Here is a 144,179-nt window from a genome sequence, read left to right as displayed (position 1 = left end):
CAATCACTTCAGTGATTCAGTCATCACCTGTCTTTAGAATGACTAGACACATGACACCCATTGGCCTCAGCTCTGAGGGCTTCATGGGACCCCTCAGACAATAAGAAAAGCACCATTTAATATCACTTTACATTAGCTTAACATGGCCTGGTTACGTGACTATATGAATTTGTAGCAGACTAAGAGAGAACCTTCTGGAATAATAATCTGTTTAAATAATTAGGTTATATATATCATAAATCACATTAAATGTTTTATTCTATTTTATGTTCTATGTCCTATGTCATAACGATTTGTCGTCCGTATGACAGAGGGTTAATTTGTTAGAGGGTAACATTTTCTGAATACATATTTTAAAATATAATGAAAGCATGAAATTAGATAGATGCCTTTTTTCCTGCTTTACTGGCTTTTATCAAGCTTATACCCTCAGCATGGGGCTTCATTTTTCATGTGATATTTTTTTTCTCTGTCAAGGGTTTTCTGTAATTGAGACTTGTAACCTATTACTGAACTGTGGTACAATGGTAGTGTATTTCAGCAAAATTGATGTGGCAGTTTCTTACCTAAAAATAATATTTTAGCCATTGTAGGCATTATGGAATTTTGAGAATCAAAGCTGATTATGGTAAAAATATCAATTTTCTATATACGCTTTTATCTTTATAGAAATAAAAGAAATTTGTAACAGACTAAAATCATTATACTTTTAGTAAAGCAATGAATAGAATATTTTAGGCACTCCAAATATATATCTGAATTTCTAGATCAGTATTAACTTTGAAAAATGTTCAGGTTTTCATCTCTTTTGTCTTGACATATCTGTGATATTCATTTTTTTTGAAGAGGATTACATAGCTAAGGAAAGAATGCATACAAAAAAGCATTTTTTAAAACTTTTAAATTTGAGTTCCTATATGGAGTTCTTGTATACTACTCCCCAAACTTCTCCTTATGCTAACATCTTGCATAACTATAATAAAATGCATTTTAATAACAAAATGCTATTTTTATATACAGTTTTAGACAGCTGAGATTATTGCCATCTTTCTCAGTTATCTTTTTTAGATTTAAACTTCAAGAAGGTAAAATCTAGGTCTAACTGGATTTGTATCACAGCAAAGGCTATTTATTACCAGTGCCCTGAATTTAATAGTTTAGTTACTTTTGATATTAAATTTTATTAGGTTTTATTTCATGTATGTGACCTCCTGTGGTTACATTTTTATTCTGTACCTCCTATCGACTAAACTCTTAAAAGTCCCTGCCCTCAATGAGCTTCCCTTCTATTTAGGAAACAAAGAAAAGACAGAACAAATGAGATGGGCAATTATAATACCAACATGATGGGTATTACAATACAATAACGTTAGTACAGTAGTCATGAGAGCATATAAAACATGACTCCTACTTAGTTTTGGGGGATCAGCAAAGACTTTTTCCATGAAGTGGCTTTAAATTGTGATGCAAAGGAGAAGTAGGAAGCATACCAGTAAAGAATGGAGGGAAGATTATTTCAGGCTGAAGAACAAGAAGGGGAAAGGCTGGGAAGTGAAAGGTAGGGGAACAGGGACGGGGAGAGAGGGAGAGAGACTGATTGATTGATTAGTATTTGCCAGAAAGGGAAAATAAATCAGGAGGATAGGACTAGGAAAGAAGGGAAGGGACCGGTAAGCAGTGGCGGAGGAAGAGGAAGATGACATGTAAAGCTGAAGAAGTATGTAGATCACAACGGTCTTGTAAAATCATGTTAAGGGATTCACTGGGAGGTCAATGGGAAACATCTGACTTGTTTTGAACAAGGAGGTGACATGATCTGATTTGCGTTTCCAAAGGGTATTCTGCTTACTGTTTGGGGAATGGATTGGCACGGAGCAATACAAAGCAGGCAACGTTAGGAAGCCGCCACCATGATCCAGGTGAAAGATGTGGCCTGAACAAGGTGGTGGTGAGGCAAATGAATGGAACTGAGAAACATTTTGGCATTCAAAAGGGCAGAACTTTGTGGTTGCTTGTGTAATAGATTGCCTGTTAAGGCAGATATTGAATGGAGTGCCCATGGTGGGTGGTATCCTTGAAATGATCTTCATTGTTCTATAAAAGCTACAGAACTCCTTTGGTGATGTAAATATAAGATGGGAAAGCACCCATTATTCAGTGTGGGAAAATATGTGAGAACTCCATACCTGCTTCCCAAGATTCAAAGGGAGAGGAGTTAAAGGGGAATTATAGGAAGTCATTTCTCACCCTTGTCATGGAATGCAGCGGGGCCAACACCTCCAGGAGGATCTCTGAATAGCTCTCACAAACAAGCCTTGAAATGAAGAGCCTTCAGTCGGGCAGCCTGCTGGGACAGAGGTACCCACAGCCAGACTGTGCTAAGGCCAACCCGGAGGAACTGCTCTTTGCCTTGAATCTCCACGTCAGGAGCCAGCCTGGACAGCTGAGCGAGTGAGGTCCGGAATACAGTCTAGTCCTCTTCCTCACCGCCGGTCTGCAGAACCAGGGGCCCAGCCTGAGCTGAAAAGAGAGGGAAATCTTTGAATTAAAGGAGAGATTTCCAGTTTACATTTTTCTTAAATTTAGTTATTTTATTTATTTATTTTTGGCTGCCTTGGGTCTTCATTGCTGCACGCGGGCTTCAGTTGCAACGAGCGGGGGCTACTCTTTGTTGCGGTGCACGGGCTTCTCATTGCGGTGGCTTCTTTTGTTGCGGAGCATGGGCTCTAGGCGCACGGGCTTCAGTAGTTGTGGCACGCGGTCTCAGTAGTTGTGTCTCGCAGGCTCTGGAGCACAGGCTCAGTAGTTTTGGCGCACGGGCTTAGCTGTTCCGCGGCATGTGCTATCTTCCCGGACCAGGGCTTGAACCCGTGACCCCTGCATTGGCAGGCGGGTTCTTAACCGCTGTGCCACCAGGGAAGCCCTACAGTTTACATTTTAAATGTAAATGTACTCATCTCATTCGATAAAATAAACACTATAAAAAGATTGTCAGTGAAAAACCTTATTCCCACCTCTGCTTTCAATCACCTAATTCTTCATAAGAGGTAATTATTCTTATCAGTTTCCGAATGAGTTTCTTATGGCTACTGTAACAAATTACCACAAACTTGGTGGATTAACAGAAATGTATTCTCTCAAACTTCTGGAGGCCAGAAGTCTGAATTTAGTGTCACGAGGAGAAATGAAGGTGTCAGCAGGGCCGCGCTCGCTGGAGAGGCTCTAGGGGAGACCCTGTTCCTTGCCTCCTCTGGCTTCTGATGGCTGCTGGCATCCTTTGACTGCGGCTGCGCCACTCTATTCTCTGTCTCCATGGTCACACTGCCTTCTCTTTGGTGTCTGTAATCACTATCTGCCTCTCCTGTGATGGCGTTTAAAGTCCACCTGCATAATCCAGGAAAATCTCCTGAACTGAATCGAATCTTCTGCCAAATAAGGTAATAGTCACAGGTTCCAGAGATTAGGAAGTGGCTCTATCTTTAGGGGCCATTATTTAGCCTACCAGTTTCTTATGCATCTCTCCAGACAGAAGCAAATGCAATCACACAGGAAAATATACTCACATTGTTTCATATTCTAACACAAAAGGTGATTTGCCATACACAGTTCTGTACCTTGCTTTACTGATGGAACAATATATACTGAGATCTTTCGATATCACTGCATAGAGGGCATCCTCCATTTTGACAGGTGCATAGAATACCACTGAATGGATATATCACTGAATGGATATATGCAATTTCTTTACTTCCTTTCGGTTTTCACTTTTTTGCCGTTACAATGTCAAAGTAAATACATACACACACATACATATGTTTGCAAACATATTTTAGGATAAATTCCTAGAAGTAGGATTTGTCAAACAGTATACACGTTTGTAATTTCGTTTAGATATTGCCAAATTGCGTGGTTAAGGGGTATATCTGTTTGCACTCCCACGTTTAAAATATAAGAGTGCCAGTCTCTCCATGTCCTTGATGGCAGAAGGTATTGTCAAAGAACATTTAAATTTGTGCCAATCCAATGAAAATTGTTATCTCAGTAAATTGAATGATTTTTAAGAGTTGCAGAACATTTCATCACATGTATGAAACAAATTCTAAAACCATTTTTCCTACTGCTAGACATTTCATTTTTTACTGTTTGAAATCAATGATCATCTGTGAGCACATGTATCTTTTCCCACATACTGGATTGCTTCCTTTCAATAAATTTCTAGCAGTGCCCATGCTCAAAGAGTTTGAGTATCTATTGTCTGTGATACATATTGTAAAGTGGCTTTGTAGAAAAGTTTTACCTGTTTTATTCTCACCAGTAGCATAGGAGGGGCAGATAGCAGAGTCTTAATTGCAATTATTTATAGGAATTGCTTACAAGTAAGCAATTACAAGTCTCGGGCTTGGGGACCCAATTTAAACGTGTGGGGGTGGTTTCCGCATACCTCCAACAAACAATTCTCTGGACACCAGCTGGTGCCCATCTACCCAGAGGCAGCATCAGACGCCACAGGTTAAGGGTTCAGTCCTACAAGGCAGCCCGCCCTCCCACTTCAGATGCCAGTCGTAAGCCCAAGTTATTACCTGTACTTCTTGACCAACCAGTTATATATCAGAGGTTCCCATGACCCCCTCCTTGGGTTCCACCAATTTGCTAGAGCAACGCACAGAACTCAGGAGACCCATTTACTCCCTAGATTACCAATTTATTATAAAAGGATAGAACTCAAGAACAGCCAGATGAAGGAAATGCATAGGGCAAGGTGTGGTGAAAGAGCCCAGAGCTTCTTTGCCCTCTTCAGGCACCACTTTCCCCAAATTCCCACATGTTCACCAACCTGCAAGCTCTCCAAACCCAGTCCTTTGGGGTTTTTATGGAGACTTCATTATACAGGCATGATTGATCAAATCACTGGCCATTGGGGACTGAACTCAATCTCCAGCCCCACCCCTTCCCTTCCCCTGGGGGCGGGAGGGTGGGACTGAACATTCCAACCCTGGAATCACAGGGCTGGCTCCACTGACAACCAGCCCCCATCCTTAAGTGCAGTCCAAAGGTCACCTCATTAACATACCAAAACACACCATTGTAAGTCTCTTTACAGGAAATGGCAAGGGTTTTAGGAGCTCTGTGCCAGAAATGAGCAAGATGACCAAATACATTTGACCTTTGAACAATGCAGGGGTTAGGGGCGCTGACCCTCTTCGAAGTCAAAAATCAGAGTGTAACTTATAGTCAGCCCTCCATATCCCTGCTTCTGAATCCTTGGATTCAACCAAGCTCAGATCACTTAGTACAGTAGTATTTACTACTGAAAAAAAATTCACGTATAAGTGGACCCTCCAGGTTCAAACCCGTGTTGTTCAAAGGTCAACTGTATATTTTTATATATATATATATATATATATATATATATGTCTTATTATATATCACAACATCACAAGAAGTTTTAACTCAGGGGTAATACTAACAATACTAAAATAACAATACAGACACGTATTGGGAGTTTACCATGTGCCAGGTGTTCTCCTAAACATTTTATATGCATCATGTCATTTATGATCTCTCATTTTACAGTTGAAACTGAGGAGTCCAGCTTCTGGCCAAAAATCTATGCATGATTTCTCAGGCCCAACCAGAGGCAATTACAAAGGCTTTACCTGTCAGGCGTCCTGATGCATTATCTGCCTTCCTAGCCCAGGCACCTTCATTCAGAGGCCTCCTTCTTATCCTCTGGTGCCTCCCATGAGACCTCTTTATCAGGGGGGGGAGAAGAGGAGGTACTTGAACACACTTTCCTCCACTCAGACTCAGTCCTTTTCCACTCCTAGTCCTTCCCCTCTCCCTGCCCCTGGCCCCCACGTCCATAAGACAGCAGCAGCCTCTTGTATGGGGCTCCCTCAGCAGGGAGATGACCCCTCTGTCTGTGCTGATCCAACTGATCCTCCACCAATGGGCCCTTCCATGTGGGCCCATGCTCTCTCTGCTCTTGCTTACTATCACAGTAGGTAAGTAAATGCTTGAATGCTATTCAGTACTTTTATTTTGGCTGGCTGTCTTAATCAGCTACTTTGACACGTGGCAGCTCAGCTCTCTCTAGCTCAGCTGAACTCCAGACAAAAACCGAGGCCTACGGAGGTTAAGTAACTAGCCTAATGTTCCTACCTACTAAGTGGTGGATCCCAGATTTGAATCCAGACTGTTTTCTAAAATAAGAATAACATGCATGATTAGCTGAGAGTAATTAAACCTACAATGAGCCATTCCATGCAGAGTTCACAAAACAGTAAACTTTACCATAAGACTTCATACTCATTGCAAATAATTCACAGGATTCTGGTATTAATTTTTCGTCTGAACCCTCCTGAAGCCACATGTGTGGTGGAGGGAAATGACTCTCCCAGTTCTACAAACTCTAGAAAATTCCCATTGACTATATTTCTAGGTTTGCTTCCCTCTAATGACTCTGCAAAATGTTGCTTGCTCTTCTTACCTTAATGATCTCCACCAATGTGAACCATGGTAGTTTTTCACTGTGAAAATGGGGATCACATGATATTTGGTGTTAATTTATATCTGGATATATTCGGTAGTTTCTAGACAACATGGAACCTGAAAAATTAGTCTATTCTTACTGTCTGCAGATTAATATCACTATGCTAGCCTGCTTTGGCCCAATGTTGGCATGTTATATCTTTGTCCACCCTTTTACTATTCACCTTTCTGTATCTATTTAAAATGTATCTCTGGCATGTAAGACAGACAAATCTAAACTAAGAAATATACAAGTAACACTAACAACTTGTAACTTTTATCTGGAATATTCAATCCACTTACATTAAATGTAATGACTGTTATCATTAGATTTATATCTGCCATCTTACTATTTATTTTCTATTTGGCCCATCTGGTTTATGTTCCCTTTTCCCTTGCCTTTTTTTTTTAAACTGAAGTAGAGTTGATTTACAATCTTGTGCCACTGCCTTCTTTTTAATTAATAAAATTTTTACTACTCTTTCCTATGTTGTTGTTTTGGCAATAATTTTTTATCAAGGTAAATTTACATAAAATAAGATGCACAGACTTTAAAGGTATAGTTTGATGATTTTTAACAAATATATATTATACACTTATGTAACCAACACTCCAATCAAGATTTAGAACTTTCCATCACCCCAGAAAATTTCCATGCTCCTTTCTAGATAACATCTTCCCCAGTCATGGATTAATTTTTTTTTTTTTTTCTTTTAATTTTTGGCTGTGTTGGGTCTTCACTGCGGCACGTGGGCTTCTCACTGTGGTGGATTCTCTTGTTGTGGAGCACAGGCTCTAGAGCGCAGGCTCAGTAGTTGTGGCAAACGAGCTTAGTTGCTCCGTGGCATGTGGGATCTTCCCGGACCAGGGCTCAAACCTGTGTCCCCTGCATTGGCAGGCGGATCCCTAACTACTGTGCCACCAGGGAAGTCCGTGGATTAATTTTATCTGTTTTAGAACTTCATATAAATGAAATCATGAAGTATTTGCTTGTTTTTGTTCCATACATTGTTTATGAGATTAATCCATGTCATTGTTCTTTTTTATTTCTGAGTAGTATTCCATAGTAGGGATATTATACCACAATTTGTTTACCAGTTTTCCTATTGAAGGACATGTGAGTTCTTTCCTTCAGTGGTTATTAAAATAAAGCCACATAGACATTGGTATACAAGACTTTTGAGGCATATATATATATATATATATATATTTTTTGTGGTACGCGGGCCTCTCACTGTCATGGCCTCTCCCGCTGCGGAGCACAGGCTCCGGACGCGCAGGCTCAGCGGCCATGGCTCACGGGCCCAGCCGCTCCGCGGCACGTGGGATCCTCCCGGACCGGGGCACGAACCCGCGTCCCCTGCATCGGCAGGCGGACTCCCAACCACTGCGCCACCAGGGAAGCCCGAGGCATATATTTTAAAATTTATTTTGATTAAGTACCTAGGAGTGGACTTTCTAAGCCATCCAAACATCTATTAACCTTTAGTGTTTAACTTACAGATTATAACATGCTTTGTTGGCTTACTACAGCCTAATACAAACTATTATTTTTTCATTTTCCTGATATGTTTAGAACCTAATACTCTTAAAATCCATTTACCCTCCAGACTGCTTTGTAACTGTTGCCATGCATTTTATATTACTATTTTAATAATTTATTTACTTATTTTTGACAAATAAAAATTGTATATTTTAAGGTGTACAACATATTTCGATATACTGTGAAATGATTACCACAATCTAATTAACATACCCATTGCCTCCCATAGTTACTTTTTTTGGGGATGAGAGTACTTCAGATCTACTCTTTTAGCAAATTTCAAGCATATATTAACTACATTCACCATGTTGTACACTAGGTTCCCAGAACTTATCCATCTTATAATTGAAAGTTTGTACCCTTTGATCAATTACTTCTTTTCCTCCACCCCCCAGCCTCTGGTACACACCAATCTACTCTCTTGTACTACCAGTTCAATTTTTTTTCCTCTCTCTTTTTTTTTTTTTTTTTTTTTTTTTACATTTTACATATAGGTTAGATCATGTGCTGTCTTTCTCTGTCTTGCTTTATTTCACTGAGCATAATGTCCTCCAGGTTATCCATGTTGTCACAGATGGCAGGATTTCCTTCTTTTTTAAGGGTGAATAGTATTCAACTGTGTGTAAATAACACATTTTCTTTATTCATTCATCTATCAGTGGACATACCTTGCCTGCTGTGAATAATGCTGAAATGAACATGGGATTGCAGATGTTTCTTCAAGATACTGATTTTATGTCCTTTGAATATATACCCAGAAGTGAGAATTGAGGGATCATAAGAATTTTTCATTTTTAATTAATTAAATTTAATTTCCATTTTGAATTTTTTGAGGAAACTCCATACTGTCTTCCATAGTGGCTGTACCAATTTACATTCCCACCAAGAGTACACTGCTCTTCCAATTTATATTTTTGCTGTCACAATTTACACCTTTTTATATTGTGTATCCAATAACAAATTATTGTAGCTACATTTTTAAAATATTTTTGTCATTTAACCTTTACACTAAAGTTATGTGATCTATACACCACTATTACTAGTGTGCTCTGAATCTGACTATATATTTACCTGACTGGTTTTATACTTTCATATGATTTCATGTTACTACTTAGCACTCTTTCTTTTCAACTTCAAGAACTTCCTTTAGCTTTCTTGTAAAGTATGTCTAGTTGTGATGAACTCCTTCAGCTTTTGTTTGCCTAAGAGTGTAATTACCTTTCCTTCATTCCTGAAGTTCAGCTTTGTGGGGCAAAGTATTCTCAGCTGGCATTTTTTTTCTTTTAGCAATTTGAATATATCATCCCACTCTTTCCTGGCCTGCAAGATTTCTGCTGAGAAATCTACTTATGTTGGGGGGTGGGAGTGGGGATGTGGTTTCTCTTGTATGTAATGAGCTTATTATCTCTTGCTGATCTTCCTTTCTCTAGAAAGATGCTCTTTGTCTTTGATTTTGACAGTTTTATTACAATGTGTCTCAGTGAAATCTTAGTTGGGTTGAACCTGATTGAGGACTTTTGACCTTTATGTACCTGGACATCCATATCTTTCCCCAGATTTGGGAGGGTTTTGGCCATTATTTCTTTAAACAAGCATTCTGTTCCTTTCTCTTTTCCTTTTATGATTTCTATAATGTGAAGATCATTTGGCTTGATGTTGTCCTGTAGGCTTTCTTCATTCCTTTTCATTCTTTTTTCTCCTCTGACTGGATAATTTCAAATGAACTGTCTTCTAATTCACTGATTCGCTCTTCTCTTGCCCAAGTCTGCTGTTGAAGCTCTCTATTGCATTTGAAAATTTCAGTCATTATATTCCTCAGCTCCAAAATGTGTTTGGTCTTTTTAATGTTTTCTCTCTCTGTTGAACTTCTCATTTTGTTCTTGCATCATTTTCTTGATTTTGTTAAATTGTCAATCTGTGTCCTCTTGTAGCTCTCTGAACTTTAGAACAGTTATTTTGGATTCTTTGTCAGGCAGTTTGTGGATCTCCACTTCTTTGGGATCAGTTACTGGAAGTTTACTTATTCCTTTGGTGGTGTCATGTTTCCCAACTCATCATGATCTGTGTAACCTTGTGTTATGTGTCTATGCAGCTGAAAGAGTCACCTCTTTCAGATTTTATGGACTGATTTTAGTAAGGAAAAAACTTCACCTGTAAGTCAGGGCATGCTGGTGCATGCTGTGGCCCTCGGTCTAGTGGTGTGAGGTGCCAAGTGTGGGGGCACGTGGTGTCTCTGGGTCTGAGGGGTACATAGTGTCTCATCGGCTCAGGCAGCTGTTTATCACAATGTTGACAACTCCAGGATCCTTTGTGGTGAGAGCTGCAGGGTATCTGGTGGCTGCAATGGATGCTGGGGTCCTTAGTGATGCCTCCAGGTCCAGAGGTGAGGGTGTGGGACTGGTAATAGTTTTGGCCAGAGCTGGTGGTGTGCATGTTTGACTACGGGCACTGGCTGTAGGTGCCTTTGTGGGGGCAGAGGCCAGCTGCAGGTACACATGCAGTGATAAGGGGCAATGTCAGGGGCCAGGGCCATCAGTAGACACACAAGTATCTGCAGGGTTCCAGGCTATATAATGTGCCCTTGTGTGGCTGCAGGGGCTAACTTCAGATACATGCATGGCAGTAAGGTCCAGTGAAAGGATGCAGGGCCAGCTCCAGGCATACAAGGAGCTGTGGTGCCTGGGCTCTGGCATGCACTCATGCATCTACTGGGGCTAGCTGCAGGTATGCACATGGTGGTAATGCATGGACCTAAGCTGGCATTACACACCCACACAGTCACAAAGACCGTGGCTAGTTGCCAGTGCAGATCCTGGGTCCTGTGCATCCTGCAGCAAGGTCACCAGGAGAAGGTAGAGGAAAACAGGAAGGGACTCAGGCAGCTGCTGTCTGCAAATGCAAAATCCTGTGGGGCCCTCAGTAACAGATGCTGTAGGGGGTCCACAGTGGCTGTGCTGGCTATTGGTTTCCTCAACATCGAAAGCTGTTGGGATCATCTGTGGAGAGGTCTGCTGAAGTCTGTGATGAGGTTCTCAATGATAAAAGCTGCAAGGGTTCTGCAGCATCCTGAAAGCTGTCGTGGTCGTCAGTGGCAGAGGCTACTGGGGTCCTATGCAGAGCAGGCCACTGGGAACCACATTCACTCCCACTGCATGGCTGATACTGGTAGCCCCTGCCCTTCTTCCTTGTTCCTAGCCATCTCTAGATGTCTCAGCTATGCCAGTCTCTGGGTAGGATGAAATCAAGCAAGTCTTTTGTGCAGTGCCCTGAAAGCCTGGGTAAGCTGATCACTCATTCCTTTCTCCTTTTCCCAGCAAAGGGAACTATTTTGGACCAGGGAGCTCCCTCTTGGCACTGAGCAATGTTGACTTGGCACTGGGATGATGCAGGCAAAATGAAACTGTTCTTCCTACTCTTGTTTTATACAGTTATTCTCAGGTTTGTGGTCCACTGTGTTGCTGAAGCTTCTTAAGTGGACTCTTGAGCACTCCCACAGCTATTTTTCTTTCTGGATAGCTAATTGTAGTTCTTTGTAGGGAGACAGAGGCTTGGGTGTCCTGCTGCAATCTTAGCAATGCCCCTCTTCTGTTGTCATGTATTTTAATTGCACATATAATTTAAACTCAAGACATGACAATTATTGTTTTGTACAATATTTATTCATATATATTTACTATATATCTTTTAATACATTCTTCATTCCCTCCTGCAATTTTCATGTTTCCATAAAGCATCATTTTGTTCCTGCCTGGAGAAATCCCTTTAATATTTCTTTTAGAGCGCCGGCCTGTTGGCAATGAAATCCTTTAGTCTTTGTCTTAAAATGTATGTATTTTATCTTCATTTTTGAAGCATATTTTTGCTACACCTAGAATTCTAGGCTGTTATTTTCTCTAAGCAGTTTTTTTAAACATCTTTATTAGAGTATAATTGCTTTACAATGGTGTCTCAGTTTCTGCTTTATAACAAAGAGAATCAGTTATACATATGTCCCCATATCTCTTCCCTGTTGCATCTCCCTCCCTCCCACCCTCCCTATCCCACCCCTCTACGTGGTCACAAACCACCAAGCTGATCTCCCTGTGCTATGTGGCTGCTTCCCACTAGCTATGTATTTTATGTTTGGTAGTGTATATATGTCCATGCCACTCTCTTTGTCCCAGCTTATCCTTGCCCTCCCCATATCCCCAAGTCCATTCTCTAGTAGGTCTGTATCTTTATTCCCGTCTTGCCCCCAGGTTCTTCTGACCATTTTTTTTTTCAGATTCCATATATGTTAGCATACAGTATTTGTTTTTCTCTTTCTGACTTACTTCACTCTGTATGACAGTCTCTAGGTCCATCCACCTCACTACAAATAACTCAATTTCGTTTCTTTTTATGGCTGAGTAATATTCCACTGTATGTATGTGCCACATCTTCTTTATCCATTCATCCGATGATGGACACTTAGGTTGCTTCCATGTCCTGGCTATCGTAAATAGAGCTGCAAGGAACATTGTGGTACGTGACTCTTTTTGAATTATGGTTTTCTCAGGGTATATGCCCAGTAGTGGGATTGCTGGGTCGTATGGTAGTTCTATTTGTAGTTTTTAAAGGAACCTCCATACTGTTCTCCATAGTGGCTGTATCAATTTACATTCCCACCAACAGCTCTATAAGCAGTTTAAAGGTGAAATTCCCTTGCTTTCTGGGTGTCAATTGTTTCTGATAGGAAACTGTTGGTTTACACTCTTGTTCTATTGAGAGCAATGTATTCTTCTCTAATGCCTTTTAAGATCTTCTGACTTTGTCTTTATCAGCTGTTTGTCCATGACGCACATAAGTGCAGTTTGCTACTTGCTTCTTGAGCCCCTGGGTTGATGTCTTTCACCAGTTTTGAACAAATTCTCAACTATTACCTCTTCAAATATTGCTTTTGCCCCATTCTCTTCTTTTCCTCCAGAATTTTGATTACATGAATGTTAAACCATTTGAGTATGTCTTACATGTCTCTTATACTCTAATCTTTTTTCCACCCTTTCTTTCTCTGCTTCAGTTTGAGCATTTTTTATTGACCCATATCCCAGTTCACTAATCCTACATTCTGCTATGACCCCTCTGCTGCCAAATTCATGCATTGCGTTTTAACTTTTAGATATTGCCTTTTTAAAAAAAATTTTTTTGGCCATGCAGCATGTGGGAACTTAGTTCCCTGACCAGGGATCAAACTCGTACCTGCTGCAGGGGAAGCACAGTCTTCACCACTGGACCACCAGGGAAGTCCCTAGATACTGCCTTTTTCAGTTCTAAACTTTCTATTTGATTTTTTTTAAAATAAAGTGAATGGTGTTTTTTTAAAAATTTATTTTATTTTTGGCTGCGTTGGGTCTTTGTTGCTGTGTGTGAGCTTTCTCTAGTTGCAGTGAGCAGATGCTACTCTGTTGCAGTGTGTGGGCTTCTCATTGTGGTGGCTTCTTTTGCTGTGGAGCACAGGCTCTAGGTGCATGGGCTCAGTAGCTGTGGCTCACGGGGTCTAGAGCACAGGCTCAGTAGTTGTGGCTCACGGGCTTAGTTGCTCCGCGGCATGTGGGATCTTCCCGGACCAGGGCTCGAACCCGTGTCCCCTGCATTGGCAGGCAGATTCTCAAGCACTGCACCACCAGGGAAGCCCTGATTATTGTTTAAACATTCCGAGTGTTTTAAATTTTCTATTCTTTTCATCTATTTTGTCCTTTTCCTCTATTTAGATTATATAACATATTTGAGTTCTTATCAGCTAACTTCAGTATCAGCAACATCTATGGATCTGCATCTATTATTTTCCCTCTTAATTGCCAGTCTGACCTTTTTACACATCTAGAAATTTTACTATGTGCCAGGTAGTGTGTATAGAAGAACCATAGAAGTTTCACAGAAAAGAGGGTTTCCCTTTTATTTCATTAGGCAATTAAGGTGAGTAGCTAATAAACTCTATCCAGTCAGAAATTGGGCTTGATCAGAAATATACTGTAAGTTTAGCAAGACTCAATCTCCTTCTGGTATGTTCCTGTTCCTAGATTCTGGAAATACAGATCTCCTCAGCCCTAGAAGCTAACAAACAGTTCTGACCTTCAGAGGTTTTCAGCCTCCTTTAGCCACCTACTTCACGCAGCTTTAAAACTTGGGCAAACGTCTTTAAGAGAAAACTCACTGTGTTTGAAGAAGAGCTCCTCTCTGGCAGCACTGTGCAACTGAAAGGTATCTTACTCTTGTCTTTTAGAAGTTTTTGGGCTAGCTCCACCATTTCTTGTGCAGCCACAGAACAATGAAAATAGCCCAAGGTGAAAACTGTGTGCATTTAGGGTCCCTTAATATTTCAATTTGTCACTACAGTACTATGCAACTGCTAAAAGTCTGCTGACTTCTCTGTCCTCAAGCAGAAGCCCTTTGCCTGGAACAATCCTGATCTACATCCTGCCCCCAGATAAACAAAGGGCTGGCAATTATCAAATCACTTTGTAACAATTTTCCCTTTTCTGTAAGTTCAGTTCATCCAGTCCTTTGTTTCCACAGCTCTCTGAACCCCTTAAAATGTGATTTTCATAGTGTATCCAATTTTGTCTAGTGGGAGAGTGGGCCTGTGACAACACACTTCATTTCACTGCTACATGAAAGTCCAGGGTTTTTGGTTTTGTCACTAAGCGTATTTGTTATTTTCATTTACACTTTGAATTTTATGTACAAAATTTCCTACCAGTCTGAACGTTTTGTACAGCATGCATTTCAAGGTTTAGGCTTGCTGAAACCACATATACATCCAAACAGTTTACCAAGATCACAGAGCTGAAACATGTTAAAGTCCATTTTTATTGATGCAGATTTTTTTTTTTGTTTTTGTGAAGTTGCACATGTTGTTAAATCTTTATTTGCATCTCCTTTTCCATTAGTTTTTCTTCTTTGCTTTTTTTCTACTGACACTTTCCCTTTACCATTTTCAAGACATTTTCTCTGTACTGCAGATACTAGTCCTTATTTTGAGCTATGTCACAAATGTTTTCCCCATATTATCTTGTCTTTTGACTTTATTTTTTAATAAAGATGTTCTGATTTTTTTTTAATGTGACTGAATTTTATGTCTTCTGGATTTTGTGAAATAGATTGGTAAGTCTTTCCCACTCTAAGTTAACATGGAAGTTATTACTTATTTTCATCTTTTTGCTTGTTACCTTTTTTTATACTTGAAACTTTGATCCTGGTAATGGGCACATTCTCCCTTGTCTCCCCCAGATGGCTATTTGGATTCCCTAAGACCATCCTTTATTCACTGAAGTGGAATGCTGTCATTATAAGGTACAAATTCTCATATGCATTTCGTTCCATTTCTGAACTTTCTATTCTGTTCTATTCTGGTGTGTGTCTATGTGTGCACTAGAAACACACTTTTACTTATTGATATTTTACTACATATCTTAATATCCAGTAGGATGACTCTCCACTTGCCACCATGCTTTCCTTTTCAGAGTTTTCATGACCTTTCTGGCTTGCAGATTTTCCCACAAGAACTTTAGAATCAGGATGACTTGTTCCAAAGAATCTTTATTGGGATTGGGTTATATCCATAAACAGAGAGAGAACTGACAACTTAATGACACTGAGTTTCTACCTTAAAATAATGTGTTATTATTTGTTTTCTTTTTGGAGGGGAGGATCCTTTAGTAGTATTTAAATGTTTTCTTCATTCAGGTCTTGCACATTTCTTCTTATGGGTATTTTTTGTTGTTGTTACTGTAATTATGCTGTATCTGCTTTCTTATATAGTCTCATTTCGCAGATAATAGATTGAAATGAACTTTTCAATACTTGAAAATGGGATTGCTCTTCAGTACCTAGAAGTACCAGAGAAGCTATAGGGATGTGCGAGAAACACTGAGAGTAGGGAAAGAAGATTGCCTTCACTGAGTTCAGTCCATTTAATAAAAAACTGTTTTCATAAAACAGAATAGACTCATTGAAGAAGTTCAAACTACTCTTTTCCCTAAATTTTATCATTAACCCAAAATAAAAACTTGGGAGTATTCCTTGACTACTCCCTCTTGGTCTGCTGACCATCTATCTATCCATGGTTTCTATTCTGATGGTGAACATCAGAATTATACTTGTAGCTTTTAAAAATACATACAGCCAGGTTCTACCCTTGACCATTCTGATTCAGGTCTAGGGCAAGTCTAGGCGTGTGTGTGTGTGTGTGTGTGTGTGTGTGTATGTACACACACACGACTCCAGTGATTGTGATTCCCCACCGTTTAAGAATCATTAAAAAAATCAAAAACTAAGTCCTGTTGACCATACATCCTAAATATCTCTGCAATATACTTCTTCATTTTTACCTTTGCCAATTTAAACCAATACTTCATCATTCGTGCCTAGACCACTCTAGCAATCTCCTTGTTGCTATTCTTAAATCTACTCTTTGTCCCTTACAATCCAGCCTCCAAACAGCTAACAAGGCTATATATGTAAAATAAAAATCAAACTGTGCCACATGCCAACATAAATTCCTTCAAAACTTCCCGTCTATGATTCCTAAACACTGATCCACTGATGAGTGCCAGTCCCTAAGTTTCCATTGGTGTGTTGCACAATGAGACTGAGAAAAAATAAACATGGTGATTTTTTTATGAAAACAAATTTATTCAGTTTAAATTATCTGCATTCTATGATTATATATTTAGCACCAATATATTATGTTTTATGAAATGATGGTGGAATGGGTGCCATCTCTTAACATTAATTTTATGTGGTAAAACAAAAAGATGTCAAATCTATGCTGGTCTCAATTTTAAAAATTACACCCGCTCACATGATCAAAGTCTGGGAACCACTGATTGAAGAATTAAGTACAAGCTTCCTAATGTGATCTGTGATATGGAAATCCCCTAGTACCACACAAACACACCAAGGTTGGCTCTTTACTTGAATTTGTTAAAACTACATTTCACTCATTAACGTTTTCTTTTTTAAAAATTTACACTAATATTAGTTAAGTACCAGTTATGTGCAAAGTACTATGCCAGATGGGATAAAAAGGTGATCAAGACAGAAAATGGGCCCTGCCCATAAGGAAGTTAAGCATATTGGGGGTTTTACATTTTGGAGTCAACAGCCCTGATTTCAAACTGGAGTTAACTCTAGTACCTCCTTATAATTAGTTAGCTATTAAATTACAATTATAGTCACTGGAAAGAAGTACGTTGTACTACAAAACTACACACCAGGGGAACTTGGCCTGGTCCTCGAAGGTCAGAGGTTTCCATGAGGAAGTGAATTAAGAATTGAGATCTGAAGGATGAATGGGTATGAAACTAGGTGAATGAAGAGCAGGAACGAAGAGAGAGCAGCACAGATAATGAGAACAGCACGTGCAGAAAATGAGGTGGGAAGCACAAGGCTATGCTTGAAGAACTGATGGCTGTCGGTGACTAGTGCCCACGGGGACAGGAGCAGAATCCTAGCTAGGCTCATTACGAAAACTAGGTGACACCGGACCTCACATGTCACATATGGATTCTGATCTTTATTCTAAAAGTAATGGGAAGTCGTTGAAGGAACACTGAAACAATGGAAAGATGATGACAGAATCTTACATTGGATGGGCCAAAAAGGGTCGTTCGGGTTTTCCTGTAACATGTTATGGAAAAACCCAAATGAACTTTTGGGCCAACCCAATACTTTAACACTAACAACCATCGGCTTACAGTCCTATGCAAACATCATGCTGTTGTACTTTTCACTGCCTTTATAATAACCTACCCTCCTTCCTCCAATACACTCTTGATTTTTTAATATTTAAAACTAAGGTAATGGATAAGTGTTGTATTAGTTTCCTAGGGCTGCTGAAACAAAAAGCCACAAAATCAGTGGTTTAAAACAACAGAAATCTGTTTCACAGTTCTGGACGCTAGAAGTCGGAAATCGAGGTGTAGGCAGCGTCATGCTCCCTCTGAAATCTGTAAGGGAATCCTTCCTTGCACCCTCCTAGTTTCTGGTGGCTTGCTGGTAACTTGTGGCACTCCTCAGCTTGCAGCTATGTAACTCCAATCTCTGCCTACATTGTCACACTGCATTCTCCCTGTCTCTGTCTTCACATCTTCTTATAAGGATACCAGTCATACTGGAGTAGGGGCCCACCCTACTCCAGTATGACCTCATCTCAATTGATCATATCTGTAACAACTCTATTTCCAAACTAAGTCACATTCTGAGGTACTAAGGATTAGGACCTCAACCTATCTTGGGGGGGATGGGGGGAGGACACAATTCAACCCATAACAAATACCTACGTAAAAACATTTACGCAGTAGTAAACAGGAAGCAGTGAGGTCTCCCTCTCATAACCCAGGCCTAAGCCAATCACTGCAGGATATTCAATGACCATAGACCATTTCAGGACTGAATGTGGGTAGTAAGACATGAGGGGAGATGTTCCTCACTCTTCTGTAAGCTTTCTCCCTCTGGACAGAGTGGTGTGTAGACATGTACACCTTAATATCCTGCTGAGCTGGCTAATTAAACCATCTCAAGCTTGCACACCTCCCACCAGTTACAATAACCATGACATCTCCTTCACAGGTAAGTTTGTTTTGAGTTGGACGTTCCTTTAACATAAGTCCTAATGGATAAAGGGTGTTATCTGGCATTGTACAATCATTATCTTTCCATTGTTTCAATATTTGGAGTAATTCTTCATGGTTACGAATTAAAGAAAAGACACTTTTCCACAATGATTATGATATGGAAGATAACCTAAAGTGGGAAATGTCAAAGAAGAAAGTAAGATTAAGCTTATGTATTCCTTGGTTTCCCTTTTATCACCAAAGATGTTGGGATAATGCAGGGCAATATACTTTTGGGTAGGATTTATATTTATGAAAGCACAATGCCAGCAGAGATGGATGACCTTGTAGTTAGCCATCCAGAAAACACATCAGACTGTGAGGATTTTATGGAATGACAACAAGATGATATTGGGAAACTTGAATTTTCCCCAACACAAAAGTCTTGACTTTGACAATATCATAAAGTTGCTTATCACCTTGCCTTTCAGAGTGTGGTCCATGAACCAGCAGCATCAATATCACCTGTGAGGGCTTCCCTGGTGGCACAGTGGTTGGGAGTCCGCCTGCCGATGCGGGGGACACGGGTTCGTGCCCCGGTCCGGGAGGATCCCACGTGCCGCGGAGCGGCTGGGCCTGTGAGACATGGCCGCTGAGTCTGCACGTCCGGAGCCTGTGCTCCGCAACAGGAAGAGGCCACAGTGGTGAGAGGCCAGCGTACCGCAAAAAATAAATAAATAAATAAATAAATAAAATAAAAATAAACACATGACTGGATGAAAGATCTCCATATCCTCTTCCACTTCATACACTATTGATATTTTGAAAGAGACAAAATGTTTTCTAGAGGCACATCATTTGGAAGGATTAGAGCACACAAAGGATGGAAAAAGAAAACAGAATTTCACTCCTTTTCTTCTCAAGTAATGTACTCATGTGGAATAAAGACATAAGTTTTCTAAAAGGGCTAACTTTTCCTGGAATTCCAAGCTCTACTGCAGTGACTCCCAGCCAATGACAAACACTTCAGAGAATCTCAAGACTTCCTAGAGATGTCTCAAAGAGAAGTTACTTAAGGGTTATTTAAAGAACTGACACTTTCACTTAAGAAACCCCAAAATATAAATGAGCAATGGTAAATGCAATCATTCTGGAGAGTGATAGTTCTAACAAAGACAACTGAAAGGAAATAAGAGAGACTCGGGTATTTAGATATAGTTGGAGGCAGTAGTCAAGAGAGAAAACTCAGCTGGGGCCACCAATCACCTCTAAGAACTCGCTCATTATAGGATTTAAGATAACATGGCGCACAGCAAAGGAAACCATAACAAAATGAAAAGACAACCTATTGAATGGAAGAAAATATTTGCAAATGATATGATCAATAAGGGATTAATATCCAAAATATATAAACAGCTCATACAACTCAATATCAAAAAAACAAACAACCTGGTTTAAAAAAATTAGACAGAAAACCTGTATAGGCATTTCTCCAAAGAGGACATGCAGACGGCCAACAGGCACATGAAAAGATGCTCAACATCGCTAATCATCAGGAAAATGCAAATCAAAACCACAATGAGATTTCACCTCACATGTGTCAGAATGACTACCATCAAAAAGAACACAAATAACAAATGTTGGTGAGGATGTGAAGAAAAGACAACCCTCGTACACTGTTGTTGAGAATGTAAATTGGTACAGCCACTGCGGAAAACATTATGGAGGTGTCTCAAAAAATTAAAAATAGAACTACCATATGACCCGGCAATTCCATTCCTGGGTATATATCCAAAAAAACCCCCCAAACACTAATTTGAGAAGATACATGCACCATGATTCATAACAGTATTATTTATAATTGCCAAGATATGGAAGCAACCCAAGGGTCCATCAACAGATAAATGGATAAAGAGGAAATGGGGTGTGTGTGTGTGTGTGTGTGTGTGTGTGTGTGTGTATGTGTGTGTGTGTGTATACATACACAAAATGGAACATTACTTGGCCATAAAAAAGAATGAAATTTTTCCATTTGCAACAGCATGGATGGACTTAGAGGGCATTATTCTAAGTGAAGTAAGTCAGACAAAGACAAATACTGTATGATATCACTTATATGTGGAATCCAAAATAATACAGCAAACTAGTAAATATAACAAAAAAGAAGCAGACTCACAGATACAGAGAACAAACTAGTGGTTACAAGTGGGGAGAGTAAAGGGGGGGGAGCGACAATATAAGAGTAGGGAATTAAGAGGTACAAACTATTATGTATAAAACAAGCTACAAGGATATACTGTACAACACAGGGAATGTATCCAATATTATATAGCTATAAATGGAGTATAACCTTTAAAAACTGTGAATCACTATATTGTATACCCATAACCTACATAATATTGTACATTAACTATACTTCAATAAAAAATATAAAAAAAAATAACATGGCCCAGATCGTATAAATCTTTCGCCTTTTACTAAAAAAAAAAAAAAAAGGCCCACATTTCCCGATATCTCAATATTAATAAATTTACACTTTTATTGAACTATACATTTTTTGTAAATTTTTAAAACAGTAAGTGCATTTTGTTAATATAAAACTGTCAGAAGACATTGCACTATATTATTACAAACTGACCTTTGCCCTTTCACCACGAACAGCATAGTGGTGAAAAGGCAAAGGTCCTGGAGCTGCAATGGACGTCAATCTTGGCTCTGTTCCTTACTATAGCTATATGACCCTGGGTGTAGTATTAAACCTGTGTGGGTCTCAGTTTCTTGATTTGTAAACAAGAGATAGTTAATAGAGCACATCTTAGAGCAGCATTGTCTAATGAAACTTTCTGAGACGAAGGAAATGTTCTATTCTGTACTGTCCAAATAGTAGCCACTAACCACATGTAGCTACTGAGCATTTGAAATATGGCTAATGCACGTAAGAAACTGAATTTCTAATTTAGTTTTAATTCAGTTAAATGTAAACAGCCACACAAGACTACTGGCAATGTCCTGGAAAGCATAGTTTCAGAGAGTTGTAAGGATCTTATGGGGTAAACATTCAAATCAATGTCTGACACAAAATAATCAATAAATGTTAGCTACTGCTATTGCCCAGCACATCACATTATAGAAAACTAGTACCCAAGCGCAGATTACAGTTTTCTTCAACTCTTTCCCTAAGTTTTATGTAATCATTTTTCCTACTATTTATAGTTCCAGACTAGTTCTTTCCCATTCCAGGTGGCACTGGCTTCAGGAAACACAGACCAGTCTGCACACCAAGCCCCATCTCCCCTTGTTAGGCTCAACACATGTACTATATGGTCACTTTCTCTGAAGGTTTTGAAGACTGTCAGAACACATTTGGTCCTGGCTCTCTTCGGATGGTACCTGCTGCCCCAACTCCCAATGTTTTGACTACATTTAGCAGAATCTTTCAAGTGTTAGAGCATACTCATTTCCTTTCTGGATAAAGTATAAAAGGATTTTATTGTCACACTTGACATAACCAGATTAGTCATTCTACACCTTAAAACATTTTATCAGGCTTATAAAAACTACACTAAATATTTCCATCATCTTGTTTTTTATATAAGGCTACAGTGAAGTTTAGAAAGGTTATCTTTTGCTCCCTGGTATATATTAAAATGCAACTACTCATGTTCTAGCACATATTTGTTACCTTTAAAAAGGCTGCAAGCTCTAAATAAATAAGGCTGTTCATCTCTTTTGATATAGCAATAATACTACTCTATTTCCAAAACAGTCCCATATCACATTCGTTTTTTCCTAGCACAAAGACTCCTAGAACAATCAAAATTGGTAAAGATTCCTTTCTCTTCCCATTGGAGAAAATATAGCTGAGAATATGAGAACAGTTGTCAGAAGAGAATTACAAGTCTGAATTCTCCTGCTGTCTAAGTAACACAATAGATGTGGTCCTTACATTTATAATTTTATATTCTAAAACAGGAAATATGGAGAAATAGGTTAAATAATCTGACACATACCTCTAACCCAATGAGGAAGGCATCATTAAACAAGTGACCTTGTGTAATACCAGAGGAAAGCTAAGGACGACAGAAAAGATAAAGAATTTTTAAAAAACACAGCTTATCTCAGATATAAACTACTATCAGGTATGAAATGAGTTGTAAACTTAAAAAAAAAAAAAGAAAAAGACAAAACAAAACAGGAAAGAAGCCTGGCAAGCCACTGCCCAGAAATAAAATATGGGGAGTGGGGGCAGGGAGGGGCAGCTTTTGCCTACACTGTTTTTAGCGGGTACAAGCACCCTGTTTCTGCAGAAAACTCTTCCTGTCCTGGGACTGCACATGTGTGGACAGTCAGCTTTGTTCTCTGGGATTCTTTATCCCATTTCAAGCAGTGAGAAATGACTTCAGCTACAAGTAACAGAAACCTTGGCTTCCGTTACAAGGAATTTTTTTTTTGCCTCAAGTAATGGGCAGTCCCGGGAAAGGGTGAGCTTACATTCGATTCAGTGGCACAATAAAACAATTTTTCAGTCTACAGTGTGAGATTCATTCTAAAGCCTAATTTCCTCTGATTCTAACTCTCAACTTCTCAAGTTAGGGCCACCTACTTGAAGCGGGACAGGAAAAACGTCTTCCTAATTGGACTGAGGGCAAGAACCAAGCCCTTCCCCTCAGTCTGATTCGGCCCAATTTAGGTTCTGTGCCCAGCCCAGCCCAGTAACGGCTGCCTGGGAAATGTCCTGAACTAACTGGCTTAGACTAGTCAGCACTAACCTCTGGAACTGCGGATGGAGTCCACTTACCCAGTCACATGAATGGTGGGAAGGAAGTTTCCTGAGCAAAATGAGAGCTCTGGTATGAGAAAAGGAGGAAATCGATGTGGACCAGGCAATCAACCGACTGCATCACACTTACCTCCCACTCCTGGCGGACTTGGTATCTAGCGCTAAATGCTTTGGCTGGTTACTAAGAGTATGTTTTACTGGCCCATAACACTGCTTATACTTGGTGGGTAAGTGACTGCTGCTGTGAGGAAATGTATAATCCAAGATGAAGTTAAAGATGCTAAAGAAGTTTCCTAGCTGAACTCAAGACTATTATGTTGACCTCCAGTTAGGCACACAGGCACTTGTCCAGTATAGCTGCTCACAAGTGTAGCACAGGAAAAATCTGCATAGTGAGGGCACAGCAGGTGTCTGCCCTTTTGAACATTCACTACCTGAATAGTGCCTGCTACCCTACTGAACAGAAAGGCAACACAGGATTACTGAAATAAGGTCCTAGGAAATGGCCACACTATTAGCACTGTGAAGATACTCAATACAGTAGGATTTTACAGGATAGGGCTATTTTGTAGAGGCGGTAAGCAATCCAAGTCAAAAACTGAAAACAGAACAAACCTTTGAAGGATTCAATTAAATACATTGTTTACAGATCAGCATTCTTTCCATTGCACGATACTGTCTTCAGCAGTAAAAGCCTCAAGTTCTCCAGAGGAGATCACCCAAGAAAGAACTCTCACTCTCAAATTCTTAGGATGTTAAGTAATGTTTTCAAAATTTGAATACAAGAAAAAGGATACCTTTCAACATCTGGTATTAGCCAAGTTTTTGGAAAAAAAAATAAAGGATACAAAGCTTTGCTTTTATTGGAAGGGCAGTCAAAGAAGTTAATTGGATCTTTTCCTTCCTCAGACAGGGAGAAAACTGAGTGGTCAATTCTATGTAGTACAAAGAGATGTTATCAGGACAACAGAAGATTCACTTGTACATTACTAGAATTCTTAAAGCGTCTGCTGATTTCGAAAAAAATGTCTAACAAGGTTATAGGATCAAGTTGCTTGCACGCACCCCCTTAATTTGGTTTAACATTTTTTTTTCACACTGGGGACATTAATGAGCTGCTATGAAGGATTAAACCATATATATGTACAGATATGAATATTACTGTGTGGGAGGGCACATGTGTGTTTTCAAGCTGTTTGGTATATAGTTGATAGTCAATAAATAAATGTTACATTTCTTCTTCCTTCCCTCAACCTAGTCACAAAACTGAATAATGTCCCGCCAAAGCTGGCTGGCACACATTCCTTACTTAAGGGATCAGGAGGCCAGTGCAAAGTTTTGTGTCTGAAAACTGTGGAGGGCTCTGTTCCAAAACAAAACTCATTTCTACTTCAGCAGTGTGGATTTGCGAGGACAGGTCTTCTGTTTCTTTTTTTTTTTTAATTGAAGTATAGTTTATTTACAATGTTGTGTTAGTTTCTAGTATATAGCAAGGTGATTCAATTATCCATATATATATATATATATATATATATATATATATATATATATATATATATATATATATATATATAACCTTTTTCATGTTCTTTTCCATTATAGGTTATTACAAGATATTGAATATAGTTCCTTGTTCTACACAGGACCTTGTTGTTTATCTATTTTAAATATAATATTTTGTATCTGCTAATCCCAAATCCTAATTTATCCCTCCCCCATGTTCCCCTTTGGTAACCATAGTTTGTTTTCTATATCTGTGGGTCTGTTTCTGTTTTGTAGATAAGTTCATTTGTATCATATTTTAGGTTCTACATATAAGTGGTATCATATGGTATTTGTCTCTCTTTATCTGGCTTACTTCACTTAGTATGATCATCTCTAGGTCCATCCATGTTGCTGCAAATGGCATTATTTCATTCTTATTTATGGCTGAGTAGTATTCCATTGTATATATGTACCACATCTTCTTTATCCATTCATCTGTTGATGGAAATTTAAGTTGCTTCCATGTCTTGGCTATTGTAAAGAGTGCTATGAACTTTGGGGTGCATGTATCTTTTCTTCTTTTAAACATTTTTAAAAAAAATATTTATTTGGTTGTGCTGGGTCTTAGTTGCGGCAGGCAGCCTCCTCAGTTGTGGCATGCGAACACTTAGTTGCAGCATGCATGCGGGAATCTAGTTCCTTGACCAGGGATCGAACCCGGGCCCCCTCCATTGGGAGCGTGGAGTCTTAACCACTGCGCAACCAGGGAAGTCCCTGGGGTGCACGTATCTTTTTAAATTAGAATTTTCTCCAGCTATATGCCCAGGAGTGGGATTGCTGGATTATATGGTAGCTCTATTTTTAGTTTCTTAAGGAACCTCCATACTTTTCTCTGTAGTGGCTGCACCAATTTACATTCCCACCACAGTGTAAGGTTTCCTTTTGGGAAGACAGGTTTTTGAGGAGAGTCTCAGATCGTTTATGAAGTGGTCAAAGGAATATGATTAAAGAGGCAAACACAACTGAATCATGAGAGCATGACAAGGGCATCATTTCTGCAAACTGTGGTTTTTCTACTCTGTACTAAGTAGAAAAATTATACTGGAGGAGAGGAACCAAGATGGCGGAGTAGAAGGACGTGCTATCACTCTCTCTTGGGAGAGCACCAGAATCACAACTAGCTGCTGGACAATCATCGACAGGAAGACACTGGAACTCACCAAAAAACATACCCCACAAGCAAAGACAAAGGAGAAGCCACAATGAGACAGAAGGAGGGGTGCAATCACAGTAAAATCAAATCCCATAACTGCTGGGTGGGTGACTCACAGACTGGAGAACACTTATACCACAGAAGTCCACCCACTGGAATGAAGGTTCTGAGCCCCAAGTCAGGCTTCCCAACCCAGGGGTCTGCCAACGGGAGGAGGAATTCCTAGAGAATCAGACTTTGAAGCCTACTGGGATTTGACTGCAGGACTTTGACAGGACTGGGGGAAAAGGAGGCTCCACTCTTGGAGGGCACACAGAAAGTAGTGTGTGCATCGGGACCCAGGGGAAGGAGCAGTGACCCCAGGGGAGACTGAACCAGACCTACCTGCTAGTGTTGGAGGGTCTCCTGCAGAGGCGGGCGTGGCTGTGGCTCACGGTGGGGACAAGGACACTGGCAGCAGAAGCTCTGGGAAGTACTCCTTGGTGTGAGCCCTCCCAGAGTCAGCCATTAGCACCAGCAAAGAGCCCAGGTAGGCTCCAGTGTTGGGTCGCCTCAGGCCACACAACCAACAGGGAGGGAACCCAGCCCCACCCATTAGCAGTCAAGTGGATTACAGTCTTACTGAGCTCTGCCCACCAGAGCAACAGTCAGCTCTACCCACCACTAGTCCCTCCCATCAAGCCTCTCAGATAGCCTCATCCACCAGAGGGCAGACAGCAGAAGCAAAAAGAACTACAATGCTGCAGCCTGTGGAACAAAAACCACATTCACAGAAAGACAGACAAGATGAAAAGGCAGAGGGCTATGTACCAGATGAAGGAACAAGATAAACCCCCAGAAAAACAACTACATGAAATGGAGACAGGCAACCTTCCAGAGAAAGAATTCAGAATAATGATAGTGAAGATGATCCAGGACCTTGGAAAAAGAATGGAGGCAAAGAGCGAGAAGATGCAAGAAATGTTTAACAAAGACCTAGAAGAATTAAAGAACAAACAGAGATGAACAATACAATAACTGAAATGAAGACTACACTAGAAGGAATCAACAGCAGAATAACCAAGGCAGAAGAATGGATAAGTGACCTGGAAGGCAGAATGGTGAAATTCACTGCTGTGGAACAGACTAAAGGAAAAAGAACGAAAAGAAATGAAGACAGCCTAAGAGACCTCTGGGACATTAAATTCAATAACATTTGCATTACAGGGGTCCCAGAAGGAGAAGAGAGAGAGAAAGGACCAGAGAAAATATTTGAAGAGATTACAGTCAAAAACTTCCCTAACTTGGAAAAGGAAATAGCCACCCAAGTCCAGGAAGCGCAGCTAGTCCCATACAGGATAAACCCAAGGAGAAACACGCCGAGACACACAGTAATCAAATTGGCAAAAAATTAAACACAAAGAAAAATTATTGAAAGCAGCAAGGGAAAAACGACAAATAACATACAAGGGAACTCCCATAAGGTTAACAGCTGATTTCTCAGCAGAAACTCTACAAACCAGAAGGGAGTGGCATGATATACTTAAAGTGATGAAAGGGAAGAACCTACAACCAAGATTATTCTACCTGGCAAGGATCTCATTCAGATTCGATGGAGAAATCAAAAGCTTTAGAGACAAGCAAAAGCAAAGAGAATTCAGCACCACCAAACCAGCTCTACAGCAAATGCTAAAGGAACTTCTTTCAGTGGGAAACACAAGAGAAGAAAAGGACTTACAAAAACAAACCAAAAACAATTAAGAAAATGGTAATATGAATATACATATCGATAATTACCTTAAACGTGAATGGATTAAATGCTCCAACCAAAAGACGCCGGCTTGCTGAATGGATACAAAAACAAGACCCATATATATGCTGTCTACAAGAGACCCATTTCAGACCTAGGGACACATACAGACTGAAAGTGAGGGGATGGAAAGAGATATTCCATGCAAATGGAAATCAATAGAAAGCTGGGGTAGCTATACTCATATCAGATAAAATAGACTTTAAAACAAAGAATGTTATAAGGGACAAGGAAGGACACTACATAATGATCAAAGGATCCATCCAAGAAGAAAATATAACAATTACAAATATATATGAACCCAACATAGGATCACCTCAATACATAAGGCAACTGCTAACAGCTATAAAAGAGGAAATCGACAGTAACACAATAATAGTGGGGGACTTTCACACCTCACTTACACCAATGAACAGATCATACAAAATGAAACTAAATAAGGAAACAGAAGCTTTAAATGACACAATAGACCAGAAGGATTTAATTGATATTTATAGGACATTCCATGCAAAACCAGCAGATTACACTTTCTTCTCAAGTGTGCATGGAACATTCTCCAGGATAGATCACATCATGGGTCACAAATCAAGCCTCAGTAAATTTAAGAAAACTGAAATCATATCAAGCATCTTTTCTGACCACAACGCTATGAGATTAGAAATGAATTACAGGGAAAAAGACGTAAAAAACACAAACACATGGAGGCTGAACAATACGTTACTAAATAACAAAGAGATCACTGAAGAAATCAAAGAGGAAATCAAAAAATAGCTGGAGACAAATGACAATGAAAACACGAGGATCCAAAACCTATGGGATGCAGCAAAAGCAGTGCTAAGAGGGAAGTTTATAGCTATACAAGCCTACCTCAAGAAACAAGAAAAATCTCAAGTAAACAATCTAACCTTACACCTAAAGGAACTAGAGAATGAAGAACAAACAAAACCCAAAGTTAGCAGAAGGAAAGAAAACATAAAGATCAGAGCAGAAATAAATGAAACAGAAACAAAGAAAACAATAGCAAAGATCAATAAAACTAAAAGCTGGTTCTTTGAAAAGATAAACAAAATTGATAAACCATTAGCCAGACTCATCAAGAAAAAGAGGGAGAGGATTCAAATCAATAAAATTAGAAGTGAAAATGGAGAAGTTACAACAGACACGGCAGAAATACAAAGCATCCTAAGAGACTACTACAAGCAACTCTATGCCAATAAAATGGACAACCTGGAAGAAATGGACAAATTCTTAGAAAGGTATAACCTTCCAAGACTGAACCAGGAAGAAACAGAAAATATGAACAGACCAGTCACAAGTAAGGAAATTGAAACTGTGATTTAAAATCTTCCAACAAACAAAAGTCCAGGACCAGATGGCTTCACAGGTGAATTCTATCAAACATTTAGAGAAGAGCTAACACCCACCCTTCTCAAACTCTTCCAAAAAACTGCAGAGGAAGAAACACTCCCATACTCATTCTATGAGGCCACCATCACCCTGATACCAAAACCAGAGAAAGATACTACAAAAAAAGAAAATTACAGAACAATATCACTGATGAATATAGATGCAAAAATCCTCAACAAAATACTAGCAAACCGAATCCAACAACACATTAAGAGAATCATACACCACGATCAAGTGGGATTTATCCGAGGGATGCAAGGATTCTTCAGTATATGCAAATCAATCAGTGTGATACACCATATTAACAAATTGAAGAAGAAAAACCATATGATCATCTCAATAGATGCAGAAAAAGCTTTTGACAAAATTCAACACCATGTTCTTGGATTGGAAGAATCAACATTGTGAAAATGACTCTGCTACTCAAAGCAATGTACAGATTCAATGCGATCCCCATCAAACTACCACTGGCATTTTTTACAGAACTAGAACAAAATATTTCACAATTTGTATGGAAACACAAAAGACCCTGAATAGCCTAAGCAATCTTGAGAACGAAAAATAGAGCTGGAGGAATCAGGCTCCCTGACTTCAGACTATACTACAAAGCTACAGTAATCAAGTCAGTATGGTACTGGCACAAAAACAGAAATATAGAACAGTGGAACAGGACAGAAAGCCCAGAGATAAACCCACACACATATGGTCACCTTATCTTTGATAAAGGAGGCAAGAATATACAGTGGAGAAAAGGAAACCTCTTCAATAAGTGGTGCTGGGACAACTGGACAGGTACCTGTAAAAGTATGAAATTAGAACACTCCCTAACACCATACACAAAAATAAACTCAAAATGGGTTAAAGACCTAAATGTAAGGCCAGACACTATCAAACTCTTAGAGGAAAACATAGGCAGAACACTCTATGACATAAATCACAGCAAGATCCTTTTTGACCCACCTCCTAGAGAAATGGAAATAAAAACAAAAATAAACAAATGGGACCTAATGAAACTTAAAAGCTTTTGCACAGCAAAGGATACCATAAACAAGACCAAACGACAACCCTCAGAATGGAAGAAAATAGTTGCAAATGAAGCAACTGACAAAGGATTAATCTCCAAAATTTATAAGCAGCTCATGCAGCTCAATAACAGAAAAACAAACAACCCAGTCCAAAAATGGGCAGAAGACCTAAACAGACATTTCTCCAAAGAAGATATACAGATTGCGAACAAACACATGAGAGAATGCTAAACATCATTAATCATTAGAGAAATGCATATCAAAACTACAATGAGATATCATCTCACACCGCTCAGAATGGCCATCATCAAAAAATCTAGAAACAATAAATGCTGGAGAGGGTGTGGAGAAAAGGGAACACTCTTACACTGCTGGTGGGAATGTAAATTGATACAGCCTCTATGGAGAACAGTATGGAGGTTTCTTAAAAATCTAAAAGGAGAACTACCATACAACCCAGCAATCCCACTACTGAGCATATACCCTAAGAAAACCACAATTCAAAAAGAGTCATGTACCACAGTGTTCATAGCCAGGACGTGGAAGCAACCTAAGTGTCCATCAACAGATGAATGGATAAAGAAGATGTGGCACATATATACAATGGAATATTACTCAGCCATAAAAAGAAACGAAACTGAGTTATTTGTAGTGAGGTGGATGGACCTGGAGTCTGTCATACAGAGTGAAGTAAGTCAGAAGGAGAAAAACAAATACTGTATGCTAACACATATATATGGAATCTAAGAAAAAAAAACATCATGAAGAGCCTAGGGGTAGGACGGGAATAAAACACAGACCTACTAGAGCACTGCCTTGAGGATATGGGGGGGGGAGGGTAAGCTCTGACGAAGCGAGAGAGTGGCATGGACATATATACACTACCAAACGTAGGGTGGATAGCTAGTAGGAAGCAGCCGCATGGCACAGGGAGATTAGCTAGGTGGTTTGTGACCACCTAGAGGGGTAGGATAGGGAGGGTGGGAGGGAGGGAGACGCAAGATGGAAGAGATATGGGAACATATGTATATGTATAACTGATTCACTATGTTGTAAAACAGAAACTAACACACCACTGTAAAGCAATTATACTCCAATAAAGATGTTAAAAAAAACACAACTCTCCAGAAAGTGCACATAGAGGGAACCTATCTCAACATAATAAAGGCCATATACGACAAACCCACAGCAAACATCATTCTCAATGGTGAAAAACTGAAAGCATTTCCTCTAAGATCAGGAAAGAGACAATGATGTCCACTCTCACCGCTGTTATTCAACATAGTTTTGGAAGTCCTAGCCACGGCAATTAGAGAAGAAAAAGAAAAGGAATACAAATTGGAAAAGAAGAAGTAAAACTGTCACTGTTTGCAGATGACATGATAGTATACAAAGAGAATCCTAAATATGCCACCAGAAAACTACTAGAGCTAATCAATGAATTTCATAAAGTTGCAGGATACAAAATTAATGCACAGAAATCTCTTGCATTCCTATGCACTGACGATGAAAAATCTGAAACAGAAATTATGGAAACACTCCCATTTACCATTGCAACAAAAAGAATAAAATACCTAGGCATAAACCTACCTAGGGAGACAAGACGTGTATGCAGAAAACTATAAGACACTGATGAAAGAAATTAAAGATGATACCAGCAGATGGAGAGATATACCATGTTCTTGGATTGGAAGAATCAATACTGTGAAAATGACTACACTACCCAAAGGAATCTACAGATTCAATGCAATCCCTATCAAGTTACCAATGTCATTTTTTATGGACCTAGAACAAATCATCTTAAAATCTTTATGGAGACAGAAAAGACCCCGAATAGCCAAAGCACTCTTGAGGGAAAAAAACAGAGCTGGAGGAATCAGACTCCCTGATTTCAGAGTATACTACAAAGGTACAGTAATCAAGATAATATGGTACTGGCAGAAAAACAGAAACATAGATCCATGGAACAAGACAGAAAGCCCAAAGATAAACCCACTCACCTATGGTCAACTAATCTATGACAAAGGAGGCAAAGATATACAATGGAGAAAAGACAGTCTCTTCAATAAGGGGTGCTGGGTAAACGGGACAGCTACATGTAAAAGAAGGAAATTAGAACATTCTCTAACACCATCCACAAAAATAAACTCAAAATGGATTCAAGACCTAAATTTAAGACCGGACACTCTAAAACTCTTAGAGGAAAACATAGGAAGAACACTCTGACATAAATGACAGCAAGATCTTTTTTGATCCATCTCCTAGAGTAATGGAAATAAAAACAAAAATAAACAAATGGGACCTAATGAAACTTAAAAGCTTTTGCACAGCAAAGGATACCATAAACAAGACCAAAAGACAACCCTCAGAATGGGAGAAAATATTTGCAAACGAATCATCGGACAAAGGATTAATCTCCAAAATATATAAACAGCTCTGGCAGCTCAATATTAAAGAAACAAACAACCCAATCCAAAAATGGGCAGAAGACCTAAATAGACATTTCTCCAAAGAAGACATACAGATGGCCAAGAAGCACATGAAAAGCTGCTCAACATCACTAATTATCAGAGAAATGCAAATCAAAACCACAATGAGGTGTCACCTCACACCAGTTAGAATGGGCATCATCAGAAAATATACAAACAACAAATGCTGGAGAGGGTGTGGAGAAAAGGGAATCCTCTTGCACTGTTGGTGGGAATGTAAATGCATACAGCCACTATGGAGAACAGTATGGCGGTTCCTTAAAAAACTAAAAATAGAATTACCATAGGATCCAGCAATCCCACTACTGGGCATATACCCAGAGAAAACCATAGTTCAAAAAGACACATGCACCCCAATGTTCACTGCAGCACTATTTACAATAGCCAGGCCATGGAAGCAACCTAAATGCCCATCAAAAGACAAATGGATAAAGAAGTTGTGATACATATTACACAACGGAATATTACGCAGCCATAGAAGGAACGAAACTGAGTCATTTGTTGAGACGTGGATGGATCTAGAGACTGTCATACAGAGTGAAGTAAGTCAGAAAGAGAAAAACAAATATCGTATATTAACGCATGTATGTGGAACTTAGAAAAATGGTACAGATGAACCGGTTTGCAGAGAAGTTGAGACAGATGTAGAGAAGAAACGTATGGATACTAAGGGGGGAAAATCGCGGTGGGGTGGGTATGGTGGTGTGCTGTATTGAGCAATTGGGATTCACATGTATACACTGATGTGTATAAAACTAATGACTAAGAAGAACCTGCAGTATGAAAAAACAAACAAACAATAAAACAACTAATACTGAACTTTCTTTGGGTTATTTGTATTGAAATATGTTAATATAAATGTTTCAGACATTACATGAAATTTCTAAAAATCTTATATGTTCTGGTATAATGTTATAAGTCATAATTCTAGTTATTACTTTAAAATGTATATCTCAGAAATAACTAAATTTCCTTGTCAATTGCATTATTATGAACTTTCATCAGATCTTTAACCATGGTCATTTTTAAGTCTTTTGTCATTTACAGACAGTTCTGGGTGTACTGTGACGCTTTTGCAAAAATGTTCCTATGAAAGGGTTTCATCTTCAGGGAATTCATGGAAAAGACTCTGACAAGCACAGGTTTCTGGTGACTGACTATACTGCGGAACTGAATGAATAAGCATTTTCAGAACTCTAATGGAAAACTGATGACTTCATAAAAGTGCTAACAAAAGATCAAGATGAAAAAAAATTAATTACATGGGACTGAGTGAACTGATGAGGGTGATTATAATTTTTGTGACTTTCTGTTTGAATAAAAAAAAAATCCCACAAGGACTCAGAGGCAAAAAATATACAAATCAATATTCACTGCAAAGTAAAGGAGCTGTTAACTGTGGAAGATTACTGGACTGAATGTCAATATTATGACATAGTATGAGTGTGTTTCGTGTTTGGTAATTGCAATCATTGTTGCTTTTGTTGTAGCCATCCATTTACAACGCTTGGTGTCAGTTTATCTCTTGTTAAAATAAAATACAGTGTGTGTGTGTGTGTGTGTGTGTGTGAAAAAAGAAAAAGAAAAAAATTATACTGGAGTACAAAGCTCACTTGTAAAGAGGTTATTTGGTACATATGGATTAATACCTTTTGGTTGCTTTTATAAGTAAAAAATAAGCAATATGTTTTTGTTTTTGTTTTACTATCCTAGCTTTCCTATAGATAAACTATTAAACTATTACAATTAAATTGTTTAGTTTTTTGACAGCCTCCATTTTACAATTTAGTTTCTGTATTTTCTACCTGGTTGTTCTTTCAGAACATGTCATGGGAAGTTTCACTACATCTACTGACACACATTGCTTTCAGACTTCCACAATTAATCCTGAAATAATCACATTTTCATTTCCAGAAAGTCTGAAATATTTTTCATTGAAATTTCATAGAAATCAAGCTATAGAGTTATAGAACTCAATTTGTAATGGATTACTAAAAAAAGAGGTAGCATATTATATGGACAACCATAAAAACCGAGACAAGACAGTAATAACCTAGCTGCTCAAAAACCCACTTGCATCACCAGATCATTAGGGACAAGCACTTCTGAGGCACGGGGTGGGGGGGATTAGCACTTCGCTGCTGCAAGTGTGAAATGCCGCTTTCTATAATCATCTTTATGTCTTTCACCTGAGATAGAAACTTCCATCTCACTTACAGATTTTAGAGCAAAAAGGATCAGAAACATTCCTTTTGGCCCATATCCTTTTGTGTCTTTTCCCTTCTCCTGACATTCTCTTATTAATTCAGAATTCTTATTTTTTCCAAAAAGAAAAGAGAATAGGTTGAATTTTTATCCCTTTGAAATGCCACATTGGACCCCTTAAAAATCACTCAACTGAAGTGAATTTTCACTTATTTTTAAATTTCTCAGTCCCTAAGGAGTGCCATATTCTTTAAGTTACTTTAGTTAGGATTTTACATTTTAGCTTTGCCTAGAGTTGGAATTTCAGATGGCTTAAAGGCAATTTCAATTTTTTAAAAATAGTGGCCTGTGAGGTATGCTTAGCCTTTTGAAACAGAGATGCTTTTCAAAGAAATGCCCCCAAATTTTCACATGCCTACAGACTTACGCAATTTCACAGAGGCTTTCTAAGAACATTTATTTTAATAAGGGTTTCCACCATAACCGTCTCACTTAGACACTCTGCCATTTAAATTTCCACAGGGGCTTGATGTTTACAGAAACTTCTGAATCGCGACAACCTTGTTTATCTGTTTGAAGCTCATTTTTATATGCTAGGTTTTACAAAGCACAGTATAATAAAAGGGCTATTTAAGGTTTTTTGAAGATTTAGAACAAAATATTGTTCCATCACCTATGTCTTAAGTGGAAACACTAAGGCAGGATTTCTCCACTCCGGGCATTACTCACGTTTGGGCTGGACCCCCCCCTTGTCAGGGGCTACGCTGTGCTGTGTAGGAAGTTTAGCCGCATCCCTTGCCTCAACCCACTAGATCTGAATAGCACCCCTCTCTTGCCTTCCCCACCTGCCACTACTTCTGACAACCAAAAACTATCTCCAGACACAGCAAAACGCCCCTGGGAGGCAAAATGAGCCCAGGTGAGAAGTGCTGCTCTAAGGCATGCTATTTTGTGCATCTTCAAAACCAAAGATTCTACAGTAAGCCTCAATCTTTATGTTTACAGGGAAGGCATATAAGGTAAGATGAAAACAAGTAGGACCAAAACATTCTGGCAGGGAAAAATATTCTAAAATATAACCAAGCTGAGATTGTAATTATAAATCAGTCACTTTCTGGGCAGCAAGGTCTGACTTCAGCTGAACCTCAGCTAATTTCAAAGTCATTTCTCTGTAAAGGGCACCACTCACTTTTAGGTTTGTCCCCAACATTTGCTTTTCTCTCTGAAGTTCCTTTCTGTAGGAATGGATGCTTTCCTCTATGTCTGATAAAGCAGCCACATCACCACTACTCTTTCCTTTGCTTGCTTCACAACTCTGCACCAAGTTGCTTTCAACCTTAACTAAGGCAGAAGAAAAAGAACCAAGGGTAACCAATTCCTTCTCCAAAGCTAATGCCAAATGATCAAGTAGGAGATCCTCACTTCCTAATTTTAGATATTTGAAGAAACTGTTTATAGGGAGAACTCTACTGAGATTATGAAGGCACTGGAACAACACTGTTTGATTCCTGGAATAAAAAACCAAACACAATATTACACAACTTAGGACAGTTCAAAATGGTCATGTACAACATACTGTAGTAATCAATTAATATTCATTTCTAAACTCTCTAGTAATCATCAGAACCAATAACGCATTCATGTGGTCACTGACATAATTCAGACTGCAGCGATCTAATACGGTCAGCCCCATGATTGGTGGAATCACAGATGTGGAACCCATGGGTATGGAGGGCGGACCATACTATGCCGTCTTCTAGGACTTGAGCATCCATGGATTTTTGCGTCCACTGGGGTCCTGGAACCAATCCTCCATGGATACAGAGGAACAGCTGTATACATATCCTAAACCAACTCAGTTAGTATTAATCAGGTTGCTTCCTGATTAAAGTTCTCTCTCTGAGTAATAAGATCAAAATTATATTTTTAAAACTTCATTGTGGGGGAGCAGTAACGGGAAATCTTGAAGTCATTATTAGGCCCTAATCAACCCCACCAAAAAGCCAAAAACAAACATAAAATCAAAACGGCTTCAGTTTCTAAATGAGACCACCTGTTCATTCACATTATACCAGGCGATGACCTGGACATGTCCCACAATGGTATAGAACACTACCGCGGGGATCCCTGTTGACACACACACACACACACACACACACACACACTTCCCTGGACCAATTCCAATTTGATGTGCATTACCTGGAATAGACTATTAAAATCCCTTCAAATGGTGTTCTTTGTTTCCAGTTGAAGAGTGTCCCATAGAAACTTCCTGGCCTTCTGCAAAAGCAAATTTCTGGAAATTCTTTGATAACTTCACATTCCATGTGTTCTACGAGCCACACCTTCATTGAAGTCAGAGCATAGCTGGGTGATATGATTTGAAAACAAGCTCTCTGCCAGGCCGCGAGAAGCGCAAAGAGATCTTCCATGTGTTCTATGGCAAAAACATGTCACAAGTGCTGTCATTAAACTCTGCCCATTATCACATAAAGCGAGTTCTTAAAATTTTCTGATTCAATTAGGTATATGATTAAAAAGGACCCACAAAAATTACCTATAGGTTTCTTCTTTGGAAATGTCAGCAGGTATTTCCCTCTTGACAGATCTTCTAGACTTAAAAAAATTCTGCCACACTGAATATAAGGAGCTGCAGAATGGTTACCGTTCTCTCTCTCTCTAATTTGTAGCAGCACAAAGCAACAAAAATTACTGAATGCTAAAAGTGGCGAAAGAGATGTTACAGCAGTAATCATCTGCACATACTCTTTCTCAGATGGTTTTACACAAACAATGCTTTCCTCTTCCTCTTCCTCTTCCTCACTATCAACACTCAACTTGATTTTTTTTACCTCCGATCCTATTTCATATGGCACTGAGCCTGGTACTGGGGAAGATTTCCTACTCAACTTGATCACCCTATTTTGACACTTAATGAGCGGAAAGCCGGAGTTAGGGGCTTGATCCATGGACAGCGATAAAGTCACATGATTCAGGGACCTGTAAAAAACAGAGCTCTGTTTACTCTAAAAGTTCATTCTTTAAAATCAAACAGATGATTAAATGCCATACAGACAACAACCAAAATGTTTTATTCTCTCCTTTCCTAGGAAACATCATTTCAAATGTAAAATATATCAGAAAATTAAGAGTAAAAGCCAAACACATTTTTAAAGATTCTGTAATACCACTTCTCTTGAAATAGGAAAGCAAAGACATTAAAAATATGCCGGACTTCAGGAAGTAATTTTTTTAGGAGAAAGGAAAGGTAAAGTAATGCCTGTATTTTATTTTTGAGGTAGATTTTTCTCTTTTCCTCTTAAACAAGAAAAAAAACCTACTAAGTTTTTAAAAGAGTCGATTTTGGTAATTATTTAGAATGAAATACCTCCATGCACTATATTTCTGTTGGACAGTACTGTTGTAGAGTACTGTTGTAGAGTACTGTTGTAGAGTACTGTTGTAGAGCATCAAGATAATGTTATCATGTTAGAATTTACTTACACCTTCAAAGAAGATGTGGTTTTCACTCCAACAACCAAGCTATCTTCTATTACACGATACCATATCTTCTCTACTACCTGTTCTGAATCTTGAAAATTATCTGATAACTTTTCATCAAAGGTATAGACAGGATTTTCTTCTTCACCACAAAGGGTGACAAGACATTCCTGATGGAAAAAATGTTTAAATAACTGATTACAAAAAAAATCCAAAACCTGCCAAATGTAGCAAAACTAAAAAAAATAATGTAAACCAGCTTTTGGCTGGGCCTTATGGCTTACATATTTTAAAATAAATTATCATCAAGAATATATTATAGATTAAAAATAATTCACTAAAATAAAACTTATAAAACATATAATTAACCATCTACTTGGATTAAGAAGCATGGCCTGACTGTAAACAGGGCTCTGGGTACCCAACACAGAGCCAGCAGGGATGTAAACCTGGAGTCCATTTTGAAAAATAATCTTACAATACGTGCTCAAGGCATGCTGAGAACAATCCAATCTTTATTTTACCAGTGACTAACTCTAAACTGTAACTGGAAACTTTTGTATGAATAACAGTGATTAAACTATCTTAGGACAGCTGATCGATTATTGCTAAAATTTTCTTCTTTTATTTTTCCTTTTTTAAAAAAAATTCTAGTATAGTTGATGGTAAAATTTTCTTCTTAAAGTCCAGGTCACACTCACTTATTTCCGCACACATACGGATTTATAATAGAAATGGAAATAGGAGGAGGAGTAATGATAATAATAATACACAACACTTACTGAATGCTTGCTATATGTTAGGCACTGTTCTAAATGCCATTCATGCGTCAGTTTGTTTAACCATCACAATAACTCTAGTACCCTAGGTCGGTAGTATTATTATCTACATTTTCCAGGTAAGGAAACTTGAGGCACAGGGAGGTTAGGTACCTCGCCCCAGGTCACCCAGTTAGCAAGACTCAGAGCTGGAATCTGAACCAGAGGCAACCGCTTCCAGGGCCCATGTTGCACATTAACCATTACTCTATACTGCCCCTCTATGTGGTAATTACTGAAAAAAGATATGTGCACTTATATTACAGTGAACGAAACATGTTCCTAGGAATCTGACACTTCTGCCAGTAGCTGTGAGATTTGAGGCAGGCTATTCACCTGAAACCCGGAGAAATTTTTATTACCTGCCAGAATTGCTCTTAAAGTGAACAATGTCAAGGGCCCAACACAGTGCCTTGCACACGGCGGCTTCAATGCATTAATTTCTAACATTTCTTCCCCTTTTCTAACACTGGCAAAATCACCGGGGTCAAGTGGGAAAGGGAAATGGGAAGACTTTGAACGGTGACTTTCTACAAGGACTCACATGAGGTTTCCCAGGAGATGAGAACAGTAATACAGAAATGCAAGACGATGTGCTTTTGTTTTTTATGTTAATGGAATCATATTTGGGGCCAAAATCATCATATGGCTAAGACCGAAATACAGACACAAGGCAAAGAGCATTACAAGAACAGTAAATCTTAAAGGAAGTCAAAGCAAGGCACTAAAGTGACTTGAGGGAAGAAAACGCAACTTCAAGTGTGTCTGTGTCCAGGTTTTCTTGATTTATCTGTAACTCTGCTATGCTATCTTTCTCTGTAGGGAACGAATGTGCATAAATACTATTTTTTAATGAAGTCAAAGCAGTTTTTGCTCACTTTCTACATTACTATACTGGCATAAGTAACTGCAAGGTACCTGAAGAGGTTCTTACGAACCTCAACCGCAAGGGGAAAGAGAGTAAAATTATAAAAAGCGGATATGAGGACTAGAAGAGCATAGCAATTTAGGGACATTAAGTAGAGGAATAAATATCCTTAGAAATGAACCACGCAACAGACTAAAAGAATAATTATATTAATGATGAAATTATGTCATCATTAATACAAGGTAAAATAATACTCAGTATATTCTGCTTAAGAAGTCAGAAAACATACACAATTGCCCCTTGAGCAAAAGGAGTTTGAACTGCGCAGGTCCACTTATATGTGGATTTTCTTCAATAGTAAATAGTACAGTACTACTTGATCCCCAGTTGGTTGAATCTGCACATGGGGAACCACGGATACAGATGGTCCACAGTAAAGTTACCTGTGGATTTTCACTGTGTGTAGGGTCGGTGTCCCTGACCCCCATGCTGTTCAAGGGTTAACTGTAATTCACTTAGGAATAATTTCTATTCAAACTATACAAATAAAACAGTTTAATATTTAAACCTTGTTTAAACAAAAGGTTTGTTCCCCGAGGTTCCTGATAACTGAGATTTTAATATCTTACAGAATAATTTGCAAATTGGTAAAATATTGGCTTTTTAACCAAATAGTTTTCAATGTCATAAAAGCCATTACATAATCCCTGCCGCTTTGCTTCTTGATCCATTGTGCAGCATTTTCCAATATATTCCAATATTCTAATTTAAAGAACTCTTCAATAGCTTATAGGTTTTCAATTCATAAAATGATAAAACGGTCACATGATCAACTTTACCTCCTCTGCACTTGAAGTACTATCATCTTTCCCTTGAAACAGGTTCATTAAAGCCTTGTAAGATTTTGAAATAATTTTTTCCTTAAGCAAGAGATGCTGTTGTAATTCCTGAACAGAAGCCAAACCAAGCTGTAGAATATAAAGAAAAATCATTGTCAGAGATATAATTTCAAATGAAACTGAACGTACCAATAATTCAGTAAGTATTTTCTCCAAATTTGCTTATTAATTCATTTTTCTATAGACAAGTAAAGAATACGTCTCAGAGCAAAACTATTTTACTTACAAATTTGGAGTCTCCAATTACAAAGGAAAATAAACACAGCAAATAATTATAATAGTTCACATATCAAACTGAGAGAATGCCGATGTATTTGCATCTGTTTCACTACTGAGTTAAGTAATGAATCAATATGAATATGAATAAGTCCAATCAATATTAATAAAAAACGAGGCCTACCAACACTCCTACTCCAACAAGAAAACCGTTTTTCTTGTTGAAATAATTTCTGCTTCAAAAAGCAAGACGTATCATTATGAACAGAAATGCTTACTTTTGAATTGATACTGCTTGAAATCCTCTGTTCATATGACCTTTAAAGCAAAATTTTAAAGGTAACATGTAATAGATCCCAAACTCTCACACGTTAATTGTTGTGCAAATAAACTTAGTGCTCGGGTCCAGTCTTAACTACCGGGGGTAAAAACTGGCTCTGAACTGGGCATACAGCAAACCGTTCCTTTTATTATACCAGATAAATACATTTCAGCACTAAGGATGAAACATTCATGAAATATATTTTACTCCTGAAAATTTAAAGAATCGTGTCACTGAACATTTAGAAGCTGCTTCATTTCAGATGGATATCTGAGACTGTTTAAGTATTAATCCAGTTTTTAATATAACGTTTTTCTAGACCGAAAAAAAACAAGATGCTGCCTGTATTTGCCTTTCTTTTAAATTACATTTTAAGGCAGATAAATTCTTTTTCCTTTTATCAATGAATAGAAGTTGGAGAAGACTGAATTCTGTCTTCCCTCCATGCACAAAGTATATAAAGTGTCTACCTAACGTTTTAGAACTTCATCTGTTAGCCTAGTTCTGAGGGCTCCACGTCATTCATGTTCCATCATTCATTGGCCGAGTAGCTCATGACTGTGGGCCGTGAGATGTACCTGTCTGAGGTGGAAAGCCAAGTCTGAGGCTGCTGGAGGGGCCGGGAGTGGAAGAGCAGGATACACGGGCAGACTGACAATGAGGGCACCCTCAGAAATTATCCGTGGTCTCTCTTCCCTACTCTCTTCAACATGACCCCCACTCCAGGAATAAACCATGTGTCATTAGACTACTTAAATATTTGCACAGCCAAAAGATTGCTTACCTTTCCAGAACTTTTCCATGTATATGTTAAGGTATGCTTTCATTCTCCTCCCCATAAACAAAACCTACCCCAAACCAAATACAGGAGCACACTGCACTGCGCGACACCGAATCTTGCTTTCCTGTTGTTATTGTGATCTCTTTCATATGTGCAGAAGAGTGTGCAAGACAAAAAAGCAGCTCATAGACGAATGACCAAGTAGACACCCCTGGAACCACACCCAGGTCAAATAAGCAGCACTTTAGGAGCAGCCCACGGGCCCGCCCCAATGGAGAACCTCTCTCTGCCGGAGACAACACTACCCTGGCCTTTCAGGATAACTTCCTTGTTGGTCTTCATCATTTTACCATCATCATATGAACTCCTAAAGAATATGTTTAGTTTGTGTGTGTGTTCTGCTTCTGAACTTTTATGAGTGGAATCGTTCTGTATGTACTCGCTTTTCGAGTCATTTATTTGTCGCTAGTAGCTGTAGCTCGTGCCTTTCACTGCTCTGTAGCATCCCATCGGCTCACGACACCACTTCCCCTCTCCTTCCTCCTGCTGATGGACAGCTGGGTTATGCCCAGCTGTGGAGCATTACAAACAATGCTGCTGTGAACATTCCTGTACATATGCACAAGTGTCTCCAAGGTCCTGGCCTCTCCTTATCCCCTCCAACAAGTGGCTGGAAAATTAACTGCATAGGGGAAAGAACAGTGAGCCGAACTCTAGTTCCACCTCTGCAAGCCACCTCACATTTCTGGCTCTCCATCTGCTTCCTCATATGCAAAATGGCAGAGAGGGTAGATTTGTTCATCTCTAAAAGGCCTTCCAGCGCTTAGAAATGTTTTGAGCCACATTGAGAGCTAGCAGTAACATGTGGATACTTGAAACAACACGGACACTCAGCTATCTCTTAGGCCCTGCCTTCGTATGTCCCTGCCTTCCCTCTGTTTCTTTCATGTTTTCCTTCTTTGTCTCTGTTGATACCTTCTAGATAATTTTTCTAACAGTCCAGTTTGCTTATTTTCTCCACATCTCTTTGAGTCAACTGTTAAACTCATCTGTTGTTGTTTTTTTTAAATTTCCATTTATTTTGTTTATAGAAATGGTTATTTTCTGTAAATAATTAATCATGATGCCTTGTTTCTTCATGTGCTTCGTTATTCTGTACGTGGCTCATTTTCTTTAAAAAATTACTTGTGAGATTCAGAAGAGACCTAGGGTAAATGTGTATTCCTAAAGAGGATTTTATGTTGTTTCTGCCAGGTGACTAGGGCACTCTTGCTTTATGTTAAATACAAACGCTGCCAGGGCAATAGTAGCATCAGTGTTCTGCTTGTCTCCCTGGGTTCCAGCCTTTAGAGTTTGGCCTGCTAATTTATTCTTATATTTTCAGCTTTTTGAAGCTTTTAAGAAGATTTTAAAAACATATTTCATCTATCATTTTAAGTTGTTTTTATCATCAGAGTTGATCCAAATAAATTAAGTGACATATTACCAGAAGTGGAATTTCTAAAAGTCATGCTTTCATAAATTAAATTATTTTGGCATCATTTAAAAATCAGTATAAAGAGGTACCTTATTCCTTCTGACAGCTGCATAGTATTCCATGGTTCAGTTATATCATAATTTATTTACCATACTCCTAATGATGGATATTTAGATTTTGATTGAACTTTGTTTATTAATACTACTTAAACGTTCCTATAAAATCAGCTTTGCTTACATGTATAAGTGTACGTTTAGAACAGATTTCTAGAAGTGAAACTGCAAGAGTAAAAAGATATGTGCAATTCACATTTTAATAGCTATAACAAGTTTCCTTCTGAGGAGGTTGGATCACTTTACATACTCAACAATACTGTTTTAGAATGCCTATTTATATGAAGAAAATTAATCCTTTGTCAAATATGTTCCAATTTCGTTTTATATAATTTGCCTTTTTATTTATTTTACTTTGTTTGGAGCACAAAAGTTTTTAATGTAATCAACCTTTTCCTTTATGGTTCTATGTCCATTATGTTTTATTTATCTACTGTTCACATTCACATCTAATATGCGTTCAATAAGCATTTACTGAATTCACTTTAATACTAAAATACTTGCAAAAGATACTTTTAAAGGGCCTGCAAAGTACAAATATTTACTATCTGACCCTTCACAAAAAAAGTTTGCCAAGGGCTTCCCTGGTGGCGCAGTGGTTGGGAATCCGCCTGCCGATGCAGGAGACACGGGTTCGTGCCCTGGTCCGGGAAGATCCCACATGCCGCGGAGCAGCTGGGCCCGTGAGCCATGGCCGCTGAGCCTGTGCGTCCGGAGCCTGTGCTCCGCAACGGGAGAGGCCACAACAGTGAGAGGCCCGCATACCGCAAAAAAAAAAAAAAAGTTTGCCAAGGATAAAGGAAAAAGATAAATGACAACACAAGGAAACAGACAAATCAGAAAGGAGTGACAACTGGCCTGGCCTCCTCATTAGTGTCACTTTTTTCAAAAGGGGGAGAGGGCATAATTCTAGATGAAAAGACCAATGAGACATATAATAATCAAGTGCAAGTGTAAAATGATTGGATCCTGAAAAAAGCAGCCATATAAAACATTTTTGTGGCCACTGAAGCCATCTGAATATGGACTGAATAGTAAATAAGATTAAGAGATTATTATACTAACTTTCTAAGTGAATAATGGTATCGGGGTTACATAGGAGAATATTTTTAGGAGATTCGTGCTAAAACACATAGGAGTGAAGTATTAGAATATTTGCAACTTTCAAATGGTTCTGCAAAAACATACAAATACATGTGCATACACACACACACACACAAGCAGAAACAGATGAGGCAAATGTGATTTTTTATAAAGTAACAATAGTTGAATCTACATGGGGCTAGAGATAATCACTGTTTTATTCTATGAATTTTCTGTATATTGGAAAATTTTTATGAATGAAAAAAGGCAGATTACATAAGAACAGGCATCTTATAATCACATTTCCATGTAAACTTGCATATATTCATTAAAAACATCAACAAGAATATGCAAGTCAAAGTGTTAAAATTGGTTATATCACAGTAGTGGAATCATAGGTAATTGTTAGTGTCTCTTGAATATTTCTTGGCAGAGTCTGAGTATTTTGCAGGGAATGTGTGTTACCTTCGTACATTTGGGAAAAAAATCAAAAACTTTTTTAGAGAGCTTTGTATGGAAAACTTGAAGGTAAACTGATCATGTTTAGAACATGTCATGATTCATCATTTTGCTGCTCCTTTAAAAGAGTTATGGTATACTGATCCTACAAACTAGGAAGAATGTGTTTTCAAAAGTCAGCCTCTATTTTAACTTATAAGGCTTATTAAATGTACATAATCTTATGACAAAAAGGTATCATGTTTAGATGACACATTTATAAGTAATGTCATAATAGCTTTTACAGAGGTACCAAAAAAGGAAATAGATCCTTTGACATACAGGCTTCCCCACTACCCAAAAGTAGAGCATGCCTATGAAACCTTTTGAAAGCCATTATGAAATGATGTAAAGCAAAGAAGCGATTACCTTAGGACACATCTTGCCAAGGGATGCACAAAATAAATGGGAGATAAAGCACAGGTGCTCACAGACACAGGTCAAAGCTATGGCAGCTGGATGCTGAGATGCCGAGCGCAGTCCCCAGGAAGGAGCTCGGCGGGGCTACTCTCGCTTCTCGGGATGCGCGGTGCAAACGCACCGGGGCTCGTCGCAAAACAAACGCTGAACCCTATTTTCGCTTTCGCCTTTTTTCATAAAAGCGAAAGTCCTCTTTGGATTTCTTTCGGTTAGCAAAAACAGGTGCTAACGTAGGTCTTTCGTAAAAGCAAAGTGGCATAAAGCAAAGTGGCGTAAAGCGAACTTTCAAAAAGCAGGGGATACCTGTACCATATTTTTCCCTCCCAATCACTCAGTTTCTTATACTTTAAGGATCTTTCTTTCAATGTTCTTTCCTTCATTTAGAACAGTACTAATCCAAACAAGCAAAAGCAAAAAGCAAAGACACTAACTTTCAATCTTCTTTCCAGAGCTGGAACCACCAAATAATTCTCTTTGTTGTCAAATACGTCATCTTCATTGCAATCCAATGTTTCACTCTAATAAATGAAACAATACACTAAAACTGAAATTTTGAAATTAATTGTATTTAAGATTAACAAAATACAATTCAACTTTATCCAAAAGGCAGTGTGCCACAATACACATTGTTATATAAAAGACAAGATACATATTTTCCCCCTCATCTTCTCATAACTAGAAAATGGTACTACCATCCACTAGTACCACGCACCTAACATTTGTATACTGCTTCAAAAAGTATCAGCTTACTAGGCTTTTATAAAATCCCATAACTAGAGAAAATAAGAATTATCCTCATTTTACTAATGGAAAAAAAAAAAAAAACAGAAAAAAAACCCCTGAGGCTCAGAGATGTTTTATATAGATCTGAAACTCTTCCTTATGTTCAAAATCTTAAGATATTATGAACTGTTACTTCTTTTACTAAAGCAGTTTCGCTTTATTTTGTTCCTTAATTAATCCAATATTATCATGTTTATTGGTATAAAATGTGCTTTTCAGAAGCAATGATAAAGTTAATTTACAGTATTATTGTCACTTGTGAATACCAGATATACTATATTCCAAATTTATAACAAAAACACCTACACGAATATGTATAAAATAGATAACTAATAAGAACCTGCTGTATAAAAATAAATAAATAATTTTTTAAAAGTCCATTTGCATAACATTTCTTGAAAAAAGAGTCACTGTACTATTTAAAAGATTCAATGTATGTTTAAAGTTCTAAAAGCTTACTTTAAGTATGAAATCAAAAATATTTAAAGGGTAAGTCAAAAGCTTTAAAGTGCTCAAATTTTCTAAAATGTTCTTAAGTAATGCATAAAAAGTAAACAGAACTTACTGAATAGTTTAAGTTGTCCAGGTCTGTTATTTTAAAGGAACTGAGGCAATCTGAATTCAAGGGGTCCTTAAAAAGTAGCAGTACTTGTTCAGTTCCAGTTCCAAGAAAGTCATCTATCAGTACTGAGCTAACTTTCTCCCACTTAGCAGCAACCTGAAAGAGAGTGTTAAAGAAGGAATAGAGAAAGAATCAGATGTGAAGTAAGCGAAATCCTTTTGTTGCACGTAGTTCTAATTTGTCATCTTCAATCTTACAAACAAGCAATGAAAATGGTAGGGTAAACACTGAAAACAAAACTAAAATAAAGATATTGGGAGATGAGAAGACATAAGGAGTCATCAATTTATAAATAGCAAGGTACTGAAATTTCTTTATCAACATTTGTCCAGGGACTGTCACATTCTTGATTTCTATATTAAAATTTTATAATTTATAAATTCTAACACTTCTCATGACTAACTCTAGTGAAGATTCTTTCTCTAACCGGTTAATTTAAGGATGACCCTCACTCCCATAAGCCTTAGTGGATATGTATTTATGATCAAACCAATTAAACAAGGAATTCAGTGGCATTAGGTAACTAGACGGTACTAGCAAACACTTTAAGAGCTCTCAAAGCAGAAAAACGCTTAAGAGTCCATATGGAATTAATTAATACCCTAAACTCTGGTAGGACAGAACATAGTCATTATGAGGGGCACAGAGGGGAGGGATCCTAATAGCGGGGCACCTAGAATCATCCTAGCCTAATGAAATGATTTCTTAAGTTTATACAAGAACGTGAGACCCCAAGTTTAAAATAGAAGACAACTTCTCAAAGATCCATAAAGCTGAAAGCTTTCCGATTGGTCCCCTAGAAAACGAACACCATGGGGATCAGAAATCCCTTCTCCCTCAGGCAGAAAAGCTGAAACTCCCACTTAGAATCCCGCACGGCTACATCATCCTCTAGGTGGAGGGCAGCCTGCATTAGAGCAAGATCATAAGACTCTCAATCTATATAATGAAATATCAATCTTTCCCCTATGAGGTTAATTCCAAAGCAGTGATTTTTCTCTCATGCAGGGAGAAAGCTGTGAACTCATATCCTCCCTTCCTCCCACCGCTCCACCATGAATAGCATGGACTACAAGGAACCATGTGAAGAGACACTGGTAATAAGAATGTGCTCAGCACGCAAACACCATAGAGCTGTGCACGCATGCATGCACACACGTTTGCAATCTCTAGCTCTAGAAGAGCACCATCCAAAAGAAATATACGTGAGCCACAAATGCAAGGCACATATATAACTTTAAATTTTCCAGTAGCCAATAAAAGAAAGTTCTCTAGTAGCAGTAAAAAGGTGAAACTTATTTTATTTAATCTATCTAAAATATTATTTCAATTCAATATAATCAATAAAAATTATTAAAGAGATATTTTATTTCCATTTTTTACTAAGCCTTTGAAATCTGGAGTGTACTTGACATGGACAGCACGTTCTAATTCACACCAGCCACATTTCAAATGTTGAATCGCCACCTGGGGCTAGTGGCTACCGTTTCTGTTTCACATATACTTGACAATGATCTCAATTTTGAAATGCCTGCTACATAGATACTAGTCAAAACTTGCAGAGACAATTTCTTAGTTGTGGCATGTGGGACCTTTAGTTGCAGCATGCGGGATCTAGTTCCCTGACCAGGAATTCAACCCGGGCCCCCCCCCCCCCGCATGGGAGCACGGAGTCTTACCCACTGGACCACCAGGGAAGTCCTGTGATAGAAATTTTAATTGAGCTTCTAATTAAATGGACAGGGCACATCAAGTAAGGCAGTATCTGCTTTTTTTCCCCAAAGCAGTGCAAGAACTTAAAAGGTTGTATAATGTACTAAAAAAACTACTTTGGAAGATCTCAAACTATAAACACTTCATATCACATAACTGAATGTGCCGATAAACATCTTAAGCCAGGAGGACGCAATGTTAACAAAACACCAGGGTCAGAAAAATATTATTGGAGACGCACAGTTACAATCCTCCAATTTCCTTTTCATTTTCTGCACCTTTTTACTCATTATTGAACGCTCAATACCAGTGAGTATTTTAAAGCAATTTCCCAACCTTACATTAAAAGACATGACTACATGTAGATAAAATGTGAATGCTTGCTCAAAGGACAACTCTGAGTTTCAAAATGTAACATAATGAAATTCTCTAAGCAACGGTTTTTAGAAAAATTAACACATCACTTTTCTCTGGAGAACAATTATTTTTCTCTAAAGGGACAATGATAGATTTCAAGGAATTCCTCTAGATTTCATTTTAAGTTTAAAATGATAATGACCAACTTTTAAAAAGCTCAACAACTGATTTGAGTTTTCTAGAAAGGTTTATGATCTTATTCTAAGTAAAAATACAAAGCCAATTATTACCAATTAATCAAAATTAGAAAGTTATAGTAAAAGACAAATAAATAGATAATAATTGTAGTTATATATTTATGTATTTCCAAAAACTCAAGGGTTTTATGACTCAAAATCACAAGGCAAAATCTTTATCAAGTAATATTCAGATAATTTTAAGAAAAAAGAATGATGTAACATATATGATTTTCTCTTTAGTGCAGCACTAAAAATTGATTTGGATAATAAGACTCCAGGATGAATCCTATGAAGCACAGGGATGCTTAGTAGGTCTAAGACTATGCCAGCTGAAAGATGAAAAGTACCATACCTGAAAGTTCTTTTCCCAAACAGCACAAGCATCACTGGACCTAAAGGATATGACGAAAAGGAGGTCTCCTCCACGTGAATCCATAAGTTGAACTGCACAAGGATCTCCAAATGGAAGCTGGCACACATTTTTAGGAGTCCCATTTTGGAATGAAATCAGCTGATTCTTTTGAGTAAGAGCAATCAGAGACATTCTTAACTGGTTGTTGACAATCTCAGTTGCACAGACATGCACACATGTTATCACACTGGTATAAGCAGGAGGGATAATGTATGCATCACTTATTACTTCTCCCCTTTCAAGGGAGTATACACAAAATTGAGTATTCCAAGCTGCATAGTCTGATTTTGAAGGCTGTGGGGTACATCCTTCCTCAGAAAAGTAATATCTCTTTCGTCCTAACAAAACCATACCTACATTTTCAATCTCCCCTACCCACTCAATAGAGGAAAACTTAACGGACACAGTAACAACTTTGCCAGTTTGGGAAGAGATATAATAGAATGTTTGGACATGTCTCCATAAAACTAAAGGGCCATTAAGGACCCTTACGCTGTCCTTCAACTCAGAGGGTAGTCTAAAACTCAAACGCTTTTCAAATTTATTGGTACTGTGAAGAAATAGTAGAAAATATCTGAAAATGTTACTCCCTGTAATGCACTGTATCATAATATAAGGCAGATTAATTCCAGTTCTGAAATCTGAAACACAGTCGCAACCCATAATTTTTAAATGAGAGTATTCTTCTTTTATGCTAAAGAATCCAGTGGATTTCTGAACAAATACTCGTGTTCCTCTGTCAAATACCATTCTTCTGACATGTAACACAGGTGTTTTTGTAGGTCCTTCATCCACAAAATTTCCTTTAGACAAACGAAAAACAAGGACTTCTCCATTAAAACAGAAGAGCCTTTCTTGTTCATTAGATGACATTGCTTGTTTGCTAGTAAAGCCACAGTATCAAGTCCAATTTTCAAACATAAATCGATTCCAGTTGATGCTTCTAAACCTAACAATGAAATGAGGGAAACTGCCATCCAGTAGGCAGAGCTGAAAAGAAAACACATGTTTTTGTTAGAGAACTATCACATAGGTAACTATAAACTTTGACATTTTTAAGCTTTTTATGCTATTTTAACAATGTCACGCTTATCAAAAAACTGTATCCCCAATATTATTTCTGTACAGACCTTAAAAAACACAGTTTGCAAAGAATGCAAATAACCACACCAGAAAAGAGAACCGAATGTGTTAACAGCATCTATTAAAAGGTGTGGGTGCTCTATTGTAAGGAACTGCACACATTCTCTCTGGCTCAGGAAATTTCTTAAGGGGTCTACTTCTGTCTCTCAGACCTACCGACCTAATCTGGTTTCTCCCTCTCGGCCTCAGCCCCGCTACAATGACAACTCAGTCAGTCAAGGATTCAAATTAGAGCCCTCCCACAGCCCAGGCGCTTGGGCTCCTGCTTCCCTGAGAAAGGAGTTCAAACGGACTCGGAGGCCAAAATGAAAGCCCAGAAATAAAAACAGGAGACGCTATAAAAAATCTCCATAAGAGTAATAGAAATAAATCTTAAACCTTACTTTGCAAAAACAGTGCAGTTTTACAACCTAAGGAAGTCACTATCCTCATTCAAAGTAGAAGAAAATAGAGATTATAGAGGATCTATAAAATAGAGGATCCTCTATAAAACACAGGATTAAAATAGGGTATCATTATTATAATGAACACAAGAATTAAATAATAGCTATCAATTATTCATGCTTATTATATGCCAGGTACAATACATGCATTATTTCACTTAAAGCTCACAACTACTCTTTTAAAGTAAGTATTCTTATTATCCCATCTTATAAACAAGAAAACCGTATTTTAACAAAGGTCGGAAAATTCTTCCAAGCTTACAAATCTAATCAGCAATGGCACTAGATTTGGAAGAGGGGCCCAATGGCTCCTGAACCTACACTTTTAACCACTACACTGTCCTGGCACACATTCCCTTACTCTGAACACTGGTTATAAGAAAGGCAACTTGAGAGAATTAGTAAAGTAGAATAAAGAACAAAGGAACACCCCCTCCACTGAACACATGTAAGAAAACATGTAAGAAAAAGATGTTGATGTCTCTTTATCCAGTGGCTATATATGCTGAGTCACTCCTGTAACAGTTCCAAATGCTTAGCATATGCTAAGAAACGTGCACCTTTAGGGCACCCTCTGAATGTTGGGCCTGCCTTTTACTAGATGTGTGATCTATGGCAAGTTACTTAACCCCTTCATGCCTCACATCCACATCTATGTAATGGGGTGTAGTAACAGTATCTACCCCACAAAGTGCTGGAATTAGCTAATATAACTCACTTGAAATAGAAGCTGGCACATAGAAAGTGCTAATAAAGGCTAGCTACTATCATTCTCATCATCATGGCCGGCTCTGGTTCATACAGTACCTAATCTTAAAAACATCAGAATAGATGCACTCTTAATGGTCTGTGAATGCTGAAATGTCTCTCATCACTCACTATAAGTAACTCTAACTCATACTCTCTCTTGTCTCTTATTTGTGGATCACTTACACCAGGAAAATAAAGTACGTTAGAAATAAATGAAAACTAGGTCATGTACAAGGAAGTAATATTGTTTTCCTCTTTCAAATGAGAAGCAAACTCCAAAGGCTTAGGTTTTGTTCTTTTAATATAAAAATCTACCTATAGTCCAATTAGAAAAAAAATCACTGAACCATAATCTATAAATTTAACTTAATAGAGCCTGCCTTTTATAGAAATGACTTGATTTAGAGGCAATTCTACTCAAAAGCTGACTAGTCAGCATCTACATTCGAATTGGAGACGCTGCACCTTATTGTCTAACTTCCAAATACATGTGGTTTTAAAATACGCTCACAGCAACTAAGCCCATGCGCCACAGCTACTGAGCCTGCGCTCTAGAGCCCACATGCCACAACTACTGAAGCCCACGTACCTAGAGCCCGTGCTCCACAACAAGAGAAGCCACCACAATGAGAAGCCCACGCACCGCAACAAAGCGTAGCCCCAGCTCGCCGCAACCAGAGAAAGCCCGTGCGCAGCAACGAAGACCCAATGCAGCCAAAAAAATAATAATAAAATAAAATATGCTCACAAATTTCTTTTAAATTCCTCCCATCAAGAAGGAATTCTCCTCCCCTTGAGTGAGGCCTGGTCATTATGACTCACTTCCAGTCAAAAGAATACAGCAGAAGACTGGGTGACAGAGCATGGTGGTTTCCTGTGACCTCTTCCTTGGCTCACCTGCACTGGGGAAAGCCACCTGCCGTATCATTAAGACACTGGGGCAGCCCCGCGGAGATGTACACATGGCAAGGAACTGTGGCTTCCTGCCAACAGCCAGCAAGGGACTGAGGCCTTTTGCCAAGAGCCATGTGAGTGAGCCTTCCAGGGATCCCATCTTCCAGCTCCAGTCAAGCCTTCCTGAGCAGAACCACCCTGGCTAAGCAGCTCCCAAATTCCTGGTCCTCAGAAATTTTAAGTTAATAAATATTTGTTGTTTTATGCTGCTCAACGTGGGAGTAATCTGTTATGCAGCAACAGATAAATACATTCCTCTATGGCATTTGGGGTTTTTTTTTCAAATCAAATTGATGATACTGTTTTTGAGAATTTCAAGAAGTATTAGTGAAGTAACTGGAGATACTAGATCATAATACAAACTAGCAGAAGCCAAACAGTTTCCTGGCTTGTTGTTAAGCAGTTCATGTGAAGATCTGGGACAATAGGTACCCCAGAGTAGTTTCAGCTTCATCAGTAAAGAAGATAGGTAGAGTAACCAAAGGTGTGGCTTTTACTTATAAAACTATGTTTTACTTGAAAGGAAATACACATATTGGTTATATTACATCAAAATGTATGACTACTAATTTATTTCAAATTTCCCACAGACATCTCAGACCTCTTAGAAGACTTCTAAGAAAGTTTCCTTTTTTAGCACTAAATGATATATATTTTTAGCATTATATATTATAAATATAAATTATATATTCTGAGATAAAGATCTAAGAAATCATTGTCGTTTACTACCTACTCACTTCAAAAGGTGTTCAGATTTCTTAATACTAAAAACAACGAAAAATACCTTCTGTCCAGGAAAGGATTTTGTTATTTTAATGTTAAATGTCACAACTAATGTGTCATCAACACAATGCTCTTGTTCACCAACACCCAAGTATGACAGGAGTAAGGAGGATCTTAGTGGTAAGACCACTAAGTAAAAGTCACAGAACCGCCCGCTTCAAAAAACTTTGGTGTATGTATTGTTGCACCTTCATAAAGTAATGAGTCAGGAAAATCAGGCCCCTTACATTCTATTCTTTTAATGCTATCGCCAAGTTCCTTAAACTTAGAAACTTCTTTCTTCCAATTCTCTGATCCAACTGCCACTACGATGATTCAGGCGTTCATCTCTCATTTAGGTTGCGATAAAAGCCCTTTAATCAGTCTTCCTTGATCTAGTCTCTCTCCCCTCCAAAATATCCATTCATTTATGAACTACCTCAGTTATTGTTCTAAAACACAAACTTGACTGGGTAACTGTCTCCTAATTTAAAAGCTTTGCATGCACTTAACGCCACTGCCCCCCAACCCCCAGATCTACGATCTATGATCCCTAAACTACTACCTGGAAAGACAGATGCGAAAGAGTGTATTGAACATATGAATGACATAAGATAAAAGGGTGCAAGCCACTGCTAAAAAGCTTGGCATGGCATTCAAAGTCCTATTATAATCCTAGCCCAACATGCTTTTAGCATGCGCTCTAGGCAAAAAGCACACTTCTTCTCATGGACTTAGACTCAAATAAATTTAAAAAACATAACTGTTACATAAAAGGTCATTATTTTTTAATTTTTAAATACTACTGCAAAAACATGCACATTTTTAAGATAAGTTATTCTAAATGGACCACCTTCAGGGTTAAAAATTAGAAACTATAATATATTTATAAAGATAAATTTTTTCCTCAAACTTTCTGTAATCTCAAGGCTTACTGAATTCACATATCTGTGAATACCTGTTTCATTTTATACTATGCAACATCTTTTTTAAAAGTAAAAGTTCTGAGTATATGTTCATAAGACAAACCTTTAAGGCTATGGAATAAGTGGTAATGTTCTTTCTTCATATAGAAATAATCTGGAAACAAACCCAGGTTCAATTTAGAGGTTCTTAAACCAATATAAACAAGCCTTGATTAATCAAATCAGGACACCAGGCTTAGTATTCCAGCCTATTTAGTCACTCGACTTTTTACTTGGTACTCTTACAACAGTGGCTGCAGAATAAAACAGGTAACTCAAACCAGTTAAGTTCTACCTCCTGTTTCAGCTCTGGAGGAGGGTGGAGGAGGGAAGGAGGGAGGGGAGATTTGGATGCAGATTATTTGTAAAATACTAGGTAGTTAATTTGAGCTTTTCCTCTGCTGTATTACCACACATCAAAGTTGACTGTATATATTCTACATACAAAATGAAAACAGATGTGTGAGTATACTAGAAAAACAACATATGCTAACCTAAATAGAGTAGATGGGCAACGAATTATCACCCTTCTCTCCCAGCCTCCCACCAAATAAACAATGCTCCCGTTCGATGCTAATAATAACATTTGGCATTATAAATTGCAGAACTCTTAAATAAACTACAAGTCTGGTTCCAGAAGATCCTAAGAGACACTATATTATCTGCAAGTGAAAGCTATAAAACTCTAAGAAACCAATCGATAGATTGCGACCAATGGAAAGTGTCTTTGGAATTCTACCTTTGGAAAAAAGATAGAATTAAGACTCCCAACTAAAAACTTCACCTATTAATATCAAACATAAACTTACGAGCGTAATACCCATAGATATCATTTTTCCAACATATAGGACATTGTTTACCTAAGTAAATTAACTTGGCTACAGAATGGGTCCAGTGTTAAAACTTTTTCTACCTATATACCTAGGTCACTTGTTGGGGCTTGCCCAGAATCAGTCTCCCCTTTCCCTTTCCCAACAGCACTCAGTGTACCTGAAATGTAGATGAATGTGGGGGTATGGTGATCCACTAAGAGAATCAGGAAAGATGAAAGGTTCTTGATACCATACTAAGGAATTCTAGCTTTCTCTAAGCAATGATAAATCACTGAAAGATTTCAAAAATAGAAATCACAGGATTGTACTTCTGAATAATAAAGATCCTGGTGACAGCGTTGAAGATGGGGGAGTGAATTGAGATTGGAGGAGGAGCCATCAGTTAGGAAATCATTACAAGTACTTAATTAAAGGGAGACTTTGGGAGGCAATTTGGCAGTAAACAGAAATGCATATACCCAGCAATTTCATTTCTAGATATGAACCCAGAGAAATAATCCTACATAATAATGCACAAAGACATTGCTCTCGAATGTTCACTTTGCTGTTATTTGCAATTTTTTTTAAAAAAGCAAAAACTTCAATGACCACCAATAGGGGAATGAATAAATACAGATGGAATATCACACTACAGTTAAAAGGAATGAATTAGATGTGTATCATTGTGGCTAGCCTTCAAAAGTCAAATGAAAAAAATTAAGTTGAAGAAAAATGTGTACTGTAGTCCATTATGTATCAAAATCAAAACACATAAAACAGCATGATATATTTTGTTTACCTGCAATGGCTGTATTCCCTGACTGCTTTCTCTATGCCAGGCACTGTTCTAAGCACTTTGGACTAACTCATTCCTCATGACGTCCTTATGCTGTAGGCAGTATTATCCCATTCTACAGATGGCGGAAACTGAGACATGGAGTTTAAGGCCTATAGATAAGAAGTGATACAGCCAGGATTCAAACCTAGGCAGCCTAGTCCAAAGCAAAAAAAGCAAAGGTGCAAAAATTCATGCCAAATCCCAATGACTGTTGATTTTGGAGAAGAGAAATATCAGAGTAGGGGAGTGGAGCCAGAGAGACACTTTAGCCATATCTGAAATACTATTTCAAGGACGTATTCAAATACTTTTTTTTTCCTGCTGTACGCGGGCCTCTCACCGCCGCGGCCTCTCCCGCCGCGGAGCACAGGCTCCGGACGCGCAGGCCCAGCGGCCACGGCTCACGGGCCCAGCCGCTCCGCGGCACGTGGGATCCTCCCGGACCCGGGCCCGAACCCGCGTCCCCTGCATCGGCAGGCGGACTCCCAACCACTGCGCCACCAGGGAAGCCCTCAAATACTTTTTAAACGGTGTTCATTTGTCCCCCATAAAAAAAAGTGAAGATATAAACAAAGTTTGGGGCAAAAGAGTGTCCATCGTGGTTGCCTATGGCTGGTGGGAATATGGGGACCGTTCTTACAATTTCTTGGTAGTCTTCTGATGCGAAAACCAAAAATGTCTCCAGACATTGTCAAATGTCCCCCGGGGGGGACAAAATTGCCCCGGCTGAGAACTACCTTAATTAATAAACCGTAAGACGCTTTACATTTTTTAACTCTATATACCTGTTTTAAAGATATCAACGATATATCCTCTGTTAAATATTTCACCCTCCAAGTGAGAAAGATGCTGCAGAGGTGAAGAAAGTGTCAAGCGAAATAATCCCCGAACAGAGTAAGCACTTGGAATAATCTAGTTATCCTTCCAGAGAAGGGTGGGCACAGGCCCCGGGAAGCCCACTTCCTTCGCGCTCTTCCGCAATACAGGGACTAGGGGAGCAAAACCCTGCGCCGCCGCCACCCCCTCGGCGAAGGCTGGGTCAGGAAACACGCCGCCGGCCCTACCTCAGCGTGTGAGGCTCTAGCGCACCGCAGCCGCCACGTCCCGGACGCCGCAAATTCGCTCAGCGCCAGGCGACTCCAAACCTCCCGCCCGCGCGCTGCATCTTGGGAGGCCCAGGCCGGAGGCTGCGTCCAGCGCAGAGGAGGCGGAGCCTGCCTAGCCGGCCAGAGCCCGGTTGCCAAGGGAGGCTGAGGAGGCGGGGCCTCCGGGGAATGTTGTGAAAGCGAATGGCAGGAGGAGCTAGCCGGGGCTGAGCTTGAAGAAGGAAGCGCCCGCGATCCGCCGGCCGGCGGGGGCGGGTCCGCAGTGCAGGAGACGTCGGGGGGAGGGGCCCGAACGAGAAGTGAATGGGAAGCCAGGTTGAGGACCTGGTCCCGCCTCCATTCCCAGGCGGCCGTACCGGATTGGGCGGCGCGGCGGCGCTGCTGCCCGCCTTCTATTGTCACGCGACCGCCTCCACCTCCCGCCCTTCCCTCTTTACCTCCGGGCCGGCTTGGCCTGTGATGAGATAGTCGGACTGCAGTCGTGGAAGTGGCGACGGCAACTGAAATCACGTCCACGACCGCGACCATGGCCGAGGTGAGGAGTCGACCGCACTGCTGCCGAGCCCCTCAAACTCGGACCCCGAAGCCGCCTCTGAGGCCCGGGGGCCGCGCGCCCAGGTGCAGGTGGGCTGGGCTGCGGGGAAGTGGGATGGTGCGCGTAATGTCTAAGCGTCCCTTCGTGTCTCCCTTATAGTATCAAGCCCAGAATAAAGCCAAGCTCATCTCTGACGTCCGACGGAGGTTCGAAGCTCAGTATGTGACAGGTGGGTACCGGAGTCTCGGTGTTGAGGCAGGTGTGCAATGAGCGTTCCCAACTTTGCTGGGGTGTTTGCGGGAGTCTCTGTGGGAGGCATTAAGGACCATTTCGATCCTCACGGGGTTAGGGACCGTGCCCTCCACGTTTCCCAGGTTTTACTCTCCGTAATATGGCAAGGACACTGCTCCAATTGGGCAAGTGATGCGTCCATTGCTTCCTAAAGGGTTCACGTAAGTTGGAAGTGTTTTGAGCGTCTCGAGTTTATGGAACTTGCAGGACACTTATTAGGCCCTCGGCTCAGGTGACGCTGTTCCTCTGATGACCTTTCGCCAGCAGCAATCGAGAAAATGAACCTGGAAACAGCTGTAATACTACTCACGTGTGCTTAATTGGGGATCTGAATTCCTCGGCCATTTTGCCTAATGCCACTTCCTACAACCCGGCAGCCTCCCCACGAAGTAGGCCCTCGTGCTGGAGCAAGTTCTTATCTTTTCATCCCACACTGTACGTAGCAAAGTACCTGTGAGTCCAGAATTGATTTATTGGGTGAACGTTCTGTGTCCAGATGTCACAGATAACTTGAGTTGTCCAGTATTTAACTGATGATTTAATCTTTGTACAGTAATTTTCAGAAGCCTGCAGGATAATGTATTATAAATCTGGAATAAGTAGTCTAATCCAGACCGTGCGACTTGGTAGCTTGCTTGTCTTCTCTGAGCCCCTGATTCCATAAGTGTGAAATGTGAATCATTAGGTTAGGAGAATTAAATCAAAAGGCATATATCAAAACTGTGTAGTATGGGGTTAGCATATAGTAGGTTCTCAATATTTTTCCTCAGTAGTCTTTTTGGTTATGTGAAAGGAGTTCAGCTTCTACATCTTGACTTTCGTGCTGAGCAGAGGTTCCCTAGAGCTTTAGACTGCCCTAGATGGTATGTCAGTTAACGACCTAGAACAAATAAAGAAGTCTGTTCGGAATAACCTAGTCAGTAAATCTTTTCATACCTCCCTGTCAGTTTTCTTCACATTCCAAACTTTGTACCAGAGAGTTGCAAAAGCACTTGATTCCCTTTTAGCCCAGAGATCTCATTTCTAATAAGATAGCTGGTTCCAGTAAAGAGAGAATTCTAAAATTGCTTTCTGTAGAAGTGTAACTCTTAGAGCTACATGGTTTATAACATTGTCAGAAGTAACCCAGAACTTGACCTAATGAGCTAATGCTCCCTAATGGTCATTTACTTAGGCCCGAGGGAGGAAGCAGGATATAGTCATGGAATTTAGCGATAGATAAGATTGTGAAGGTCATCTTGGTCCAACCTTCTCATTTTTACAGTGAAGAAAGTGAGCTCTAGAGAGATGAAGTGATTTGCTCAAACGCTCTAGTGTTAGTAGCTAGGCCCGGGCTGGCGCTCAGGTCTTCTGAATTCACTCTAGTAATCTTTTGGCAACACCATCATGTCTAAGTAGATCATGGCACTCCCCAGCTTGAAACCCTTCGGTACCTTTCCGCTGTGTTTAGCATAGACCCCAGTTCTTTAGGGTGGCCTACACTGTGAGGCCATGTATGCATGAGCTGGATGAGCTCCATCCTCATCTGCTACTCCTCTTGCTTCGTACAGATTTCACCCCTGCCCACAGTAAGAAACGTAGTATACATTGTAACTTAGTACACACACGCATACACATAACTGAAACGAAAGTTCATTAAAGAATACTTAGGCTGAAAACCTATGACTCCCTGATACAGTGACCCACAAAATTGACATCTCAGCCTACAAATGTGACCCACAGTTTGAATAACATGACCAGCCACACTGCTGCTTTTATGCACTTCAGATGGACTGAGTCTGTTTCCATCTCGGGACCTTTCCACTTCTCTCTGCCTGGAAAGCTCTTTATAGGGAGTGAGCATGGCTACGTACGTTCTTCTTTTCTTTTCCATCTTGGTTTACATGTATCTGAGAGGGGTTTGCCAATAATTAAGTAGCCTCCCTGTCTTGTCTCCTTTACGGCTCTTACCGTAACCTGTAATTCCCTGTTTATTTGTTTCCTTTTTGTTCGTTTCCTTCAGTAGAATGTCTGTGGGTCTGGGGCAGCTTGTGGGCCTTGAGGGCAGGGTCTGACTCGCTTCTGTATACTTATCACAGCTCTGAATACATAGTCATTGATTGAATATAGCAATGCTTAAATACATACATATGAAGATGAGTTCAAGTCGATATTAAGAGCTGTACTGACCGTCTCCCCTCCCCACCAAAATCTGGCAAAGAGCAGCCGTCACAAAATGTCTCCTAAAGACCAGTGTTATTTCAAAGTAAAACACTGTCTGGCATTAAGTATAGGGAGGGTTTTGTCACACCTGGGTATGTGTGAATGTATGTGGGTGAGTTATCTGCATAGCTATTGCAAATATTAATTTAGTTAATTTAAAGACTTGCATTGGAAAGGAAAATAAAATTTCTTTAAAGACTTTCTCCCCTTAAAGTTTCAGTTGTTTCCTGAAATACAGCACTGGGTAAAGGTAGAGTAGGAAAGCGGTGAAAAGGGTTTTGTGATTTGCCTGTGTTCTCCCCTTCAGGTTTACTTTTTAGAAGTTAGGTATTGAGAACATCCACTTTCCTCCTTCCTCTGTCTTTCATTTTCCCTTTTCTCGTATTGTTAACAATATTTTGTTTCAGAAGAGGCTTAAGGCAGGCTTAAGCAAACATGATGTTTTTCCTAAAGGAAAATATTTATTTGCAAGTTTGTCACCTTACACACTGGCTGGACTCCAACACCTCTTTGGGCGGTAGGTTCTTGGGAATTCCGAGTATGTTTCTGTTTCCACAGAAATTAAGTTACCAATTATGGATAGATGTGTAGCTGCAAAAAGAATAAAATCTAAGTCCATCATTGTTGTAGCACTACTACTGTTTCTTTCCTCATTGTTTCTGTAAGAAATTTCATGCTGAGTCTCGAATGAAAAACATTTTCCCTTCTCTCTTCCTCCTTCTGGTGGCCAAGGAAAGAGACTAATCCCTTGTGATACTAATGTATTCAGTTCCTCACATACTTACTATGTGCTTAATTCTGGGAAGCAGTGTGTCAATATTAGAGAAAGAGCTGAAGAAGGATAGAGCCCCTTCCTGAACTACTACAATCTAGTAGAGTCATTAAAACAGAGCTCTATCAAAAGGCATGAGTGCTAAAATCATTTCTGTAGGAGGCAAAGAGCAGGAAAAAATCACATCTAGTGGGGGTGACTGGGTTAGCACCGAGTCAGAAAACACTTCTTAGAAAAGGTGGTGTTTCTCAAGAACTTTAGAAGATGCTAGAATTCGGCTAGGTAGAGAATGTGATCCAGGTGGCTCAAATAGTCCAAGCTGAGATGCTTAAGTGAGAAGGTGTGGGGCTTGTTCGGGAAGCCATAGGAAGTCCATTTTGATGAGCCTTAAGGAGGGTAAGCACACCTGCCTAAAAACAGTGGGAATATAGTGTAGAGAGCCTTGGCCACCAAAGCGATGCATTTGTACTTTATTGAGTTTGAAGAGCAACTGAGAGGTTTTGTAATTTTAGGTTTGTTTTCTGACTCTATAAGTATATGAATTCATTTAAATAAATTTGGGTGATACCAGAAACAGTCTGGAGAATCTCGCATAAGCTTATCATCCAGAGATAGCTCTTCTAACAGTGGGTGCATTTATTTCTGGCCTTTTTTTCTATACATTAAAAAAAATAGTTAAAAGGTCATTCTGTAGGTAGTTTTCCTGTGTTGCATTTTTTATTGACATGATCTTATTTCCCCATATTACGAAGTAAGCCACATTTTTCATTACTACTTAATACTCAGTTCTATAAATAAAAGAATTTTCTTATCTTTTATCTGAAGTAGTCCCTTTTGGACATTTAGATTCTTTCCAGTTTTTTGTTAATACAGTATTATGCACAGTAGTTAAGATTTTTTCCTTAAGAGTCATGTGTAGAAGTAGAATTGTTGGTTTGAAGAGTGTGAATATTTTAAGATACTTCATATGTATGCTTAATTCTCCTCCATACAAGTTGCACCACGATTCATTCCCACCAGCGCATATGCAAGTGTTAGTCTCACCACAGCCTTAGGATCATTTCGTAACTCAGGCTTCTTTGTTTGCATTTGATTACTAATGAGAATAAACTTCTTTTCATATGTTTACATCCATTTGTAGTTTAAAAATGTTTTTTCTTTAGTATGGCTTTTAAAATTGGTTAGGGCTTTTCTTGTTTATGTCACTTTGACTTTTTTCCTTTTTTGAATGTATTCAAACTTATCCATTCCTTTGTGGTTTCTCCCATTGCTGTTAAGTTTAATAATTGTCTCTCGGGGCTTCCCTGGTGGCGCAGTGGTTGAGAGTCCGCCTGCCGATGCAGGGGTCACGGGTTCGTGCCCTGGTCCGGGAAGATCCCGCGTGCTGCGGAGCGACTAGGCCCGTGAGCCATGGCCGCTAGGCCTGCGTGTCCGGAGCCTGTGCTCCGCAACGGGAGAGGCCACAGAGCAGTGAGAGGCCCGCATACAGCAAAAAAAAAAAAAAAAAAAAAAAATTGTCTCTCATCCAATAACTTTTTCTAGTCTGTTTGTTCTGTCTTGGCCTCTTATTTTTAATTTTGAAATATCTTTTACGTACAAAATGTAGAAAACATGAATGAAATAAACACCCATGTACTCATTATTCAACAAAAGAAAAAGAACTTTGTGGGTATCCTCAACCCGGCCATTCACAGGGCAGCTGCTTATCCTACATTTGCCGTTACTCATTCTCTTGCGTTTCATTAGCTTTACCACCTGTGACGTATTCCTCACCAGTACTCTATTAAGTTTACCTCTTTTTTGAACTTGAAATATCAATAAAAGCTGAATATTTTTTTTCATGACTTCTGTTGCTCAAGAGTCATTCATACTATAGTTGATTCCTTTTTATGGCCGTGTTGTAGCTCGCAGAATGACAGTACCAGTTGATGGATTTCGGGTTCTTTCTAGATTTTACTGTTATGTACAATGCTGCTATAAACATTCTTAGATATACCTGGTGCCTAGACTTTCTCCGGGGTAGTGGTTGTCAAAGTTGGTCTAGGAATTATAGTTCTTGAGCCCATTTCAAGGGGCTTGAGACTCCAAAACTATTTTCATAATAACACTGAGACATAATTTTCCTTTTTCACTGGCATTCTCTCACAAGCATACAGTGGCGTTTCCCAGGTGTTACATGGCATGTGATGATATTGCTCTGACAGATGATAGAATGTGTTCTCGTGTGTCCTTATATTTAATTTTTTTTCTGTTATAATACCTAATATAGTAACTACCAGTAAATATAACCCATATAAACAAACTCTTTAGAGCCCTCAGTTATTTTTAAGAGTGTAAAAGGGGTCTGGAGACCAAGAAGTTTGAGAACTGCTGCTGTAGTTTGATGGATAGTAGAATAGGCACAGGGTCCACTTTACTAGATAATGCCAAACTAGTTTCCAAACTGATTGCATCTGTTTTCATTTTAACCAGCACTTTTTGAGTGTCCTTGTTTTTCTACACCCTGAAATCTGGCATTGTTAGTGTTTTTTTAAATTTTTGCCCGTCTGATTGGGGTGTTGGGATATCTCATTGTGGTTTTAATTTGCATTTCTTTAAGTACCAGTGAGTTTGAGCATCTCTTCATATCTTTATGGGCCATTTGGTTTCTGCTTATGAAAATCACTTCTTCAGGCTCTTCTTGGCCCTTTGTTCCTCCATATAAATTTTAGAATCAGTTTATCATGTTTTTGCAAAAAACCCGCCAAAACCAAAACAAAACCTCTTTGGAGATTTTGAGTGGAATCATGTGAAATCAGAAGATCAGGTTTGGGGGACTTGACATCATCATGGTTAAATTTTCTAAGAATCTGGTATACCTATCTGCTGAACTCTTCTTTCTTGAAAGATTTATAATTTTCTCCATAAAGGTTAACCCATTTTCGTTCAGTTTATTTCCAGATACTTTATATGTTTTATTTTTGTGGTGGTTTAAACAGTATCTCTTCAGAATTTATTTTCTAAATGATTGATGCTGTTTATAGAAAGTACTTTTGACCTTTTTACATTAATATTGGACTCAACCGTACTAATTTTTATTAATTTCAATAATTTATCTCTAGATAAGTTGTATTTCTATGTAGACAATAGTATCACCTTGAAATAATGATAGTTTTCTTTCTAACTCTGCAATTTTTAGAGCGTTAAGTGCTTCTGGTTTATACTCACTGGAACATTTAGAACACTGTTGAATTGAAGCTTTGATAAAAGCCTACTTGTCTTATTCCCGGTCTTAGACAGATGCCCCCGAACATGATCTCCATAGATATCTTTTAGCAAAATTAAGAAGTTTCCTCTGTTCCTGCTTTGCTAGTTTTGGGGTTTTATTTGTTGTTTTGTTCCCGTCACAGTTGAGGGTTGAATTTTACCAAATGTATTTTCTTCATCTATTGAACACATTGTATCTGATGAAATGTTCACTTGGTTTTTCGCTTTTAATCTGTTAATATGGTAGATTATATTAATGAGGTTTTTAAAATATATTGCTGTAGTCGGTTAGCTGATATTTTGTTTGGGCGTTTTGCATCTGTTTTGAAAAATTGGCCTGTAAATTACTTTTCTTGTGTGACTTTGACATTAAAATTATGCAACCTTCATAAAATGAGTTAGTAGTGTTTGCTCTTTTCCACTCCCTAAAAGGTATGGTCATTGTGGAGTTCTAACCTGGTTTCCCATAAATCACCCCTCCTCCAATTGATTATTGTTGTTTTATATATTAGTGGTTGCTTACGTACCATGTATTTGCCAATATCTTTATCATGCCTTAAGTTTCAGATCTTTTATCTGGTATCATTATTGTTTCATCTTAAGTATAAGCTTTAGATTTTCCCTTGGTGCAGTCTTGGTGGTAAACTTAATTTTGAAAATGTCTTTATTTTCTCTGTTTTCTTTATATTATGCAGTTAACCTTGCAGAATGCCTTTGTCTTATTAGGCTGAGGGAGACAAAGTAGTTAGAGAAGTAGAAGAACTAGGAAATGTTAGTATCATAGATGATCTCTGAGAGGAGAATTTCAAGGACAGGAAGATCCGCAGTGAATAGAAGGAAGCTCTGTACGTAAAGGTACATAAAAACGGGATTGTTCTTTGTTCTTATCAACTGCCCTCTCTGGAAAGGAAGGGTGTAAGGAAAATGGCATTTAAAGTGGAACTAGTATAGCTGATTGACTTTGTTATAAAGCAGAAACTAACACACCATTGTAAAGCAATTATATTCCAATAAAGATGTTAAAAAAGAAAAAACCAAAGTGGAACTACACTGTTGGACATTTTACATAAACTCTCTAGATTATGAACCATCCAAGGGGTCAGCTCAGGCTTTATTCATCTTTGCGTCTGCAATGCCTAGCTCTCTTTTGAGCTAACATATGGTGGGTGATAATAAATTAGTCCTCATAACTAATGAATTATGTATTATCCCCAAGAGAGGAAGCCTTTAGAAGATAGGTAGGTAGACAGACAGACAGACACACACACACACACAGGCACTTGGATTTCCTTAAATTCTACTCCAGCATTCTCCAGGTCAACCTTTTAAAGTTCTCATGATCACAAGAAAAGGAAAAGATGTGTTAAGAGTTTATCAATTTTTGTTCTTAATACATGTCTAAAAATATCAAGCCTCTGATAATAGAGAGTATAATATGTTGTAACTTTATGTGGGTAGAATATATATTTGTGCTCTTGGAACTTTTGCAAACATTCACCACATATTAAGTCATAAAGGAAGTCTCAGAAATTCCAAAGCAGCTAGATCATACAGACCATATTCTCACCTCATTAAGCAAGTAAATGAGAGGTAAGGTACTTAAAAAGAAATCAAATGTTAGGAAACTAAAATAACACCTCTAAATAACCCATGGGTTAACCACTTTCCAGCAATGTGTGTAATTCTTACTTCTGTTAAATAACTTGTAGGGTAAAGAGGATATCACAATGGAAATTACAAAATACTTAAAAGCTGAGCAAGAGAATATCAGTGGTCTCACTTTCATTTATTAGAAAACAAGGCCCAATAAAAATCAGCTAAAGATTCAATTCAAGGAGCTAAAAAATGAACACGAGTAAATTAGAGAAAGTAGAAGGAAAAAAGAGCAGATATTCATGGTATAGGAAAGAAAGATAGTAGGTATAATAAACCTAAGTTGGCCTTTTGAAAGAACTAGTAAAATAAACAAAGCTAGGATGACTGATTAAGAAGACAGGGAGAAGGCAAACACATACACTAGGAACAAAAAGCAGATAGAATTATAGATGTGGTAGAGATTTTAAAAATCATAAGAATTCAGTGACCAGCTTTATCACAGTAAGTTAGAAAACTTAGGTGGAAAACTTTCTGGAGAAAAGAAAAATCATCTAAAATTGTCTCAATGAGAAGTAAAAAACCTAAATACATCCATGACTATTAAAGGACTTGAATTGGTAGTCACAGACCTCTACCACTCTTCCCACCCCACCATCACAAAGGCACACACATACACATAAGGCCCAAGGTCTTTTGTTAGCCTCAGGAATGCAAAGATAATTCATAATCAGAAAATGCAGCAGAGGAGTTTACCACGTTAACAAAAATTTCTCAGTGAAATTTTTGAACAGGCACAGTTCACAACCAAAACTAAAAAGGTACACACTGCAAAGTGTTATTAATCTCTTGTGCCTCTTCACTCCCCCTTCTTCTTTCTTCTGTAGCTAGCCATATTTGTTTTCTCTTTCTTTTTTCTATATTTGTTTAAGCAAATACAAACATATTTGCAGTAACCAAATTAAATGAGGGAAAATGTTTATTTCAGTAAAGACAGCAACCACACTGGCTAGAATTCACCTTTATGAAAAACAAACAAAACTTTTACCAAACAAGATACACTTTCTTAGCTCTGAAGTGTGCCTTCTAAAATTGTACAGCAAAGGTCATGGTTAATTATGAACCTTCAAAATGATTCCCAGAGTGTCAGGAAAAAGACAGTGATCTACAATATTATTTCTGTAATTCTACTGGATATAAAATAATCTAGTTTTCAATGTGGCAAGGAATGAATAATCTGATAGAAGAAACATACAACTTTTTTTCTTTTATGGAGAAAATTATAAAGTATTATTAAAGAACATTGAAAACAATAGATAAAAAGGGAGATAAGTCATCCAAGATATAATATCTCATACATATCCAGCATATGAATTCAGCTCTTCAAGGATAGGAGGTGAAGCAGAAAGCACCTCCCCTCTCTACAACAGACCAGGGGTCAGCAAAGTCCTGTTGTCATTGTTGTTGTTTTTTTAATAGCCCTTGAGCTAAGAATATTTTTTTTAAGGGTTGCTTAAAAAAAAAAAAAAAAAAAAAGAATCGGCAGCAGAGGCCATATGTGGCTTCAAATTCTAAGATACTTAGATGTTTACCATCTGGCCCTTTACCGAACAGTTTTGCCAACCCCTGTAATAGGCCCGTAGTTCTCAAAGTGTGGTCCCTGGAGCAACAGCAGCATCCCGCAGTAAGTGCAGATTCTGGGATCCCACCCTTGAATTAGACACTCTAGAGGTGGGGCCCAGTTATCCCCGTTTTAACAAGCTTTACTGCTGACTCGGAGAGGTGCTAAAGTTGGAGAATCGCCACTATAGGCCAATGGCTTAATCCCATCGTAGATGATCACCTGCCTCTCAGTCTCTCACCAGCTAGCTTCACAGGAAAGAGGAGATTCAGGGTAGGTTGTGGCCAACCAGCAGAGGATGCCCTGAAGGGAATATTGCGTTATTTCAGCCTGATCACTCCCATTGTTGACATGTACATGGTCCAGCCAACAGAAGTGGTCCATCCAGTACAAATGCTCTTCTGGGGTCCCACCAGGACTTTAAGTGGATCAGTGCTCAGAGTCCTTGGAGAAATAACAGATGCTAAGAGGTTATAAACTACTGTTGATGTTTGATAGTTGTATATTTGCTGCTTTTGAACAGTATGACATCCAGTTAATAACTGTTTGCTGGTTTTCATTATCAGAATACTTTCGTATTTTTTCAACCTTTCTGTATGAATTCTAGGCACATTTATAATAACTATAATATACTGTCAAGATTTTCTCAACCGACTAATAGGTCAATTAGAATTTAATCTTCTGTTCATAGGGAGCATTCTACCTTATGTTAATAAAAATTCATTGGTATTATGTTTAAAAGTTTCAAAGTGCCCTCGATCTTCATTAGACTGTGGATAGATAGGTAGACCTTATCTCCATTTTACAGAGAAGAAAATCAAGCCCAGAGTGAGTTGCTCAGTCTCCCTGTACATAGTTAGTAGCAGGGGTCTTCTGATTTCATCACTCTGCCCGGTATCCTGAATCTGGCTATGAAATTTTTTCACACTTGTTAACCTTAAAACACAGTTGCTGGCTGGTTGGTAATTTCACCAGCCAACAAATGCAAGAGAGGAAAAGAAAAGTTAATAATGGAATTCTCTGTTTTATGAGTAAGCACTGTATTCTGTTGATCCTGCAACACTTAAAATTGTGTATGTGAGAGAGAGCGTGAAGGAGGTGAGCACGCACGTGCAGGGAAGAGAGAGGAAGAAACAAAAAGCTGAGAGGTCATCTTTGCCCTGGAACATTTAGTCCTGTCTAACCCAGAGGTGAATTACCATTGCCATTTATCTAGTTCTTTCTCTGCAAAATTAGGAACTTTCCGCTTTGTTTGGTGGGGATACACGATCTAAATATAAGAGCAATTTACAGAGCAAAGTTTCTGGAAGAAGAAATAAATAGTAGAAAGAGACTGAACCATGTAGGTGTGGTGATAGTTCACTGAGGTTTCTTAACAGAGGAGTGGCCACAAATGAGCTTTGAGCTCTTTTGAACAAATGGAAGGATGAGGCTTACAACTCTGCCACTTGAGATTAATGTTGGTTTGTGATGAAGTTTTCACTGGTCTTCAGCAAGATGAAAGTAATAAGGACAAGCTGTTATGAGAGTATACGCATATATATCTGTGTATAAGGCAAATCTCTTCCTCATCTCTATGCTTTAATTACTGAGAGGTAACGTCTTTCAAACTGATGTGTCTTAGGCGGGGGGGGGGGGGGGTGCGCACATGTGTGTTTTGATATCTTCAGATACCTTTTGAGTGTACATCTTTAGCGTCTTCCTGTAACATCTGGATTTACTGAAGGACTGGTTTTCAGAAAACTCCCTAACACTTGAGGGTTCTGTGGAGGGGAAAACATTTTCCTTTTACCCTTCTAGGTTCTTTGACTGGCCTAATAATTAAGTTGATATAAGACAGATGAACCGCAGAAAAACAAATGTTTAACATGTGTATCCCCTGTGTACATGGGAGAGACCCAGGAGAACTGAGTAACTCTGCGAAGTAGCCCAAGCCACCACCTTCAGTACCATCTCCAGCTAAAGACAAGGTGCTAGGGTGGGGAGTCCGTTATTAGAGGTGACCGAGAAAAGCTCAGTAAACAAGGGTGTGGTTGTGCAGATTTATGTCCTTGCCTTTCCCATTGATAAGTTTCTGGAGATTTCCAATCATTCTCCTCTTCCTGTTACAGAGAGGGAGGCACTTACAAATGGAGACTTCCTTTACAAGTGTAAATGTTTCTTATAAAAGGGTGACCGTTTACTCACTTTAAAGATTCCTGTATGTGCTGTTTGTTAAAAATATCAGCCTAAAATAATCAGTATGCCAAAGAGGTATGTTTTGGGCTGTGTAGTTTGCTTCCCCTCAGTTCAGTTGTCTGGGAGCTGTGTTTGAAAGCAGCAAATTGTGTTGTCATAAGCAGTTATTATTACACTTGGCCTTGTGGTCCCAGGCCAAGTTTTCCTTACTTGAATGCTCAGTTTTCTCTCTGTTTCTCCCTGTGTGTCCTTCTGTCTCTCCCTCTCCTCCCCTCCCTCCTCTTCTCTGTCCTCTTCTGCCCCTACTTTTCTCCAGCCTCTCTCCCTCCACTCCTACATGACCTCCTCCCCAATCCTCTCTTGCTCTGTCTTTTCTAGCTGTTTCCATCTCTGTCTGTCTCTAGGGGTAAATATTTAACAACAGGTGTCTCATATGTAAGTACATGTCCTATTAATAACAATAATTAATCATTTTAATCTAAATGGAGATTTCTAATTTCAAAGATCTGCATCTCTAAAAGCTATCCAAGAGCAATAAGCTTTACATTTCTTGGTAATGGGCACTGTCTTGTTTATGGTATCCTAGTGGTAATATCAGCAGTGGTAGGAATAATGATAATAACAACAATAATGTTTGATTCTTCTTCTTATGGCTAATATTTTTTGAGTTTTCACCACTTGCCACATGTTGTCCCGGGGAAGTGGTAGTCTGTGGACCCTTGGAGATGCCCAGGACTCTTCAGGAGCCCATAAGGTCAAAGCTGTTTTCACAGTGATGCTAAGAAGCTTTTTTCCCTTTTTCATTTGCTCTGATTACACGGAAGCATTGGTGGGCAAAGCTGCTGCCTCCTTGGCCCAGATCAAGGCAGAGGGCCATTATAGACTTCATTGTCAGCACTCTCAGTTAAAACTTTTTTTTTTAAGTCAATTTTATTTTAGAAAGCCCCCGATGAAACAGTAAATTTTATTAAATCTTGACCCTTGAGCACATGGACTTTAAATGTTCTGGGCAACTAAATCAGGAAGTACATATTAAATACTTATGCGTATTATGAGTTGCTAGCTAAATTAGCCACATTTTTCATGGACCACCATTTTTATTTGAAAGAACAACTGTTAAGTAAACTATGGTTATTCAGACTGGTGTATTTGGGAGACATTTTCTTGAAGTCAGACAGTAATTTCAAGGTAAACACTATATTGGTCCAGTGAAGAGAGCTGTCCAGTGGTCAAACTGGATGATCTGACTTTAGGGGCAGGTGCTCCCAGGGTCCTTTTTGCTGCTAAACAGTATATAAATTCTTTTATATCTCAACTCGTGTTTATAAATCATAATTAAAGAAGAGTTGTCCTTTGAATACTGATGAACTTTTGAATAGACAGAGCTAAAATACCATTTTCCAAGGTTTACCTACAACAGAACCACTCGTTGTAAAGATTAGAAAAATAGAGCCCAGATATTGAAAGCCATATCCAAGGTAACACTCTACAAATACATGATTTATGGCCTCATCTTATATTTTATAGTGCTTGAAACTTTCAAGTACTTTCATATATACACTTTTCTCGGATCCTCACACAACCCTGTGAGTATCTAAAACAGTTTAAAGATAAGGAAATTGGGACTCGAAGATAATTCCACGGATGCTCTTTATAATTCCTCGCCCTTTCAGCTATTATCGCTGAGGGCCTGAAATAACTCAGAATGACTGGAGAGGAGAGAGAATCTATACAATTTGGCAACTAACTAGGGGCAAAAAAAAAAAAAAAAAAGAGAGAGAGAGATGAAGGAGCCAGGCAATTTTCTGAAGTTTCTTCCTTGGGTTCTTGGGAGGGTCCCTTTGACCCAGAAAATAAAAAATAGAGAAGGAATAGATTCAATCAACAAATGTTTCCTGAAGGCCTTTTCATTGGCACTATGTAATCTGCTTTGGGGGCTTCTTAGGATGTATATAGACTGTGCTGTTACGATCTCTATATGGGAAGATATGGCATAAACACAAGTAACTGATTCAAGGCTGCTAAGTGAGTAGTTTAGGTCCTGTAGCTATTCACAGGAGGGAAGGAATTACTTCTAGGCCCAGGGAAAATTTTTATGGAAGAGGAAGCATTTGAAAGGAGTCTTGCAGAATGGTAGAATTTGGATATGCAAAGGTGGTTGTGAGGAGACAAGGAAAATTCAGTTACAGAAAAATAGAGCGGGGCATGGAAGGAGGTTATAGAGGTATGTAGAGGTTGGTGAGAACACAGCATGTGTGTAGGTGGATAATGAGAAATTATTGGCAACATTTATTCCAATGAATTATGGGAAATGTTGACTGCTACATACATAAATGTGTAAAATGTATATTTTATAAAATGTATGAAATAAATGTATTAAGTTCATTTTCAAAGAAGACACTTGGCAAACACATGTCTTTTTAAGTACAACTTAGTTCTTTCTTTATATATAAAAGTTCATTTTCCATTGACTAGGGTGAGTGTTTTAAGTTCAGATAACATAATCGATCTTCCTAGATGTTGGTTTATGGTTTTAGAGGGTTATGCAAAATATTTTACTATGGTCTTATTTTTTAAATCTGTGGTGGCTTGTCTTAAAATAAAGCTGCATTTTTAAGATAACTTTATTCTAGTCACACTTAGAAATTCTATCAGTTCTTTAAATTGCATTTTCATCTGAACTGTATCCCTGTGTCTGTCTTCAAGTAGCTTATCTTTATCTTCCAGGTCTTTCTTCTCCTTTGGTATCAGTGTTGGTTATCATTCACTGCTGAATTTATCTGACTTGGATATTTATTACTGTTTTTCCCCTAGATAAGTCAGATAAGTATGATCCACGTGATGTTGAAAGACTACAACAAGATGATAACTGGGTTGAAAGTTACTTATGTTGGAGGCATAATGTTGTAGATGAAACATTGAAGATGCTTGATGAGAGTTTTCAGTGGAGAAAAGAAATGTCTGTCAATGGTAAGCTGTTCAATTTAACCTTGACTGTGTACTATATCCCCTGCATAAATGTTACTATTTTACACTTACAGCGTATTTGCAAATATTCTTGGCAGTCATCAGAAATATCAGAATATAATGTTTTATAAAGACCCAGTAACATTTGAAAGGAACAGCTTATGAATAAATCTTAAAATAGGGTTATTCATAAGGAAATCAGATCACCAAGGAGCAGAATCACAGTCAGATTCTTCACTCACAGCGGAGTCTCCTATTCTGTGTCTATTTGGTTTAGACCCATTAAAATACCAAGACAGCATCTTCACTACTAGGCCTAGAAATAAGGTGATACTATTTGCCTGTTTTTCTCAGTTGTTACCTGGCATCTGTCTCTGTTCCCAGAGTTCCTTGTGCTAATAGGTGCTCCATGTGGTGCTCCATGTAGACGAATGGGTGTCCCCAAAAAGCAAGTTTATCCCCAAGGATGCCTGTAGCAGCCTCCTCGTAACTTCTTGATTTCAAGGCCCAATTCTAGATTGAAATTCCCCACCTCCCCCAAAAAGGAGTTTTAAATCTTAGATGGGATTTTATAATGGTGTTCAAGTAAATGGAGAATTCTTTTCAGGAAAGGTTACCCGTTATGTCTCTCCTCCTAAAAAATTGAACAGGAAGAAACTAGCACAACTGCTAGTTTCGATGAGGTATAAAGAAGGATTTCCTCACCTCGAGGATTATAAACTCTGGAGTGCCTGAGTCTGGAGACTTAATACAAAATAGTCAACAAGTTAATCCAAAGCAGATACTCTCCCCAGTCATCCTACTTGGAGAAGGAATCTATCAGAAGGAGAGTATTTAAAAAATAATTTGATTGGAAATACAAAAACTGTAGGTAATTTCAACAGTGAAGCATTTATTAGTCAAGCAAAGAAATGTAAACCTGATGTTTCTAAATCCTTTAAGTACAGAATAAACCTTTAAACTCAACAATAGTTTTCTCTTATGTAGAATTGCTGGTTTCTAGTGGCAGACAGCAGAGAGATGATGAAAAGTGGGTGGGGAAAGATAAAGAAATCTTTGAGAGTTCTCGGAGAAGTACTGATGAATGACACAAAAGCCTTGACATTTGCTGCCTTGCTGTGTTGGTTCTCGGCCTCACTAGAGTGGACCTCCTGCTGAAGGATCTAGCATTTTTCTGGAAGTATTTCCCACGTGCCCCAAGCTTATAAATGTATTAGACTCTACCGGTTATCAAACTTTGATTTCTTATACCACTTCTGAGGCTATAATGTGGATATTTACTGCCATGTTCTTTTGAAATTGTGCAGTCGTGATATTTGTTTGCAAGTCATTATGTGAAATGCAACTAGAACATGGAGATGTGTCCACATCATAATGGCTGATATGTAAAAGGAAATGGATTTTTTCCATTTCTGTCATCTGTGTCTTTATGTAGTTTTTTTCTACTTAGTAAGAAACACCATTTTTTTTTATCGTCAGAGGTTCTTTCCAGATGTTTGCATAAGCTTTTTCTTTTTTAATAAGTTTATCTTTTTTTATATCAGAGCTACTATATTAACAGTAACCTTTATGTTGTAAGTTTTCTTTTTAAAAGGCCTCTAAGTTACAATTACTCATCAGACTTTATCACTTTTTAGACCTGACTGAAGCCTCCATTCCCAGGTGGTTATTGGAAATTGGTGGTATTTATCTGCACGGTTATGACAAAGAAGGCAACAAGTTGTGTAAGTATTATGTATGTACTGGCTTTTCGGGATTTTGAGATGTAGCCATCCTTCTCAGCTGAATTAATAATAGGCAGAGCTTCCTACATATGTACCACATGTCAGGTTTCCTACAGTAGCGATTGTTAGGTCCAGCTGGACCAAGCTTCAGATACTTAGTAGTTGAATGTACCGTTTGCATTATACTAAAGTAGGCTGTAAAGGCAAATGCCTCATCCCGTCACCCAGCCAAAATGATGTAACTCAGTCATTATCTTCTTTCTGTTTTACTGATGTTAAATTTCAACCCAGTATCTTTATGGAAAATCTTTTTGATAGTCACTAAGGGTGGCTGAGTGGGCCAAGCCGAATTTTGGGCAAAGGGGGTAGAGGAATAACTTGGTTTGTACCAATGCTGGGACTCAGCAGGAGTGTCAGAGCCCCATCCTGAGCAGATGTCCTGCCAAGGCAGTTTCCAGCATGGTCGTGCCCGCCTCGCGCACCCTGTGTGTGGCCCGTGGTCGGCTCCTGTCGTAACAGTACTCGTAGCATTTTCCTCCCATTGCTGGCTCCTCCTCAGTCTTCCCTTCCCATTCCTCTTGTTCCACCTGTACCTCACATGTGCTTCCCAGGCTTTGTTCCTGTCTTGGCCTCTTTTCCTTTCCAGCTGATGCAGTCTCCTTGGGTGATCTCCAGTACCTTGGCACCTTCAGCTGCCTTCCCCCCAACAGCAGTGACCCCAGGCTGTCCCCAGGCCACATGCATGTACACAACCAGCTGCCCACCGGACTGATGTTTGGCCGCCTTCAATACAACACACAGCTGAACCGCATGCGTGCCACCACCCGCCCTCCCTGTGCTCCCAGCCCACAGCCATCGGCTCTTCCTCTGACAGAGCTTCACGTTAGCCCCTCCTCTGATTTCAGGAGCACTTCCGCAGTTCACTCCCAACCCCTACCCCCTCAGCATTTCATGCAGAGTCGTTCAAGCCCCGCCTGTCGCTAGTCACATTTTGTCCTAGCTGCCACCACTCTGAACGGTTGCCAGACTCCGTCCCCACACACGACACCCGCTCATGCCGCCATCGTGCTTCTGTCGGGGCTTTTCCTCTGGACGGAACATTTTTCTAATGCTCTGTTTTTTGTTAAGCACAGTGTAGAGTACTTTTAGGTTATTACCAAATACTGTTTTTTCCCTTACTTTCTAAGGGGGGAAGTGTATTTTCTAAGAGGGAAAAATAGTTTACCTTTCTGCTACTCTTTGAGGTTCCCAAGTATATACTATTTCGAAGAGATGTTTTTAATCTGAGAAACAAAATAAAGACAAATGTCAAGGAAAAGGAATGATATGATATATGCATAAATAATATTATAATGCCATAAATATTTTTTCTTATTTTTATCTTATGACCTGCTTAAAGTCTGGATCAGGGTGAAGTATCATATAAAAGACCATAAGACCATATTGGACAAAAAGAAGCTTATTGCGTTCTGGTTGGAACGGTATGCTAAGAGAGAAAATGGGAAACCTGTAACAGTGATGTTTGACCTGTCAGAGACTGGAATAAATAGCATAGTAAGCATTTTTCATTAATTCTAAATCATTATCATGGCATCCTCCCTCTCTCCTGTCCTCCCTACCACTACCCCCTTGACCTAGTAGTCCTGTAAAATAGAGCTAACCAAGTCATGTTTGGGATTTATTTCCACCCCCTGCATTGTGAGTAAAGTCAAACGTGGAATAGGATTTGCAAAAAATTAAATATGCTTCAGTATTTGTCATTGAAACTGTAGATTTCCTAGAAATGTTCCTTGTCTGATACACAGGATATGGAAGGAAGACGTCGAGGCTGGCAGGGTAATGAGTAGATGTGGTAACAGTGAACTTTTCTATCAGAGCTAATAATACCCTATACAGCACCTCCCCTGTGCCTGGCACAGAGTGATGTACTCAGGAAATGTGGAGTACAGTAATAATGTATGCTCTCCAGCGTACCATTACCCGCATGCCATGTTTTGCAGTGGCGAGATGTTCACCTGCATTTTTGCACATCCAGCACTTTGTGATTTTGTTGAGGTTTTTTGTTTGTTCATTTAGGTTCACTTTCTGTTTGATTTGGTTAGCTTTGGAAACCAGTTTTCTTCAGGTGACTTTGCCAAGCTTTAAAAATAAATAAAACCTACCGGTCTTTAATTTGGGCCCTTGTGACCTTAGTGCTAACTACAAACCCTTCAGCAGCGATGGGGATTTGTTGGCGCATTTATTAGAGCTGTTGTCTCTAACACTCAAAGCTGGGCTAATTCTTGTAGCAGTGAAGTGGCGTTCGGAGACATGCCTGGGGCAGTGTTGAAATCTTTTTCAAAATCCAGTTGGCAAAGTATGTTAATATCCCTGAAGTGTTTGTATTCATACTCTTTGCCTGGTAACTAACTTCTGGAAATCTATTCTAAAGAAATAAACCTGAGTATAGAAAAAGTGTACATCAAAATGTTTTTTCAGAGTGTCATTTAAAATGGTGAAAAATTAGAAGAAATGTAAATGTCAACACAGTGAAGTGAATTATGGTGTATCTAACTGATGGAGTATGTGTAGCTATGTAAAATGGTGTTTGTAAAGAATTTGTAGTAATATTGGAAAATAGCTTTTTTTTTTTTTTTAAGAGAAAAGGGCGACAGGGTTATATCATAGTGATATATAGCCCCCAAAAGGGAAGCCTTAGACATTAAAAAAACAAAAAACAGGCTAGAGTTTTTATAGGCAGTGGGACTACAAGTTTTTTTTTCATCTTTCTTTGTCTCTAAGAGTCATTTGCCCTGGATTATGTTTTCAATCTAGTTTGCATGTCAATGAGTTCTAGATTACAGAATAAACCATTTTATACCCAAAATTTAAATCAAAATGCCTAGATAAATAAATATTGCATAATAATAAATTATGATTCTGTTATCCTTTATGTATGATAGTTTTCTAATTATTAACCCAGAATCATAAAAAATAAATGTTAATTTTTTTTTTTTTTTTTTTTGTGGTACGCGGGCCTCTCACTGTCGTGGCCTCTCCCGTTGCGGAGCACAGGCTCCAGACGCGCAGGCTCAGTGGCCACGGCTCACGAGCCCAGCCGCTCCACGGCATGTGGGATCTTCCCGGACCAGGGCATGAACCCGTGTCCCCTGCATTGGCGGGCGGATTCTCAACCACTGCGCCACCAGGGAAGCCCATTGTTCATATTTTTTATTGACAAATACAGGGGCAAGGAATTGAGCTGATTCTTTTTCAAGCTACTTATATACTATTTCATTATCTTTAATTTATAAAGTTTATTTTCATTACTAGGTTATTTACTAGAGTTAGGCCAATAATTTGGCTTTAAGCTTGCCTGAAAGAAATGGAATCATTTAAAATTACTCAGTGAACACAACATCGTAAAGCAATTATACTCCAGTAAAGATAAAACAAATAAAATAAAATAACTCAGTGGACATAGTTTAAAACCAGCATCTTAGGAGAAGTGTATCTATTGCTGATACTTGAACCAGAAGAAAAGTCTTTCTTGGTTTTTTTTTCCGAAGTTTTATTCTTTAATTTAAAACATGTTTTTTGATTTATTTTTTTATTTTTTGGCTGCACACACGTGGAATCTTAGTTCCCCTACCAGGGATCAAACCCGCACCCCCTGCATTGGAAGCGTGGAGTCTTAACCGTTGAACAGCCAGGGAAGTCCAAAAAAGTCTTTCATGGGTCTTCAAAGGGGAAGATAATGAATAGCATCCTTGAAAACATCCTCACAGAATGCAGAGCAATGGGTTTCATGGAGCTTCTTTATGTAGTACCCACTAATACATGTATACCAGTGGCATCCTATCAAATCGACTTGAATTAGCAGTAATTTGGGATTTTATAAGCAAGGTTATTCAATTAAAATGAAAAGAATATTGGACAGAGACTTGGGGCAAAGTCTGGAGGCCACAGATCATATACTAGGTAACCAAATCTTTACATAACTAGTTATTTTGAGATATCTTCTTTGACTCTTACTTAACTACAAATTATTCAACTCTGTGCACAGTGGATATAATGATTAGTTATAAAGGTATTATTATATGCTAGGATTTATCCCATAATAAATACATAATATAGTTATGGATGCTTATTTTCAGTTTATTAGAGTTAAAGATGCTACAACTCACATGCTAGGAATAACTTTATAGACTCAGATCTCTAGGGTAGCTCACCTTTGAGTAACTGATGGATTTAAGTTTGCCTGGTTGTATCTTTCATCCTACAGTCCTTATAAGGTGGCTGATCAGTAAGTCAGCCTGTGGCCAGTGGAAACACACAGAATGAAATGATCCATGTGAATAGTAACCCTAATAATCTAGTTTCGTGTTGCTGTATTCAGTGCAGTAGAACCAATAGTCAGCTGTGTCTCCTAAAAATTGAAGTCAATGAACAACATTTAAATATAAATGAAAAAACTCTAATTCTTATTCTAGGCTCCTACACAAGAAGAAAGAAGCTAGAAGTGAAGTAGATACAGCAGGCCAATATGATCAGATTAAGTGTTGTATAAAAGATTAATAAAATATATTTTATTGACTATTATGAGGTGTAGAAATTAGGTTTAAAAAACAAACATATCGGGCTTCCCTGGTGGCGCAGTGGTTGAGAGTCTGCCTGCCGATGCAGGGGACGTGGGTTCGTGCCCCGGTCCGGGAGGATCCCACGTGCTGCAGAGCGGCTGGGCCCGTGAGCCGTGGCCACTGGGCCTGTGCGTCCGGAGCCTGTGCTCCGCAGCGGGAGAGGCCACAACGATGAGAGGCCCAAGTACCACAAAAAAAACCAAAACACAAAAAAAACCCAGAATTAACATGCATATATATTGTTGTTCCAAGTAGTCAGGTTGTAAATTATATACTCGTTCTAATAATTCTTTAATTGTTCAACAGATTTTTAGAATTTCTTTATGGGGGTTCCTCTTTAGATCCGTTTTATAATGCTACATTACCTTAGCAGCCTGAAGTCTCTAACTAGTCTGGGGTAACATAAATGATGTTTAAGCTAATTTCTTTAACTCAGTTTTAGGACTGATGATTGTAAGTAGCTTAATGACTTAAAAACTAACTCCTGGGAATATAAGTATTTATTTATGAGCTATTTTAAAAGAATTTAATAATTACCTCATTTATATTTAATAATTTATCACCTTTAGAAATATGCAGTTTAAAATACTCTAATGTGGACAGTCTTAAAGATTTAAATGTATGATCTTTCTTTTAGGACATGGACTTTGTACGCTTCATCATCAACTGCTTTAAGGTTTATTACCCTAAATACCTCTGTAAGTAACTTCCTCCTTTATAAAAATACAGTATAGCAAAACCGTAGACAGCGTCTAAGAATTGTGGAGCTTTGTATTATTTTAGACTTTAATACCTGAGACATTGTTTTCTGGTGAAGAGCTTAAATATGTCCTAGAAGTTGAAGTACATATCCTAGTAGGTACAGGAGAAATTTTTCATAAATAATCATTGTCCTTTACAGTTAGTTTTAAGAGTTCAAGTTATAATCTATGTATATGCCATCCTATCACACACACACACAGAGACGTAAAAACATACATTTATTTCCAAGATTATCCCATTTTTACTAATTTTTCAATTGAGAAATTAATTTTAAATATTATTTGGAACTTCTTACATTGCAAGAAACAGATGAGCAATATTGGTAAGTAAAGTATACTGTGTGATAAGCAATACTCATAAAGTACATTGTGTTTCTAGTTGCTATTTTTTTTGTTTGTTTGTTTTGTGTGGTTTTGTGTGTGTGTGTGTGTGTGGTATGCAGGCCTCTCACTGTTGTGGCCTCTCCCGTTGCGGAGCACAGGCTCCGGACGCGCAGGCTCAGCGGCCATGGCTCACGGGCCCAGCCGCTCTGCGGCATGTGGGATCTTCCCGGACCGGGGCATGAACCCGTGTCCCCTGCATCGGCAGGCGGATTCTCAACCACTGCGCTGCCAGGGAAGCCCTCTAGTTGCTGTTTTTAAATTGTCATTAAGAAAACACTTGACTAGTGTGCACGACATGTGAATCTGGCATTTGGAGTTTGTTTTTTAATTGTGACTCTTCTATTAATTACCTGAATGAAGAACTCCTAAATCTTATATATTCATTTTTGACTTAATAGATTTATATGATGTCTTCCCCCTAGGGAAGTCAAGATGCCATTCCACATAAACAGTCAAATATTTTTTAAAACTCCAGTGGGTTGAAAGTGAAAGAGACAGAAGAGAGGCAACAGGGACATCAGAAATGGAAACTCACAGGTCTGCCTGGGCACACCCCTGGCAAATACCACATTTAGCGTCTTTGGGGACTTGTGACTCAGGTGACACTAAAGCATGAAATGCCTAAGTCATTTTATTTTGATGTACTTTCACATTAGTGTTAATGTGATGTGAGAAGCAGACAGAAAGCATGGTGGATATCGAGGATCAGTGCCACTCCTAGCCCTGTGCTCTCGTGTCTTCAGAGAGTGTTCATGAACATTTTTAGGTAAAAGGAATGTCTAGTTTGGGGAACCTGTAGGATCTGCTGTTCCTTCTGAATTCTTCCTGGATCTGGCATAAACCCTGATTCATTAAGACTTGCTGAGTGGTGTCCGTCATTGGTCAGTAGGGAATCACTGTCCTGTTTTATTAGATTTTTTTCTTTCATGTACAAAATGAAAATAAAATATCCAGTTGTTTATTGAAGTATCCAAAGGGGTTTGTGAAGAGCTATTTATAAAGAGCATAAATATTACTATTACTTTATAAAACACATCTAAGATTTTTTGAGAAAACTATTAATAAATTCATGGGTCTATATAAAGATGAACTGAACACTGTCATTCCAAATAACTAGAGATGATGTATTTATTCTAGCTACATAATGTTTTGCAGACATTGAATTTTATAGAATCTTAAGCTGATCATGTTTCAAAATTTGTCATGAAATATAAATATTCTTAAAATCTGAGTCACAATCCTTTTAGGCATATCTCAGATGAAGACTGAGGTATTGAGCCCCAGGGTACCTCTTTGCAAGTACCTTGTTCCTTACATGTGCATTATTTGTCCTACATTAATATAATCATTCTAGGAAGTTCTCTGTTCAGGGAAGAATGAAATTATGTTTTGATCCATCTGGAATAGAAGAATGAATTTGTTATCAAAAATCCCCTGTGGGTTCTGATTCTTTCTCACAATTGTTAATAGGGCTGCTTAATATCTTCATCTAAGTATACAAATAAAATTTCTGTATACTTTGGAATTATTGGCTTCCTGAAGCTCATAATATTAAGAAAAGTTGAAATAATTTTTGTTTCTTAAAGCATAATGATTTATTAAAAATGGGCAACTGTCAGAGTGGGTTTAACAATATAATATCTAGAAAACTAGAATTGAAGCCATAAATTAGACATTGAAATCATTTTAAAGCTCAGTGGACTTTAGCACTAATATGACATGCCACATCCAGAGTTTCTACTTACCCACTTACTATTTTTTTTGGTACCTTTCTGCAAACAACAAAAGCAATAAATGAATAAAAGAACACGCTATTTGCCAAAGGGCAGTGATAGTACATTATTCATTTCACACAAGCCATCCTCCTAGGTGAGCCCCGTACCATTGTGAGAAGTCAGTTTAGTTCTAGCACCACTCACATTTTATGGAATTAAAACTGAGTCATCCATCTCAGTTTTTAGATACATGTAGATCACTAGTTTTTTTTAGGCCAGGTATAAGTGACTACTGTTGTGGTACTCAGTCACAGACAATGAATTTTTTTTCATCTTTCAGCAAAAATGGTGATCTTTGATATGCCTTGGATAATGAACGGTGAGTATATTACTTATACTTTTCTAACATAAAACGTCTGATTTTTTTTTCTTTGCCAATTTAGCTGTATTTCTGTGGTTGTTTAACAAAGAACGTTATTGTGTTTGGTGTGTAATGTTAACAGGCTAGAGCTAGAACACGCAAAGGCTGTTCCTAAGCAAACTGGGCTAACATACCCCCAGGCTCTGGGGATACCCATTAGTCTTGTCTAAAAACAGTTTTAAAATGTTCAGTCATTCAGGTAAAACTATAGCCAGAAGCCTGTTTGTCATCTACAGATGGGATATGTCACAGAATGCAGACCTTGGCTAGGTTCTCTCATGGGCTTCAGGTGTTGAGGAAGAAAATGGGATGAATCTAAAATCTAGTCCAAATCTCTATAGTCACATAATCCTTAGGACAGTCATGGTATATTTTTTTGACAAAAAAAAAAAAAAAAAAAATTAAACCATTGAAAAACATTCTTTACCAACTTGGATTTGGTTGTATATTTAATGTTATTTTCAGAATGTGCATTTTCATTTGTGTTTGCTAATCAATTGTTACATAAAAAGCAGTAGAGAAAATCAATGAAATCAAAACTCGGTTCTTTGAAAAGTTCAACAAAATTGACAAAACTTTAGCTAAACTGATGAAGAAAAAAAGAGTCAAGTTATTAAAATCAGGAATGAAAGAAGAGACATTACTACTGACCTTACAGAAATGTAAAGGATTATAAGGGAATACTGTGAAGAGTTGTGTGCCAAGAAATTAGACAACCTAGATGAAATGGGCAAGTTCCTAGAAAGACACAAACTATCGAAATGGACTCAAGATTCTGAATAGAAGTATAACAAAAGAAATTGAATTAGTAATCAAAAAATTTCTCACAAAGAAAAGCTAAGACCCCAAATGGCTTCACTAGTAAATTCTACTAAACATATAAAGAAGAATCAACACCAATTCTTCTCAAACTCTTCCAAAAAATAGAAGACACTTCCCAACTCATTTTATGAGGCAAGTATATCTCTAATAACAAACATCACAGAAAAAGAAAACTAATATCAGACTAATATCCCTTATGAATATAAATGGGCCAGCCCTCAATAAAGTAACAAACTGAATCTAGCAGCATATAAAAAGGATTGTATACTATGATCAAGTGGGATTTATCTCAGAAGTGCAAAGTTGGTTCAACATATGAAAATCAACCAGTTATCCAACATATTAATAGACTAAAGAAAAAAACCACATGATCATCTTAATAGACACAAAAAGTATTTGACAAAATCCACTACACTCTCCTGATAAAAGCACCCAAGAAACTAGGAATAGAAGGTGCAGAGAGTTGGGACAACTGCAAAGTTAGTTGGATCACAGTGGTTCACACACGACTACCCTCACTTATGACATTAATTGTAAGTTCAAGGGGTTTCCAAAACTACCCTCAGGTTTACTAGAATCATTCACAGAACTCACTGAAAGCTATTGTACTCACAGTTATGGTTTATTACCAGGAAACAATTCAGATTAAAGTCAGTCAAGGCTAAAAAAAAAAAAAAAAAAAAAATATGGTAGAATTCAGGAAGGTACCAAATGTGGAGTGTGTTACTTTCCCATCATCAATATGTGACAATGCTCATGAAGTATTTTCAAACAGGGAAGCTCACCCAAACCTCATTGTTCAGAGTTTTTATTGAGGCTCCATTTCCTAGGCCTGCCCAGTTTATCACATGGTTCATCTCATTCTCCAGTCTCTCCAGAGGTCTGCAGATACTGTGTGACCCAAAGCCCCTACCCTAAATTGTATTGTTCCAGTGTGACTCAGGGTCCCTAGGGAAACAAAGACATTCCAACACGCATGAAGGTTACCTCCAGAAGCTGAGGGTAAAGGCCAGACCTTTCTTTGGGTAAAGATAATTTTTCACAGAAGAGAATTTCCTCACCCCGATAACGGGCATCTATGTAAAACCAACATCTATGAAAACCCACAACTAACATCGTACTTAGCAGTAAACGAATGAATATTTTCCCCGTAAGATCAGGAACAAGATAAGGTTGTCAGCTCTTACCACTTAAATTGCCAGGGCACTTTGGCAAGAAAAAGAAATAAAAAGCATCCAGATTGGAAAAGAAGAAGTCATACTATCTATATATGCAGGTGACATCTTCTATATGGAAAATTTTAAGGAATACAAAAGCCTATTAGAACTCATAAATGAGTTCAGCAAGGTGGCAGGATACAAAGTCAATACACAAAACGAGTTGTATTTCTGTACACTGGCAATCAATAATACAAAAATGACATGAAACAATTCCATTTATAGTAGCATCACAAAGAGCAAAATACTTAGAAATAATAAAAGAAGTTAAAGACTCATGCTGAAAACTATAAAACACCAGCGAAGGAAATTCGAGACCTAAGTAAATACTCATCTCTCGTTCGTAGATTAGAAGACCTAATATTGCTAAGATTCAATGCAGTCCCTGTCAAAATCCCAACTGCCTCCCCCACTTTTTTTTCTTTTTCTTTTTTTTTTTTTTTTTTACAGAAATTGACAAGTTTGTCCTTAAATTCATATGGAAATGCAAGAGACCCAGAGTAGTAAAAATAATCTTGAAAAAGAACAGTGAAATGGAAGGACTCACACCTCTTGATTTTTTTATTTTTGGCTGGGTTGGGTCTTAGTTGAGGCACACAGGATCTTTTGTTCTCATTGCAGTGCATGGGCTCTTTGTTGCAGTGCACAGGCTTCTCCCTAGTTGTGGTGCGCCGGCTCCAGAGTGCATGGGCTTTGTAGTTGCAGCATACGGGCTCTCTAGTTGTGATGTGTGGGCTTAGTCGCCCTGCAGCATGTGGGATCTTAGTTCCCTAACCAGGGGTTGAACCAGCGTCCCTTGCATTGCAAGATAGGTTCTTAACGACCGGACCACCAGGGAGGTCCTGTACGTCTTGGTTTAAAAACTCACTACAAAGCTATAGTAATTAAGATGTTGTGGTGTGGACATCAGAATAGACACATAGATCAGTAAAACAGAATTGAAAGTCCAGAAATAAACCCTAACATTTATGATTGATTTGTTAACAGTGGTGCCCAGATAATTAGGTGGAGAATGATTAGTGGGTTTTTTTGTTTTTTTTGTTTTGTTTGGTTTGGTTTTTTGCGGTACACGGGCCTCTCACTATCGTGGCCTCTCCCGTTGCGGAGCACGGGCTCCGGACGCGCAGGCTCAGTGGCCATGGCTCACGGGCGTAGCGGCTCTGCGGCATGTGGGATCTTCCCGGACTGGGGCATGAACCCGTGTCCCCTGCATTGGCAGGCGGACTCTCAACCACTGCGCCACCAGGGAAGCCCTAGTCTTTTTAATAAATGGTACTGAGACAAGTGAATATCCACATTCAAAAGAATGATGTTGGACCTCTACCTTCCATCATATACAGAAATTAACTCAAAATGGGTCAGAGTTAAAATTATAAAACTCTTAGAAAAAAACATAGGAGTAAATCTATATGACTTTGGAGTAGGCAGTGGTTTCTTAGGTATGACACCAAGAAAGCACAAGCAACAAAAGAATAGATATATTGTACTTCGTTAAAATTGAAAACTTTTGTACCTCAAGGGACAGCATCAAGAAGGTAAAAAGATAACTCTCAGAATGGAAGAAAATATTTACGAATAAGACATCTGATGAGGGACTTAGGTCTAGAATACGTAAATAACTTTTATAATGCAACAATAAAATGACAAATGGCCAAATTAAAAAGGGTGAAAGACTTTAATAGACATTTTTCCAAACAAGATATGCAAATGGGCAATAAATACATAAAAGATGCTCAACGTCATTAGAGAAATGCAAGTAAAAACCAAATGAGATACTATTTCACACCTACTAGGATGACTGTAATCAAAAAGACAGACTAAAGTAACAAGTGTTGATAATGATGTGGAGAAATTGGAACCCTCATACATTGCTGGTGAGAATGTTAAATGGTGCAGCCACTGTGGAAAAACAGTTTGGCAGTTCCTGAAAACATTAAACATAGAATTACCATATGACCCAGCAATTCCACTCCTAGGTATATCCCCAAGAGAATTGAAAATATATGTCTACACAAAGAGTTGTACACAAATGTTCATGGTAGCATTATTCATAATAGTGAAAAGTGGAAACAATCCAAAGTTCATCAATTGATACATGCTCCATCACAGATGAACCTCAACATGCTGAGTGAACAAAGCCAGTATGAAAAAAAAAAAAAACACATGTTGCATGATTCCATTTATACAAAATGGGCAAATCCATAAAGACAGAAACTAGATTAGTGGTTGCCAGGGAATGGGAGAAGGGAGGATAAGGAGAGATTGCCAGTGGGTGCAGATTTCTTTTCGGTGTGATGACAGTGTTCTAAAATTAGATAGTGGTGATGGGTTACACAACTCTGTGAATATACTAAATAAAAACCATTGATGTGTATACTTTAAAAGGGTGAATTTTATGGTATGTAAGTTTTATCTCCATAAAGCTGTTATAAAAAGTCAGATTTTGCACTTCAGTTAATTCAAGTAGCATAGCTTCAAACATGTCAACTCAGACTTTTTAAATTGAAATTAATGAAAATGTAAATGTTATGTAAAAAAATTTTAAGCATAATTAGCCAAAGTAAAAATGCAATTTTCTGAACTACTGTTTAATCTTTATCATGCTGTTTTATTTCCTGATTTTTTTTATTGACGCTTTTGAAAATTTAATGCTGGATTTCTCTTTTAATTCCTTTACAATGTGCTTAGAAAGTCATGATGGAAACGAGGTTTAAAAGTTTAAGTATAAATCAGAATGGCATGACAGAACAAAATTGTAATTACTAAACAGCTGTGTTTGATAACAGTTTATTCTTGCAGATTGTATAAGATCGTCACAGTTCTAAGCTGCAGGGCTTGGGAGAAAGACACAGAAGTTTAGGCTTAGGATGGAAAGTCTGGGTCTGGCTCATGCATAATGAAGAAGCCTGCTTTTTTCTCTTCCTGACTTCTCATTTGAGAAGGTTTTTCAGATTGGGGGTTTATCAGAGAGGCATAAGGCAAACGACTCTTCTCATACTATTGTACATATTAGTGAATCACAATGCCGTTTGATTCATTGTCTGGAAATCTTAGTTGTTGGGATCATTGATGGATTTGTATAGAGGCCAAAACCCTGATAGGTTTATTAATGAACATCAGGATAATTTAATCTTCCTGAATCTTCCTGGAACATTTGAAACCCACAAGGGACAGTCAAGATGTAGATGCCTACAGAGATTAGAGAATGTGAGTTAAGTACTTTGCCTTGGAAAAATACATATTAACAGATTTTAGCCTGAACTAATTTCAGAGGACGTGGGTTAGCACATACAGTAAGTAAATCGAGAAAGAGAGTGAAAAGAATTTAATGAAGTAACTGTTTTTTCTTCAGCTGCTTTCAAAATTGTGAAATCCTGGCTTGGTCCAGAAGCAGTGAGTTTGTTGAAGTTTACAAGTAAAAATGACGTCCAAGACTATGTCAGTGTAGAATACCTGCCTCTTCACATGGGCGGAACTGTAAGTACAGTACTTGAAACCTGCTTCTAAAGTAAGACTGGGTCATGGCACATGAGGCTGTATTCTTGCCTCAAGGAAAAAGGAAAAGCAATATCTTACAGTCCTGAGAAAAATCATGGATACCCTAAAATAGCAAGCAGTGTTACAGACACTTTTTATTTAAGTTTTCGAGTTGTTAAATTTTTATTTGTGAATAGGTCATGTCTTTACATGGTTCTAAACTGAAACCTATGGAGTAAATGTATTCAGAAACAAGTATTCAGTGAAAAGTCTTTGGACTGCTATGCCGACCACACTATTCCCCTCCCTAGTTTAATTTCTAATTTTTATTTCCAGGGATCTTTGTTACCCATATAAGCAACTATAGTAAATGTGCAATATATATAAGCAACTATAGTATATATATAATTCTTTCTCCCTCCCATCTGTTTTTTAAAAAGTAGTATATTTATACACTGTTGTGTATCCTGCTTTTTTCTTCACATCTTACAGATCATTCTAAATCAATATGTGATAAGCTGCCTTACTCTTGTTTATGGCGGCATAGTATTCCAGTGTCTAGAGATGAACCATGAATTGTTTAAGGAATAACCATAAGTTATTTAATTTCCTTTTGATGTGTCTTTAGTTTGCTTTTGTTGTTTACTGTTGAACAGTTTTTAATTTAAAAGGTAATATATACTGTCATTTCCATTTTTTGGAAATGATCTTACTACTTAGAAGAGACCAGGAGTAAGTAGATATGTGTTAAATTTTTAATACTCCATGACAATGAAACATATTTGGATAATGACTTTTTAAAATAAACTGTGAAACCTATGGATTTGGTATGCTTTGGGTTAATTTGATTAATATTTCAATTATTTGATTTTTAAAATCTACTTTGTACTGGCAAAATTGTATTCAACTAGAACCAAAGGACTAGCAAAATGAAAAGTTTTGGTGTGTGCTTTTCTTTGTTTTCTTTCATTATAAAAAAGTTGAACCAATATTTTTTGGGGGGAGTTATCAATCTTTTATTTTTACAGTACATCTTTTATTTGTACAATACATCTGGAACCTATCAAAGATCATCTCTTAGCAACTGAATAAAATATCTGAACCACAGTTTACTCTTACTCTCCGTGAGGATGGTGTGTTATACAGAAAGTTCTCAGCAGCTTTGGGCAACCAGCTAAAGAAGATTTTAAAAAGGAAATAGGGCTTCCCTGGTAGCGCAGTGGTTGAGAGTCCGCCTGCCAATGCAGGGGAAACGGGTTCGTGCCCTGGTCCGGGAAGATCCCACATGCTGTGGAGTGGCTGGGTCCATGAGCCATGGCTGCTGAGCCTGTGTGTCCGGAGCCTGTGCTCCGCGATGGGAGAGGCCACAGCGGTGAGAGGCCCGCGTACCGCAAAAAAAAAAAAAAAAAAAAAAAAAAAGGAAACAAAAGGGGGCTTCCCTGGTGGCGCAGTGGTTGAGAGTCTGCCTGATGATGCAGGGGACATGGGTTTGAGCCCTGGTCTGGGCAGATCCCACATGCTGCAGAGCATCTGGGCCCGTGAGCCACAACTACTGAGCCTGCGCACCTGGAGGCATGCTCCACAGTGAGAGGCCGCAACAGTGAGAGGCCCATGCACCGCAATGAAGAGTGGCCCCGGCTCAGTGCAACTGGAGAAAGCCCTCGCACAGAAACAAAGACCCAACACAGCCCCCAAAAATAAATAAATAAATAAATTTTTTTTTAAAAAAAAAAAGGAAAAAAGAAAAGAAGAAATAGTTCAAAGTCCCTAGACAACACTTATGATCTGAGACTCAGATTGATTTTAAAGGATTACATAAATATTATCCTTAGGTCTGAGATTCTGTTTCCAGACTATCAGAACTCAACATAATCCTCCACAGAACTCCCAACACACTTCATCTCACTGCAAGAGAAACTGGGTGGGGTGGGGGTAACAGAAAATTGAATTTTTCCTATACAAACATGCACAATTATTTCTTCAGCCAAATTGTACCTTAAACTGGTTACGAGTATCTTGATTCCCAGACATCTGAAAAACCAAATGAAAAGTCTATTATTACTGAATAATTGTCATTAAAGATGGCTGAAAATGTTTCTTTTTCTTCCCCCTTAAACATCCAATTATTTCTGTCTTTTTTTTTTTTTAACTTTTATTGGAGTATAGTTACTTTAAAATGTTGTGTAAGTTTCAGGTGTACAGCCAAGTGAATCAGTTATACATATATATACGTAAATATTCATTCTTTTTCAGATTCTTTTCCCATATGTTACAGTGTTGAGTAGAGTTCCCTGTTCTATACAGTAGGTCCTTGTTACTTATCTATTTTATATATAGTAGTGTATATATGTTAATCCCAATCTCCTAATGTATCACTACCCCCATGTTTCCCCTTTGGTAACCGTAAGTTTGATTTCGAGATCTGTGAGTCTGTTTCTGTTTTGTAAATAAATTCATTTGTATCTTTTTTTTATTAGATTCCACATATAAGTGATATCATGTGATACTTGTCTTTCTCTGTCTGATTTCACTTAGTATGATCATCTCTCAGTCCATCCATGTTGCTGCAAATGGCATTAATTCTTTCTTTTTATGGCTGAGTAATATTCCATTATATATATATACCACATCTTCTTTATCCATTCCTCTCTTGGGCGTTCAGGTTGCTTCCATGTCTTGGCTATTGCAAATAGTGCTGCAGTGAACGTTGGGGTACAGGTATCTTTTTAAATTATGGTTTTCTCTGGATATATGCCCAGGAAGTGGGATTGCTGGATCATATGGTAGTTTCTATTTTTAGTTTTTTAAGGAACCTCCATACTATTCTCCATAATGGTTGTACCAACTTTCATTCCCACCAACAGTGCAGGAAGGTTCCCTTTTCTCCACATCTTCTCCAGCATTTATGGTTTGTAAATTTTTTTTTTAAATTATGGTGATTCTGACCAGTGTGAGCTGATAACCTCATTGTAGTTTTGATTTGCATTTCTCTAATAATTAGTTATGTTGACCATCTTTTAATGTACTTCTTGGCCATCTGTATATCTTCTTTGGAGAAATGTCTATTTAGATCTTATGCCCGTTTTTTGATTGGATTGGGTTTTTTTGTTTTTTTCTTTTTAACTGCATGAGCTGTTTGTATGTTTTGGACATTAATCCCTTATTGGTTGCTTTGTTTACAAATATTTTCTCCCAATCTGTGGGTTGTCTTTGTTTTGTTTATGGTTTCCTTTGCTGTGCAAAAGCTTGTAAATTTAATAAGGTCCCATTTCTTTATTTTTATTTTCATTTTTATTACTCTAGGTGGTGGAACAAAAAAGATATTGCTGCAGTTTATGTCAGAGAGTGTTCTGCCTATGTTTTCTTCTAAGAGTTTTATCGTGTCTGGTCTTACATTTAGGTCTTTGATCCATTTTGAGTTTACTTTTGTGTATGGTGTTAGAGAGTGTTCTAATTTCGGTCTTTTACATGTAGCTGTCCAGTTTTCCCAGCACCATTTACTCAAGAGAGTGTCTTGCCTCCTTTGTCCTAGTTTAGTTGACCATAAGTTGGTGTGTTTATTTCTGGACTTCCTGTCCTGTTGCATTGATCTATATTTCTCTTTTTGTGCCAGTACCATAATGTTTTGATTACTGTAGCTTTGTAGTATAGTCTCCAGATTGCTTTGGATATTTGGGGTCTTTTGTGTATCCATACAAATTTTTAAATTTTCTCTTCTACTTCTGTGAAAAATACCATTGGTAATTTGATATGAATTACATTGAAGCTGTAGATTGCCTAGGGTAGTGTAATCATTTTGACAGTATTGATTCTTCCAGTCCAAAAACATGGTATATCTTTCCATCTGTTTGTGTCATCTTCAGTTTCTTTTATCAGCGTCTTATAGTTTTCAGAGTACAGGTCTTTTGCTTCCTTACGTAGGTTTATTCCTAGGTATTTTATTCTTTTTGATGTAATGGTAAATGGGATTGTTTCCTTAATTTCTCTTTCTGATCTTTCATTGTTAGTGTATAGGGATGCAAGAGATTTCTGTTTATTAATTTTGTATCCTGCACCTTTACTGAATTCATGGATGAGCTCTAGTAAGTTTTCTGGTAGCATCTTTAGGATTTTCTATGTATAGTATCATGTCATCTGCAAACAGTGACAGTTTTACTTCTTTTCCATTTTGGATTCCTTTTATATCTTCTCTGATAGTTTTGGAAGTCCTGTACACAGCAATGTTGTATAAAAGTGGTGAGAGTGCACACCCTTGTCTTGTTCCTGATCTTAGAGGTAATGCTTTCAGCTTTTCACCATTGAGTATGATGTTAGCTGTAGGTTTGTCATAAATGCCTTTTATTATGTTGAGGTATGTTCCCTTTATGCCCACCTTCTGGAGAGTTTTTTATCATAAATGGGTGTTGAATTTTGTCAGAAGCTTTTTCTGCATCTATTGAGATGATGCTATGGTTTTCTTCGGTTTGTCAATTTGGTGTATCACACTTATTGATTTGTGGATATTAAAAATCCTTGCATCCCTTTGGATAAATCCTACTTGATCTTGGTGTATGATCCTTTTAACGTACTGTTGGATTCAGTTTGCTAGTATTTTGTTGAGGAGTTTTACATCAATGTTCATCAGTGATATTGACCTATAATTTTCTTTTTGTGATATCTTTGTCTGGTTTTGGTACCAGGATGATGGTGGCCTCATAGAATGAGTTTGGGAGTGTTTCTTCCTGTGCAGTATTTTGGAATAGTTTCAGAAGGATAGGTGTTACCTCTTCTCTAAATGTTTTGTAGAATTCACCTATGAAGCCATTTGGTCCTGGAGTTTTGTTTCTTGGGAATTTTGTTTGTTTGTTTGTTTGTTTGTTTGCGTACCCGGGCCTCTCACTGTTGTGGCTTCTCCCGTTGCAGAGCCTGATGCGCAGGCTCAGCGGCCATGGCTCACGGGCCCAGCCGCTCCACAGCATGTGGGATCTTCCCAGACCGGGGCACGAACCCATGTCCCCTGCATCGGCAGGCGGACTCTCAACCACTGCGCCACCAGGGAAGCCCTCTTGGGAATTTTAAAGTCACAGTTTCCATTTCAGTACTTGTGATTGGTCTGTTTATATTTTCTGTTTCTTCCTGATTCATTCTTCGGAGATTATACGTTTCTAAGAATTTGTCCATTTCTTCTAGGTTGTCCGTTTTATTGGCATATAGTTGCTTGTAATAGTCTCTTGTGATCCTTTGTATTTCTGTGGTGTTTGTTGTAGTTTCTGCTTTTTCATTTCTAATTTTATTTATCTGAGCCCTCTCCCTTTTTTTTCTTGATGAATCTGGCTAAATATTTATCAATTTTGTTTATTTTCTCAAAGAACTGTCTTTTAGTTTCATTGATCTTTTCTGTTGTTGTCTTCATCTCTATTTCATTTATTTCTGCTCTGATCTTTATGATTTGTTTCCTTCTGTTAGCTTTGGGTTTTGTTTGTTCTTCTCTTTCTAGTTGCTTTAGGGGTAAGGTTAGGTTGTTCCTTTGCGATTTTTCTTGTTTCATTAAGGTAAGATTGTATTGCTGTAAACTTCCTTCTTAGAATTGCTTTGCCGCTTCCCATAGGTTTTGGATCTTTGTGTTTTCATTGTCATTGTCTCTAGGTATTTTTTTATTTCCTCGTTGATTCATTCAGTGATCCATTGGTTGTTTATTAGCATATTGTTTAACTTCCACGTGTTTGTGTTTTTAAAGTTTTTTTTTTCTTGTAGTTGATGTCTGTCTCATAGCATTGTGATCGGAGAAGATTGTTGATATGATTTCAGTTTTCTTAAATTTACCAAGGCTCACTTTGTGGTCCAGCATGTGATCAATCCTGGAGAATGTTCCCTGTGTACTTGAGAAGAATATGCTGCTTTTGGATGGAATGCTCTATAAATATCAGTTAAGTCTATCTGGTCTAATGTGTCATTTAAGGCCTCTGTTTCCTTATTGATTTTCTGTCTGGATGATCTGTCCATTGATGTGAGGTGTTACAAGTCCCCCATGATTATTGAGTTACTGTCAGTTTCTCCTTTTATATCTGTTAACATTTGCCTTATGTGTTGAGGTGCTCCTAAGTTGGGTGCATATATATTTACAATTGTTATATCTTCTTCTTTGACTGATCCCTTGATCATTATGTAGTGTCCTTCTTTGTCTCTTGTAATAGTCTTTAAAGTGTATTTTGTCTGATACAAGTATTGGCGCTCCAGCTTTCTTTTGCTTTCCATTTGCATGGAATACCTTTTTCAGTCCCCTCACTTTCAGTCTGTATGTCCCTAGATTTGAAGTGGGTCTCTTATAGACAGCATATATATGGGTTTGTATCCATTCAGCCAGTCTCTGTCTTTTGGTTTGAGCATTTAATCCATTTACATTTAAGGTAATTATCTGTATGTCTGTTCTTATTGCCATTTTTTATTTTTTTGCCCATGCTGCATGACTTGCAGGATCTTAGTTCCCCAACCAGGGATTGAACCCAGGCCATGGCAGTGAAAGCAGCAACTCCTATGCACTCGACTGTCATGGAATTCCCTTCTTCATGCCATTTTGTTAATTATATTTTCCGTTTATTTTTGTACGTCTTTTTTCTCCCCTTCCTCTTTTGTTCTCTCGTGATTTGATGACTTACTTTAGTGTTGTGTTTGGATTCCTTTTTCCTTTTTTTTTTTTTTTTTTTTTGGTGGTACGCGGGCCTCTCACTGCTGTAGACTCTCCCGTTGCGGAGCACAGGCTCCGGACGCACAGGCCCAGTGGCCATGGCTCACGGGCCCAGCCGCTCCGCGGCATGTGGGATCCTCCCGAACCGGGGCACGAACCCGTGTCCCCTGCATCCGCAGGCGGACTCTCAACCACTGCGCCACCAAGGAAGCCCCCTTTTTCCTTTTTGTGTGTCTATTGAAGATTTTTGGTTTGCAGTTACCATGTTTTGATATAGCAGTCTATATACAAATAAGATTGTTTTAAGTTGCTGGTCTTTTAATTTCAAATGCATTTCCAATATCCTGCATTTGTACTTCCCTCTTCTCATGATTGATGGTTTTGATCGCATATTTGTGTGTGGATTATTTCCTACCTTTACTGTTAGTTTGCCTTTACCAGTGAGCTTTTCCATTCATAATATTCTTGTTTCTAATTGTGGCTTTTTTTTCCCCATCTAGAGAAGTTCCTTTAGCATTTGTTGCAAAGCTGGTCTGCTGGTGCTGAATTCTCTTAGCTTTTGCTTATCTGTAATGTGATTTCTCCGTTGAATCTGAATGAGATCCTTGCTGGATAGAGTAATCTTGGTTGTAGGTTTTTCCCTTTCATATCTTTAAATATATCATGCCACTCCCTTCTGGGCTGCAGAGTTTCTGCTGAAAAATCAGCTGATAACCTTCTGGGAGTTCCCTTGTATGTTATTTACTGCTTTTAATATTTTTCCTTTGTGTTTAACTTTTGTCAGCTTTATTAATATGTGTCTCGGGGTGTTCCTCCTTGGGTTTATCCTGCATGGGATTCTCTGCACTTCCTGGACATGGGTCATTATTTCCTTTCCCATATTAGGGAAGTTTTCAGCTATTATCTCTTCAAACATTTTCTCAGGTCCTTTCCCTCTCGTCCTTCTGGCACCCCTTTAATGTGAATGTTGGTGCATTTAATGTTGTCACAGAGGTCTCTTAGAATGTCCTCATTTCTTTTTGTTGTTTTTTCTCTATTCTGTTTCATGGCAGTGATTTCCACCATTCTGTCTTCCAGCTCATCTGTTCTTCTGCCTCATTTATTCTGCTATTGATTCCTTCTAGTGTATTTTTCATTTCAGTTATACTGTTCATCTGTGTTTGTTTTTTCTTTAGATCTTCTAGCTCTTTAATAAACATTTCTTGTATCTTCTCCGTCTGTGCTTCCATTCTTTTTTTTTTTTAACATCTTTATTGGAGTATAATTGTTTTACAATAGTGTGTTAGTTTTTCCTTTACAACAAACTGAATCAGTTATACATATACATATGTTCCCATATCTCTTCCCTCTTGCATCACCCTCTCTCCCACCCTCCCTATCCCACCCCTCTAGGTGGTCACAAAGCACAGAGGTGATCTCCCTGTGCTATGCAGCAGCTTCCCACTAGCTATCTAATTTACATTTGATAGTGTGTATATGTCCCTGCCACTCTCTCACTTCGTCTCAGCCCACCCTTCCCCCTCCCCATATCCTCAAGTCCATGCTCGAGTAAGTCTGTGTTTTATTCCCGTCCTACCACTAATCTCTTCATGACATTTTTTTTTTCCCTTACAGTCCATATATATGTGTTAGCATACGGTATTTGTTTTTCTCCTTTTGACTTACTTCACTCTGTATGACAGACTCCAGGTCCATCCACCTCATTATAAATAACTCAGTTTCATTTCTTTTTATGGCTGAGTAATATTCCATTGTATATATGTGCCACATCTTCTTTATCCATTCATCTGTTGATGGACACTTAGGTTGCTTCCATGTCCTGGCTATTGTAAATAGAGCTGCAATGAACATTTTGGTACATGAGTCTTTCTGAATTATGGTTTTTCTCAGGGTATATGCCCAGTAGTGGGATTGCTGGGTCGTATGGTAGTTCTATTTGTAGTTTTTTAAGGAACCTCCATACTGTTCTCCATAGCGGCTGTATCAATTTACATTCCCACCAGCAGTGCAAGAGGGTTCCCTTTTCTCCACACCCTCTCCAGCATTTATTGTTTCTAGAGTTTTTGATGATGGCCAATCTGACCGGTGTGAGATGATATCTCATTGTAGTTTTGATTTGCATTTCTCTAATGATTAATGAGGTTGAGCATTCTTTCATGTGTTTGTTAGCAATCTGTATATCTTCTTTGGAGAAATGTCTATTTAGTTCTTCTGCCCATTTTTGGATTGGGTTGTTTGTTTTTTTGTTATTGAGCTGCATGAGTTGCTTATAAATTTTGGAAATTAATCCTTTGTCAGTTGCTTCATTTGCAAATATTTTCTCCCAGTCTGAGGGTTGTCTTTTGGTCTTGTTTATGGTATCCTTTGCTGTTGTGCTTCCATTCTTTTTCTGAGATCTTGGATCAACTTTACTGTCATTACTCTGCATTCTTTTTCGGGTAGATAGCCTATCTCCACTTCATGTAGTTGTTCTTCTGGGGTTTTTATCTTGTTCCTTCATCTGGGACATAATCCTCTGCTTCTCTCATTTTGTCTAACATGCTGTGATTGTGTTTTGTGTTCCACAGCCTACAGGGTTGTAGTTCTTCTTGCTTCTGATGTCTGCCCCCCTGGTGGATGAGGCCAGTCTAAGAGGCTTTTGCAGGGAATTCCCTGGCAGTCCGGTGGTTAGGAGTCCATGCTTTCACTGCTGAGGGTGCACATTCAGTTCCTGGTTGGGGAAACTAAGATCCTACAAGCCACACGTTGCGGCCCAAAAAAAGCCCATTTATTTTAGAGGCTTGTGCAGGTTTCCAGGTGGGAGGTACTGGTTCCTGCCCATTGGTATATGGAGCTGGGTCTTGTCCCTCTGGTGAGCAGCTGTGGGCTCAGGAAGACTTTAGGCGGAATGTCTGCTGATGGGTGGGGCTGTGTTCCCACTGTGTTGGTGGTTTGGCCCGAGGCATCCCAGCACTGGAGCCTGCAGGGTGTTGGGTGGGGCCAGGTCTTGGTGAGAAAATGGCAGCCTCCAGGAGAGCTCACGCCAATGAGCATTCTCCAGAACTACCATCAGCAGTGTCTTTGTCCCCACAGTGAGCCACAGCTGCCCCCCGCCTCATAAGGAGACCCTCCAATACTATGCTAATAGGTAGGTAGGTCTGGCCCAGGCTCCTATGAGGTCACTGCATTTTCCTGTGGGTCCTGGTGCCCATTAGACCTTATGTGCATCCTCCAAGAGTGGAGTTTCTGTTTCCCCCAGTCCTGTGGAATTCCTGTGATCAAACCCTGTTGGCCTTCAAAGCCAGATGCTCTTGGGGGCTCCTCCTGATGCCAGACCCTCAGGCTGGGCAGCCTGATGTGGGGCTTGGGACTTTCACTCCTGTGGGAGAACCTCTGCCATCTAATTATTTTCCAGTTTGTGGGTAGCCCACCCAGCATGTATGGAATTTGATTTTATCATGATTGCACCCCTCCTATCGTCTCGTTATGGCTTCTTGTCTTTGGATGTAGAATATCTTTTTTGGTAAGTTCCAGTGTTTTTTTGTCAATGTTTGTTTAGCAGTTAGTTGTGATTTTGGTGTTTTCATGAGAGGAGGTGAGCTCATGTCCTTCTACTCTGCCATCTTGTCACTGCCCTCAATCAGAAATGTTTCATTTTGGCGTGCTCAATTTTTGTCAATATTTTTATGCCTTCTAGGTTTCATGTTTTACTTAGAAAAGGCCTTCCCTTACTTAGGTTTTCTGCTTTTGGGGGTTTTGTTGTTTTTTTAATCCTCCTATGTGTTGTTCTGGAGCTTATGTCGTTTTTTAAAAATATACACATACATTTAAAGCTTTTATTCATCTGAAATCTTTTTGGTATAAAGAATGAGCTGTGGACTTCCCTGGTGGTCCAGTGGTAAAGAATACGCCTTCCAATGCAGGGGACACGGGTTCAATCCCTGGTTGGAGGGCTAAGATCCCACGTGCTGCGGGGCATCTAAGCCCACGCACCACAACTACTAAGCTCGTGTGCCTCGATCAGAGAGCCCACATACCGCAAACTATTCAGCCCATGCACTCTGGAGCCTGCGCACCACAACTGCACAGCCCATGCACCCTGGAGCCCGTGCACCACAGCTAGAGAGAGAAAACCCACACCCCACAACTAGAGAGAAGTCTGTGCGCTGCAACAAAAGATCCCACATGCCAAAACTAAGACCCGACCAGCCAAAAAAATAAAAAATAAATTTTTTTTAAAAAATAAGAATGAGCTAAAGATCCAATTTGGTTCTTTTACAGATGGCTGGCCATTTGTCCCACACCACATCTTGCTTTTTCCCTTGCTGTTTCAAAATGCTTGCTTTGTTTTAAATTTCACTATCTAATTAACTCTGTTTTCTTGGCCAGAGGAATGGATTTTAACTTTACTAAGATAATTATTTCTCCACCCACCTCTTAGCAAGCTGATACAAAGTTCTTTTCTCTCAGGATCCTTTCAAGTATAGCTATCCACCACTGGTAGATGATGACTTCCAGACACCGTTGTGTGAAAATGGGCCTATTGCCAGTGAGGATGAAGCTTCAAGTAAAGAAGATATAGAAAGTGATGGCAAAGAAACCTTGGAAACAATTTCCAATGAAGAACAAACAGCTCTTCTTAAAAAGGTAATTTTTCTAACATCTTTATTGGAGTATAATTGCTTTCTAATGATGTGTTAGTTTCTGCTTTATAACAAAGTGAATCAGTTATACATATACATATATTCCCATATCTCTTCGCTCCTGTGTCTCCCTCCCACCCTCCCTATCCCACCCCTCTAGGTGGTCACAAACCACCGAGCTGATCTCCCTGTGCTATGTGGCTGCTTCCCACTAGCTATCTATTTTACATTTGGTAGTGTATATATGCCCATGCCACTCTCTCACTTTGTCACAGCTTACCCTTCCCCCTCCTCATATTCTCAAGTCCATTCTCTAGTAGGTCTGTGCCTTTATTCCCGTCCTACCCCTAGACTCTTCATGACTTTTTTCTTTCTTAGATTCCATATATATATGTTAGCATGCGGTATTTGTTTTTCTTTCTTACTTCACCCTGTATGACAGACTCTAGTTCCGTCCACCTCACTACAAATAACTCAACTTGGTTTCTTTTTATGACTCAGTAATATTCCATTGTATATATGTGCCACATCTTCTTTATCCATTCATCTGTTGATGGACACTGAGGTTGCTTCCATTTCCTGGCTATTGTAAATAGAGCTGCAATGAACATTTTGGTACATGACTCTTTTTGAATTATGGTTTTCTCAGGCTATATGCTCAGTAGTGGGATTGCTGGGTCATATGGTAGTTCTATTTATAGTTTTTAAAGGAACCTCCATACTGTTCTCCATAGTGGCTGTATCAGTTTACATTCCTACCAGCAGTGCAAGAGGGTTCCCTTTTCTCCACACCCTCTCCAGCATTTCTTGTTTCTAGATTTTTTTAATGATGGCCATTCTCACCAGTGTGAGATGATATCTCATTGTAGTTTTGATTTGCATTTCTCTAATGATTAATGATGTTGAGCATTCTTTCATGTATTTTTTGGCAATCTGTATACCTTCTTTGGAGAAATGTCTCTTTAGGTCTTCTGCCCATTTTTGGATTGGGTGGTTTTTTGTTATTGAGCTGCATGAGGGGCTTGTAAATTTTGGAGATTAATCCTTTGTCAGTTGCTTCATTTGCAACTATTTTCTCCCATTCTGAGTGTTGTCTTTTGATCTTGTTTATGGTTTCCTTTGCTGTGCAAAAGCTTTTAAGTTTCATTAGGTTCCATTTGTTTCTTTTTGTTTTTATTTCCATTTCTCGAGGAGGTGGGTCAAAAAGGATCTTGCTGTGATTTATGTCATAGAGTGTTCTGCCTATGTTTTCCTCTAAGAGTTTGATAGTGTCTGGCCTTACATTTAGGTCTTTAATCCATTTTGAGCTTATTTTTGTGTATGGTGTTAGAGAGTGTTCTAATCTCATACTTTTACATGTACCTGTCCAGTTCTCCCAGCACCACTTATTGAAGAGGCTGTCTTTTCTCCACTGTATTATTCTTGCCTCCTTTATCAAAGATAAGGTGACCATATGTGCGTGGGTTTATCTCTGGGCTTTCTATCCTGTTCCATTGATCTATATTTCTGTTTTTGTGCCAGTACCATACTGTCTTGATTACTGTAGCTTTGTAGTATAGTCTGAAGTCAGGGAGCCTGATTCCTCCAGCTCCGTTTTACTTTCTTCAGATTGCTTTGGCTATTCGGGCTCTTTTGTGTTTCCATACAAATTGTGAAATTTTTTGTTCTAGTTCTGTGAAAAATGCCACTGGTAGGTTGATAGGGATTGCATTGAATCTATAGATTGCTTTGGGTAGTACGGTCATTTTCACAATGTTGATTCTTCCAATCCAAGAACATGGTATATCTCTCCATCTATTTGTGTCATCTTTAATTTCTTTCATCGGTGTCATAAATTTCTGCATATAGGTCTTTTGTCTCCTTAGGTAGGTTTATTCCTAGATATTTTATTCTTTTTGTTGCAGTGGTAAATGGGAGTGTTTTCTTAATTTCATTTTCAGATTTTTCATCATTAGTGTATAGGAATGCCAGAGATTTCTGTGTGTTAATTTTGTATCATGCTACTTTACCAAATTCATTAATTAGGTCTAGTAGTTTTCTGATAGCATCTTTAGGATCCTCTATGTATAGTATCCTGTCATCTGCAAACAGTGTCAGCTTCACTTCTTCTTTTCCGATTTGGATTCCTTTTATTTATTTTTCTTCTCTGATTGCTGTGGCTAAAACTTCCAAAACTATGTTGAATAATAGCGGTGAGAGTAGGCAACCTTGTCTTGTTCCTGATCTTAGTGGAAATGGTTGCAGTTTTTCACCATTGAGGATGATGTTGGCTGTCAGTTTGTCATATATGGCCTTTATTTTGTTGAGGAAAGTTCCCTCTATGCCTACTTTCTGCAGGTTTTTTTTTTTTTTTCTTAGGCGGGTCTCTCACTGTTGTGGCCTCTCCCACTGCAGAGCACAGGCCCCAGACGCGCAGGCTCAGCGGCCATGGCTCACGGGCCCAGCCGCTCCGCGACATGTGGGATCCTCCCAGACCGGGGCACGAACCCGTGTCACCTGCATCGGCAGGCGGATTCTCAACCACTGCACCACCAGGGAAGCCCTCTGCAGGGTTTTTCTCATAAATGGGTGTTGAATTTTGTCGAAAGCTTTCTCTGCATCTATTGAGATGATCATATGGTTTCTCTCCTTCAGTCTGTTAATATGGTGTATCACGTTGATTGATTTGTGTATATTGAAGAGTCCTTGCATTCCTGGAATAAACCCCACTTGATCATAGTGTATGATCCTTTTACTGTGCTGTTGGATTCTGTTTGCTAGTATTTTGTTCAGGATTTTTGCATCTATGTTCATCAGTGATATTGGCCTGTAGTTTTCTTTCTTTGTTACATCTTTGTCTGGTTTTGGTATCAGGGTGATGGTGGCCTCGTAGAATGAATTTGGGAGTGTTCTTCCCTCCGCTGTATTTTGGAAGAGTTTCAGAAGGATAGGTGTTAGCTCTTCTCTAAATGTTTGATAGATTTCACCTGTGAAGCCATCTGGTGCTGGGCTTTTGTCGGAAGATTTTTAACCACAGTCTCAATATCAGTGCTTGTCATTGGTCTGTTTATATATCTTATTTCTTCCTGGTTCAGTCTCAGAAGGTTGTGCTTTTCTAAGAATTTGTCCATTTCTTCCAGGTTGTCCATTGTAGTGGCATATAGTTGTTTGTAGTAATCTCTCATGATCCTTTGTATTTCTGCAGTGTCAGTTGTTACTGCTCCTTTTTCATTTCTAATTCTGTTGATTTGAGTCTTTTTCTTGATGAGTCTGGCTAATGGTTTATCAGTTTTGTTTATCTTCTCAAAGAACCAGCTTTTAGTTTTATTGATCTTTGCTATCATTTCCTTCATTTCTTTTTCATTTATTTCTGATCTGATCTTTATGATTTCTTTCCTTCTGCTAACTTTGGGGTTTTTTTGTTCTTCTTTCTCTAATTGCTTTAGGTGCAAGGTTAGGTTGTTTATTTGAGATGTTTCCTGTTTCTTAAGGTAGGATTGTATTGCTATATATTCCCTCTTAGAACTGCTTTTGCTGCATCCCATAGGTTTTGGGTTGTCGTGTTTTCACTGTCATTTGTTTCTAGGTATTTTTTGATTTCCTCTTTGATTTCTTCAGTGATCACTTGGTTATTAAGTAATGTATTGTTTAGCCTCCATGTGTTTGTATTTTTTACAGATCTTTTCCTGTAATTGATATCTAGTCTCATAGTGTTGTGGTCAGAAAAGATACTTGATACAATTTCAGTTTTCTTAGATTTACCAGGCTTGATTTTTGACCCAAGATATGATCTCTCCTGGAGAATGTTCCATGAGCACTTGAGAGAAATGTGTATTCTGTTGTTCTTGGATGATCTGTCCATTGGTGAAAGTGGGGTGTTAACATCCCCGACTATGATTGTGTTACTGTCAGTTTCCCCTTAAAAAGGTAATTTTCACGAAAAAAATGAAATTGAGACAAAAGCTGCAACCTAGCCCCAATTCTACCACTCGCTGGCTATGCGATTTTAGGTAATTCACTTCACTTGCCACCATTCCACATCTTTGTATGTAAAAAGAAAGAGGAAGGATGGCACTAGTTGACTGGTTGTGTGCTACAGTATATAAAAGGTTGATTCCATTCTTTTGTATAAAGATTGGCTAAACACATCTTAAAAGAATCCTCGTATCTAAATTTTTTATCTATCTAAAATAAATAAAAGTAATTAACTCAAAACATTACCTCGATCTACTTTCTCTTTTTCATTGTTAAAGAACACTTAGTTATGTTTTTATGAGATATCGGGGGCTTGATAGAGGGATAAATGTATTGCAATGTAAAACAGGTTTTAAAACGCTTAAAAGGGAGGGGAATTCCCGGGTGGTCAAGTGGTTAGGACTCTGCGCTCTCACTGCTGAGAGCCCAGGTTCAATCCCTGACTGAGGAAGTAAGATCACACAAGTCATGTGGGGCAGCCAAAAAAATTAAAAATAAAAATAAAAACTCTTAAGGGAAAGACCATGTTACATTTTCTAAAGGGGCTTATTTACATAGTAGGCACTCAAATATAGGTCAATCATCAGGTTACTTATATGTTAAATATATAATTTAGATATAATAAACCTATGTTAAAGATTGTAATTTGGATTGAGGCACTATAATGCTTACTTTTTGACCTAATGAACTTCCTGTCCGTGTGAAATTCAATTTCTTTTTCTTTCTTTCTTCATATATATATATTTTTTGTCTTTAGGTTAACATAACGGAACCTACTTCCAAAGCGGAAGAGAATGAAAAAGTTGATTCCAAAATGAAAGCTTTCAAGAAACCATTGAGTGTGTTTAAAGGGCCCTTACTACACATCAGGTACTAGTTGAGGATTTTATTAGCTATGCTTTCATAATGTATCTTGATCATTTTGAGGGAACTGCAAAATTAAGAAAACTTCTGGACTGTTTGAAACTGTGGAAATATAAAATTAAGGGTTATCTGAAGACTCACCTTGGTTTCCAGATATAGTGGATATTTGTAGCTACCTTTTTGTTATTTATTCTGTTGAGTGTGTTTAAAGGGCCTTTATCCTACATCCGGTAATGAGTGAATATTCATATATTAACAAATCCGAATGACATATATTTTTCTCATTTTACTGATAGTGTTTGACTTGCACAAGTTTTAGGTTGCCAGAAATGACACTGAAGTAGCCATTTATCAATTTGACCTTCCAAAAGCTAAAGCTGAACCAGAAAAATTGGATTTTTACCAAAGCCAAATTTCAGCACATCTCTATTTTTCTTTCTAGGTTGTTCAATCCAAAAAATTCAGTAGTTTCCTTATCATTTTGTAAAGACCTTTCTCCCTAATGATGCTTTTGGTTGGTAAACCTATACAGCCTCATGTTAATACTGCTTTACCAACTTTATTTAGTAGTGGCCTCCTGTATCATTTTCTGTCCCTTTACTTAAAACCTTTCTATGTAACTGGTAAAGACTCATGAACAATAGAGCCAGACATTTTAAACATCAAATCAAATTCTCGGACAAGATTGGTTTGTTTACATATATTTTGAATACTGTTCTATTTGAATTTATCTTCACCATCTGCATGAGCCTGTGTGTGAGAGGGAAGGAGGGAAACACACGTGCATGTTCTTTTCCATGGTTTTTCTTTGTCGTTTCCCCCACTTTGGAATTTGTTTCCCATTTTTGCCTTTACTAGTTTGGAAGTTATTGTTTTTTCTCTGGAGGCCTGTCAAAAACCATAGGTCCTGGCTTATAACTATCGAAGTATGGCTAGAAGACCCAGCTAGGGAGAAAGCCAACTCTGCAATGCCCACCCATCCCTCCAGAAGATCAGTGTTTATCCTACACAGATACACACACACACACACACACACACACACCCCACCCCCCCACCTACCCCCCTCTGTCTCCCTAGAGCTTTTCATGGTCATGGTTTTTGTGCTGGATACTGAGAGCAGTTCTGAGATCCTGTCTTTTCTATGGTATATTTCAGAGTGGGTTTTACAAAGACACCAGCAACCATTGCTAATTTATGTCTTCTCCAAAGCTGGGCACAGCTTTCCTGGGAGAGCACTTATTTAAAAATGTGTGTTCTTTACATGAATAAATATCTCCGATATGCAGATATTCCTGATATAAAATGAATCTATTTAAAGGTGGAGCTCAAAGTCAAGGGCTATCTGAAGAACTCACCTTTTTATCTAAAAATCAGTCCGGGCTTCCCTGGTGGTGCAGTACTTAAGAATCCGCCTGCCAATGCAGGGGACACGGGTTTGAGCCCTGCTCCGGTGCGATCCCACATGCTGCGGAGCAACTAAGCCCGTGTGCCACAACTGCTGCAGCCCGTGTGCCTAGAGCCCGTGCTCTGCAACAAGCTAAGCCACCCAATGAGAAGCCCATGCACTGCAACAAAGAGTAGCTGCACCTCGCTGCAACTAGAGAAAAGCCCACGTGCAGCAACAAAGACCCGACGCAGCCAAAAGTAAAAATAAATTTTTTTAAAAGTAAATAAATAAAAATCACAGTCCTTTGCATCATTTGGAGGCACCTGATTTGGCTCATGTAATTAAACTACACAAACTTTGCTTGAGTCTTTTTATTTCTAAAATACAGTGGCCAATAGTAAAATTTGCATCTTGAGCCTCACTGATTTTTTGACCATTTTTTCCTGTAGTTCCCACCCCATATTTTGTGTTTTTCTCCTTCCATATTACTTAGAAAAAACCTTTCTATAGTCAGGATTTATTCTGTTACTTAAATATATCCCTGATGATCGTTTGAAGTTATACTGGTTTCTGTTGATGTATAAAAATGTGCCCCATTCTCATGTTTGTAATTAGGTAAAGTTGAAGCAGCAACTTCTTCTCTGATTTTTATCTATCACCTACCAGAGTTTTAATAAATAAACTTTAAGATGGTGCCGATTATAGGACTAATTCAGAATCTTCCTAATTCGCTCCTGTTCTTTCCTATTTTTGCTTTTAGATCTTGGGGAAAACTATAGGAGTTTTTAGTGTGCATTGAATCAGTAAGATGAAAATACAAAATATATTAGCTATTGTTTTGTAATCTTCTTTGATGAAATCTCTTTATACAAATGAGTGTAAAATATTAATCAAATGTTTTTCTTCAAGCTGATGATTAGATTGTCATTTATTCTGAGCAATACATATTGGCTTATGTTTTTGTTGCCACCTAGCCCAGCAGAAGAACTGTATTTTGGAAGTACAGAATCTGAAGAGAAGAAAGCTTTAATAGTGTTGACAAATATAACGAAAAACATAGTGGCATTTAAGGTAAATATCTGAAAGATATAAATCATGTGTGAAAATTGAAAGATGGATCATTTTGAACTTGCACAGTGTTTTTATTTATATTTTTAGGCTTCTTATACTGCCTTCTGTCTCTGTGTGTCACAGCTTACGTAAAATTTTCCCTGAGGGCTGTATCTTCGTCTTCAATGTGCACTAATAGGGTACTGTCCAAATTAGTCCCAGGGTTTAATGTTTAAAAAAAATAAAAAGACAATCACTTTTCATTGTATGAATAATTCATAGAGAGAGTAAAAAAAAAAAACTGTGAAATCTAAAGTGCATTTTTCCCCCAAGTGTGGTATATTCTAGAGTATGGTTTATACTGGAAACTAACCTGACACTGAGCATTAAGTATAACAGGACTGAGTCCACCACTGCCCCATATTGTAGGGTATTACTTCCTTAAATCATCTACTTCCTAGATGTCCTTTGATTACTGCTTTTAAATTTCTGGACGCTAGTGTAACGTGTTCTAATACGTGTTGGTTTTTGAACATGAATTATTAAATTCAGGTGATTAACAGGATAAATATTTAAGAGGAAGGCTAAGTGACAGACTGATGAGTGTTTTTTTCTAGTAGATTGAGATGCTTTTTTCCTGCAGATGGGAAAAGATATATTCTATACAAAACCACCAAGATTGTTTTATAGACTTTATTAATGATTTTTAAGTCATTTTAAAGCCATTTCCCCCCAGAGAGCATAAAGGTTATGTGACTACTGTCTTTTGTAAACAGGTGAGAACAACTGCTCCAGAAAAGTACAGAGTGAAGCCAAGCAACAGCAGTTGTGACCCGGGTGCATCAGTTGATATAGTTGTGTCTCCCCACGGGGGTGAGTTGTCACCTGGCTGGCCACAGTGGGATGTTATGGGGGGCCGGGGGCCTGGGGCTGGGTGATGACTCAGCAAAGCTGGACTGGAATCTAGCAATTAGCCTAGCCGGGTATCAGCAAGTCACCTCGCCACACTCTGGGCATCTGTTTTCTCACCTGTAAAATTAAAACAAATTTTTTTTTAAGTAAAATTGTTTAAACTGATGCCAGTTAAAATTGAATTTCAAACAAAAATATTCTTCATCTTTCAGAGAACTTTTTCCTTTTTTAAGATAGTTCCATATTATTCTTCTTTTTCCTTAGTGTTGTTTTCTAGAATAATGCTTAAGCCACATAGCCAACCCTTTGTCCCTTTGTAAAGGTTCCTGTTTATTATATAATAAGTTACCCTTTTGGAATGCAGGTTTAACAGTCTCTGCCCAAGACCGTTTTCTGATCATGGCTGCAGAAATGGAACAGTCATCTGGCACGGGCCCAGCAGAATTGACTCAGTTCTGGAAAGAAGTTCCCAGAAACAAAGTCATGGAGCACAGGTATGCTTTTCCCTTACAGAGTTTCAAATTGCAATGGGAGAAATCCCAAAGAAAAAGGAATGCGCCTACATGGGCTAAGCAGGCATCCCTTCCTCCTGGCATTTGGCAGGCATCTAGACTTACACTGTGGGCCCCAACCGCTACAAGGCTTTGGGCTACAAGACCTCGAGTTTCTCTAGGAGATTGCTAATAGCGGAGATTTGCTTGCTGGCCAATGCAGGAATCTGGATGTGTCAAAATTACACACACAGATTTTCTCTTACAGCAGTTACCTTTGTAGGAATGCTCACCTTATGTACTAGAATGTTTGCTGCAGTGAACAACTGTTTCACAAAAACGGTTTGTAGTAGTGAAAAATGGAAAAGAACCTAAATGTTCCTCAGTAAACTAAGAGTGAAATGCATTTGAGAAGGAGTACGCTGAAGCCAGTGAAGAGAGTGTAGTACGTCTGTTTGTTCTGATACACGAAAAAGACATCTGTGATATACTATTGGGAAAAGGAAAAAAACCTCACAGAAAAATATGTATGCCAATTATCCTATTTAAGAGAAAACCCTGTGACTGTATAGGCATATATATGCATGTCTGTGCACGTGTGCAAAAAAGATGTATAGAAAAGGAGAATAGAGAAGGTTGGTTGTGGGGTTTTGTTTTTCGGAGTGTGCCCAGTTTTGCCCCCCAAGGGGCGCTCGTCAATACCTGGAGACATTGTTGGTTGGTTGTCATAACTGGACAGTGCGGTGCTTTGGGCATCTAGATGCCCATCTAGAAGCATCCAGGGATGCTTCTCAATATCCCACCATGCACAGGACAGCACCCCATGACGAAGAATGATCCAGCCCAAAATGTCAGTGGTGCCAAGGCTGAGAAAGCTCAGTTGAGAGTAGTTAAGGATGGCCACACTGATGACATCTGAGTAGGACCTGAAGGAAATGAGAGTAGGCCACATAGATAACCGGGAAAAGAGCTTTGCAGGTAGTGGGAACCATAAATGAAAAAGATGTGTGCTTGGCCTGGGTGAGGAACAGCAAGGAGGTCAGTGTAGCCTGAATCCAGTAAGGGATTGCCAGATCGTTGCCATAGTGAGAACTTCTGATCTTGAGAGGAGAAACCATTAGGTGGTGCTGAGCAGAGCCACGAGGTGATCAGCTTGGTGTTTGTTTTTTTTTGTTTTCTTAAAGGATTACTCTGGGAGGCTTTGTAGAAAAATAGACTATGGGCAGACATAGGTGAAAGAAAGAGTGATACTGAGTTAACAGCACTTAGACTAGCGCTGGCATATAGCAAGTTCTATTTAAGTGTGTTATTCTTATTTATTCATTTAGTCAGTAAAACAACCCTAGGTCCTAGGTAGTTATTTTTCCCATTTTATAGACGAGAAGCTGCGAAACCTAGTAAGGGGTTGGGGTTGAGTTGAATCTTCAGATAAGGAGTTGAAAGAATACAGATGTGGCTGGAACAGAGTGTGAGAGGATCCACAGTAAGGAAGAATGTTGGAGGCAGACAGCACCCAGAGGAGCAGTAAACCCAGTGGGAGAACATCGACTTGATCTGAAATGCCTCGGACAAGATTACCCTTTGCGGGCACTTCACCGAGGGCAGGAGAACAAGAAGAAGAAGAATGGGCCTGGGAAGACGAGCTTTATCTCCCCTAGGCTGGGTCTAACTTGTACCCAGCAAGAGAGGGTGAAAGTTTGACACAGCTCCGAGGAATATTTAGGAGGCAGCTGAAGGGAGGACAATACAGGGAGTCAGGAGGGAAAGCAGTAGGTGAGCTGTGTCATTAAGGCCCGGGTTAGAGTGTGTTTCTCAAAGGAGGAACAAAGTGCTGCCAGTGTCAGTCAAGGATGAGAGGGGGCCGTTGCTGGTGACGTGATGGAGGTAACTGATGACCTCACGGGGCGCGCTTTCAGTTGGTAGGAGCCAGATGCCAAAGAAACAGAGGTAGTAAGACTTCTGGAGGTTTGGCTTGTGGGGGAGGGACCAGGGTCGTAGTTGGAAGGACGACTGTGTTGTTGAGAAGGGGTTGTTTGGGATTTTGTAATGGGAGATTCTTGAGCGTTGTTTAAAACCACAGGAAGGACCATCTCAGAAGGAGAGGCTGACCTGACAAAATAAACCATTGACAGTGAAATTCTTCCTGAGCAAGTTAGAAGGAACAGGGATCGAGATAAGGTTCATGCCAGTTGTGACATGTTTTTAAATGGAGTAGACGTTTAAATGTTCAAGTTACATTTCAGGAGGGCCTACTTTTGAAGTTCTTAGGAAACAGTACCTCAAAATTATGGGGTTCGTTCTTGCTTTTTGGTTTCGTTATACATGAGTCACTTTGTTCTCTTGCTTTCTAAATCAGTTTCTAATGGCTTGCTGTTCTGTAACTGTCAAAAGAGAATCGCTTACCTCACAGAAACAGGGAGACTTGGTGGTTTGGTACTGAAGGCCCAGGTGAAAGCACTGCCTCCCATCTAGAAAGGGTCGTTTCCTTCAAATGGTAAGATCAGGTGAATTCTACTGAATGTCATACAAAAAAACTTTGCTTAGGTTATTGAGCACTGTGTGTAATTGTGTTATTTATACCTGCATTAAGAAGCTGGAGGATGTAGGACAGGAAAAATAATTTCCCCTCTACCCTTCTGAGTTCTTGGCTGAGACCCACTGTTACAACAGACAGATGAACAGGAGAGAAACGGAAGTTTCATAACATGGATACCTCCTGTATATGTCGGAGAGACCCAGGAAGACTGAGTCTCTCTCCCAAATGGCCCAAGCCACCACCCACCTTCAATACCATTCCCAGCGAAAGACAAAAGAAGGATGTTGTGGGGTGGAGGAAAGCTATCAGGAAAAGCACCATAACCAAGGATAAGGTTATTATGCCAATTTAGGCAAATTCCTCTCTTCTTGAGGTCCCCAAAATATTCTGAGGTTCCTGAGCTTGCCAGGAAGTGACTTTCCTTACTCACCTCGTAAGGCTGTCTGGAACCCTTTAAGCAAGGTACCAGGTCAGTTGTTTCCAAGGGTCTTTAGTTCCTTAAAGCCATCCGGTCATACCCGACTTCATGCATTTCATTTTCAAATACGACATTCAAGTCAAAACCTTGATAATACAACCATGTTTCCAATTGTGTCCTGTTAGAAGGAGAACAGATGCTCACTGAACTTGTGCAAATAACTATATCACCATGAAAATGAGAACATTCACTAAGAGTTTCTAAATTCTGGAGGGATCAGTTATGGAGAAAAATTGCCTCAATTCTGCTTACAAAGGTATAATTCACCAAATTGCAGTAAATCATAGATAGCTTAAGAGGAAAAGTTGTCCTTAAATCTGGAGAAACAAAACATGTTTCAAACAAAAAGTCATAAAAATTATAATCATTCTCATCAGTTCCTTCAGCCCCACGTTACTAATTTTTGTTCTGCGTGAATTCAGTTTTTTCCATTAGTTCTGGAAATTCTTACCCAGCTCAGTTATACAATCTTAAAGTTATCAGAAACCTGTGTTCTAGAGTCCTTGGCAGAGTCCTTTTTGTGAATAAGGTGAAACATGTAATCTATACAAATACAATCAAGAAGGCTTAGTATTCTTATTTGACAATGTGTCCCACATAATTTAACATATCAAGTAAGCCTAAGTGGTCTAATATCTTTTTATAAAGAGAGAGCACACATCTTTTGAGATGTTCCAGGGGCCCTGGGGAAAATCCCAAAGTTAGTTTGACGTCAAAAAGACTTCATTTAGAATTTGATTTGGGGAAGTTTGTCAGAAATATCAAAAGTTTTTGGACACTTGACTAAATAGAATCATAAATCATTATGAAACAATTATCCAGTTAACCAAAGTGGCCGTTAAAAACATTTCAAAGGCAAATACAGAAGGTCACATAGTTGCGAGCAAAACTTAGCTCTTAATCTTAAAACTGAGTCTTTTAATCAAAGACCTGATGATAAAGATAACATGAAGCACAGGAAATTATTTTGATAAAATGCAAAATCTTTGCTTTCTAGGCAGATTACTTAAAAAGGTAAAGAACAACCTTCCACAGTCTCTTATCAGGAGCAGAGCAGAGCAGACCAATAGCGCAATAAAACCGTCCTTTTAGCAAAAAACAATTTAGTTTTATGTAATTACACTGTTATTAAGCTGATTTTTAAAACCCTTAAATTCATTCAATTTTAGCCAGCTTGACTACACAAGGTAAAATTTTCTCCTTCTCTCTCTTCCCAACTTTCTGTATCCATTTAGTTTGTCCTTTATTCTCCTCCTTTCTACTCCAATAACTATAGCTTTACTTTAAGATAAAATCACTTTCACTTCCCTTAACAAAAATGCATCTCCCAGTAACTTCTCTTGGCCAAAAACACATCCTAATTCTTATGTACAGGGTTGATATACTTATTTCTAGTCGTTTTAATAATCCTTAGAAACCTTACTTTCTAGTGAAAACTAATAAATAAGCACTTACAGTCTGTTAAACCAGCATTCTTTAGATTAGCAAATTTATGAATATATTTCATAATTTCTAGAAATAGATACTTCCTCATAGTATAGTTTTTCATTGTGGCACAAGATATGTTTACTAATGTACCCCAAATATCTTTCATTCTGTAATAAGCCAGAAGTAGATAAACCCATGTGTAGTAATTAATGTTTCAGTATTTTATCTTATTTGGAAATGATCTAGATATTCAGTGAATTTCCTATCATTTAACTTAGCAAAACTCTAAAGTTTCAAGTTACCAAAGACATTATTTTTTTAACATCTTTATTGGAGTATAATTGCTTTACAATGGTGTGTTAGTTTCTGCTGTATAACAGAGTGAATCAGCTATACATATATCCCCATATCCCCTCCCTCTTGTGTCTCCCTCCCTATCCCACCCCTCTGGGTGGTCACAAAGCACCGAGCTGATCTCCCTGTGCTATGCGGCCGCTTCCCACTAGCTATTTTACATTTGGTAGTGTATATATGTCCATGCCACTCTCACTTCATCCCAGCTTACCCTTTCCCCTCCCCGTGTCCTCTAGTCCATTCTCTACGTCTGCATCTTTATTCCTGTCCTGCCCCTGGGTTCTTTAGAACCTTTTTTCTTTTTTTTTTGCTGTACGCTGGCCTCTCCCGTTGCGGAGCACAGGCTCAGCGGCCATGGCTCAGGAGACCAGCTGCTCCGCGGCATGTGGGATCCTCCCAGACCAGGGCACAAACCCGTATCCCCTGCATTGGCAGGCGGACTCTCAACCACTGTGCCACCAGGGAAACCCCCTCTTTTTGAATTATGGTGTTCTCAGGGTATATGCCCAGTAGTGGGATTGCTGGGTCGTATGGTAGTTCTATTTTTTAGTTTTTTAAGGAACCTCCAGACTGTTCTCCATAGTGGCTGTATCAGTTTCCATTCCCACCAGCAGTGCAAGAGGGTTCCCTTTTCTCCACACCCTCTCCAGCATTTGGAGTTTTTGATGATGGCCATTCTGACCCGTGTGAGGTGATATCTCATTGTAGTTTTGATTTGCATTTCTCTAATGATTAGTGATGTTGAGCATCCTTTCACGTGTCTGCTGGCAATCTGTATATGTTCTTTGGAGAAATGTCTATTTAAGTCTTCTGCCCATTTTTGGATTGGGTTGTTTGGGGTTTTTTTGATATTGAGCTGCTTGTATATTTTGGAGATGAATCCTTTGTCCACTGATTCGTTTGCAAATATTTTCTCCCATTCTGAGGGTTGTCTTTTGGTCTTGTTTATGGTTTCCTTTGCTGTGCAAAAGCTTGTACGTTTCATTAGGTCCCCTTTGTTTCTTTTTGTTTTTATTTGCATTCCTCGAGGAGGTGGGTCAAAAAAGGACCTTGCTGTGATTCATGTCAAAGAGTGTTCTTCCTGTGTTTTCCTCTAAGAGCTTTATAGTGTCCGGTCTTACATTTAGGTCTCGAATCCATTTTGAGTTTATTTTTGTGTGTGGTGTTAGGGAGTGTTCTAATTTCATACTTTTACATGTAGCTGTCCAGTTTTCCCAGCACCACTTACTGTAGAGGCTGTCTTTTCACCACTGTGTATTCTTGCCTCCTTTATCAAAGACAAGGTGACCATATGTGCATGGGTTTATCGCTGGGCTTTCTATCCTGTTCCATTGATCCATGTTTCTGTTTTTGTGCCAGTACCATACTGTCTTGATTTAACCCAGCTTTTATTTACCAAAGATTATCCCAGATCATGTGAACTTGAAAAAAATTGGGGGTTAGTTTCTGTATTTCTGAGGGTTTTAGGAACATTTCATTTGAAAAGCACTTATTTTTCTTTAAGCCGGTTGAATAGTTTTTATGAATTAAGCTTGGCAGTACCATTCAGTGGTAGAAAAATATCACACATTTATAACATACATCTATAAACACATGTAAACATACAGATGCAAACCAAAGACCTTATAGCTTTGGTTCCAAAATTTTAGCCATGAATTAGGTACAATGACACAAAACTCACTAGCTTATAGAAGAACAGCTGGATCTGAACTGTGTTTCTGGCAGTTTGAATAAGCTTACCTGCTCAGAGTGCTACAGCTTAGGGGTTTTTTTTAAACTAATATATGTGCGGGGTGTTTTTGTTTTGCTTTTTTCATTTGTCCCAATTCAAAAAAGCTCCTTTTTTTTAACTTTGGATGAGCTTCGTTTTCCTAAAGTTTGCATTTCTAAGAGCTGGCTATCAGGTCCTAGAGAAGGTGGAGTAGAAAATTTACATCTCAAAGGGACAGAGAAAGTAAGGTTCTTTCCTAGAGTTTGGGGGTACTTTACCTATTATCAGAGGTTTAGAGTAACTACCCTTTAAATTTTTTCTTACTTTTCTAAGTACAGAACAGTTCTGTTTCCAATGACCTGGTCTTTTATAATACCTACAAGTATTTTGAGATAAATAGGGCAGGTTGGAATGGTTAGAATAGGTGAACTTTGAATTGCTTTCTAGAGCCGAATTTCTGGTTTTGTGAGGATTTACAAGACAAAGCAGTTGCTTTTAATTCCTCCAAAAATTGGATTGCAGCCTGAATGGCATCAAGGGACTGACCTGCCCATCCAACTACATTTTCTTCGATTTGCTTTATATCAGGGAGATTTCCAATTAAGATGGAAATCAAATGATTTCTGTGTTCCGGAGTTTCAGGGCTTAATGCAGCGTGCCTTTACAAAGTCTATATAAAGCGTTCAACGAAGGCCCTTTGAATGCTCTCCTTTTTCTGAGTGCACAATTCACCCTTGGACCAATTCACCTTAGAGGAAAAAGCCCCTACTATTGCTTCTGTCAGCCCCTGAATATTGGCCTTCAGCTGGTCCATTTCCTGATAATTTGGGAGGAATTCTGGTCATGCTGCCCTTGTGAGTGTGCCTGTTTTCCCTAGGGGGCCATCTGGCTTGTCTGATAACTACAGTATAATCATGGGTGTGAAGAACACCCCTTAGTAGCCAATCAAGGTCCCTATGAGTGGGGAACTGAATGGCCACTAATCTTTTTAAATCTTCTCTAAATTTGGTAGCTATCTTCTGAAAGTGGAGGTAAAAAGAGCTTTGTCATTTCATCTTACTAAGGACGTCCCTGAGGCTGGCCACCGTACTCCTTCATGTCCTCCTTTCAAGTTGGTCTTTCCATAGATCCCAAGAAGACAGTTGTTTAGGCTGAGAGCTCTCTAAAAAATGTTTAAACACAGACGTTTTTCCAATTCAAAAGATCCATCATTTGGCCATTGATGTAGTAAATCTCAATAGCAACTCAAACCTATAAGCCTTTTTTTTTTTTTTTTTTTTTTTTTTTGCCGTACACGGGCCTCTCCCTGTTGTGGCCTCTCCCATTGCGGAGCACAGGCTCCGGACGCGCAGGCTCAGCGGCCACGGCTCACGGGCCCGGCCGCTCCGCGGCACGTGGGATCCTCCCGGACCGGGGCACGAACCCGCGTCCCCCGCATCGGCGGGCGGACTCTCAACCACTGCGCCACCAGGGAAGCCCCTCTATAAGCCTTTTTATGGCTTAACCATGGATGCAAGAGGCATCCCAAAAGGGGGTGCAGAAGATGCAGCCCTCGCAAGATTCAGAAAGCTCACTCCCAGAGTTAGCCTAAGAAAGCAAAGGCCTTCATTGTCACAGGTGCTAAGCATGGGGTCGTGAAAAGTGTCTCCAGTTTGCCATAAGAATGTGATATGCCTTCAGTTACAAACCTGCAACGCTGGGTAAGCACTACTGGAATAGGACTTTTCCAGCCCTAAATAAGACAAGAAGGTTGAGATGACGAGGGGCCCTTATGATAGACGCCCACGAGAGCCGCTCCCATCAGAGAGTGCTGCTTAGCAGTTAGTGTCTCGGATCCCCGGCCTATTCAGGTGGTCACCAGATGCATGCAGACACATGCATCATCCACCTGGCAGAGGCCAGAGAGAATATTCTCACTGGTCATAAAGCCAAGCTCTCAAGACAGAATAAAACAAAAGGAAAATCTCATCGGTCCTATGGTTCTCCTTATGACAACACAAAAGACAGAAAAGAAAACAATGACCATCTCTGGGAGGAAAGAGGACCAGTAGAAGACAAAAATACTCATAATAAAAATCTCTACCAAAGTCACAATACCTAAGGAACTAGCCGACACAAATATTTTCTCCTGCTAATCTCAATTTGGAAAAGAAGGGACAAGGTGAAATTTTTACCTTCCTCTCAACTGCACCAGACTCAGATCCAGGAGAGCTGACTTTGGTAAGAATTCCTACCCTTCTCGGGCTTCTGCCAGTTTTCCAGAATCCCATCTGCAGGTTCCCAAGTGAGTATGGTATCTCAGCAGCTCCCATGGTACGTTGCCAAACTGTAGGAGAGGAAAAATAATTTTCCATTTTTCTAGGTTCTTGGCTAAGATCCCCACCCCTGCCATCCGCCCGTAATTATAGACAGATGAACAGAAGAAAACAGGAAAAAAAAACAGAAGTTTAATAGCATGTATACCTCCTGTACACTTGAGATACCCAGGAAAACAATAAAACTTCCTGCAATGGCCCACCTTAAATACCACCTCCAGCTAAAGAGAAAAGATAATGTTGGGGGTGAGGGAGCCAGTTCTGGGAGGATGGCGGGAAAAGCACAACATACACCGGCTGAGGTTGTCCTGCGGATTGAAGTCTCTGCCTTCTCCACTGATAGAGAGGGAGACACCCTTACAAATGGAGATTTCCCTTGTAACTGTTCATGTCTCACAAAAAGGTAAACTTCTGTTCCCTTTTCAGAGCTTTTACTGAGAAGTGAAAAGGCTTTCTATTTTTGTCTGCTTTTGCTTAAAAAATAACCAGCTCAAGATAAACCTTGTGCCACAGAGGCACGTCTTGGGGTGACAAATTCTGCTCCCTTTCAAAGATAAACACACACTGAGCTAGCTGCTCCCTTAGGTGTATCTGGGAGAGCAATGAGTACTTTCACCTCTGTTACATACACTTCTGTGTATAACTGTTTTCATTTTACTTTTCAAAAATTCATTAAAGACTTTAAGAAGTTATGTTTCCTTTGTACTTTCATAGGTTAAGATGCCATATTGTTGAGAGCACTAAGCCAACCACTCTTACATTAAAAGACCATGCCTTTAACACGTCAGATAAAACCAGTGAAGATCTCTACCTACAAGTAAGTGTTCTTTCTTCCTAACTAGAAGTCTTTACTGTTAATCAACATTAGAAATCCATTTTTTCCCCACGGACATAAAGAAAGCCTTTGATGTAGACACGACAGAAATGCTCTCTTCTTTGTGAAGGGAAGCCAGATCAGAAATGGTAAGTGGTGAGTTACTTTTGGAGATCTTCTAACTAACTTTCTGAAAGCTCTGGCTACTTGTTTGGACTAGGGACCTTCTAACAAAGTGCATGGTGCTTTGGGGGGTATCAAAGAACTTGATCTCAGGGACAAGGTACCACGTAGTGCATTTAAATTTGAAAAAGGTGGAGGGGCTCTCTTTCTGAAGAGCTGGTTTCAGTACCTCCAGGAAATGACTGCTTTGTTCCTTTCTCAACTAGAGAATCAGACCTTTTCAAAATGAGAATAAACAGATACACATCCGTTCGCCAACCAAATCTAATTCTGCATTGCGTTTCCAGCTGCCAGCCTTTCAGAGTGGATGGACTCTATCCCGTAAATGTTGGTGGGATTTCTAATATTCCTGTTTGTCATGCACCTGATTATTGTATTGTTTTATTGATACAAACCTTTCGTCCTTTTTTCCCCTCTTCAGCTCAATCGTTTACTAGAAAGCAATAGGAAGCTCGAAGACCAAGTTCAGCGTTGTATCTGGTTCCAGCAGTGGCTGCTTTCCTTAACAGTGCTCTCGCTTGCTTTTGTCATCTCTTTCTTCTGTTTGTTGTACAGTTAAAGAAGTGGTGCTCGGTAGGAAACATGGCTTTTCCGTTCATTAGTTGGCAAAGGTAACACCCAGAACTTCTCCACCGTGCTGAAAGTGTCACACGTCTGTGCTTCCTCCAAGGAAATGTACGGCATTTAGGGGGGAACTGAAACACGTCTTGAAAATACACTGTTAGAATAAGGAAACGCTGAAGGTATTGATCATGAGAGACTATAGGTAGTTCATCAAGTAAGTAAAGGCATATCTGTTTTGTGACTTGATAGAGATAATTTATTTTACCCTTTTGATTTAATACTTTTAAAGCTTGTTTTATCATGTATATATGTTAGCTGAACGGAAAAGTAACGTGCTTTGTTGCAGCCAAAAACTGTCGTCTGCTTTTTTTTTGACAGAAGTATTATAGCTGAGCCAACTTATTAGCTTTTCTATACTATGTATATAGAAGAACATGTATATTGAAAAAACATACAGAGTAATTTCTGTAACCATGACTTTGTAATTTTGAGAACTACTAACAGATGCTAGTCGATGTTCTTTTGGAATGTACAACTACTTAATGCCAAACCACCTTTAGCCTTTGTTTCTTATCCGTCTTCCTTAACGGCCTGGCCTGCCTTTTATTAATCTCAGACTCTTTAATGAACACTCACACTCTCATTTAGCTAGGATTTGGGGAACTAAGTCTGGTTGGATTTTCTCTAAATTCTGTCAGTCAGTAACGTCCAGAAGAAGAACCTCTCCAGTCTTTTTTTTACACAGTTTCACGTTGCTCTCTCTGGCTGGACACGGACCCCTTTGCTTCACTTATTATAAAAGGCCTTATCCTCCATTGGACCATCTTCACCCTCCTTTCTCAATGAAAGGAGTTAGATAAAATTTTTTGGAAAAGTTAGTTTTTGAGATGCATAGCAGTATAATTCATTTCCATTTCAGTTCCTTGCTAAAATCAGCCACGAGAAGGGAATTTGACGAAAGACTGGAGTATTGGTAAGGGTGAGAAAATAAATCGAAAGTGTCACTTCTCCCTTTAAGAGTGAAAAATACTGTAAAAACTTCAGACTAGGATTAATTGACTCACTTGATACATTCTGCCTTTGTCACAGCAATACTGAGGACGGTTCCTCAATTTGTAACATGATACACCTCGCAGGAGCAGAGCCTAATGAAAGTAGTTTGTTTTCTCATTTAATATAACCAGTTTCGGTCCATGTTGGTTCACATATAAATCTACTTCATATGAAAGAAAACAGTAGTCTGCCTGTAAAATAAATGTTGAGTTCTGATTGAGCCACGTTTGGAGAATGTTTTATTCTGAGGTTGTAGTGCTGGCGGCTTTCATCTTGAGAACGGGATGATTCCAAAATGGCGTTATGAAGAATGAAAAAAGAGAGTCCCTTCAAAATTGGCCTAGGAAATAAAACCTTCAATGGACACTGGTCTGATACTTTGTCTTAATTTGGGTTTTTCTGTTTCAGTTTGCCACCTCCAGACGTGAAAGTGACTGCAGCCCACCCTATGTACTGTCCATAGTATCTCCCTGTGTGTGTGCACAGCGGTTTCCCCTTATATATTAGATTCCTGGTTTTGTTATACTCAAGTATCTGTGTATGTGTTTTGTTCTTCAGCAAATAAGCGAGGAAATAGTCCAAATTGGAAATGTATTGTCCTAACGGGGTCCCTTTAATGTTTCACATGAAGATTACATCGACTCCCTAAAATGTTCTTCCCTGATGTCTGGCCAGTTGAATTTAATAACATTCTTGTTAACATTTGTGTGTCTGTTAAATGTGACTAAGCAAAATTTACTGAAAATTAACCATAAAATCAAAGGCATCTAAACTTTTGTACTTGTCTTAATTGATCACATCTATTTACATTTGATTTTATTGTGTCTTCGTTTGATTTTATTTAATCACGTTTGTATGAGTATGCTATAATTAATAATTTTATTTTTTAATATGTCATTACCTGTTCATGACCAAATTACCAAGGACCAACGTTCAGATTTAAATTATTTTCACTTGGAATGGAAATTCATAGAGTTTCCATGAAGACATTAATTAATGAAATATCATTATAGGCAAGTAGCCTAAAAATACAATTGCTGGTAAACCTAGCCTCAAATTTCATAATATACCATAACTGTTTTTATATCTTGCCACTAATTTTGACTGGATTTAATAGCACTTTATTGTACAATTGCAAAAAAAAAAAAAATATATTCCTAGAACTGTTGCCTGTGTAATTTCTCTAATGTTCTGGTGCTTTTCATATATTTTCAGTATTTTTATTACTATATTGGTATTTTCTTTGTATAAATTGATCAAAAGAACATGTTTTCTATTTTAATATGTTTTAGAAAAATAATTACATTTATGCAATAAATATCATCAGGAAAAACCTCTGGTCTCTAATTGATAAAGCATCTTAAAAATCAATGCTCAGGTTCACTGTGACCTTTCAAAGATCACATTAATCTCTTCTGGACCTAGTTACCTTTTTATACGGACGGCACCACAAACTTCCAAAGACACAATTGTGTCATCAGGTGAACCCGTCCTTAGTGTGTCCCGTGTCTCCTCGCCCCCGGGTCAGGGTCTCGCTGCTCTTCAGGGGAGCTCTCCATTGTCCCGACTTAGCATTGGCCTCACTGTCACAGCTGGGGCCCCACCACAGAACCTGTCACTAGAGTGGCCACACAGGTCAGAATTGCCCTACCTCCCTCAATCCTAGTACCTATACATACCTGCCTGCTGACAGGAACCTGCAGGAAGCAGGCTGACAAGAAGTCCTACCTGGCTGCCGGGCGCATGGCAGGTGGTCCCGGCCGGTCCCGGCCGGTCCCGGCGGCGAGAAGGCATCGAGCTCGGGACGTGGGTGTGGTTCAGGAGGGGCGGCCCGGATAGTGATGGCAAAGGCCCTGGGGGTAGTTTGTGTGGCTCTCCTCGCCACTGGAAGACACAACTCCCAAGCGCAGCTCCATAAAATAGAACGAAAAGGACAGGTCCATCTTCTAAACTGCAAAAGAGGTCGAGATAGAAAACCATGGGAGAAATTCAGAATAGAGCCACAAAGACAGACCAGTAACCTACCAAGGAGCACCACACCTACCTAGGACTCTTGAGGGTGTGGCCTCCTTTCCCAAAAGATGCAATTTTCTAGGAAAGAGCTCCTGTGTGGGGAAAGCTCCAGCTGGAAAAGGATCAGTTACTTTACAGCAACCCAGCTCTTCTCTAAATTTTACCAGCAACTTGAGGTTTCTTGATGTCAGAACAACATGGGTCCCCAGAAGCATAGGACTCCCCTTTCTCCCTGGCCCAAGGGCACGGAATGGAAATGCTCCCATTTGTCCCAGCTGAGGGAGTGGTGGTCAGGAGTGAGGGCTCTGAACGAAGGCTGCCCGGGTTCAAGTCCCCTCTCTGACATTTGCTACCTGTGTGACCCAGGAATGTTAATTAACCTCCTTCAGCCTCAGTTTCCTCATCCCTAAGTGCCTCTGATATCAAAGTACATCTTCCCAGGATGAGTGTGAGAGTGAGAGGAAATCTTGCATTTAAAAGCAGCCCCGGAGAGGCTAGCCTGGCTTTGCTGATGTTGCCTCCACCACCTTCCATTCCAGCTCCCTGGAACGTTTCACACTTGGGTTGATGTCCTGAATATCCCATCTCACTCAAAGCCAAATGTCAGTTCTCCAAACTTTTCCCTGCTTTCTACTCCCATCCTTGCCTTCTTGGTACTTCACTCTGAATTCTGGTGCCCAGGTCAAGGGACGCATGTAGATGGCCAGTGATGATTAACTGCCTTGAATCCTGTAAAGGAGTATCCCTTACCAGTCTGAGGAAGACTTGGTTTGATGCTTCCTTCCACCATTGCACCCACACCCCATCATAACACCACACCCACACCTGGAATTCATCTTGCAATATTCCACCCATAGGTTTCCCCTTACATTTGTAACAATTCCATAAAAATACCACATAGGATCTTTCACATCTTCATAACAATTTCACCCTTAACACTGAATATAATTACTTCCCTCTAATGTCCAAAGATTCTCTTCCCTACCCTACTCATGTCCCCTGCCATGCAAAGTAAAGCCAATCGCTTGCACGTGTTAAAATATTTGACACAACTGTTTCAACTGGCAAGAATACAGAGGAACATCTCTCTGACCCATAGGAACAAGATCATGCACACTTCCAAGTCTTTCTAGAGTGAGAATTTGAGTGATCCCTGAAATGACCAGTTGTTCATGTTCGTTTGTCTGAATGTGAGAATACACGATAAGACCTTGTGTTTTACAGATAAGGAAACCAAGAGCCTGAGAAATAATTCTTTTTTCCCAAGGTCACAGGCTAGTTGGTTTCAGAGCCAAGAGTTGAACTAGTCTCCCAAGTCCACTGCTTGTTACAACCACTCAGAACTGCCACATCTGAGTAATAGGTTACAATGTTGAAAGGACAGCTCTGAGAACTTTACCTACCCTAAACAGCAGGAAAGGAAAAAGAGAAGACAGAATACTTGAGAAGCAGAGGTGACAAAACACAAATAACCACTCAAGACCCTTGGTTGGAAACTTACTTGGAATTCTAAGCTATAGACAGAAAGAACTTCCTTTGTGAAAGGTTTGAAACGTACAGGTTACCGTACTGTTTACTTTGACGGAGGGCTGTGTTGTGCAGCATCAACCTTCTGAGAGGTTTATCCATCCCTCTGTAGAAGGGCACCTAGTAGGGTGTGCAGCTACTAGTTGTCTCAGCGATAGTCTAGTCACCTCAAGGAGTCATGTGTTTAATACAATCAGATCATAGAAGTTTTCTATCGCCACGTAACAAATTACCACAAAGTTAGCATCTTAAAACCACCCAAATTATTTCATAGTTTGTGTGGGCTGAGTCTGGTACAGCATGGCTGGGTTCTCTGGTCAAGGTCTCACAAGACTGTCAGCCAATGGCATCCTCCGTGGAGGCTCAACTGGATAAAAATCCACTTCCAAGGGCTCACCTGATTAGATCAGATCCCCCCAGGACAAATCTCCCTTCTGATGAACTCAAAGGTAACTGATTAGAAACATTACATCTGACAAATCTCTCCTGCTGTGTAAGCTTACCTAAATCATGGGAGTGTTATCCCATCACATTCACTAGCCCCAGCCCCCACTCAAGGGAAAGGGTTATATAGAGTGTGTGTTGGGTAGAACCTGCAAACTCATCCAATCTAGTCCCCTCACTTTGCAGACCAGGCGATAGAGGGTCAGAAAGCTGAACCCAATCTTACCCAGTCTGACTGACTGCTTTGAATTCACAGATGTCCTCACATGAAAAGAAATAGACTAGAACTTCTGTGTTAGGCATCAAATGATAGTCGTGGAGGACAGTATGTCTCTATCCCGGGTCGGCTTTCTCCAGTTTCATAACTTCAGTGCACGCAAATATTCAAACTTGTATAAATCATTTGTTAAGGGAAAGTATGTCTCCACTATTTTAAACATTGATTAAATCATAAACACTCGAGAAACATTCTCACGATTAGTTAATGTGCTAGGGCAAAGAGGACTTCCAGTAATTGTGTGCTTTTGTAAACGAAGCTGGAGTGAAAAACAATTAGTTTTTTTTAACTTTTCTTTTTTTTTTTTTTTTCCCCAAATAATCCGTTTCAGTTAGTTTATTTAAATTAGTGTTCTCGGACATACATATGCTCTGTTTAGGTAACTATGAGAAAAGATTAAAACTACGAAAGGAAAAAAATCCTTTTCTTATAGAGACTTGCATCATGATTCCCAGCATATTTACTTTGTAGCAAAGTCCAGTGCCTTGAAATCTATTATTCCAAAAAGTCTCCTGCAAATTTTCAGGTCATTACAGAGCAGTGTATGTATATGTGTGTTGAAAATGTCACTAGCTTTTGTAAGTCACCCAAAACTCCGTCTGCATGGATTTGCTATTGCCCCATGAATTCAAACTTGATTTTACCTTCTATGTATGTTTGTTTCTGACTGCAAGAAACTTTAAAACTACTAATATTATGACTGTCCCCTTTTGCAGGATCTGGGACTATAACAAACTAAGACGAGAATCATTTGTCTTTCCCATGCCAATATTCCTCTCTCTTTTCTGCAGCAGACCCTTACCCTAATATTGTCATACAGATTCATTCAGTAGAACTTACTATTTGCAGTTAAATTCGCCCTGAACTGCTTTCACCCACTAACAGGCAAATGTGCTTGAGTCAAATACCAAATCACTGTTCTCAGTCATAAACTAAATGTCAAAAATGTGTTTTAGGTACTTTTCCAACACTCCGTGACTCCAGCTACTTCCTTTTGCGGGGGTGGAGAGGGAGAAGGTTATAATTAGGGGGAATAACAATAGTGTGATGCAGTCTACCAAAACTTAAATTTTTATCATGTGGCTGAACTAATAAGTTGCTTAAAAGGAAACTGATGTAAAAAGCAAAGCTTCCTTGTAAACCCAGAATTTACTGCTCTGAGATCTCTTAAACCACTTAAGATCTTAGTCATTAAAGGTGGAGATGTATCTTATAGAGGAATTATATCCTAAACTCAGTGCTTAGGGTAGAATTGAGTAAAGTCAGAATTTTCTTTCCTAAATTCATTGGGAAGGTGCCAACATAGAGATGGATATAGTAACCATATCTTTGTGAGTCCAAACCTTTCTAACACCAGATAAAGCATTTGGTTTGCTTCATAGTGTGTGTGTGTGGGAGGGGGGGGGTCATGTAGTATAATAAATATATGTATTGTCTTTAAAACTAGAATCACCATCAGCAAGATTCTCTTAAGAGACACAAGAGAATTGGGAATGAATGAAAGGAAAACATTCATATTTCCCATTCTATATATATATACAGTGGAATAGACCATCTTGATTCTAAGAGTTGAGAGCCAGATATAAGTGAGGTTGCTCACATAGTTAAGGCCCAAATCAGAAGTAAAATATGGGCTTCCTCTTTGACAAACCTCTTTCAGAAGGGTCCTCACCACATCTCCACTTCCACCTTGCTCCCTGCTGTCTCACTACATTCTAGTGTCTATTCCCATCATTCCAGCAAAACAGTACTTGCTAAGGTCCAGCAACGACCTCCTTATCACTTCTTCCATGGAACTTGCTTCAGCCTGAATCCCAAGCGAGTTCTTGCAGCAGCATTTGTCTGTATCAACCACTAGGTTTCTGAGACAAACTCCTGCTTTTCTTTTCTCCCACTTTAGTGTCCTTTACTGGCTCACCTTCCTCCACCAAGTCTTCAAGATGTTAAAGTTAGAACTGGGCTCTCTTTCCTTTCTCTCCATAGGTGATGTCCTCTACACACAGGGCTGCAATTAGCACCAGCAAGCCATTAACCCTTCGATATTCTAACCATACCTCCTGTTCTAGGTCTAGATATATGTATCCACCATCAACTCAGCAGTTCCAGGTGTCCATCACAAAATGTCAAAAACAACTCATGATCCTCCCCCAGACCTACTTTCCAGTTCCTATCTCGACGGATGGTACTACCCTCCATCCACGTAAAACCAAGTACCCCTAAAACTGAGTTCCTCTGCTGTGTTTATGATTAACCTCTCTATCCAAAACTTTATTCCCTTTCTTGTTCCACCCCTATTCCCCCTCAAGATTTAGGAGTATCAAGGAAAAGGGAGGATTGTAATCAAGCAGGACCCTATGGGGCTGTCCTGGGACAGACCTTCCCCCTGCCAGGTCCTCTGCCTGCCTCCTGTTTATAGAAAAACTTTAGCCTTTTAGGCCTTCCCCGAGTTACAAACAGCAAATTTAATCAGAGGAGTGAGAAAAAGCAGAAACAAAGGAAAACAAGCAAGACAAAATAACAATAGTTTAGCTACGGAACAAACTTAGTTCCTCCTCAAGGACTATAGATGATATTCTGAGCCATATCCTTGAGCTGTTTTGCAAATACTCAAACTCCCACCAGGTGGAAGAAGTTAACTGCATGTTGGCCACAAGCACATAGACCCTAGACCAGTTGGAACCAGAAGGTTGATGATGCTGAATCGCGATTACCTCACCACCAACCAATCAAAAGAATGTCCACGAGCTGATCACACACCCTAGAACCTTCTCCCTCACCTCATCTTTAAAAACCTTTCTCTGAAAGCCAACAGGTCTTTTGAGCCTTAGCCACCCATACTCCCTGCTTGGCCTTGCAATAAATGCTGCACTTTCCTTCACCACAACCCAGTGTCAATAGATCAGCTTTACCGCACACGAGCGAGCAGAACCCAGGATGGTTCAGTAACACATTTACACCAGCTAGAAACCTGACCTTCATCCTTGACCATACAGGGCCCCTCCCCTCTCCACTGCCATCCCCCTTCTTCAATCCACAGCATCTCTCGCCTGGACTTCTGCAACAATCTCAGGCAGTGTCTGGGCCTCCCCTCTGACTCTCTGCAATCATTCTTTCACAGTGTAGTCAGGGACATTGAGGACTCTTTGAAAATGCACATCCTATCATATCACTCCCCAGGTTAAAACCTTAAGCATCTTCCATGGCTCTCGGCCCATGATTAAATTTCCTAACTTGGTCTACAAGCTGCTGAAGGATGACCTTCCCAGCCTCATTTTCCCCCTCTCTCTCCCTCTAAATAGTCTGGTTCCATCTCTATGCCTGGAACTTCCCCCCATCCCAACCTCCCACCTTCACCTCTTCAACGTGGCTCTCAGCTGCTCATTTGTTCATAAAAGGTACCTCTCTGCACACCCTCACCACTTTTCTTCAACATGGTATTGGAAGTCCTAGCCAGAGCAATTAGGCAAAAAAATAAATTAAATAAAAGGCATCCAAGTTGTAAATGAAGAATAAAACTGTCAGATGACATGATATTATATATAGAAAATCCTACAGACCCCACCAAAAACTGTTAGAGCATATGAATTCAATAAACTGGCAGGATACAAAATCAATATACAAAAATATGATGCATTTCTATATACAAATAATGAACTACCAGAGAAATTAAGAAAACAATCTCATATACAAGTGCATCAAAAAGAATAAAATACCAAGGAATAAGTTTAACCAAGGAGGTGAAAGACATGTACAGTGAAGCAATATTAGGGAAAGAAACTGAAGAAGACACAAATAAATGAAAAGATATTCTGTGCTCATGGATTAGAAGAATTAATACTATTAAAATGGTCCATATTGCCCAAAGCAAGCTACAGATTCAATGTAATCCCTACCAAAATTCCAGTCCATTTTTTCACAGAAATTGAACAAGCAATCCTAAAATTTGTATGGAACCACAAAGACCATGACTAGCCAAAGCAATTCTGAGAACGAAGAACAAAGCAGAGGCATCATGCTTCCCAATTTCAAACTCTACTATAAAGCTACAGTAATCAAAGCAGTATGGTACTGACATAAAAACAGACATATAGATCAATGGAAAAGAATAGAGAGCCCAGAATAAAACCCATGCATATATGGTCAATTAATTTATGACAAAGAAGCCAAGAATATGTAATGGGAAAAGAATAGTCTCTTCAGTAGACTGTGTTGGAAAAATTAGATAGGCACATGCAAAAGACTGAAACTGGACCACTATCTTACACCATACACAAAAGTTAACTCCAAACTGAATGTAAGACCTGAAATCATAAAACTCTTAGAATACATGAGGGTAAGCTCCTTGACAGTGGTCTTGGCTATGATTTTTTGGATTTATCACCAAAAATCAAAGGCAATAAAAGTAAAAATAAGTAAGTGGGACAACATCAAGCTAAAAAGCTTCTGCACAGACAAAAAAAAAGAAAGGCAACTAGCAGAATGGGAGAAAATATTTGTAAATCATATATCTGATAAGGGGCTAATATCCAAAATACATAAAGAACTCATACAACTCAATAGCAAACAAACAAACAAACAAAAAACAATAGTTAAAAAATAGGCAGAAGATCTGAAGAGACATTTTTTCAAAGATGACATACAGATGGCCAGTAAGCAAGGTACCTTAGGTCAACTGTATAAGGCACATGAAAAGATGATCAACATCACTAATCATCAGGGACATGCAAATCAAAACCACAATGAGATATCACCTCACATCTGTCAGAATGGATGTCATCAAAAAGTCTACAAATAACAAATGTTGGCAACGATGTGGAGAAAAGGGAACCCTCATACACTGTTGGTGGGAATGTAAATTAGTGCAACCACTACGGAAAACAGTATGGAGGTTCCTCAAAAACTAAAAACAGAACTACCATATGATCCAGCAATTCCTCTCCTGGGTATTTATCCGGAGAGAGTGAAAATACTAATTCAAAAAGATATATGCACCCCCATGTTCACTGCAGAATTATTTACAATAGCCAAGACATGGAAACAACCTGTGTCCACCGATGGATGAATGGATAAATACACAATATATACAAAACAGAATATTATTTAGCCGTAAAAAAATAAATAATCTTGCTATTAATGACAACATGGATGGACCTTGAGAACAGTATGCTAAGTGAAATAAATCAGATAAAGAAAGACAAACACCATATGATCTCACTTATTTCTGGACTCTTTTAAAAAACATTTTTATTTATTTATTTATTTATTTTTGGCTGTGTTGGGTCTTCGTTTCTGTGCAAGGGCTTTCTCTAGTTGCGGCGAGCGGGGGCCGCTCTTCATCGCAGTGTGTGGCCTCTCACCGTCGCGGCCTCTCTTCTTGCGGAGCACAAGCTCCAGATGCGCAGGCTCAGTAGTTGTGGCTCACGGGCCTAGTTGCTCCACAGCATGTGGGATCTTCCCAGACCAGGGCTCGAACCCGTGTCCCCTGCATCGGCAGGCGGATTCTTAACCACTGCACCACCAGGGAAGCCCTATGTCTGGACTCTTAAAAAAAAATCACCAAAAAAATGAGCTCACAGCTACGGAGCATGGAGGTGGAGGGTGGGCGAAATGGGTGCAGTGGTCAAAAGGTACAAAGTTCTAGTTATAAAATAAATAAGTTCTGGGGATGTAATGTACAACATGGTGACGACAGTCAATAATACTGTATTGGATATTTGAAAGTTGCGAAGAGAGTAGATCTTAAAAGTTCTCAACACAAGAAAAAAAAATTCTGTAACTACATGTGGTGATAGATGTTAACTAGATAGTTGTGATCATTTTGCAATATATATCAATATTGAATCCTTATGTTTTATACCTAAAACTAATATAATATTCTATATCAATGATATCTCAAAAAGAAAAAGCCTCTCTCTTTCCAAGGACGTGGTTGATCATTTTCTGCTATCAGATGTTCCCATGATACCACTATGTTTTCTTCATAGCACTTATTGCTGCTTATATTTAGATATTTATGTGACTTTTTAAAAAATTGAAGTATAGTTAATTTACAATGCTATGTTAGTTTCAAATGTACAGCAGTGATTCAGTTAGACATATATATATATATGCACATATATATATTCTTTTTCAGATTCTTTTCTATAGGTTATTACAAGATATTGAGTATAGTTCCCTGTGCTATATAGTAGGTTCTTGTTGTGTATCTATTTTATATACATCACTGTGTATTTTTTTGTTGTTTTTTAAATTTTTGGCTGCCTTGGGCTTTCATTGCTGCGTGCAGGCTTTCTTCTAGTTGCAGCAAGAGGGGGCTGCTTTTCGTTGTGGTGCGCGGGCTACTCACTGCAGTGGTTTCTCTTGTTGCGGAGCATGGGCTCTAGGCAAGTGGGCTTCAGTAGTTGTGGCTCGCGGGCTCTAGAGCGCAGGCTCAGTAGTTGTGGCTCATGGGCTTAGCTGCTCCATGGCATGTGGGATCTTCCCGGACGAGGGCTCAAACCCTTGTCCCCTGCATCGCAGGCAGATTCTTAACCACTGCGCCACCAGGGAAATCCTATAGTACTGTGTACTATAGTACTGTGTATATGTTAAGCCCAAACTCCTAATTTATCTGCCCCCCACCACTTTGGTAAGCATAAATTTGTTTTCTATGTCTGTGAATCCATTTCTGCTTGGTAAATAAGTTCATTTGTATCATTTTTTTAGATTCCACATGTAAGTGATATCATATGATATTTGTCTTTTATTTACTTCACTTAATATGATAATCCCTAGGTCCATCCATGTTGCTGCTTGTGTGACATTTATTAATGCCTGTCTCCCCATGAGACTATAAACTCCACAAGGGGAAGGGATGATATTCACCATGGAGTCCCTAGCACCTAGCACATACCGGCCACACGGGTGGAGTCTACTTGATGAAGGAATTAATTCCTTAGTTTTAAAAAATAGACTCTCCTGAAGTTCAAGGTTAGCCTTCCCCTTCCTCGTTTCTAGCTTTTGTTAATTAAGAATTAGTTAATTGTTAATGTCAATTAATTAACATTTACCAAGCACAGCTTTAGGCAAAGCATGTAACTTGGTGACATAGGAAAAATATCAAGTAAAAGGGACAGTGGGGGCTTCCCTGGTGGCGCAGTGGTTGAGAGTCCGCCTGCCGATGCAGGGGACGCGGGTTCGTGCCCCGGTCCGGGAGGATCCCACGTGCCGCGGAGCGGCTGGGCCCGTGAACCACGGCCGCTGCGCCTGCGCGTCCGGAGCCTGTGCTCCGCAACGGGAGAGGCCACAACAGGGAGAGGCCCGCACACCGGGAAAAAAAAAAAAAAAGCGACAGTGGCTGTTCTCAAAGAACCTAGAAAAGCTGGTTTGTAGCCCTGAAGGGAATTATAGGTCAGCAAGGACATTGTCTTTCCAAGCCTCACAATGACGGAATTCCTTCCGTCATTCGTCATGGGCTCCCTAGAGCCGGACAGTGTTCAGGCTCACCCAGATGTTGAGTGAGCAGGGAACTTCCCCCAGCTTTTCTTACCCTACTCGCATCTCAGCAGAAATGACTATAGCTTCATTAATATCATGCCCCAGCAGTTTCTCAAGTGCTGCTTTCTCTCTCCACAGGCCTGCATTTCCCCCCAAGGAAATCCCTTAGAATACTAATTCTATAGTTTACTCTGGGCCAAAAGGTTTCCATCGTCATACAATTATGAGAAACACTGTATTAAATAAAAGTGAAGTTTTCCCCCATAAACTTTCTCAGACTCTTTACTGTACTAATGTGCCTGACAAATCTCTGAGAATAGTATGTATTTCCCCAATTTTTATAACCATGGAATCCTCTTTCCAAGCAATATATTTTGGGACTAAGTATCCTAAGAATACACTTGGGAAAACACTGTGTTAGGAGTATTAACACATGTTGAGGGGATCCTGTATGCCTGTAAGCCCAGCCTGCAACAGAAATTTGTCAGAGGCAAAGGTGATGCTTCCAAGTTAAAATGCCATGACCCATGTAAATATAAACATCTATACTGTTCAGCCTGGCATAGCTCTTTAGACTCTCATTTTCTAAATTCCATTTGTAAAAGTAACTGAATATGGCAGAAAGTGTATTTTAACTCAATGCTACCTGCACGGTCCAAGACCTTCCTGTGGCTTTGCATTTCGATGTCCACTTTCCTCCTATAGCTAGTTTATATTTTAGTCATGACCAGACTGCCCATGTCTGACTCTCCCTTCCTTCCTAATCCCATCTGGACCCATATTTGTCTGCTACCTTTCTGTGGATCAAATATGTGAAACGTGTTTGTGACTCCCTTAGATGGAAGCTTATCATGAATGGCAGCCATTGCTGCTCTCTGCTCGGCAGGATTTCAGGCAACCCATGCATGACTTTGGACCCCAGCTCATAGCCCATAGGCAGCTATTACCTCCAGGAAACATACCCGCTTTTGTTGGCTTTCCTTCACTAAGAGCAAATCCAAATAGACCTCAAGGCCATTATGAGAATCCTAATTTAGCGGATTTCATTACAGCCATTAAATGTAAGTATGTTTCAAGTTAATGGCATTTTCTAAGTATTGGCAGACTTGGATATAACTGCATATAATCCTATCATCTCAGCCTGCCTCTCTCCCTGTGTTAATGGCATTTCCTTCTTGAGTCTTCTTTTCCATCTTGATGTTTCTCTGAAAACAGAAATTCTGCTGAGTACTTCATGCCAGTAGTAGTTTCTTCTTCACTTACATCTTTGAATTTCAAAGGTTCTGGCACTGATCTTTGGCTATTTGTACCTATTAACCCTTCCATTTCATGGCTTAAAAATCAGTATACAGGGGCGTCCCTGGTGGCGCAATGGTTGAGAGTCTGCCTGACAATGCAGGGGACACGGGTTCGAGCCCTGGTCCAGGAGGAACCCACATGCCGTGGAGCAACTAGGCTCATGTGCCACAACTCCTGAGCCTGCGCTCTAGAGCCCACGAGCCACAGCTACTGAAGCCCAGGCACCTACAGTCCATGCTCTGCAACAAGAGAAGCCACTGCAATAAGCCTGCACACTGCAACAAAGAGTAGCCCCCGCTCGCTGCACCTAGAGAAAGCCCGTGCACAGCAACAAAGACCTAACTCAGCCAAAATAAATAAATATGTAAAAAAAAAAAAAAAATCACTATACATTTTTTGTTCAAGGTTCAGGGGAGAATAAAAAGGTGACTGACTCCTGTGAGGTACCTAAATCCAAATGCATTTTATTTACTCCAGGTACATTTTTCTCTAGCTATTGAATCTAATGTTCTTTGACTCAATTATAGGTGAAATTTCCACGTGCCTTTCCTTGCCCACAGGACTCATTACTCAATATTGGATTTGCCTGTCCTCCAGTAAAGAGCATGCATAATAGTATTAGACTGTTTGCCAGGCAGCCCCTAAACAAACACAGCTTGAATCAAATGGACTGCAAGTTCAAAGTTTTATGGTTTCAGGAAGTTACAGGAGATAGAAATCTGCTTTGTTGCCCCTCAAACATAAGCTTGGAAAAGCCAATCAATTATGAAGGAGCTACAGAGGCACCAAAGAAAATATCACTTCTCAAGAAGGACCTGGTAACCAGAGAGACAGAGACAGAAAGCACAACAGAGTCCTTGGCCCTTTTCAAAGAGTGAGTTCGAAGGAATCAAGAACCTATGAAAAAAGAGCCAGAATCTGATTAAGAAACGCTGGGTGGGACTGAAGATTCTGCATTTCTAACAAGCATCTAGGTCATGCTGATGCTGCAGCTCCCGACCACAAGGCTTTAAAAATGTTAGAAAAGACCATCTCAGGGCCTACAGCAGATCCGCTGCGTTAGAAATTGCATATAAAATAGATAGCTAGTGGGAAGCAGCCGCATGGCGCAGGGAGACCAGCTGGGTTCTTTGTGACCACCTAGAGGGGTGGGATACGGAGGGTGAGAGGGAGACACAAGAGGGAGGAGATATGGGAACATATGTATATGTGTAACTGATTCACGTTGTTGTAAAGCAGAAACTAACACACCATTGTAAAGCAATTATACTCCAATAAAAATGTTAAAAAAAAAGAAATTGCATATAGACATGATCCCAGGTGGTTCATATGCACATTAAAGTTTAAAAAACACTGATCTAAACAACTCCTTCCTTTTTCTCCAAAGTCCTTTTTCCTAAGGGCCTTCCCATTTTATTTGACTTTTCATCATTCCCTTGGCTGCAACAGTTTTAATTAGAAGCTGTTATGCTCTTTTTATGGATTTTGCTAGCTAAATAGTTTGTGGCCATTTATAAGTGGGCTACGTATGTATAGTCTTTAAAATAAGTTAAAGGGCTTCCCTGGTGGCGCAGTGGTTGGGAGTCCGCCTGCTGATGCAGGGGACGCGGGTTCGTGCCCCGGTCCGGGAAGATCCCACATGCCGCGGAGCGGCTGGGCCCGTGAGCCATGGCCGCTGAGCCTGCGCGTCCGGAGCCTGTGCTCCGCAACGGGAGAGGCCACAACAGTGAGAGGCCTGCATACCGCAAAAAAATAAATAAATAAATAAAATAAAATAAGTTAAACAGTTATTGACTGTTCTCTAGGTACTGGGTACTGTGCTGGGCACAGTGTTACAAAGAGGAATAAGATGTGGGCTCTACATCCTCAGGGAATCACAGCCTTCGGATGGGGTGGCCCTGGCCCAGGTTTAACGTATGGGGTATCACTTACATAAAAGGAGTTATTTTTGTCATGAAACTTATTCATTGTATACTCTGATAATTAAAAGGATGACCCTGACATTTTCAAGCTGGCCGTGAAATCCACAGATTCCAGGTACATTTACCATAAGTAATCCTACACAAACCTGGTATATGCTGACAAAAACATTCCATAGGTAAGGATTCCCCATTAGCAAATACCATCATGAAGTCCAGCTAGCAAATCTACAAGATTTGCTCAGGTCATTTTCCCCTGGTGTGACCCCAAGGTGGGCAAAGCTGGATTGCAGATCAGCTGTTAACTCTTTCCTTCCCACTTATACAGCTGTGTTCATGCTAGAAGCTGGTTAATGAAGCACACTGTTTAGAGAGTGTGGGCTTTTCAGAGGCAGAAGGACAGGAGAGGCAAATTTCTAAAAGACGCACGTGGAAAACAGTTGACCTTATTCTAATAAAACTCATCCTGGACATGCAGCATCTGGAGCAGGGGAGGCATTCAATAAATATTTGCTGAGTGAATGAAAATGTAAATCTGCCTTAGGGGAAACAGCTTAGAACACTAACCATGACACATCCCTGCACTGGTCTTGAGGCAATTAATGATCACCCTCTTCCACACTGGTGGAAGCATACCTTGTGCAGGGTTCATCTTGCACAGTAAAAAAAAAAAAAAAAAAAAAAAGGGCAGGGTATGGCCTGACCTCTATTTGGTTGGGTCTAGTTGTTAGAACTGCTGCTGTAATCACTAGTAATAAATGGCTCTAGGTTTATTCTCATTTCAAAAATTACTTTGATATTCAGCTTTGCAAAATGATTTCTGATGTTTAACGCTCCACTGAGAATAAATGGATTCGTTTAATGTCGAAACCCATTAGCTAAACAGAGTTTATTCTGGGGACCAATTATTCAACGTCCTGAGGCTCTCCAAAGCACCTATGAAAGAGACACCTTAACAGGTGCCATTAACAACTTTCTACCCTCTAAGATGGTCCTCGGAAACAGAAAATACTAACTGAATCCTCTCCTGGCGATCGCTCCTATTAAGTATGTTTTCTTTGGGTGCTAATTAAATGGATTTTTGCTTTGCTGGATCTGTGAAATTACTCCATTTCTTATTTAGCTCCTTTAGATAACCCGTAACTCCACTACTTTGTCTCCTTTATTTTCTTTATATCAAAAAGGGATTCCCAGGGACTTCCCTGGTGGTCCAGTGGTAAAGAATCCGCCTTCCAATGAAGGGGATGCAGGCTCGATACCTCGTAGGGAAACTAAGTTCCCAAGTGCTTCGGGGCAACTAAGCTCACGTGCCACGGCTATAGAGTCCATGCACCCTGGAGCTCTCGCGCCACAACTAGTGAAGAGAAAACCCACACGCCACAACTAGAGAGAAAGCCACACGCCTCAACGAAGACCCCGCGTGCCACAACTAAGACCTGAGCTGCAACTAAGAACCCCAAAATAAATAAATAAACAAATAATAAATGTGTTTTAAAAGGGGGGGATTCCTGAACCTAGGGCTAGCTACCAAGTATTGCCAGGACTGGAGAGAAGAGCAGGGCTTTTAGATTATGATTAGAGCCAAGAAATGTCACCGGAAGGCAGATGGGGAAAGAAGAGTTGTTTTGCATACTATAGCAACCCTGCCTGTCACTCCTAAGGGGAGAGTAAAAGGGCAAGTTTGCATCTACAAATAGCCACTGAACAAAAGCAGCAACTCACTTTGCTGTCAATACAACGATTAGATTCCTTCTTCTCAAGTGAGGAAAGTGCTTGGTTGTACTGGAAAGGGCTCTTGGCTCAAAAAGCCCTTTGAGTAGATGGTGGGATGTTCAGGATATTATGTGGGGGATGTGTCTCTCCAGGTTAGGAAATATAGGACCTTTGAAATTCACATAGGTCTGTGAAAATCCAGGCACCTCCCATAAATCCTCAGAATGGTTTCGAACTGTTCAAAATGAGACAGCAGGCCCCAGATGGAATTGCTTATGCTAAGCCTCCTGTCACCAAACCAAGACTTAATTACATTTTCGGCTCTCCCAGAAACGGAAACTTAAACCAGTCGATAAGGAAATAATCTGATCAGCACTAGTTAGGTAATTCACCTGATAGACCCCTGCCATCCCCTGAAGGAAAGGAACCTTGCAATAACCAACCTGCTTTTTTGTCCAGAATGACTTCCCTGTTCCTGCTTCCTTCTTGCCTATAAAAAGTCTTTCACTTAGTACAGCTCCTCAGAGCTCCTTCCTATCTTCTAGACCGGATGCTGCCCTTCATGAATCGTTCAATAAAGCCAATAAGATCTTTCAAACTTACTCACTTGAATTTTGTTTTTTAACAGAACTCAAAACGAGGCAAAGATCATACAATGACAAAGAATCAAGATACAGGACAAAATTTAAAAAACTGTGACTTATGTTAGTTATATGATTTTTTGACCCTTTAAAAATGTTAACTATCAAGCATCAAAAAACCAAATTAAAAAGAACTGTCACTGGGGCGTCCCTGGTGGCTCAGTGGTTAAGAATCCGCCTGCCAATGCAGAGGACACGGGTTCGAGCCCTGGTCCGGGAAGATCCCACATGCCACGGAGCAACTAAGCCCATGTGCCACAACTACTGAGCCTGCGCTCTAGAGCCCGTGAGCCACAACTACTGAGCCCATGTGCCACAACTACTGAAGCCCGTGCACCTAGAGCCCGTGCTCCGCAACAAGAGAAGCCACCACAGTGAGAAGCCTGTGCACAGCAACAAAGAGTAGCCCCCGCTCACTGCAACTAGAGAAAGCCCGCACAGCAACGAAGACCCAATGCAGCCAAAAATAAATTAAAAAAAAAAAAAAAAAAGAACTGTCCCTGGGTATTAACAAGCAGCATAAACACAATTCTAGCACAGTCTATGACATGTTGTAGACACTCCGTGTTTCCATGGCCCTTCTAGCACTAGTCCCTTTCATTTTTTATTCATTATAGCCAAGATCTCAAAACTTGAATTAGTCTTCTGCTTCTTTAGTTAATGGACCATAAATAATGATACATCTCAAGTCTCTGTAGAAACTACTCAACTCTGCTGTCATAGAGAAAAGGCAGCTGAAGGAGAGCAGCATATGCCACCCCAAAATGTGCCTCTTTGGCCTGAGGATTATTTTGAGCTGATTATTTTTAAGACATAAAATATTCAGCAGACACAGGAGACTCTCCAGAAACATGGGAGAAGCTACTCTTTGGTAAAGGACATTTACATTTTTAAGGGAAATCTCTACTTGTTAACATCTCCCTCTCTGTACCAGGAAGAAAAGGATGACACTAAATCTCCAGAAACTCTTCTCCATGGAGAAGGCACCCACTTAAATCCGCATAACCTGACCCTTGTTGACCATGCTTCATTTCCTGCTAACCTTCCATACTGGCTCCCTCCCCTCTCCGACATCTGTCTTCTGTCTTTAACTAAACAGAAGACATTTAAAGTGGTGGCTTGGGGCCATTTCAGGGACTCTTACTCAATTTCTCTGGGTCTCTCCCATATATATAGGAGGTATACATTATTATTAAACTGTCTTTGATTACAAGGTTCCCAGCTGAGAACTCAGAAGGATACAGGGAAAAAAATGATTGTTTCCCTCTATACAACTATATCTAAGTGTGTGACACCGCACTATGATGCAATAAAACTTTCTTTACAAAAACAAGCCGAAGGCCACACTTATTTATTTATTTGGGGTTTCTTTTGTTTTTTTTTTTTCTTTTTTGTTTCTGGCCGCACGCACAGCATGCAGGATCTTAGTCCCCCGACCAGGGATTGAACCCACGCCCCCTGAAAAGGAAGTGCAGAGTCTTAATCACTGGACCGCCAGAGAAGTCCCAGGAGGCCAAATTTAGCTTATGGCCAGTAGTTTGTCACCCCCTGCCTAAACCACTGTTCTGCCCACCTCCAATGTTCTTTCCCTACAACCTGTTCTCCTCACTGCTCAGCAGAATGAGCTTCCTGAAATGTCAACCTGACTGTGATGGAATCTTCCAGAGAGGTATGGATATCAAACATCTTCTTCCTCCCACTTACTACGTCATACAGTTCTAGTCTTTAGTTCAGTACATGGCAACCCAGAAAACCAAATACATCACCTAGCCTCCCTCACAGCAAAGTGTAAATACGGAGCAAGTCCTGGCCAATGAACTGTATGTAGAAGTATGGTGTGGGATTTCAAGGAAGACTCCTGAAAAATTAGGAAGTGGTCCACTGACCTGGAGGGGAGATGTGATGGGTGGAATGTCAGCGACTATCATAAGGATAGAAGTCAAGCAGTGAAAACGACAAAGAAAATAAACAGAGTTCCTGGTGTTTTGTGGTAAGGAACTACCATTCTAGGCTAGACTGCATATTGCTGTATTTTCTCTATGTGAGCACGGTAAAAATATATCTCACTTAAGCAAATGTTGTTTTGGATTTTGTGGATGTACAAACACAACACTAACTGATATATTAATGACGTGTCATTCTAGGCTAGTCATAGGAGGGCTTTCAGTTGCAAGTAACAAAAAAAAAAAAACCATATAGTATCTGGAGGAAGCGTCTCCTGACTTCGGTTCCACAGTCCAACAGATCAAGGCTAGCCTAACACTGGCCTTTCTCCCATAGTCAAGATGGCTGCCACAGCTCCAGGAACACAACCTCATTAAAGGCAGAAAGAAACAGCCAAGGGACCTGCCAGCCACACGTGTTATTTTAATCAGGAAAGCAGTAGCTTTCTTAAAGATCTCCACTGAGGTGCTCTTCCCTTTCTCCAGCAGCAAGGGAGCCTGGGAAAGTCAATATTGAGCTATGTGCACATCTACCTGGCACCTATGGCAAAGGCAGGCAAGAGTGCCTGGGGATACTAGTTTAGCCAACCTCCAGTGCCTAAAAACCTTGTAATCGTTACCTGTATCCCTCAGGATAAAGGCTCAACAAAAAATTCAGCCTTCCTATGTCTCAGAAGTGCTTCTCAGGCTCTACTGAGAATCCCCTGGGGTTCTTAGCAAAACACAGATTCTGATTCAGCCGATCCGGGGATAGGGCCTCGAAGTCTGCATTTCCAAAAAGTTCCCAGGTGATGCTAGTGCTACTGGTCCTTGGCACCATACCTGGCATAGCAAGGGCAGACAAGGACTTCATGATCTGATCCCTGCATTATTTCGACAGCATCATCTTTTTTGCCTCTTCCCCTTCTACTCTCAACTCCAGCCATGTTTTACTTTCAGTTCCCTGGCAGAGTGGTGACTAACTGCTGACTGCCTCGCATGCAGTACCCTCTGCCTGAAACTCACTCTCTGCCTCCTCTGCTTCATCCTGTGAATTGTTAGCCATGCACTGGGTCCTGCTGGATATCACTTCCTCCAGGAAGGTTCTCTGAATGCCATTACCCTCCCCTCAGAGGTAGAATTTCTTCCTCACTTATCTTCAGATCCCCAGTGCCCAACCCAATGCCTGGTACACTGTGGATTGTTGAACAAATACACGTTGAATTAATGAATCAATGAATGAATCAAAGAAATGATGTACTATCTACAACACAAATGCTGTATTTCAGCAGGAGTCTTCATAGCCAGCTGTCTGGTGGATAACAGCTATAAATTATCATGCCAAAAAACCAAAACAAAAATATCATGCTTTTCCAAAGGCATGTATTCCTTTTACAAATTAAATAGAAGTCACCAACAAAACCACTAAAGCTAACCTAAGTCATCTCATTTATTTATATCTTTTTATAAATTTATTTTATTATTTTGTTTTATTTATTTATTTTTTTTGGCCGCATTGGGTCTTCGTTGCTGCACGCAGACTTTTCTCTGATTGCACTGAGCGGGGGCTACTCTTCATTGCACTGCACGGGCTTCTCGTTGCAGTGGCTTCTCCTATTGCAGAGCACGGGCTCTAGGGCGCAGGCTTCAGTGGTTGTGGCCTGCGGGTTCAGTAGTTGGGGCTCGTGGGCTCTAGAGCGCAGGCTCAGTAGTTGTGGCGCATGGGCCCAGCCGCTCTGCGGCACGTGGGATCTTCCCGGACCAGGGCTCGAACCCACGTCCCCTGCATTGGCAGGTGGATTCTTAACCACTGCACCACCAGGGAAGCCCTAAATCATCTAATTTAAAGGTGACAAAACGTTGAACATGATATTAAGACTTTAGAACAATTTCTTACTATGCTGCAATTACTTGATTCAACGCATTTTTTCTTAGTCGAACTTGCTCCAAATGAGTATTACTGAGGACTGAAGCCAGTCTACTGGTCATTACTCAGCCATATGAGATAAGTACAGAAATGGAGAGTAAGCATTTGGAAACCTTTTTGCCAACTTCACAGAGTAATTTTGTTTTATTTGAATCTAACCATTAAAAAATTGGTTTGTATTTTACGTCCTTTTGTTACTTTACTTTTTTTAAAGTAACTTATTTTTAGTGTGTTTCAGAATGTCTTGGTTCACAATGGACGGGAAATGTTTTCAAAACCGGTTTTCTCTGCAGATCATTTGGGGACCACTTCAAAGTTTTCTCCTCTGGGTCAGATCGAAAGCAGTGGTTCTCAACTTGGGGGTCATCCTGCCTCCCAGGGAACACCAGTCAATGTCCGTATACATTGTTGATCCTCACAACTGCAGAGGAGGGGCAGGTTCTACTAGCATGTTCTGGGGAGAGACCAGGGATGCTGCTCAACAGCATCCCACAATGCACAGGACAGAGGCCCCCCCACCCCCCAAGAATGACCCAGCCCCAAATGTCAGTAGTGTGAGGTTGAGAAAGCCTGATCTAAAGATCTAAACCCACAATCTGAAGCCAGTTTAGGACCCAAGACTTTTTTTTCCTTGTGCGCCTCTTCTCAGTTGGTGAGTTACTTCTTCCTGTCAGAACCACCAACAGAAAAGTCACATGCTCAACAAGCTCACAGGGTTAGATTTGATAATAATCTTCTGCCCTTCTTCTTCTTGGTGTCAAAGATTCTTCCCTCCTCCTGACACCCTTGATTCCTTCAAGACAGAGCAAAAAGAGAAGCACAGTCTGATAATTTTGCTGCAAGAGGGCCTTGTGACTCTTTTTCCCTCTCATCAGTTTTTTTTTTTTTTTGACAGCTGGCTCTTTGGTTTCTCAATCTTGCATTTAGAATGTGTGCAAGCGCTAATGTGAAAGCAATGCTCAGATGTTCATGTTACACAAAATTCTCTGCTGACCCTTCTGGCAACCATCTTAAACAGGACTAAATGAAAACTCTTTTCTTGATGGACTTGCAGTTGCTGTTTAAGCTTCTTTGAATATAACTTTCCAAACACATGTCAATAGGCTCTCACAAGTTTTGCTGAAGAAAAATCGGAAGCGATGGATCTAAAGTTGTTCATGCTTATTGGCATTGCTCTGAGAAATCATTTCATTTCAGAGAGTTTTCATTCAATGACCTGATCCTTTTTTAACTTTGGCAGGGTCAATGACTCTGGAGATAAACATGCTCATTGGCGATTGGGCTAATGCATGTGAACAACTGAACCTAACAGATTTCCTGCAGTTCTTCAAAATGAGGTCTTTGCAATCTTTACTGAAGCTCTTCTTAAAAATAATCTGCCCTCTGTTACTGCCTGGTATTTTTTTTTTCAACAAAGAACATGGTTGATTTTACTTTGTAGATTTATTGAAATGCTGCTTATAAAGCTTATATTCCATAATAAGAGTTCTGACTGGGATACTATAATAATAAGAACTAATACTTTTGGAGAGCTCACTATGTGTGGATTGCAGTGCTAAGCACTTTAAATATATTATCTCACTTAATCACCGTGACCAAGCTACACAATATGTACTATCATTGTTCCCTCTTTACCGTTGAAGAAAGTGAGGCGCACAGAGGTGACAAGAGTTGGCCAAGCTTATAAAAGTAGTGAGCAACCGGGCTAACATTCCAACCCAAGCGCAATGGATCCAAAACTGCGATTCTACCCATCTCCCCTGTCTTGCAAGGTGAGAGTCACTTAAACAAGAAATGCCAGTAGAATAAGAAATTGGAAGGTATGATTTTGTGTGCTCTCAGGCTGGTCATGAGGAGCACCATGAAGAAACCAATGTAAATAAGTTCCGTACCTTTAGGAAATGCATCTTACCCATCCTTATTTCTCCCACAGGCTTGCTAGGTACCATAAGAGTGCCTCTCACAGAATGAGTGGGCAGTCGGTATTGGGAGCACTGCCCCACACTAGAAGCTGGTCACTCACATCCTTGTTCTCCACTCACTCCATCTTCACCCCTCTGTAATCTGCAAGTCTGGTCTGGAACCAGTAGCTATGAAACCAGGCATTCTCTCCCCGGGCAGACCTTGAGGACAACCCATGAGCCACAGTCACACATCTGTGCTACGCTCTGTCGGTATCTCTAGCTGCCTGTTCATCCTCAGCAGGGATCGTGGAAGGTGATGTTCAAAGTAGATTAAAAGACAAAATCTTGAGCACCTTTGCTGTTCAGCCCTGGGATGGGAAGTCTCAGGTCCCTTTCCACAGAAGAGGGGAGGGATGCTGAACAATGTTTAGGATTGCCTCCCCTCTGTCCTGTTGAGCTTTTCATTCCTTCAAGTCAAGGTATCTAAGTTTTTTGGTTTTGTTTTTTTGGTCTTTATTTTACTTATTTAAAAAATTTTTTAAATTTTATATTGGACTATAGTTGATTAACAATGCCGTGTTAGTTTCAGGTGTACATCAAAGTGATTCAGCTATACATACATATGTATCTATTCTTTTTCAGATTCTTATCCCATTTAGGTCATCACAGAGTATTGAGCAGAGTTCCATGTGCTGTACAGTAGTTCCTTGTTGGTTACCCATTTAAAATACAGCAGTGTGTACATGTCAATTAAAATTTCTTCCTCTCTTCTTCTTCTTCATATTGTCAGGACTATTGTAGCTTAGCAGTCTCAAAATTAAAATCGCAGGTCAGAATGAGACCAAAGAGTAAGAATTACTTTTCAATGCCTCCCAGGACAGCTTGGGAACTTGCAGAAATGCAGACACTCAGATCCCACCCAAGACCTACTGAATCAGACCCGCTAAGGCTGGAGGCCTGAAATCTCTGTTTTTAATGTTCTCCTGGTGATTCTGATGCACTGTCAAGTTTGAGAACCACTGGCATAGATTCATGATTCTCAACCCTGATTGCATATTAAAAATCACCTTGGGAGTTTTAAAAGTCCCAAATTCCAGGCTACATGCCAGACTAATTAGACTTTCTGGGGCTGAGAAATAGGCATAAGAATCTCTTAAAGCTCGCCAGGTAATTGCAGTATGGAACCGAGGTTCAGAACCAATGGGTTTGCACAGGGTTCCTCAACTGTGACAACACTGACGTTTTGAGGCAGATCA

The 144,179-nt window shown here is 39.4% G+C and overlaps 2 protein-coding genes and 1 long non-coding RNA gene across 4 annotated transcripts; 1 reads left to right on the top strand and 2 right to left on the bottom strand.

Moving 5' to 3' along the window:
- Positions 1-35,481: 35,481 nt before the first annotated feature.
- FANCB (FA complementation group B) lies at positions 35,482-57,988 on the bottom strand. The gene is made up of 9 exons (XM_059050793.2): positions 57,895-57,988; positions 50,104-51,153; positions 47,386-47,538; positions 46,469-46,555; positions 41,068-41,196; positions 38,546-38,712; positions 37,599-38,041; positions 37,241-37,478; positions 35,482-36,549 (listed from the first exon to the last, which is right to left on the bottom strand). Exons 2-9 carry the CDS (start codon positions 51,034-51,036, stop codon positions 36,138-36,140), a joined length of 2,562 nt encoding a protein of 853 aa, XP_058906776.1. The 5' UTR covers positions 51,037-51,153; positions 57,895-57,988; the 3' UTR covers positions 35,482-36,137.
- Positions 57,989-58,254: 266 nt separating this feature from the next.
- MOSPD2 (motile sperm domain containing 2) lies at positions 58,255-120,633 on the top strand. 2 transcript variants are annotated; one of them, XM_059050846.2, is made up of 15 exons: positions 58,255-58,471; positions 58,631-58,700; positions 73,189-73,344; positions 74,979-75,065; positions 76,465-76,619; positions 80,322-80,382; positions 82,885-82,923; positions 88,357-88,481; positions 99,595-99,771; positions 104,479-104,591; positions 106,947-107,043; positions 107,799-107,895; positions 108,299-108,428; positions 117,962-118,064; positions 118,666-120,633. In XM_059050846.2, the coding sequence occupies exons 1-15, from the start codon at positions 58,463-58,465 to the stop codon at positions 118,801-118,803; spliced, it is 1,557 nt and encodes a 518-aa protein (XP_058906829.1). In that variant the 5' UTR covers positions 58,255-58,462; the 3' UTR covers positions 118,804-120,633. The 2 variants fall into 2 exon arrangements, with proteins under 2 accessions (XP_058906829.1, XP_058906830.1); XM_059050847.2 differs by having other exon boundaries at positions 58,358-58,471; positions 120,270-120,633.
- On the bottom strand, positions 109,606-118,907 carry LOC136793467 (uncharacterized). The gene is made up of 3 exons (XR_010838735.1): positions 118,640-118,907; positions 117,107-117,258; positions 109,606-111,557 (listed from the first exon to the last, which is right to left on the bottom strand). It is a non-coding gene; the product is annotated as an uncharacterized lncRNA (long non-coding RNA).
- Positions 120,634-144,179: the final 23,546 nt, after the last annotated feature.

This window comes from Kogia breviceps, chromosome X (genome assembly GCF_026419965.1).
Source record: "Kogia breviceps isolate mKogBre1 chromosome X, mKogBre1 haplotype 1, whole genome shotgun sequence".
NCBI lineage: Eukaryota > Metazoa > Chordata > Mammalia > Artiodactyla > Physeteridae > Kogia > Kogia breviceps.
The sequence above is the reverse complement of the archived record's forward strand: the minus strand, read 5'-3'. Positions and strand labels throughout refer to the sequence as shown.

Excerpts from the sequence above, each read along its gene's own strand:
- FANCB (XM_059050793.2), bottom strand. The coding sequence starts at position 51,036 with ATGTCATCTAATGAACAAGAAAGGCTCTTCTGTTTTAATGGAGAAGTC. Across the intron at positions 41,197-46,468 it reads CTCTGGAAAGAAGATTGAAA|CTTGGTTTGGCTTCTGTTCA; the intron begins GTTAGTGTCTTT and ends TATATTCTACAG. Across the intron at positions 38,713-41,067 it reads GTACTTCAAGTGCAGAGGAG|GAATGTCTTGTCACCCTTTG; the intron begins GTAAAGTTGATC and ends TTTTTCCATCAG.
- MOSPD2 (XM_059050846.2), top strand. Across the intron at positions 75,066-76,464 it reads CAAAGAAGGCAACAAGTTGT|TCTGGATCAGGGTGAAGTAT; the intron begins GTAAGTATTATG and ends ACCTGCTTAAAG. Across the intron at positions 118,065-118,665 it reads GTGAAGATCTCTACCTACAA|CTCAATCGTTTACTAGAAAG; the intron begins GTAAGTGTTCTT and ends TCCCCTCTTCAG.